General features: G+C 37.4%; 7 protein-coding genes and 2 long non-coding RNA genes across 11 annotated transcripts; 4 read left to right on the top strand and 5 right to left on the bottom strand.

Moving 5' to 3' along the window:
* Window positions 1–4718: 4718 nt before the first annotated feature.
* On the bottom strand, window positions 4719–14432 carry LOC5563904 (probable enoyl-CoA hydratase, mitochondrial). The gene is made up of 2 exons (XM_001648169.2): window positions 14225–14432; window positions 4719–5673 (listed from the first exon to the last, which is right to left on the bottom strand). Exons 1-2 carry the CDS (start codon window positions 14310–14312, stop codon window positions 4883–4885), a joined length of 879 nt encoding a protein of 292 aa, XP_001648219.1. The 5' UTR covers window positions 14313–14432; the 3' UTR covers window positions 4719–4882.
* Window positions 14433–20012: 5580 nt separating this feature from the next.
* Window positions 20013–40452, top strand: LOC5563914 (enoyl-[acyl-carrier-protein] reductase, mitochondrial). The gene is made up of 2 exons (XM_001648170.2): window positions 20013–20339; window positions 39518–40452. The coding sequence occupies exons 1-2, from the start codon at window positions 20132–20134 to the stop codon at window positions 40369–40371; spliced, it is 1062 nt and encodes a 353-aa protein (XP_001648220.1). The 5' UTR covers window positions 20013–20131; the 3' UTR covers window positions 40372–40452.
* On the bottom strand, window positions 40338–51173 carry LOC5563912 (SET and MYND domain-containing protein 4). Of its 2 annotated transcripts, XM_001648172.2 has the most exons (4): window positions 50978–51119; window positions 50856–50909; window positions 43383–44814; window positions 40449–40833 (listed from the first exon to the last, which is right to left on the bottom strand). In XM_001648172.2, exons 3-4 carry the CDS (start codon window positions 44801–44803, stop codon window positions 40470–40472), a joined length of 1785 nt encoding a protein of 594 aa, XP_001648222.2. In that variant the 5' UTR covers window positions 44804–44814; window positions 50856–50909; window positions 50978–51119; the 3' UTR covers window positions 40449–40469. The 2 variants fall into 2 exon arrangements, with proteins under 2 accessions (XP_021709764.1, XP_001648222.2); XM_021854072.1 differs by lacking the exon at window positions 50856–50909 and having other exon boundaries at window positions 40338–40833; window positions 50978–51173.
* Window positions 50510–98823, top strand: LOC5563915 (protein OSCP1). The gene is made up of 2 exons (XM_001648171.2): window positions 50510–50949; window positions 97631–98823. Exons 1-2 carry the CDS (start codon window positions 50841–50843, stop codon window positions 98572–98574), a joined length of 1053 nt encoding a protein of 350 aa, XP_001648221.2. The 5' UTR covers window positions 50510–50840; the 3' UTR covers window positions 98575–98823.
* On the bottom strand, window positions 77221–80408 carry LOC5563902 (U6 snRNA-associated Sm-like protein LSm8). Its single transcript, XM_021854073.1, has 3 exons — window positions 80298–80408; window positions 80155–80225; window positions 77221–77579 (listed from the first exon to the last, which is right to left on the bottom strand). Exon 3 carries the CDS (start codon window positions 77572–77574, stop codon window positions 77287–77289), a length of 288 nt encoding a protein of 95 aa, XP_021709765.1. The 5' UTR covers window positions 77575–77579; window positions 80155–80225; window positions 80298–80408; the 3' UTR covers window positions 77221–77286.
* A 14513-nt stretch (window positions 98824–113336) lies between the features above and the next one.
* Window positions 113337–114074, top strand: LOC110678342. Its single transcript, XR_002501514.1, has 2 exons — window positions 113337–113784; window positions 113853–114074. It is a non-coding gene; the product is annotated as an uncharacterized LOC110678342 (long non-coding RNA).
* A 1031-nt stretch (window positions 114075–115105) lies between these two features.
* On the bottom strand, window positions 115106–115647 carry LOC110678981. Its single transcript, XR_002502108.1, has 2 exons — window positions 115357–115647; window positions 115106–115305 (listed from the first exon to the last, which is right to left on the bottom strand). It is a non-coding gene; the product is annotated as an uncharacterized LOC110678981 (long non-coding RNA).
* Window positions 115648–117518: 1871 nt separating this feature from the next.
* On the top strand, window positions 117519–125922 carry LOC5563911 (myeloid leukemia factor). 2 transcript variants are annotated; one of them, XM_001648174.2, is made up of 5 exons: window positions 117519–117701; window positions 122616–123179; window positions 123707–123955; window positions 124798–124900; window positions 125901–125922. In XM_001648174.2, the coding sequence occupies exons 1-4, from the start codon at window positions 117652–117654 to the stop codon at window positions 124877–124879; spliced, it is 945 nt and encodes a 314-aa protein (XP_001648224.1). In that variant the 5' UTR covers window positions 117519–117651; the 3' UTR covers window positions 124880–124900; window positions 125901–125922. The 2 variants fall into 2 exon arrangements, with proteins under 2 accessions (XP_001648224.1, XP_001648225.1); XM_001648175.2 differs by lacking the exon at window positions 125901–125922 and having other exon boundaries at window positions 117526–117701; window positions 124798–125441.
* Window positions 125923–138942: 13020 nt separating this feature from the next.
* Window positions 138943–141143, bottom strand: LOC5563909. The gene is made up of 4 exons (XM_001648178.2): window positions 140543–141143; window positions 139907–140486; window positions 139288–139525; window positions 138943–139220 (listed from the first exon to the last, which is right to left on the bottom strand). The coding sequence occupies exons 1-4, from the start codon at window positions 141031–141033 to the stop codon at window positions 139075–139077; spliced, it is 1455 nt and encodes a 484-aa protein (XP_001648228.1). The 5' UTR covers window positions 141034–141143; the 3' UTR covers window positions 138943–139074.
* Window positions 141144–141698: the final 555 nt, after the last annotated feature.

Below are 141698 nucleotides of genomic sequence, written 5' to 3'. Positions count from 1 at the left end.
GTCAAGGGGGAGGTCACTCTACGCACTTCATTCGGCACAGTTGTGCCTTCAGAGCGTCAAAGTGTGCCAAGCGTGCCAAGCTTGCTATAATACTACATGCTATGAAAAAAACAATGAACTGAAATTATGGAATAACGGTCTCAGCAAGCATTGACATGTTTAATTTTTTTCTGGTTTGCCTTTCAAATTTTACATTATTTCCCCGTCATTGTTTTCTCAGGGGCGGAAGTTTTCCGGGATACATTTTGGTTACATTAGGGACCGTCCATGAATGACATAGCAGTTTAGGGGGGAGGGGAAAGTCTACGATTTTGTAACGAACCATGTATTAGGTAGAGGAAATACGAACTACGATGGGGGAAGGGATGTCAAAAATCTGCCAAAAAAAAAATGCTACATCAATTATGAACGTTCCCTTATCGCAGGGGAAACAAACTAGAAAGCCAAGACAAGTTTACGTAAGCCTTCAAAGGGGAGGTGTAGAAAAAGGCCCATATGAATTCCAAGACAACATGGAAACTGTTGCACAGAACATCAACGGTTATGTGTGGAATCGTGGCGCAAAGGAGAGGGGTGCGAAGAGTTGGGAGATTGTTACGGTGAAATCATCGCGATGCAGTAAGACGATGATATACGTGGATTACTGTAATCCTCTGAACACACGACGACGATTATATATCCGAAGATCCTCAACATGTTTTACCAATTTCTCCGTCTTTGGAAGTGAACCCGAAGCCAACGCGCAGTTTTTATGAAATTCCTGTTTGACAAATAGCAAACAACTCAGAAAACTCAATGGTTGCTGGAACGAAAATTTCAGTTCACTGTAATTTTTATAGCAACCCACTTTGGTAAGGTGTGCCAGTAAGTGCGCCGAAATGTGCCATACCTGCGCGAGGCACAGTGCGTAGAGGGACCACCCCCTTGGGCGTTGTCCAATGAGCCTATGCATGCTATAAAACGTTTGACTTTTACTGTGCGCGCTGTTTTCAAGTTGCCCGTGAGAGAGAGCGAGACAGCACCAACACACGGCGCACAGTAAAAGTCAAAAGAACAAAAGAATTTATGGCACGTACAGAGGCTCATGTGGTATGTAATGTCAAATAGAGAGAAAAAAAATAAAAATGCCATCTTTAGCATCTAGGTTTTGAATTTTAAGTAGCTGTACGGATTTCGAATCACAGGTGTACGGATTTCGATTCAAGGCAAGTCATTTTTATTCCTATTTTTTAAAGATTTCTTCTCAACTTTTAGATCTTGATGTGATTATTTACATCTAAAAAGATGTTAGGGACGTTCCGATATTGCGAAGTATCGATATTTGATTCGATACGATTATCGAATCGAAGTATCGATATCGATCAAATCATACATTTGTTCCATGACCCCATTTTTGGCACCGACGACAGGTTTCCGGAAATGTTCCCATGTCACACGGACTTCGAACATCTGACTTCGAACATAAGTCTTGCTTTGTCTAAAGCTTTAATATTATTTAAATCTTTTCTTGTTAAAGTGAACTAAATAATGTTCTTGAAAAAGATTAGGTTCTCCTTTTCATAATGATTATTTGTACTGGGGAATAGCCAAGTAAAATAATTATTTCATTTTTGATTTCTTCAGGTAACTTTCAAGACACCTTTGGACAAACGTTCAGTTTTGTCATCATAAATTTGTGCTTCTTCTCTTCGCGATCTCTAAGAGTTTCTGGTAAAACGCGACATTCTCCTTTCTTTGCGATTTGGAAGGAGACCTGGATTCCCCTAATGGAGTTCAAGATCTCCTGCCTAAATCCCTCAAATTCGGAACAACTGACCACGATAGACGGCACTCTGCTTCCTCACATGAATCAAAGAGCCTGGGCTAGAGGCTGCTTCAATTTGGTGTTCGGAAAATTTGTCTAGAGCATCGAAGTGATTGCTCATTTCGATGCAATTGTCAACATTATTCATTATTATTGTTCATCATTATTGTTCATTTGAACTAATGAGAAACTGTTGTTAACAGAGTGTCTACTACCTGGAAAAATCTGGTAAACCTGGAATTATCAGGGATTTTTTTTTCAACCTGGAAAAACCTGGAATTCTCAGGGAATTTCGGCCATAATCAGGGAAATTTTCTTGAATCAGTGATACAAGGTAGAATATATCCTTTTTGTGACAAAAAATCTTTTCAATCATAAAAATTTTCGGCTGCGCCGCTGTCAAGAAGCTACTAGATATTTCAGTCCTAATTTTTTTTTTAACGATTTCTATTTATCCGACATAAAACATGTGTAGATAATTGCATCCTTATCTTAACTTCTTACCTAACTTAAGATTAGAAAGTTGGGAAAGGTTCCCATTTACAGTTGGGTGTCGTTCATGAGCATATGAAACTTGTTTGAAAACAATCTAAATTTGTTCACAAAAATGTTTTTCGATTATTCCACAAGTTCCGAAGAAAATTTCCAGGAATACTTCAGGTATTCTAATGATTATTTCTAGAATATCTTTATAAACTTCTCGAGGGATGCTATCAGCAATTTTTCAAGGGATGCTTAAATGAATTCCTTCAAAAAAATGTCAAGAAAATCGTAGAGCTTTGCAACATTATTACCTCTAATAATTTTCACATAGATCACTCTGAAAAAAAGAAATAACAGTGATTATCCCAGGATTTCTTCCAAATGTTTTTCCACTTTTTCATTCAGCGTTTTTTTCAGTTGTTACTTCTATGAGATTTATCACATATCCTAATGAAGTTCTTCCACAATGGTTTTTTCCATAGTGACGCCGATAACGCCGATTTTTTTCATTGTTTATATGTATTCTATAAAACAATCAGCCACGATTACTTTCAGAAATTGCTCAGAATTGCTTCTTTCAGACATTATTAGATGAAATATTTCATGAATTTTTCCAAGAATTCCTCATAAAAAATACCTGGAATTCCTCATTAAGTTCCTCCAGAACTTTCTCTCAGCATTTCAACAAACTATTATTGCTGTGGTTCAAACATTTGCCTAATAATTTTTCAAATAATATTTCCAATCTCCATGGATTCTTCAAAACTTCATTCAAGCTTCCGCATCAGAAAATCCTAAGAATAATTTCATCAAGAATACAGTAGTATTTTCAAAGATCCTCGTAAGAATTCATCAAGGCATACTTAGAACACAAACAAAAATTTTGTTTAGAAATTCCACGTGGATTTTTCTCAAAATTTCTTCCAAACAAATTTGAATCAAACCCTTGACATTTCCCTACAGAAATTTCTAGAAGACAGACTAGATTTTTTTAAAATTTCTTTGGGAAATAAAAAAAAATAACAAGAATTACTGAATGAATTTTGAATTTTGAAGATGCTCTAAACGGGAATGTTGAAGGAAGTCCTAGGGAAATCAATAGATATATTTCTTGAGAACCTGAGACTTCCTTTGAAAATTTCTCTAACGGTCTTTGGAGGAATTCCTGATGGAATCTCCTAAGTAGTTTCTATGGTTATCTCCAGATTGAGTTTTTGAAAGTATCCAAAACAAAATTCTTGGAAGAGTTTCTTAGAAATTTCTTGAAAAACCAAATAACAAACTCGTGAGATTGTTGGAGTGAGATGTGAAAGAAATCCACAGTAAAACAAGCAGGATAACTTGTCGTAACGTCAAGGGACTCCAAAAAAGTCTTAAAATCATTCTTAGAGGACTGTCCGTTCAAATGAGGAACTAAAATCTCATGACATGGTTCATATTGGGTTTCTTTTCGTATTCATGATTTATGTCTGTTTTGTATTCTTTTTGGTTCATGTCTGTTTTTTTTCAGGCAAGAGGTATTTAAAATTATATTTCTAAGACGACCTAAGACCCAAAATAAGTGTTCAGAAATTTTCGATGTCTCATGGCACAGTATACCGACCATTCGGTACTTTTTTCGTTTACCGAACACATTACCGAATGTTGAGATTTCGGTAAATAAATTCATTCCAAGCGTGAGATATATGTGATGTCCACTGATTTATGTTGAGTGAATATGTATTCTTCATTTACACGACCTTTTATTTTTTGTACAACATTGAAGTAACTTTATCACAATTACACGATAGATGTTTTAGGATATTGGTTATTATCCTGCCCTAGACACAATAATATGGACTATGAAAAGGATTTATATAATTATTTTTGTTTTCATGGAACTTGTTTAAAAGAGGTTGCCGTTTTTTACGATAATAATGTGTCTACTTCGTACAGCCGAGTGAAAGGAAGACGTTGATTGAAAAGTTCCAATATAAAAGAACGCACGGAAATTCCGTGTAGTATCTATGGAAAGCTAGTTCAAAAAGATTATAAATACTTTATGGATGGATTGAAAATGATTAATGATTACTACGGCTTTACTTCCCTTCCTTTCCTTTGTGTCATAAGTGACTATCTTAGGGATGGGATTCGATCCCAGGTCCTCAACGTAAAAGTGAAAAGGGGGCAAGTGAAAGTAGAAATACATTTTTTTAAACTTTTTTAGTATTATTTTTTTTTTTTTTAATTTTACATAAAAATCAATTAAGCATACCGCTTTATTTGGTGGCACTCAAGCTGAAAATGTACACTACCTCATTTATTCCAATTTAACGTCTTTAGAATTTGAAGAATCTCAACTGTACGATTTCCATTACCCGCTTGCCCCACGGTACCTTATTCTAAAATTCAAATAAAGTTCTTTTCTTTTTCAATAAAATAACCCAATTACTCTACTAATTGAAAAATTTTATTTTCAAATTATTACGAAGACATGACACCTCAGAGGTAATGCAAAATGCCTAAATATAATAAATGCATCATCTGCTCGAGCAGGCTTAAATGCTTCTTCATTCGGGACCTGAGTAGTATAAACCACAGCTAATTTATTCACACTTATTCATTGGTGAATTTAGGAGCACGCTTCTCGACGAATGCGGTCATGCCTTCCAGGCGATCCTTAGTGGAGAAGGTAGCGTGGAAGTGGCGTCTCTCAAACTTCAATCCTTCGTTCAGCGTAGTTTCATAAGCAGTGTTCACAGCTTCCTTACACAATTGCACAATCAATGGCGAGAATGTGGAAATCTTTTCTCCTAGCTTGACGGCTTCGCTGACTACCTTATCAGCCGGGAAGACCTTGCTGACCAATCCCGATCGTTCAGCTTCCTCAGCGTTGATCATGTTTCCAGTCAAGCACATTTCCATGGCCTTCGACTTGCCCATAACACGGGTAGTACGCTGGGAACCACCGGCTCCAGGAATAGTTCCGAGCGCGATTTCAGGCTGGCCAAACTTGGCCTTATCTCCAGCATAGATGATATCGCACATCATAGCGAATTCGCAGCCACCGCCCAAAGCGTACCCATTTACAGCAGCAATGACCGGTTTTTGGGCCTTGGCAACGCTAGTCCAGTTATTGAGAAAGTTACCGGTGATACACTTAGCGTACGTGTTGTTCTGCATCTCCTTGATGTCCGCACCAGCTGCAAAGGCCTTCTCGCTGCCGGTGATGACGATGGCTCCTACATTGTCGTCACTGTCAAACTGGTCCAAAGCCTGGCTAACTTCATTCATCAAACCATTGCACAGAGCATTCAGAGCTTTTGGACGATTCAGCGTGATCAGAGCGACATTTTTCTTCTCACCGACAAGCTCGGTTTTAATGTATTCGAACGCCTTCGGGGAAGCTGCAAGCAAAGATGAAAGGTTCAGTTTTCAATTATTATCGATAGTGCTGATACATAATAAATACTAATTAATTCAAATTAATTAATATTACACGTCATGTAAACTGCCCATAAAAGCATAACTGTCCCATATTGATTTTCGAACCAACACCTTTTTTCATTGCAACATTCATGTTTTAGTATATACTTTATCATGCATATACAAATTTACACACTTTGTTTGAAAATATTGTGGAAAATATGAAGTTAGTGTAGTCCCATATTGAAAAATAAAGGCATAACAGTCTCTATATGAACTTAGAACCTCAATAGCAGCTGCTAAACTAGAATTATGTTCAAGTTTATATTTTTTGCTAATCAATAGTAGCAAAATAAATAATCTGTACGGCTGTGTTTAATGGCACGCGGAAATGCACTAGAAAATTATGAACTTTTGTATGAAAAGGCAAACTTCAAACTTTGAGCGTCATTTTCTCAATGCCTACTTTTTCCATATGGGACAGTTATGCCTTTATGGGCAGTAAACTGCCCAATCGTCTTTACACTTAACACTTAATATATTATATTTGTTACATCTTGCATGAATACCTACAACAATGCTTTCAATCATTCGTCCGAAATACAAATGATTATATCTGAATGACACGATATTTATAGAGACAAAGACACGTATGCAAAACTTATGATTATTATAACATCTTGAACTTAAAGTTTAAGGTTTAACTGTTCTGAAGGGAAAATTTTCAACAATTAACGAGATATTTAGAAATTGTAAGTAGTAGCAAAAAAAAATAGATATTTTTAAGGATATGTTCAATAACTTATGATGAGAAAAAAATATGCCATATTCCGAACGATCTAAAATTTGACGCTATGATCAAAACTAGAATAACTGTGTAGTTCTGTATGTAGAACTTGATGCAATTTGGTTTAGAACAAAGAAATACTAGCGATTTTTCGACATTCAAATTTGAGGCTGGGGTAAAATAAATTTGTAAGGAATTACCCAAGATCAATTCAGTTATTGAACATTCCGACTAAAATGGCTCAGTATGAGAGCGAAATATAGTTGTAGAATTCCGAAAAGCACCATGTAGGTTTCATACCTTTGGACCCCGTTTGTTTGAGTCCAGGGATTGAATCCTGAGAAAATTGAGAGAATCGCTCACTATAACTATCATAACATGCTGCACATTATGAGAGACTGTTTATCGTATACTGCTACAACCTTGATCAGATTGGGGGGATAGTACCGTGAAGGCCCCATACTCTGCGCAGTTAAGGATTTTCAATTTTCAAACAGCTGTAATTAATTGAAAACAAAACACAATATTCTGAAATTTTGGAAGCAAATACTTGTTGATCTTATGTATAAGGAAAAAATATAAAAGCTTCAATAAGTAATGATTTTTATAGCAAATTTTTAATTTTTCTCAAGGGTGTTCGTGTTCCTAACTCTGCGCATTCATTTTTGCAATGCTCCTTATTCTGCGCATTTAGGTTCCTAACTCTGCGCACTCGATAAATTCTTTATAACAGTTGAAGTATTTTACTAAAAGCATTACTAGCATTTAAACTCCGCATTAATCTTCATTTTCTTGCTCTATACGGCTTTACGTTCCCAGTGGAGCGTGAAATGTCTCTAACACAAGTTTACTAAGTGAAGTGAATTTTATCTATTATTCAATTGAATGCCATTAAGTGCAACTCTCAAAACAATCGAAATCATCATATGTTTTCCAAAACATCTATTTAACTTAGGTTTCTAAAATCTAAACCAACGATTAAACCTCGATGTTCCATTACTCGATATTGACTCATGAAACTATACAAAAAATCAAAATTATTCTATTGCATGGTTAGGGAGCATCCAAAAATTACGTCCATCGTTCAGGGAAGGAGGAGTCTACGAAAATGTGACAATGCATCCATTAGGTACTGTTAAAATCGCGACAGGGGATTGAGGGGACGGAGTGTAGGAATCCTTAAAATATGTTGGACGTCATTTTTTAATCTTCCCTTACTATGATGATCCCCTTAAACAATTTACCAAAACATTTCGCTTCCATATCTCGATGGTGTCGACAAGTCGATGGTTCCCTTCAATATCGACCTCTGGAGGGTTGATTGTATGTTGAAAATAACGTTTTATAACTGCTGCGCATAGTAAGGGACATAGTTGAAAAATGGTTCCTTACTATGCGCACTTAAGAAGAATAAGAAAATGAAGAGAAAATAAGTTGCACTTCACCAGTGATGATTGCTCGATAAATAAACTAGTGCCTACGTACTAAAAATCTGAAATATATTCTCTTTAATTTGCTTAAAATGACTTAAGTGATGAGGTACTCCCTTAGCATTTTTGCTAACGGGTAGTCAATTTGGACGTTTTTCAATATTTTTAAAGGTATTTTATTTTTTATTAAAGTAATAAACAAAAATCTGCCAAGAAAATTCTTCGCGTACTTTTTTATTACTATTGTAGCAATATATGAAAAATAAATTTTGAACAAAAGTGTAAGTATTTTACCAGATTTTGATGGATTTTGGTGAAAGTGCGCAGAGTTAGGAGCTGCGCAGAGTTAGGGGCCTTCACGGTAGTGTATGATAAAACCCCTCTAAACATGCTCCAAGCCTGGGGGACACTATTGCTATTGGAAGTTCGTGGATTGTTTATCGTGCCAGTAAAGAAAAACACCTATCCCCAACGGTAAACAAGCGAGTAAAATGGGTTTTATCATCGCTCTCTCTTTGGGGCTCTCGCTCACTGCTTCCATTTATCAGACTTGTTACACCTTGCGATATAATGACGATCGTGGACCGCAACAGATGGGATGTTTTTCTTTGCTTGCTTTTCGTGCTTCATACTCAAATGAGAGCGAATTCTGCAAAGCCTGTTTGAGTCAGATGTGGGAGATGCGGATCCGACATGATCGAATAAAAAATGTTTTTACTGCTGTTTCAAGTAGATTCTGGTCAAACCCAGTTCCATTCTAGCAAGAAAAAATAACTAAAATGACATTGGAAATCGTTGAAATATGGATTGATGTATAATCTAATAAGTCGAAAATAGCAGTTTTTTTGCAAACTAAGATAATGCTTAGTATTTTAATTACTTCTTTTAGGAATATGGCGTTTTTTAAAATAAAAAATAATGGACTTGTTATTCAGTAAATTGAGTTCAATCATTCCAAAACTTGTCACAACCCGTGCTCCGCTCAAGATTCGAAATTCTATAGACGAGTGAAAACAACTATCTAATGGCTATGTCAATATGTAGGTTAGAGTGGTTCCAAATATCTATTTTTGAACTACTTTAACCCTCTAATACCCAAATTTTTATTTTCAATCTAAATATAATTTTTCGTTATCTAAAATCGTTCTAAACATGTTTTGGGTAATGATTTATTTTTATTTGCAAATTTATGAATTTTGTTTTTTGATTTTTATAATTTTTATTTTTGAACATCCCTATCCCTTTTTATTTTTTCTTGAAGCCTCTCCTGATTACTGATTATTAGCAATAATAAAAATTAAAATGTCGTAACTTATGAAAATATTTATTTTTTTTCTGAAGCATATTTTATTTTCCGTGTAACTAGTGGAAAAACAGGTTTGAAATTATTTCAATACCATCAGGCTCTTCTTCTGTGATAGTTTGATTGTAGAAAAATAATAAAGGTACGATTTTTTATATTACGCGTTAAATTAACCCCAGGCATTTGTAGGTTACATAATAACACAGTTTTCAAACATTTTTCAAAAATACAAAAAAAATTCAAAAGTCATAAAAAAAAAACTTTCCTTATATGCGTGTTTTGAACCAAGGTTAAATCATTTTAATTTCCGAGCTACGAAAAAATACAATTGCAAAGTGTACCCTGTCTAAAGGCATGGTTGGTAGGCCTTCCTAAAAAATATGTGTGTCCACTAACCTCGAGTTGCCACGAGTACCCTGGTTCCAACCATAGTACTTATTACTTAAGACGCTAAACAATTGTAAGCCTTAAATAAATAAATTGGTAAAAAAAGGCGTGGTTGGGTATTAGAAGATTAATGGAGGTATATTTCTGTCAATAAGGCAATCTATGAGACAGTAGGGTGGGGCTTATTTCCAAAAATCTTCCGTAGTCAGGATTTACAAAGTGGAAAATGATCATCGGTCCCAAAATAACATCCTGTGAAAAAATGAGAATTTTTGGTGAAGGTTTAGAGGTGGCGCAAAGGGCGTATGTGCAGTTTTCCCATTTTAGTGAACTCTGAAAAATTTTGGTATGCTTTTCAGCTTGTTTTGGTGATTTTAGGACCCTTAAGGGCAAAAAATCACCTCAAAATTGCGATATCTCCACTCCTTTAGATGATATTTAACGAAATATATTTTATGCATGCGATTTTTGGCCCTTGAATAGGTTACGATGACTGATTAATATGAACCCGAATAAGCATATAAATAGCTGGGGAGAATTCCTATGCTAGTAGAATGGAACAAAGAGCAAAGAAGAATGAGAGAAAGAACGCAGAAGAATGTAAGGTGGGGTGGGTTAAACAGGTGGGAGGGTGAAACTAGCGATGTCTTGAGCGTAACTGAGGAATCTAGAAAACGATGATTATATTAATTGAATTAATTTTTTTTTTATCTTCATTAACGAGATTTTTAGCTCTTTAGCTATGGGCTAGTTCATCTCGGGACCAACGGGTTTACTTCCCTTCCGAAGGATGTCGCCACTGAAATTTTTAGTGACTATCTCGGGGATGGGATTCGATCCCAGATCCTCAGCGTGAAAGGTGTGTGTTCTAACCACTACACCAGGTCCGACCCCTTGATTTCTATTTAATATTACCCACTTCAGAAATATTTCGAGCAATTTTTCTTCAAGTAGGGGAAGAGCACCAATTTTTTAACCATCTCTAGTTTTCGACCCATGTACACGATTTTATTGGAACTTATTGCAACTTTATAGGACTTTATGGAAAAAAATCAATAACGGCTAAAATGTCCTTAATTCCATGCGAAGTTTCATCATTATTCTCCTGGTAGATATAGATAAATGCACGTCACTTTACTGCTTTAGTTCAATAATCGTTTGGTTGTTTTTTTTTCTGAATGATGATAGCAATTTATTGAAAGGGACCGTTGCAAAATTCACATCCTGGAAATTCAGCCTCACGCAGTATCTATTAAATTCATAACTAATTTATATAATTATTTATATATACATAGGGCATCCTGTGAAAATTCTTCATGTTGCTCTGTCCTAAAAAATATGTTTCAGAACTGTGACGACTTAATTTTGGTTTTATTTGAGAGGTTTTCAACCTGAAGTGCTTTATCTCTTGCACCCTATAGAAGCTCGTGTACTAATTTGAATTTTGACTACCGATTTTTTTCCTTCTGCTGTTGTTTATACACATCGATTTCAAATACAGATGTAGAACGATGTATTGAACTTCATCTGCATTTTCGTTTGTCCGAAATTATGTTGAAGGTGTTGTGGCGAAAGTGAAGTATTGGAACCCCAAACGCAATTAATTGCTGAAATGGCATCATAATCCAGAAATTCCTGTGGAAATTCTAACAAGAAGTGTTATTGCTGGAAAGCAAAAATCGTTTATGGATTTACCTAATAAGGATATAACATGTGGGATCAAAATCCGAACACCTAAGAAATGAATCTAAACCCTTTAACTTCATATAAAACTCCTTCTATTTGTATGAAGTGTACGGATTTTGAGCCTGTATGGATTTGGGCCCCTCTGTAATTTCTTTTAGATTATAAAAGCAATTGCTGGAGTTATATCAAACGGACATTCTAAAATACTAAATGAGTGTTAAACTTGCATATAATCACATCTCATACATCTAACCAAGATATTTTCACGGCTCCATAGTTGATTCTAATATAATATCATCAGTTACACCCTCCCCCCTGTTTAACCCACCCCACCTTACATTCTTCTGTGTTCATTGTTCTTTCTATCATTCTTCTTTGCTCTTTGTTCCATTCTACAAGCATAGGAATCCTCCCCAGCTATTCTTATTCGGGTTCATAGTAATCAGTCATTGTAACCTATTCAAGGGCCAAAAATCGCATGCATAAAATATATTTCGTCAAATATCATCTAAAGGAGTGGAGATATCGCAATTTTGAGGTGATTTTTTGCCCTTAAGGGTCCTAAAATCACCAAAACAAGCTGAAAAGCATACCAAAATTTTTCAGAGTTCACTAAAATGGGAAAACTGCACATACGCCCTTTGCGCCACCTCTAAACCTTCACCAAAAATTCTCATTTTTTCACAGGATGTTATTTTGGGACCGATGATCATTTTCCACTTTGTAAATCCTGACTACGAAAGATTTTTGGAAATAAGCCCCACCCTAATGAGACAGCTGCGATCAGCTGTTTTTTTGTTTACCATGTGTTTTTGACGTTTCGCGATCGGAGTGACTTTCGATTACAAAGGTATAAGTAAAACTCCGATAACACCCGCATGATTTGTTTACTCTTTCATTTTGGTTGCATTCACACTTTTAGCTGTCAGTCCTATCACGTAAAGTCCTCATGGATAGCCTCCGAACATTTATAAAAACAAAAATAATGCACTTCGAAGCATTTTTACAATAAGCCTATCTACGTCCTTACATACAATATAGAATAAGCTTTTGTTTCTATTTTATCTCATGCGATGAAATTTATATCGAAAATTAGGATAGATTAGGGTTTCTCAACCATGGACGTGACGGTCTCCTCAAACAGAATAACAGTACCATGACTCCATATTTCCATGAGTCGATGATTCCTTCAATATCAACTTAAGGTGGTTATTTTCCCTATAGCTACATATAACATTTCCAAGACTTTCAAATTGTTTGTTATGGACTGATCTAACAAAATAAAAAAATAAACTGTTGCCCCTCTCAAACTTTTGCCCCAGCTTACTTTATCTACATTTTTAGACGTTCTAGACTTTTGTGATTACACCCGACTCTGTTTTTGCACGGATTTTTTTTTACACGGCCGTGCAAAAAAATTTCCGTACATTGCCAAAACCTTATTTTTGCACGAAACGTCGAGATGTGGTGTTATTTTTTTGCACGATTTTTGAAATTTTGAACTGATTGTTTTTGCACGGTACGCATCCCCGTGCCAAAACAGAATCGGGTGTACATCGATGCTTAAAAAAAAGACACAGATACCGTCTTCAGCGATTTAGCTGCACAGACGATTCCTGACGAAAAGTTTCCAAAGCTGAAGCGGGAATCGAACCCACACCCCATGACACGATGCGCTTAAATGCCTGAGGACACTAACCGCACGGCCACGAGGCCCACATTAGCCAGTAAATATGGTTCTTTTATGCTATTTAGGCCACATTTCGCGTAGGTGTACCAGTATTCGCCACGCTAACATTTTATGTCAAATCAATCTAAAGATGTTTGTATACTATCAATATGTTACACGAAAGTTTTCAATCTATGGGGTCATGCACAAATTACGTCACGCTCCAAGGGGGGGGGGGTCGAGCCAAGCGTGACAAGCCTTACAAAATTTTCGGAGGACTTATACAAAAAGTGTGACAAAGGAGGGGGGAGGGGGTCGAAAAAGTTGAAATTTAGCGTGACATAATTTGTGTACCATCCCTATGTGTATCTACACTAGGGTAGATGTACCAATAGTGGAGGTACTATGCACGATTGAACTTCATTTAACCGCCTAAATTCAAAACACGCAATTAATATACATGTAAATGTTGTAACAGGAAGTAACGACCATTGACTTCATGAGTAATATGATTTCATCGCTGTAATCCACGGCATGTCAGTGAAAAATAATACCTCCACTATTGGTACACTGTTCCTTTAGTTGCGGTATATTTTTAATTTGTGTTCCTATAGTTGCGTTATCCGTTGTTTTCTTATGGAATCCTCCACTATAGGAACACTTTACCGCAACTATTGGTACAAGCAAGAGGAGTTTTAGCAATTTTAGTGATATTTTATCAGTTTTAAAGCAATTTGAACGCTCTTTTCAACTATTTCGTGTATCAACAAGCCAAAACGTCGATTGTCAGTGTCGGTTCTGTGGCTAATGTATTAAAATCAGTGTAAACGGCACTACCGCAACTATAGGAACACCCACAACTAAGGGAACGCTTACCCTAGTAGGAATAATTCTGAGTAGATTGCATAACAAAACCGATAGCATCTCAATATCAATACGTTCAAACCGCACTGTACGCAACATTTAATCCGGCGAGCAGTGCAACACAACAAAAATAAGATGCACCGGATAGGATACTTCAACAGGCTTTGGTTATGTAACCAATTCAACGAATTAAAAGTAATTAAGTAAACGCCTGCTACGATGTTTGGTATTAAATACGATCTCACAAATGCGTCGGTTTAGTTGTTGCTATTCAATGAAATCTTATCACTATAACCTCAGCATGCGCATAGGCATTAGATTTTCGGTCTTACATCACATTCCCATGTCCGGTTTAATAAATCTTAAGGTAACTAAATAATGATCTAGCGAATATCAAATCACTTACCAGCGCAATAGAATCGTACATTGTTGGCCTGGGCGGCTTTAGCCAGAGTGTATGTCCTGGAAGCGAAGATTTTTCCAATGTTGGCCATTATGCTAATCGTTGTTCAACACTTGAAACTTGTTCAAATAGCACTCTTCACGACAATCGTACGACTAAGCCGACTGAAAATGGAATCTGCCCCAGTGCCAACGCAGACAGCTATCGGCCTGTCAGTTCAAAAATTTGATATTCTTCGTTTACTTGTGCCGGCTTATTTTACTCTGATATGAATATACCTACATATATCACAGTTGCATGTATGGTTAAAGTTCGTTTAACTGTGTATACGTTTATACGCTCTCAAGCTGTTCGTTGTTGCTGACCAGTAATAAATTCCAATACCTGCAAGATTGAGTAAAGCAGTGGCTCCCAAACTTTTCAGAGTCGCGGCCCACTTTGAAGTTTGAGAAACGCCCATGGCCTCTTGAAAAAATATCTATGAAAGTTTCATTAACAAAACTCAAATCTCAAACATCATCAGAGCCACCATTTTACTATGCATTTTGATATGCAAATACATACCCAAGTAACCACGAAGCTATATATGAATACTTTATGTTTGCTCTATAGTATGCTATCAGATTTTGTTTTAAAGTGACATAACCTTTAAGAGCTTTATAAAGCATAATTAAAGTGGGAAAGGGCCCCACAACAACCAAATTAATGCAATACTTGGTAAAGCAGTTTTAATGCACAAGCCCTACTAAAGCATTTATGTTTGTATATTTAGGGTTCATGACGTATATTAGCTTAAAATAATGTATGTTTAGGGCTTGCGTTCAAAATAAACAAAACAATGATTCCATTGGCTACCTTCCAATGGTTTTCTTTACCATCTGAATGATTTTATTTTGTTGGAATCAGGATTCGAACCCACAACTAGGATGATGGTGTGCTGGATGCCTGGCGCGTTGGTGTCCTGTGCTAAAGCTGCTGATGTAATAAGGTAGGATAAAAGTTCCTTATAAACGAAGCCACTGTGTGTGTTAACATTACATTCGCCCAGTTATTACGAATAGAAAGAATTCTCTTCGGCGATTGATTTCCTTTCCTCACCAAATGAAACATCAATAGAAATAATTTGATCACCATTCTTTCTCGTAGAGGAAATAACAAAACGTAACCCACAAAACAAAGCCCTAGCGCATTAAACAGATTTCGGGGGGAGAGAAATTGGTCGACATTTCCTCTCACTCCTTATGAATAAAAGAGTCTCATAGATAAAATACAACAATTTTGAATGAATACATATATCCTTAGATCATGAAATGGGGGTTCGAGATGAAAGAAAGTCATTTCATTATTCTTCCATATCCCACAAAACGCAATGAGCGAGTGCGAACGTGCTCGATCGTCTTACTTATTTATTACAGATTCGAGTGCGTTTAATGAGGTTATGTAATTTTGTATGACAGCATAACTGTATATTCACTCTAAACGCTTAGCATAATGCTATATTAAAATAATGCTACAAAGCATTTACAATGTTAATCAAATGCATCATTGCTTGACAGTTATTGAATAAATGCATGATAACATTATTAATGCAAAAAATGTTGACTTTCGACCAAATTAATGCAATGGTATAATGCTTGTGGTTACTTGGGTGTGTTTTAGTTGAATTGACCAGTGTTGATTTAGCTAAACAGTATCAAAATCGTAACAATTTGAAGCACGTTGTAGTTCATGAAGGAAGAAGTATTAAAATCCCGGTGTACGTTGATGATGCCGCCGTTACCGTCCGGATTCATGACCTTCCTTCAGACATTCCTCATACCACCGTGAAAAAATACATGGAGGACCGATACGGCGTGGTACTTTCCATCGGAAGAGAGCGTTGGATGCATTATTTTCCGGGTATCCCGAATGGCGTACGTTTGCTGAGGATGCATCTATCCAACCCGATACCTTCTTACATCGAGATTGAACAAAACCAGACCCTGGTGACCTACGAAAATCAGGTCAAAAGTTGCAGATTCTGTCAAAAGGAAGCACACCCCAAACGGAAGTGCACAGAACTTTTGCAGGAAACACCATCTTCATCACCAAAAGAAGCACCAACAACTCAAGCATCAATTTACAGTCAAAGCGATTTTCCTGCTCTGACTGGAGCCACAGGACTGAAACGGCTGTCATCCACGAACAACTGGAGTGAAGCCAAAAATTTGGTGCTGAAGAAGGTGCTGATTTGACAGCTCGTCCAAAAATACCGTTTTAGGCACGAGACACACTCGTTTTCGAATGCGACATTCATATTTTACTTATCAATCTGGTGTTAAGTGCATATTACTTTATACAGCTTTCTGTAATTGCTAGATAATTTAGCCACATTTTGTTAGGCACAACGATAAACGATTATCAATAGTATAATGTTTTTCTCATACGACATTTGTCGCTTCCGCGCGGGGTTTGATGAGGGCAAAGCCTAAATTTGTTTACACCAGCACTAGCGCCACACGGATGGTGGTAGGCTTCAAGAACTAGCGCTTTCTTCAGGGGTTGACTGGAGCAGTCCACAATAGAACACAAATGACATCACCAGCGTCCGTTGCTTCCACACCTACTGTAGCTGCTCAGCCTAAATTGCATTGTGCGTGGAACAATCGATTGATGCTGATGACGATCTCAAAAAAACAGACACGGACAACAAAAGCGACGAAAACGATACCGATAGCTCGAGCGAGGAAACAGAAACACACAAACGACGATTGTCAACTCGGCGGCAGAGAAACGATCCAAAAAAAGATTAGCATTCCACAGGGTTGCCAGAATGAGGAGAAAAGTGTTCCATGCGCTGTAAAAAACAAATTGAAAAACAATTCAACAAAATGATTTTGTAATTATGTATAACAAAATTTTACAGAGACGAACCAGCCTCGGGCTAAAAGTCTCTCTAATAAAGAAAAAAAAAATTTTTAATACAAAAAAAGGAATTGAAGAGCATAAATGATACATGTATTGCTTTTAAATTACTACATACTGTACTAACTATTTCAGGAAGCGTTTGTGAGATTGAAGGTTGAACAATACTTCGATAAATAAGTAATGCTTACGCAATTATACGCACATACAACACCATACACAAACTGGTAGATATCAATAATATTGTTGATCTTGTAGGTAGCAAAGAAACACGCGGTTTACAACGGAATAATTATTTATTAATGGTAAAGACACAGCTTGATGGTTGGTTTGGAACTAACCGAGCAGGGAGAAAATTTGCAAATTTATAGCCCTCCCGGTTGTTGATTCGGATGCCATGGTTTCTTGGACTACGACGTTGACGCCGACTCGACTGACGCGCACAATTTAATTCAAAAACTACACTATTTTTGGCGTGGAGGTTGTTCAAGCGAAAAAAAATATAAGGGGCTCGTTAAACCTTCAAACTTTTTTGTGAAAACGTTCAAAATTTGTGTACAAATATTCATTAATTTTAATTAATTCAGTAAACTCGTACAAGTTTTTCATGCTTTATATCAATTGGTTAGGGTTTAAAGCACTTTCATCGACAAAGTCAATGTTTTTCCTGAGGTCCAAAATCATGCTTAAAACTTTCATATAAGTGTCCAGCCCATAGAGGACATGTCTCTAATTTCATAATTTATGAAGACTAAAACGTTATAATTCGTGTAAACTAATAACTGCCCAACAGGTATTATGGTGTTAATAGTGCATCGAAGCCAAACCTCGTTTCAAGCGCACAAATCTAGAAAACCACACAACCATAGCCAAATGATCGAGTGGCCGATAGTTGCGAACGATAGATTTAGATTCCCAAAGAGTTACTTCCATAGTTTGTACTACAACATCATACGTGACTCTAGACAGTTTGGATTTACATTTTTCAGCAAGTTTCAACGGGTGTCCGCTACATTATGAAGTTGGATAAATAGGATCGCTATATCAGCGGATGAAAAGTTTGATGGTTATAAAATATTTCGCCAACTCTAGTATAACAAGTTCTGTATTCTCTATTTAGCCCCACAAAATGCATCGGCCATATATATTTAGTTACTGTTTCATAAAAAATAGGCCAATTTACGTATTCTCGACTATCTAAGCTGATGCCGAGCTTATTTTGTAATATCCTCTAACATAAGCAGATAAATCACGTGTTTGTCTGTTTGCGCTGCTCAATAGGCCAAGAGAAGTGGATAAACTTATCATTCATTTACTTGTCGACTTTCATACAAAATCTACTTTTTCTCTGCTATAAATTCATTCTAGGTGAACCACTACTCCTGGTCTATCCTCTATCGATTCACACCGACAGGTTAAAAACTTAAGTTTTTATTATAATTATTGGATTTTTTTAACAACGCCTCAAACATCTTATGTCAGTGGGATTTTTGACGGTAGCCTCGTTTTCTTCGGCAGCCTTTCCCATAAGAACTGTAGGTAAATCTGTTCAGCAACTCCAAATCTGCCACATTTTAAGGCGTAGCCATTTGAATTGATAACATCCCTGCCGAAATTGTTTGTTCAATTTCGGAAATCTCGTCAGGGGAAAGCTAACAGAACAAAGAATCATCTGAATGTTCGGTGATAGACACATAGGGTTCCGTTGCCATTAACTATAAAAAATCATAGCATAATTACAAAAAGCCTTAACATAGAAGGCATCAACAGAAAGATTTCAACCTTTACTATATGGGAAAATATGAAAAGAGTAATAACATTATTTTTTGAGAATAAAATCGCTTGAGCTACTATTGGTACACGTGTTCCAGTAGTTGTACTAGTGCTCCAGTAGTAGACGTTTGGGAATTTTACAAGGAGTTTTAAACAAAATAGTTAATTTTTACATAGGTTTAGCATTTTTCCCTCGAACTGGCAACTAATATCTATCGATTGAAGCATAAAGATCATGTCTGGGACTTTTCATCATTTTTATACATCCATTTTGAAAACTGCTTCCATCCGTTGGTCCACTACTGGAACATGACGGCAACTACTGGTGCAAGGGAGCAAATTTTTTGCGTTAACTTAATTATTTATATGACTTTTTGATAAAATAAAAAGCTAAAATTTGGCAAATCGACTAAACTAGAGGCGATCTATCCACCAAAAATAGCTCATGCCGTTTTTATCGAAAAATGTACGTTTTATTCCATAGTCCAATCTACTGGTATATTACAACCGGCACCCTACTTTGAATTTGACGTTTTAATTTTGAAATGCGATAATAGTCGAATAGTGCCGAAGCCGTAAATTACACTATGGTCTAATCCACTGATGTACTAAATTTACTCGGTCTGAGAATTGTGACACTTGAGCGGGGCACGCTCCCGTATGGTCTAATCCACCGGTGTACTAAATTTGCTCGGTCTGAGAATTGTGACACTTGAGCGGGGCACGCTCCCGTATGGTCCCCACGTGATCTGGACCCGCTCTAGTGTCAAAATTCTTCGACCGAGCTAGTTTAGTACACCAGTGGATAAGACCATGATCTCCACGTGATCTGGACCCGCTCTAGTGTCAAAATTCTTTGACCGAGTGATTTTAGTACACCGGTGGATTAGACCATAATCCCAAACAATATCTATCTCTATCTCTATCTCTATCTCTATCTCTATCAATATCTATTAAACTGCGTTGTTGTTTCTATTTCCCAAACCCAAGGCCCCTTCTCTAGATTTTGTACCTATGGAAAAATTTAAAAAGTTACAAATGTGTTGTCCAAAGCTGTACACCGTGTGAAAAGTGTCACATAAGATGCATTATGTTGCAGTTGAATGTTGCACAACACTTACTGATAAGCTGCTGTCATGAGAAGATCATCAAAATTTTGAACATAAAACAACATTTCATAACAATCAGTTAGTTTTATTTGTAGGTATAAATTAACATTAAAATCAAACAGAAATGTCCGTTCTATTACGCAATGTTCCGACTATTCGGTTCCAACGACACATGAGTGTAGTTGCATCGGTTCTAAGATACAGTGAATTCGGTGACCCGGCCAAGGTGATTCAGGTTCAGCAGGAGACTGTCGCCGATCCGTCTAATGGGGAAGTTCTGATCAAAACCCTGGGGGCGCCTATCAATCCTGCCGACATCAATACCATTCAAGGTGGGTTGTGTTTCCATGAAATGCGAATAATAGGGAGCCGAATCCTATTTTTGGCACTTCTGATTAACTTCGGCAGGGTTTTTTTTAAAGCAATCGATGTCATATTTAGCGGCTTTACTTTGTTTGGCATAATGTGAACAATTGAGGACGACAGCTCTTTCTCAAAAGAAGGGAAAATTAATATTGATAGGGTGCCGGTACCAGTGGTTGTAATGTACCAGTAGATTGGACTATGGAATAAAACGTATGTTTTTCGATAAAAACGACATGAGCTATTTTTGGTGGATTTAGAATCGATCTCTAACTAAGTCGATTTGACGAATTTCGGGTTTTAATTCAAAAAGGCATATAAATAATTAAGTTTTCGCAAAAAAAATTGCTCCATTTCACCAGTTGCCGTCGTTTTCCAGTAGTGGAAGCAGGTTTTTAAATAGATATATAATTTGAGACCCAGAGATGCTCTTTATGCTTCATTCGAAAGAGTTTAGTTGCTGCTACGAGGGATAAATGTTGAACCTATCTAAAAATCAACTATTTTGTTTAAAATTCCTTGTATCATTCCCGAACTTCTACTACTGGAGCACTAGCGCAACTACTGGAACACATGTACCAATAAAGGCTCAAGCAGTTTTATGCTCAACACATAATTTTATCATTCTTTATGTTTTCCCAATATAATATAGGTTGACATCTTTCGATTGAACAGATCTCAGTTAAGGGTTTTCAATATTAAGTTATGATTTTTCATTGCCTAGGTAATCCACTAATGACACCCTATAATATTGGTTGAGAATGCATAGAAAGCAGTTTTGAAAATAGGAACTTTGAAGACACCTGAAAAAAGAGACGAAACAAGAACCAAAATGAGGCTATAGAGAAATTGGGAAAATAAAAAGAAACCTAACAATAATCCAGAGACAAGCTGGCTTGGCTTATAATAGAACCAGACATGGCACTTCCCTTAAATTTTCTTTGAGATTTTTTTGTGACAGTATACGTATTTTTGCTCATATAATTGTGTGTATTTATCATGATTTTCTCTAGGAGTTTCAATTGAAATTAATTTAGGTATTTGTCGAAAAATTCACATATTACTCCGAAGATTTTTTCAGAATTTCATTAAGTAAATATTCTTCAATGAAATTTCCTAAGGTATTCGCTATTGAAAAAAAAAATCGTTCTAGATACCTCAAAAATTCAACCTGGTTTTTCCAAGCGTGATCACATAAATTCGCTCAAAAATTCCACCACGAATTCCATCAAAGGACTTTCTTAAGGAATTTCGGAATGAATCCCTCAAGAAATTTGTGTAGAAAAGACCGGAGGAACTACTGGAAAAATTGCTGTGAAGTAAAATGATGTACAACATTAAATGAAATTTTGATGATTTCATGGTGATTATTTTTTTTTTAAAGAAATTCCTTAAAAAATGTTCGGATGAAATGCTGAAGAAATTCCTAGAAAGGGCTCTAGAATAACTCTACGATGAATCCAAATAAAAAAATAAAGAAGACCTTCAAGAATTCCTAATATATTTCCTCCCTCGAGGACTTTTTGGAGCCACTGGATGAATCGATTGAAAGTGTGGATAGTCTAGGATTGAAATATAATTTTGAAAATAAATACCGTGTCATGCTCTATTACCGTGAGGTTAAAAAAATTCAAGTTTCAATCGACCAGATAAAAATAACTTATAATTATTTTCAAGTCTTTTATGTTTTATATAGTAGACCGTTTTATATCCTTTGCATAAAAAATATGTTTTGAAGCATTTTGAAAATTTTAACCATAGTTACAGTTGATGTTGTTAAACATACCAGTGTTCCAAATACCGTGCATCTGACCCCGACTGCTGAGTCATATTTTGAAACATCTCTCAATTGAACGAACGAAGCGCATCAAAAATAAAACTTTTGTATCGAAGAACGTATTGAGGTTTGCATGATGGATTCGGGAAATAAAATATATATTTCACTTCGCCATTTTCTAATTATAACTGAAACACGGTATTTGGAACACATAAGCAACCGTGCCCTAATACCGTGTATTGGCACCAGGCGATTACATTCTAACATTATTTTTGCTTGTTTGTGTGTGCAACTTTAGTTCAAGTTTGTCATGGCTTTCTAAAAACTACTTAATGTGCTAACGTTTGTGACAATCATTTAGAAAAATAAATAATATAATATGCTAGAAATCCACATAATTCCCAAATACACGGTATTAGGCAACACACGGAATTAGAGCAGGTCACGGTAAAGTCCTAAGGAAATTACTGGAAGGAAGGCTATAAAAACTAGGTGGGCAATGCTGTTTTCTAAATCATGCTCTACGGTTTTGACGTATATGGCGAGTGCAATCAATGTAAACATCATTGTTTGTACAGCAAATCAGATGTTTTCTTCAAGTCGAGTGAAGAAGTAGAGTATTAATTAAAATGAAAAAAATCTGGCGGCCATCTTGGATTTTGAGGCCATCTTAATTTTAATTAGTACTGTCATCCCTCCATGAGTCGATGTTCCATTACTCGATATCGACTCATGGAACCATACTAAAAACATAAAATCATGGTTACTATGATGGTCCCTTCAAACAGCTTTCCAAAGAATAGCTGTTCCATGACTCGATATTTCCATCAGAGTTTATATACACAGAGTTGCGCGAAGAGACTTCTTTCAATGCCTGCTCTTCTTCGTCTCCGAAAACAGCCCCTATCTGTTTTGCTGGGCTGCTCGATAGGTAGACGGTTTGACAGTTCGATAGATAGATTTGGTTTCACTCTTCGCGCAACTCTTCATTCATACACTCTGATTTCCATGAGTCGATGGTCCCTTCAATATCGACTCATGGAGGTTTGACTGTACTATGAGTTTTCCACCTTGAGCGTTACCAACATGTTGAAATTCGAGGCAACTACTGGCGTCTCTACTGGAACCGAGCCTGCTTTTCAGCTCAATTATAAAAACAGGTTATTAAATAGGATTTTTTATAATGCTTATTTGGTACTAGAATGAAACCATCGTTCACCTAGTTTTTGTAACCTATCTCATTCAGTTTTTCTCTCAGCTTTTTGATGGAAGAGTAGTGACGCTGTAGAATGGTGTTATTTCCCAAGTACAAATCACTATTCGCTGCGATTCGCTAATTCTATCCAAGGTTTCATCGTTTGATTGTGGAACAACTACAAATTGGAATCCAGTTTTCGCCAAAATTAAGTGAAACTGTTCACGTTATTTCCAAGCTGTGGATACAAAAACTGTATTGCCAACAAAAGCACCGTTTGCGAGCAGCTGTATTGTCGGGCATTCATGACTGATGATAGTCGTCTATTACGTAGCCAATCAGTTTCAAACATTCCGAGTTCTGCCGACGATATGAGCGTCTCCGAGTTGGCCAAAATGATGAAGTCACAGTTTGCTTCATACAATCAGAGCACTGTTGAAGAGATACGTCAGATGGAATACTCTCTTCAGACACGAATGACGAAGCTGCGATCGGATATCTCACTGGACCTCGAGAAAATTCGCAATGAGAATCAAAAAGCCGTGGAGGTGAATATATCAGAATATTTGACGGCTGTCGATAGAAGCATGCGAGCAAATGATCTTGTCGTGAGCGGTGTTCCAATCATCACTGGAGAAAGTTTGGCTAATTACTTCGTCACCTGGTGTCGTTCTCTGGGATATGCCGTAGAAGCCGTTCCATTGGTCGAATAAAACGGCTCGCAAAAGGTACACCGATGAATGGAAAAGTTTGTACATCAAGATGACCGCCAACGATCAAGGAAAACCCGTATCATCCGAGATTGATCTTCAGGGGCTGCTTTAATCCTTCCTCAATAGCTATTGTTTATCCTTGCCTCCCATCCTTTTTCCCGTGTTTCCTTCCTAAAAGTCATAACACCGTTGTTGTTGTTGCTGATGCTGTTTAGGTACCGCTTGCTGCTGGGAATGCTGGATATGCTAGATAGTGGATGCCGATGGCTGCTACCGATGATTGACCATCTCTGATCGTGGTTTGTAATTCAACTCAAGTTTTGCGTCGTACATGAACTAATACATAATGATTGAATTTTTGAATATGAATTCTTTAGTTTGTAGTCAGGTTCTTGTACCCCTTACTTATTTCCTCTTAATCGCTAAGATCCAGATTTATCCTAATGGCTAGTAGATCTGATAGAGATGCCACGACGAATTGGTGTTTGCCAGGGATCGTTATGAAAAGTGCACTCGTTAAAAATAAACTCTCATTGTGTTGTATTAACAGTCATAGTACATGCGCTTGCAAGTTTTGTAAATTAGACGAACTGCGTCAAATAGCTCACACGAGCTCTGTTGACATTATTTGCGTAACTGAGACATGGCTCAATGAGAAGATCGGATTCATTACTTATAATCAAAGGCTATAAAATTATAAGCAATGACAGAAAAGGAAGATTAGGAGGTGGTATCGCAATTTTTATAAAAGAAGAAATCCACTTCAAAGTACTCGGAAATTTTTTAGATAAACCTGAATCGTCTTATTCTGAATATGCGGTAGTCGAGATAGTTTTTTTTTTCTTCTGTTCTGAACATAAAGCACTGCGACCAATATTTGATCTATTGTAGTATATCCAGTAGAGTGGTTCAAAAAATCGTTTTTGCTCCACACCGCTCATTCGATTCTAGATCAAATTCTGAGTGTCCTCCCAAAATTTGAATTCATTTGGATGAAAACTGAGACTGCACAAGCCCTTTAAAGTTTATATGGGAATTACTATGGGAAAAGCAAGCAATTCATTCAATCGGTCATAGTGTTTGCCCATGTGCTCTTGAGGATTAGAACTACGTTGATACTGTGAGATACATTCATCAGCTACAACTTTGCCGAAAACCGTTTTTACATCGGAGGCCCCAGTAATTAGTTATTGATTTATGAATGAGTTGTAAAACTTTGGCTATAATTATTGGGCTGCTCTGCAGGCATCACTGGATATATGCCGTAAAACATAGTAGCCATGATTTGTGCGTGCTATCTTTCGCGCCAGGTGCAGCAATGTTGCCTGTTCAGAAGTTATATGAGCACTGTTGTAGAATTTGTGACTAGATATAAATCAATAACTAATTACTGAGGCGCCCGATCTGAAAACGGTCTTCGGCAAAGTTGTAGCTGATAAATGTATCTCACAGTATCAACGTTGCTCTAATCCCCAAGAGCACATGGGCAAACACTATGACCGATTGAATGAATTGCTTGCTTTTCCCATAGTAATTCCCATATAAACTTTAAAGGGCTTGTGCAGTCTCAGTTTTCATCCAAATGAGTTCAAATTTTGGGAGGACACTCAGAATTTGATCTAGAATCGAATGAGCGGTGTGGAGCAAAAACGATTTTTTGAACCACTCTAATATCCAGTGTCGTGTTACCTTATCACTACTGAGAAGTGATAAAGTATTCGGTTTTCTTACAGTTGTAATTCCTAACTTGGTCGCAGGAAAGGATTCTAATTGAAAGGTTTCGCTATTTATAGCTTTTGAAGGATGTGGTGGGTACACTCTCCACAGGCGCGCCACTTTATCAGTCAAGATCTGATCCATTGATAAAGCCAAGAAATTACACCGATATTGTCCATGCATCAAAATCCTAGTCCTTATTTCCTTTTTTTTATATAAACTAGAGAACTAAATAAATAAAAGATTAGAAAACAAATTGTTGTATTCGACTCATTTTTTCCTTGTCTCAAGATCATTCTCGGCAACTGGGAAAACCGAGACTTGTCACTTTCAACAAGGTTTAAAAATGTAACAAGGACTAAGAAATGTTCCTTCGATTACTATAATATCCTGTTCTCTTCGTTTGAAGCAGTCAGGACTAGGGTTCACTGGTAGATCTTTACCCCATAACGCACCACGAAAAGGTGATCTACCCGCATTATGGGTCAGTCGAGATAGTTACTGGTTCTGAAAAATTATGCCTTGCTGTAATGTATTGTGCTCTGCAAGATAAATCCACGTAATGCGATTATCTGAAAATGTCCAAATACCGTCGCAGTGATAATGAAAATCACCAAATGTTTCAGATTTAGCAAATTTGAAACCTTTGCGTCCTTGAAGAACGAAAAAATCCAAGCCTACTTGAAGTTTGACGTTGCGTTTGAATTGCGCGCATATCTTCTGCGCGTTATCGCCGCCGCTTGATGTGGATTTAAAATGAGCGCCGCAATACAACCTACCTGTCTTAATCTGCGCTGTAATATTATTAGATGAAATATTATCTAGTTATGGCACTCAATTCAACGTTACTATTTGCCGGTGATTTGAACACAAATTTGCTGAACCATAATTCAACGAGAACCACAGAACTTCTTCTGTCATCAATGTCCATTCATGACATGTTTAGTATCGGATCCGAACCAACCTTTTTTACAACAACGGCTCATCGCAGCTTGATCTTATACTTATTAATTGTAGATCTCGAGTGCTCGATTTCTATGTCCTCATTTTCAAATCATGACATGATATTCGTTTCGCTCGATTTCGACACAATTCATGCACCTAAGAAAATTGACGATTTCAAGTCCATTTATAAAGGGTGTCCACGATGAAATTGCCACACTATGAAATTGCTCTAACTTTTTAACCGTTGGGTAGAATTTAATGAAAATTTGGGTGGATTTAGTTCATAGTGCATTATTTGCATTCTGCAAGTTTTAAAGTCCTGTAATCAAAGATTGCGGAAATGGAGTCGAATTTACAGCTCGTGCGTGATAAAATCTTGCGCATTCATCACGAGAACAAGGATTTCTCGCATCGTTCCATCGCTAAAACTTTGGGAATCGCGAATTTCACGGTGTCGTGAGTGATTAAGCGGTTCGAGGAACGATTGACCACCGATCGGAAGCCCAGAAGTGAAGGAAAAAGTATTCCGTACGACACCAAAAATCACAACCGCGTAGTTGGGGCCTTCAACCGAAACCCGAACGTCTCCGTTCGGGATGTGGCTAAGAACCTGCACCTAAGCCGAAGTTTTGTCCAGAAGGCCAAAACTAAGGCTGGGCTTCGAACGTTCAAGGTACAAAACGCCCATAATCGCGACGAGAAGCAGAACAAGTCCGCCAAAACCCGTGCCAGGAAGTTGTACCTCAACATGCTGACGAAAGTTGAATGCTGCATCATGGACGACGATACATATGTGAAGGCCGACATTGAACAAATCCCCGGCAACCTGTTTTTCACGGCCAAGGATAAGTTCAGCGTTCTGGAGCATGTCCGCACTCAGAAGATGTCCAAATTTGCGAAGCAATTTCTGGTTTGGTGAGCCATCTGCACGTGCGGGAAGCACTCCGCTTCCTTTCGTGACCCAGGACACGATGAACGGACAGGTGTACATGAAAGAGCGCCTCCAGAAGCGGCGGCTTCCTCTCCTGAAGGCCCACAACGTCCCAACATTTTTCTGGCCGGATTTGGCCTCATGTCAATTTCGTGCCGAAAATGTTCAACACTCCGGAGCTCCGCCCCATCGAGAAGTACTGGGCGATTATGAAGCAGCACCTTCTTAAACGACCTAATGTAGTGAAGACAGTCGAGGAACTGAAGAAAGTATGGTTTTATATGCAAAAAACGGTTGATTCACAGGTTGTGCAGAATCTTATGGCCGGGGTTAAGGCCAAGTTGCGGGCATTTGCGTATGAACTGTAAATAAAATACGAATAAAATGGTAAAATGAAGTTTAATAGTTATTTTTCAATCCCTGAAAATTTGATGGCAATCGGATGAAAACTCGAATTTTGCGAATCAATTTTGTGTGTGGCAATTTCATCGTGGATGCCCTTTATCGATAGTCTCATTGATGATTTTGATTCTCTAGACTGGTCTAATTACTATCGATCAAATGATGCAAATTTTCTTCTTAGTTTTTTCAACTCAAGTATTTTAGCATTACATGAGAGGTACGTTCCTATTCGTTCATTTGTTTCAAAGAACAACAAAAACGAATGGTTCAACAGCAATATCAGGAAAGCAATAGTGCTTACAAAAGATGGAAAAACTCGAAAAGCCCCGATGACCTAAATTTATTCAAAATACTCCGTAATCAGCCATGAAAGTTCGCTACTCTAAAAAGTCACATTATGGAATAAAACTGGATACTAGTTTGCCTTCCAAAGAACTATGGAAAAGATTTAAAACTATTGGTGTAACTAGAACAGCAAAATCACCCACAACCCTGTTCAAATCAGATGAAATCAATGCCAACTTTGCTAATAACTTCACAGATAGTAGTGATGAATCTGAGGTCAACAGTATCTTCAACGAATCTTTCAGGAGAAATCGTTTTTGCTTTGACCAAATCAATGAAATCAATTTCGTCAATGCTTTATATCACACAAAATCTAATGCTATAGGACTAGATGAACTTCCAATTAAATTTCTGAAATCAATCAAACCATTGATAATTAGACCTATTGCGCATTTGTTTAATTGTATTATCGCCACTAGTATATTTCCAGATGAATGGAAAAAAAACCCAAAATCATAGGTACCATACCAATAGGCCAATCTAAATTCCATACAAAATCTTCGTCCGATAAGTATATTGTCAGCGTTATCCAAATTTTTTGAACGAATCATCAAGGAGCAAGTCAAGTCTCTTTTTATCAACCGGGAGAATTTGTTGATTTCACACCAATCACGCTGGCTATCACGCCAAACATAGCACAAAAACTGCAATGCTGAAAGTCTTCGACGACATAGGTATTGTCATAGATAATGGACGACCAGTCGTTTTATTGCTTCTTGACTTTTCGAAAGCCTTTGACACCATCTCACACCAAAATCTTTGTCGCAAGCTAACAGAAAATTTTGTTTTTTCCAGCCACGCAATGAATCTCGTAAAATCGTATTTAGTTGGAAGAACCCAAACTATTTTGAATGACAGGGTTTTCTCTAGTTATCTCCCTATTTCTTCCGGTGTACCCCAAGGCTCAATACTGGGACCTATTATCTTTTCTATATACATTAATGACCTTCCAAATGTTTTAAAATATTTGCAGACGACGTTCAATAGTATTTTGGATGTTGCGATGACTCTTCATCAATAATATCAAGAAAAATCAACGAAGATCTCACAAGCATTGCTGAGTGGTCGATCAGGAATAAATTATTATTGAATGCGAATAAAACTTGTGCTATGTTTCTAAGCAATTCTCGATCAAATAGTATTCACCAATTTTGGAAAAAAACAACAATTGAATTGAAATTGAATTTGTAGAACAGGTAATCTGTTTAGGAATTACGATTCATTCAATATTTGGTCAATTTGGTAAAATTTATGCTAGTCTACGAGTTGTCCGTGCGGTTTCTTCTTTTTATAATGTCGATATAAAGCTTAAACTCTTCAAAAGTTTGATTCTTCCACATTTCATAGCCTGTGATTTTATTCTTTCGAAATCTTCAATGTAAGCTGAATCTAGATAACGAATAGCTCTTAATGCGTGCGTTAGGGTAATATTCGGCCTTGATAAATATTCAAGTGTATCTCATTTCCAGCATTACTTGTTAGGAGGTCCATTCGACAAATTCGCTCCATTAAGATGCTACTTATTTTTGTTCAAACTTGCGACACATAAATCTCCAGGTTATTAAAACGAAAAACTAAAGCCTTTGAAAAATTCCCGTGCAAAAAAAAATATGCTATTCCGCGACACAGCACATCCTCTTATGGCAATTCCTTTTTCGTGAGAGGCATCTCCTATTGCAATTCATTAACCAATGATATAACCCTTGAGAGCTCTTTATTTGCGTTTAAGAGGAAATGTACGGAATACTTTAATAGTTAGCTTGAAGTTATTTTTAAGATTGTATAAATTATTGAAATGTTTGAATTCACATTTTGAATTAGTAATGGTAAATCGACACACCTTCCTACGCATTCCTAACATTATGTAACAATTCAAAAAGACGCTAAGTCTTATATTACGAACTATTAATGAAATAAATAAAATAAAATATTAAATAAAATCTTAGAATTAAAACGAGCAGTGCGCTAATGGTAAAAAACGGGTTTTCTGACAAAACTTAATTTCACTTTGTGTTTCCAGGGAAATATGGGGCATATCACTTAAAAAAAAACCCAAGATTTATCTTAAAATGAGCTTTTTTGCTAACTGTTTAGTTTAGTTAGCTGGCGTACGAGGGGTCTATGTATCTTGTGAATTCTCCCTACTAAAAGAAGTCTTTCCTGAGATAATCATGGAGATGCAGAAGTATACTCGGTCTCTAATAATAATGGAAATCACAAACATACCTTTCTTCACCTAACGATCATAACATGACAACACAACACACATGTCTGTTTTTGTATTTTGTATTTGAATGGTTCGTCACCATAGGTGTCAACATATTTTATATTTAGTCGTCGTCTATGTCAACAGTTGATTGACGGATTTCACGCCAACTCGACACGCGATTGGCAGCACCCCTTCAGAATTCAATGAAACTTTCTGGATGTCAAAAGTATGTGAAACTAAGATACTTTGCATATTTTGTATAAAATTGATCTAGACTAACATTTGGAAAGGATCAAAGTTTTTTTTATAAATCCGTATAACTCAAAAACGGTAAGACCTACAAAAATGTGTTGTATGGGGGACTGTCGTGAAATTTCCTGACGTTTTAGAAAAAAAAGGAAAAAAAAACATTTTCTACACTGAAAAAAAATGATTCAAAACTTTGAAGTCGATTTTAAAAAAAAAGGCCATCATCCTTAAGCAAAAAATTTCGTAATTAAATTTACTAAAAGTCGTCCATACATTGCAAATTGGGCATATTTTAGAGAAAAAAGTTTTTCTAACATCGATTTTTTAAGTCCAAAATGATTTTTTTTTATTTTATTTTTATTTCGCTTTAAATAGTCTAGTATGATCATATTTTCAAGTGATAAATGAGTTTTAATCACAAAATAGATCATATTTGTTTTATTGGGAGTAGTTAAAAGAAATAAAACGGAATTATTCAGAGTTTTTTTAATCAAAAAATTCCACCAATTCCTCTGACATTTTAACATATTGTTCATTAGATATATAACAGAAATTTAATTTGGTGATACAGGTATCAGTTTGACTTAAAAATAACTTTTGATTTGTTTAACAAAATTTATCAATTTTGAAATAATTAGCTGAACTGCTACTGTGTCATGGGTCTGAAATTATAATAAAACTAACATTTTCCAATTTATTATCTTGTTTATGATAAATCTAGAATTGATGTATTATTCCAGTGATATCCTTGAGCAGCGTTATAATTTTCAGAAAAGTCGCTAATTACCAGTATTTAACCTTGTTTTAAGGAGTCTTTTTTGTATCGTAGAAAAGCAGACTGTTATTTGCAAATAAAATCATGAGTTATGAGCTTATCAACTTTTCTTAGGTATATAACAATACAAACATATTCATTATTTGTTATTCATCTGGCGTTTAACGCAGGTACGTTTAGTAAGTTTTTTTTTTCACAAAACTTTTTCTAGAAGAGAATTTAATGGGGTATGGATAAGGTTGTTACGTTTCAATGTTTACTGTTGTGATACCTTTCAAACCATAAAAATCCGTCGGATTGTTAGACGGAGTTGATTTTCTCATAGGCAGAGGCGAAGTCCATTGATTGCCTGCATTTAAAAAGATTCTATAACATTCCCCAGAAAACCATTCCCCCGAAAACCATTCCCCAGAATTCCGTTCCCCAGAATGAACCATTCCCCAGAAAATCGTTCCCCAGAATGTAACATTCCCCAGAATTCCATTCCCCAGAATGCACCATTCCCCAGAAAGCTATATGAATATCCATTTTTTTTAATTATTGCTTTGCGTGAGTCACCTTATGTGGGGGCGCAGATTGCCGTAGCGGTAAACGCGCAGCTATTCAGCAAGACCAAGATGAGGGTCGTGAGTTCGAATCCCACCGGTCGAGGATCTTTTCGGGTTGGAAATTTTCTCGACTTCCCAGGGCATAGAGTATCTTCGTACCTGCCACACGATATACGCATGCAAAAATGGTCATTGGCATAGTAAGCTCTCAGTTAATAACTGTGGAAGTGCTCATAAGAACACTAAGCTGAGAAGCAGGCTCTGTCCCAGTAGGGACGTAACGCCAGAAAAGAGGAAGAAGAGTCACTTATGTGACAGGCTAAGGTCTGATATGACAAAACAAATATGTAGGTAGGAGGGTTAGGGACATAATGAACACACGGGGCGAAATGGACACCCCCTTACTCTCTGGGAATATGCATATTTCAGCAAAACTTTATAAACTCAGGGTGTCTACTACCTGGAAAAACCTGGAAAACCTGGAATTATCAGGGAATTTTATTCAACCTGGAAAAAACCTGGAATTCTCAGGGAATTTTGATCACAATCAGGGAAATTACTTTGAGGCAGTAATTCATGATAGATTATGTTCACGACAATGGATTTTTGCGTCATAATCCAGAGCTACCATTATTTGCCAGAAAACTCTCTTCATTCGAAAAAAAAATTTCGGCTGCGCCGCTCTCATGAGCACTATATAAGCTATTCAATGAAGATCCATGATTGATGTTTTTAATGTCTCTTTATTTATTTAGTGAAGGATTAACATATCAAGGGCTGGTAGGAGGTTTATTTTAGATACCATTTTTATGCAAGTCTCTAAAAAGTCTTTATTTTTGATAAAAGGGGTCTTAAGTCTCTATTTTAACCAAAATAGTCTCTAAAGTCTCTTTTTTCAATTATCTTGCTTGCAGATAATTAAGATACAAAATTTCTTCTCACATTTTTCGAGAACAGTTTCAGGAATTATCCTTGTGGTTGCTCCAGAGATTTCATCAGGAATTCTTATAAAAATTCCTCTACCAATTTCTTCAGTAATTTTTCGTAGGATGCTTACAGGAATTTCTCCAGAAATTGCTTCAGGATTGAGTATTTCAACGTTACTACCTCTAGTAATTTTCTCAGGGCATTCCCTGGGAACAAAGCCTATCCTAGGACTTCTTCCAGATACTTTTTCACTAACTTTTCAACCGAATTTTACAGTCGTTAATCTAAGAGATATCCAAAGTTTCCCACAGAATTTCTTCCAAGAAAACCCGACAAGAATTTCAACGCCATTTCATCTACGGTTATTCCAAAGAATAGCTCCAAAGTTCCTCGAGGGGTTATTCGAATGAATCTATTAAGAACATTACTAATAATTCCTTATATTCGACCTGTGTTTCATTATTAAGTTTTTTTAGATTTTTTTTCTAGAAATTTCTCCAGCGTTTTTTCCAAGGAATTTTGGATTTCATCCAAACGTTTTGAATGGATTCTCAAAAAATCCCCATGGAATATTGAAATGTTCATTTAAGGTTCCACACCAGTTAACACTCCAACATTTTTTTATGAGATCCTAAGATTGTAGTAATAACAATTCCTTCACATTTTTTTTAGGAATTTCGTACTGTTTTTTCAGGAGTTCCTTCACAATATTCTGCGAGATTTGATTTTTTCTTTTATATTTTTCAATTTTCTTAGCAATAATTTAGCAATAATCTTGGAAATTTTCTAATAGTTCTTCAAGAGTGACTCTTTCTAAAAACCTTTTTATCAAAGGTGACCTTAGAAATTACATAAGTAACTGTAACAGAAGGTACCCTAACATTTGCTTTAGGAATACGTCACGAATTTTTCTCAACAATTTCTCAGCATACTGGAAAATTTCATTCAAATTTCCTGGAAGAATGTTAGAGAAATAAGTTGTGAAAACTTCATTGAAAAATCTTTTAGAAATAATGGAGGAATTTCCGAAGAAATCTTAGGAGCAATCTCTGGAGTAATTCCTGAAGGTATCCTCAGAGAAATTTGCTGATAAAATCTTTAAACAAAAATCTAAAGAACAATGTTGTAGAAATTTTTGAGAATTTGGAATCATCTGGAAAAGTTTCTAGTTGAATATTATAACATGTTTTAAACGAGAGTCTTGAAGGATGTTTGTAGAAAAACTGATTGGAGAATCACCGGATAAAATCCTAGAGGACTAAAGGCTTTTTCGAAAAATATCTGAAATAATGGAAATTAATATAGGAATTTCTGATGGAAGCCCTGAAGTATTGTATGTAATATTTTTTTTTATGGAAAAATCTTGATTCTATCTTGAGATACCCAAAACAAAATATTTGGAGGAAATCCTTAGGAAATTCTTGGAGAGTGAAAATCTCAAATAAAGATATCAATCAATCCCCATCGTAATGTCGTCATAATACATGTTTGTCATTTACTAGCATATACCAGATTTGTTGGTATGTCGTCGTAATATCACGAGAAATTTGAAAAAAAAAGTTTAAAATATTCTCAGAGAAATGTGTGGTCTGATCAAACTATTCTATCCTGGTTCCTGTTAGGTCTCGTTTTGCTTTTTGATTACTGTTTCGTCTCTTTTGATTACTTTTTAGTGTCTTTTTTTTCTGGAAAGAGGTTTCTAAATTTCTTATTTTCAAGAAACTCAGTCACCACCAACCCTGCTTCATGCAGAATTTTTAAAATTATTGGAAAATATTCGATTTTAGAACAAGCGATTTTTGAAAAGTATTCTGGAATTTGTACAACTTTTGTTGTGAACGAAAGCGAGGATTTCTCAGCGGTGTTGTACAAAATACAACAGCGCGACGACTGAAGTGTTAAATTGAAAATTTCGTAACAATCATAATTAATTTAGAACTTATCCGAAGGAAATGCGACAATTTAACATTTATTTTAATTACCACAGTGTTATGTGATACGGTCGAACGCGATAATTCGTGTTTCTATTTCCGAAAAAAAAATGGATCGGGATCCAAAAGTTTTACGGATTATTTGTATGAATTTAGATGGGTATATATATATCTACTTAAATATGTAACAGATGACCGTGTAAATGTTTAGATATTTTAAAGAATTTGGCTTTTATGCTGATCAGAACTGTATGATTGCTTGCTAATGCATCGATAAACTTAGTATTTATTGTAAAATATTACCACAAATCCAAATAAAGTTATACTTTTGCGCCCATTAAGTTGTCTTAGTTATCTAAACGACCGATGGAAATGATATGTACCATTCATCTGTACTAAAAATACTTTCAAGAAGAAGCATACTGATGTACTTGAAAGTTTCGTTCAGTTCACGGAGCTCTAACAAACGAAATATAATACATCATCATTGGAAAATAATTTAAGCTTTGGTATTGTTAGCATGTTCATATTGTAATATTGGATATTGGAATCGCTTCAGCATGATTATGTTCAGAAGTGTATAAATAACTATTAAATTGAAAACATTTTAAAATTTGTCATTTGTTTGTATTAGGGCCCTTTTCTTCACCTTTGCTTAAGCCATAAACCACGTTAAACCCATATAATAAAACTAGATTTAAGACCTAAGTGGGGGTCAAGGTGTGTGCATTTTACTCTGTAGCCAGAGTAAGGTGTAATCATTTGGCGAAAGCGGCTAGGAGGCCATCTTTAACTTGCTGGCCGTTTTGTTTACAAACATTACTGCCTTGCCTGAAACTGAAACTAGCTGTGCTGCCATCAGTGCGGACAAAATTGTCAGAAAAGAAAGAAAGTAGTAGAGTACACAAGGAGCAGGGGCGACCAGATTAGAATAATTATTGACAACACTGTTTCTTCAACCAATCATGAGGCAATCTCTCGACTACCTGTCTCAGATGTTTGTAAACAAAACGGCCAGCCCTTCCTCACCTACCCTCACGGTAAAAAATCAGCACGTTCGATTGGATAGATTGATCACTTGACTCAATTCAAAACACCAATCACCATGATTTGAAGGGTTCTAACTTTGGGTTTGCTCTACTGTCTCTAGAACTAGACTCTGAAGTGAAAAGTCATTGATTTTGAACATCATGTCTTTTGTATGAAAGCAATCATTGACAGCTCGTTGTAGAAAATGATTGAGATCAATTCAACCCCTATCAACAGATGCGAGTTGGTGTCGAGGTAAGACACTAGACTTGCACTCCGAAGATTGGTGGTTCAAATCTGGGTCAGGCGGAAATGTTTATTTTAACTTTTTTTTTTATTTCTAATCAAAACATGCAACGTTGAATTCAAGTGCTGTTACCTTGATTTTGTCAAGATTCAACAGTAGTGCGAAACCAAGTGCAGAACTATTGATAGCATGGTGCTTATTTTTTACCGTGCTGTCTGGTTTTCTCCACAAAGTGAGCATAATAGGACACCTTAGAGAATTGAACGCGCCTTGGTGGGGGTGAAAAAATCATAGACATATAAAATTAGAGTATTTCTGGAACCTGGAATTTTTTTTTTGTAAAACCTGGAAAAACCTGGAAATATCAGGGAATTTCATTTCGGTAAACGAGTAGACACCCTGAAACTGTACGAAATCTGTATTGTATATGAACGTTTTGACGGTATAAAAGTTAACGCTTTGCTTCATTTGTCCTCTGAAATTCTACTATATTTTTTTCTCAGATTCAAATTAGTTTATAAGCAAAGCAGAGGAAGCGGTGGATTTATTTTAAAGCAAAGAAACATATTTCCATTCTATGTAAAATAAGCATTTACCTAATGTGTCCAATATGCCCCTAATCCCCCTATTCATGAGTATTTTGCATATTATTATAGTACACCCTTTTTTTAATACATTCCCATAAAATATACAGACTATATGTTTATTTTTGCATATATAGTGATGCACCCTTCTTTCAGTATTATCTCATTAATGATATAGGCAAAATATATCGATGGAGAGCCCATATAGCAAAAGGTCACTTGGCATAAAATAATTTGGTATAAAGCCATTTGCCATCCAGCCATACTTATGCTCCTTCTTTTCAAAAAGGATGTTCTTCATGTCATGCCAAATGGTCATTGGCCAAATGACCATTATACCAAATGGTCCTTGATCATTTAATCAATCATGCCAAATGCCTTCTTGCCATTTGGTATCCTTACGGAAAATTTTGTCTATATCGTCAACAGGATAAGACTGAAAGAAGGGTGTATCACTATTTTGTGCAAAATTAAACATTTTAATGTGCAGAATAGTAAGTTTTTATTCTGCCGAGTTTACGTAATCATTATATCGGAAACGTATAATATGATACTACGAACGTCTTTATTCTAATCGGTGTAGCCCTAAAAAGTAAGAGATGATGCACCTTCTTAAAACATTGATGAAAAGCTGCATACAACATCACTACATTTGATAAAAATTGGACATACATGTGAAATTATACATTTGGAATCTACTATACCGAAAGAAGGGTGTAGCTCTATTTTGTGCAGAGTAGTGATGAGTTGTATATTTTTTTTAAATAAATATTGGATATTGTGTTTCCCCATAGACTGATCTATCAGTTTTTATAAGTGCCAGTAAAAGTGAAACTACTGTGATAGTTCATTTGCAAATGAAATTTGAATTATGCGTAAAGTGTTCATAATTAGCAGCACCAATGCTAATCTTCTCATGTAGGTACTTGTAAACAACTTTGTATGGAGTTTAATTTTCAAGTTTTTTAAATAGATTATTTCAAAACTTTAAAGTAGGTATATAATTTTCTGGGGAATGGTCTATTCTGGGGATTGGTTTTCTGGGGAATGGTTCATTCTGGGGAGTGAAATTCTGGGGAATGGTACATTCTGGGGAATGAGATTCTGGGGAATGGAATTCTGGGGAATGGGTTTCGGGGGAATGGTTTTCTGGGGAATGTTATAGAATCTTTAAAAAAAAACAATCACTGTATAATTCCGTTTTTTAACTATTCTCAATAAAAAATACAATATATTTTCTGATTCAAACTCATTTATCACTTGAAAACACAATCATATTTGACGGTTTAAAACAAAATCTTTGAAAAAATAAATTTCAGTTTGGGACTTAAAAAATTTGGAGTTAGAAAAACTTTTTTCCCTAAAATATGCCCAATTTGCAATGTATGGACGACTTTTAGTAAATTTAATTACGAAACTTTTTGCTTAAGGATGATCAAAACTTGAAATTGCCGTTTTTTTTTAAATCGACTTTAAAGTTTTGAATAATTATTTTTCAGTGTAGAAAATGTGTTTTTATTTTTTCAATATTTTTTTTTTCTAAAACTTCAGGAAATTTCACGACAGTTCTCCATACAACACTTATTTGTAAGTCTTACCGTTTTCGAGCTATACAGGTTAATAAAAAAAAAGTAAAAAAAAACTTTGGGACTTAAAAAATTCGATGTTAGAAAAACTTTTTTCCCTAAAATATGCCCAATTTGCAATGTATGGACGACTTTAAGTAAATTTAATTACGAAACCTTTTGCTTAAGGATGATCAAAATCTGAAATGGCCGTTTTTTTAAATCGACTTTAAAGTTTTGAATATTTTATTTTTCAGTGTAGAAAGTGTGTTTTTATTTTTTCATTTTTTTTCTCTAAAACGTCAGGAAATTTCATGACAGTCCCCCATACAATACTTTTTTGTAGGTCTTATCGTTTTCGAGTTATACGGGTTTATAAAAAAAGTAAAAAAAACTTTGACCCTAGTGTAGATCGATTTTGAAAAAACAAAGTATGTAAAGTATCTTAGTTTCACATAGTCTTCACACCCAGAAAGTTTCATTGAATTCTGAAGGGGTACTGCCAATCCCTTTGTCGAGTTGGCGTGAAATCCGTCACTTTTTCAATTGATGCTACATGAATCGCATTACTTACCAAGGTGATTCAGATTGTGTAGTTTCTGAATCCTTACCACCAACAAAAACTTCTTCCCATGACAATCATGAAGATGCAGAGGTATACTCGGTCTTTTGTAACAATGTATGTCACACTAACATTCCTTCCCTTCATCAATGACCGTTAGAACGTGGCCGGAACCGTTATTGACTTTAAAATGTTTTGAATTCTCGAAATTGTACACCGAAGATGGTAAGCTATCAAGCCCATTTGTTCGTTCCTTGTGCAATTACGATTGTTCTGGTCAATCACAGAGTAGCAACTACGAATTTTACGGTCATCTATGTTCATGCTAGTGCTCATTTCTTTATATAATCATTGCTATTTCCAAACGACATTATGCCAAACGGGGTAGAGTCATATTTATCCACATAATGCACCGTATTGAAGTGCTTCTTATCGCAAAATATGAGACAATTCGTTCATGAAAATCCTATGTGATCCCATCGTTTACATCTTTATAGGAAAGTATCCCGTGAAACCCCAATTTCCCGCGGTGGGAGGAAATGAATGCGTCGGCGAAGTGGTTGCTATCGGTGGTCAGGTTGGTGGATTGAAAGTCGGTGACCGAGTTGTGCCATTTGCCACCGGATTGGGAACATGGCGATCCCATGCCCTGTACAAAGAGAGCAACCTCATGAAGGTTCCAAACTCGATTGGAACAGTTGAGGCTGCCACCATTACGGTCAATCCTTGCACCGCCTATAGAATGCTGAAAGATTTCGTGTCTCTCAAAGCAGGTGACACTGTAATTCAGAATGGAGCGAATTCAGCATGCGGTCAAGCAGTTATCCAGTTGTGCCGTGCCTGGGGTGTCGACTGTGTAGGCATTGTACGTGACAGACCAGAATTTAGCAAACTACGAGACTATCTGAAGGACTTGGGTGCTGCGGAAATCCTTACCGAAGAGGAATTGAGAACTACGAAAATATTCAAAGATGGATTGTTTAAGAAACCAAAGTTAGCCTTGAATTGTGTTGGCGGTAAAAATGCCTTGGAGGTGTCCCGTCACCTGGACAACCAAGGTATCATGGTTACTTACGGAGGCATGTCTCGGGAACCGGTTACCGTACCGACAGCTTCTCTTATCTTCAAGGATTTACAGTTTAGTGGATTTTGGATGACTCGTTGGACGAAAGAGAATGCACAAAACCCCAAGCGAGCGGAGATGTTCTCAGAGTTGTTTGAACTAATCGGAAAAGGCGTGTTGAAAGCTCCAGCGCATGAATTAATTGCATTTACGGATTACAAAACTGCGGTGACTAATGCATTAAGTATCCAGGGTTTTGTGGGGAAAAAATATATTTTTACTTTTTAAGGCACTGACCTAGCTTCCAAGGTTAGCTAATTGTCCTATTTTATAACAATAAAATCGTTTACAGAAACAATCACGTGTTAACCGCACAAAAGATTCATTTATAGAGAACACAGATCCTTATATCTAACCTTTCGAGATTGTTTGGCAAACACTATTTGATAGCATCGCAGCAGTGCCTCCTGCACGGAGCTTACTTCGTAATTCGGGTATTGAGAATCCAACATGTTGAGAAAGCGACAGTATTCTGGAATTTTGCGCAGCGCTATTGTCATATCATGTTCGGCCAGTCGATCCATTTCGGCGTAGTCGATGGGATTTTTCATGCTGGGCGGCAATTTGGCATGCGGCAAGTTTGCATACAGTGGATAATTCAGTTTGCATGCCTCGCATTGGCATCGGAAGCAGTACTGCCCAAGAAGGCCACTTTGACGTTCGTCTAACGTATCCAAGCAGTGATGATATCTGTAAGTAAAAAATCGATACTTAACGCTTGTATGCTTACTAGAGGGAGTTAATCAGATCAAGGTTTTTTCTCGGATCTATTTAATAGAGATGGTCGGATCTCGGGTTCTCAAGTCCGAACCCTAATCTGAAACCTAACACGACGGGCACGGGTTTGAACTTTTAAATTTTTTTTGGGTCCTTGCTTGGTATTGAATTATTATCTCGGGTTCAGATCGGGTTCGAGTTTGAATAAATGAAATAAGTCGGATACAGTCGGGTTTGTAAAATGTGAAATCCGACCATCTCTACCATTAGAGCTCCAAACAACTGTGCAAAATTGAGATTCGTTTCAAGTGCGCAAAGCGATCCTAAGCAAAGTTGTTCAGAATCCTTAAGGCGTTCATAAGGTGAAAATTTTAATGTGAAATTTTGCCGCTACGTGGCAATAGTTTGCATGTTAGTTTAGTTTAGTTTATTATTTCAGACCATTTAACCATTAGTTTGCGTGTAATTTTGTCACATTCCAGCAGATTCTAGCTCATGATTCCGACCACCTAGGAAGTTCGTGTCTTCAGCAAAGTTGTTCAATAGCTCAAAAGCAATTTGAGGCAGCACTGTTTGATTAGCGTGCATGAAAATTTGGTCATATTCCATGATGGTCACCTAGAAATTTCCAGTCTTCAGCAAAAATGTTCAGAAACTTTCAAACAATTTTAGCCAGCACTATTTGAATAATAATTTTGATTTGTGGATATGTTGGAAGCAAACAACTATAATTTAATATTTTATATTACGTTGTATTGTGATATATTACTTGAAGTTTTGAATTTATCGAATTGAACGAGTTTGTGGATACATTCTTACCTCTAAATAGAGGAATTTACGTATTCTCGGCCGTCTGAGACTTTTCTTTTGTAATTTTCTTGGACATTAACAGACAAATTACATGTTTATATGTTTATATTTATGCGCTGCTCAAGCCTCTTTCGATTCACACCGGCAGACATGTTAAAAGTTTTTTGGAAACATTTTTACAACGCTTCGAACATCTCTTGCCAATGTGCATATTATCGGCAGCCTCATTCTCTTCGGCAGCTTTCCCATAAGAACGGTTGGTGAATCTCTCCAAATCAGTCGCATTTTGAGGCGTGCTCATTTGAATCGATGGCATCTCTGGCGAAATAGTTTGTTCAGTCTCAGAAATCTCGTCAGCGGGAAGCTGACAGAACAAGGAACCGTCTGAATGTTTTCATCGGTGTGTTTTGAAAGAAAAGTACTGTATATTTGGCATTTGAAATTTTATTGCCGATAATAGCCGAATGGTGCCGAAGCCGTAAATTACCCTATTCGTAGTTCAAAAATATATCAATTCGAATATTTTGCCATTCGTCTCAAAATGATGTTTTTTAACAACTTCAAAATTGTTGAAAAGGGTTTCTTTAGTTTCTCATAGATTGAACTTCAAGTTATTTCTGACATGCAGCTGAAATTTCAGGCATACGTTAAGCAGAAAGCTGTGATATATGTCTCCAAACTTGACCATTTTGTGTGGAAATTAGCCATGGTGTACTTATTTCTTGCCAGTACTGTAAATTTAAACCCAATCGCAACTTGCCATGATCACGAGCTTTGCCTGCTAGAATTGGTCTACCCCGTTTGGCGTTTGGCATACAGTCGTTTAGCATAATTGCTGTTTGGCATGCCATTTGGCATAACGGTCGTTTGGCATAATCGTGAAAAACATTGAGAGTGTGGATAAACTGCTCACGATCGTACATTCCATAGTCAGTTATTGATAGAACATACTTCTATCTTCATTTTTCAAGGAAACCAATATCCAAAAAAGCTCTTTTGGAATTGCATCATACATGACTACCGGGTCATTATGGTCATTTTGAATATAAATGTATCCAACGCCTAAGTTACAGTACCACTGCAGTATCTTCCTTTTTCAAATTATGCCAACGACCATTATGCCAAACAACTGTTGTGCCAAACGACTGTAAGCCAAATGACATTATGCCAAACGGGGTAGACAAATTTTCATGCACACTAGCGCCACGTAGCTACAAAATTGCTAACCAAGCAGTGCTGCCTCAAATTGCATTCAGGCTTCTGAACAACTTAGCTAAGACACGCTAGGTGGTCAGAATCACGAGATAAAGCCTGTTAGAGAATGACCAAATTTACATTCGCCCCGTAGTAGCAAAATTGCTTATTCAATAGTGCCGTAAGGTGCACAGTTATTTTATGATCAAGTTGTAGGCAATTCCCGCCTAAGGAATCTTGCTGTTATAAGGTTTTGACGTTTTGAAGTTTACATGTACACGTCAAATGTGTCAACACGTGTCAAATGTACAAATTGAAATTGAAACTGATGCGCATGCCATGCGCACACTACCAATGAAACCAATTGTGCCCAAATTTTGCACAGTTATTTGGGACTCCAAACGGAACCGACAAAACTCTTGTTCTAATTGAACTAATTCAAATTTACGTGTTTCCATAAAATGGATTACCCGTCCTTATGCTTAAAGTCCATCGCTAGCTCCTGGCTAAATACTCACCCATAGTTGTCGAAGAGTTGGCCTCCTTTTTTAATTGGTCGATTTACCAATGCGACCACGTGTCCATTTGGCAAAGTCATTCTTACGAGATTCGGAGCACATGAGTGGTTGATCATACTTAGAATTGGAAATGAACCGCAGCCCAGTTTGAGCTGTGAGTACTTCTCAATCTCATTCGGAGTGTAATCCATAAACATTACCGAATGCATGTTTACTGGGGCTGTTTGCGCGTGACGGAATAACAATGTCCGGATCAGGTCATGAGATTCATTATTATCACAAAGTTTACCGAGCTCAGTGTGTTGGAAAAGAAGTTCACTCATGATTATGGCATAAACGGAACGCTGTACAATGTCACTTGTACTGCGTGAATCCTGATTGGTGGCTAGTACGTGGATTGTGCTATAAACTTGTTTCGAATCGATAGTGGTCCAATCCAACTTGAATGGATTCAAGGATTTTTCATCGATTGATTCTACATACAGACGTAGTTCTTCGAGGTTATAATCAAACGTACTGATAGCAGTCGTCGTTGTTCTCAATGCCATCAAAATAACTTTAGTGAAAAGAAGTTGCATATCTTTAATAACGGAACATTCGATGCGATGATAGTTGTCCATTGCCTTTTGCTGGCATTTTGTTGAGCAGAACATCGTAACGGTACAGCATTTGCACGGAATCAGTGTTAAAAACTTATCATCGTGGCAATAATCGCAATTCATGTAACGATGATCGTTGACAAGTAATGAGGAAAATGGTTTTTCCTCAATCACTATATCACCTGCATTCAGATTTCGATTGGTAATTAAATACCTTCCAAATTGGTCGTCTTCTTTTAGTTCGATGCATTCTGATATGTGTGGAATTTTTGGGTTTGGCTTGTAGCTAAGCTTTGGGTTACGCTGGTCGTTTTGTGTACACAACTTATGATCGTTATTTTCAGCCAAATGTTTGAAGCAATCTTTTTCTCTATTATCCAGTTTGTACAGTAAGTTTTCGGGGTACGAGTTTTCACGTGCCAATCGAATATTCTCCAAACAGTCACTGTATTCTTTCAACTCGTAACACACTGCTGATCGATTTGCATAAGCGATTGCCAAAGATTCCGAGCCCTCTTCACTCAACGCTATACTTTCGTTATAGTAGGCAATAGCCTTAACGTACTCCTTGACTTTGGGATGGTATTTTTCATTGCCCAGTTTACGGCAATCAACTGCTTTAGCTTCATTTTTACGATCACCTTTCAAGTCTTTCAATTCGAACGGTTCCCCGGCACTATTGTCAGCAATCCGACGCACATAGGCGATGATTTCAGCGTCCGACTTGCAGGTCTTCAGCCCTTCTACAACCAGGCTTTGCTGTCCACTGATTACGATGTATCTCCACAACGTCGAATAAATGTCGTAAGCATCTAGTACCATTTCGATGATTCCTAGAACAAAAGCAAACTATTAGGTATAAATCGTACGAGCATGTGTTCATTTCTTTTTTACGTCCCCACTTGTCCATGGAAGGAAATTGGCAAGACAAACCTCTCTCCAGCAAATCCATTTGTTTCAATCTGCGCTTTAAATTGCGCTTGAGAAACGTCTCATTTCTACATTGTGGTAAGCTGTGAATCGGAATTTAAGTGTTTGCGGATGCTCCCAAAGGGGAGCCACTTTTGAGGAATCTCATAGCAGATAGCTATTGAGGCAACTCAATAAGGAGTTATCCAATAAGTCTTTCTCTTCTTCTTCGGCGTTACGTCACAACTGGGACAAGCCTGCTTCTCAGCTTAGTGTTCAAGTGAGCACTTTCATAGTAATTAGTGAGAGCTTTATTTGCCAAACATAGACAAAAATTTTGCATTCGTATATGTAGTACGAATACTCTATGCCCTAGGAAGTCGAGAAAATTTTCAACCAGAAAAGATCCTCAAGCATCGGCATAGTTATGCTGAATAGCTATGCGTTTACCACCAATGAGAATACAGTCGACTCTCCACAACTCGATACTCTATAGCTCGATATCATCTATAACTCGATGGATTTTTCGGTCCCTTCAAATTTCCATCTCCATAAGTCGATATTTCTATGATTTGATGTCTCCACTAGTCGCTAACATGTGTGAGGCAAATTTCCTTCCATAACTCGATATGTATCTCAAAATCCTTTTCATAGTGGAATCATGGACTACTTCTGGTTTGGAAGTGAATAAAAACTTTTTCATTCATGCAAGTTAAAAAACATGAAAATAAAAATATTGATTTTCAGTAAAGAAAAGGAATTTCTCATGCAGTTAAAAAAAAAGCTTTCAAATATATTTTTTCGAAATGCTGCCAACAAAATAATATCGGTTTCCTACAAATGTAGGTATAATATAGAAATACAGAAATTCGATCCCTTGATTTAAGGATTTTTTGTGTCGGTATGTTCCATAGCTCGATAATTCTATAAGTCGATGGTCTCTTGAATATCGAGTTATGGAGAGTCGACTGTATATCCCGAGGCGAAGAAAAAATATTTATTGTGTATTTCTTTCACTACTGGACTGTGAAGTGCGGCATCATAAGTGCAAAAATGCGAATAAAAGAGCGAAATTGCATCGAATCATTTCGGTGTCTTCAGCGGGGTAGTTGTTTGGACTTCGAGAAATAACCCCGCTGAAGACGCGCACTTTTATTAGCATACCCGCACTTGTACAAACTTCTGCGACAGTCCAGTGGTGAAAGAAATGCGCAATAGTGTGCGTAACATCATTGCACGGTGCAAAATGTGTCAATACAAAGCTATCGCTTATTTTCCGCACCTTAACATATTTTCTCATTGGATTACCACAGGCCTGCCCAACCTTTTTGAACCATGGGCCGAAGTACAGAATCAATGTTGTGTGCGGGGCCTTTTTGTCGACAACATTCTGCAGTGCGCCACTACTCATTCCCATTCCCTAAATTCAAATCTACCTGTTCTAAGAAAAAAATCATGAATTTCTACAACACGTGTCCATATATAGTAGGGGAACTTACGTATTCTCGGCAGCTTAAGCCGATGCCGTGCTTCTTTTGTAATTTTTTCGGACATCAAATTCTGTGTTTGTCTATTTACATTTATGCGTTGCTCAATCCTCTATCGATTCACACCGACAGACCTTTCAAAATGCTTTTGGAAACGTTTTTACAACGCTGCGAACATCCCTTGTCAGTGTGACTATTGTCGGCAGCATCACTCTCTTCGGCAACTTTCCCATAACAACTGCTGGTGAATTAATGACATCTCCGGCGATATCGTTTGTTTAGTCTCGAAAATCTCGCCAGCAGGAAGCGGGCAGAACAAAGAATCATCTGAATGTTTCCACTGATGTGTTTTGATAGAAAAATACGGTGTATTTGGCGTTTGAAATTTGGTTGCCGATAATAGTCGAATGGTGCCGAAGCCGTAAGTCTCCCTAGATAATGATAAGTTTGACCCCCAAAACCCCCCCTTGGTTGCGCCACTGTCACTAAGGAATGATAAGTTTGTTCTTACATTACAGTACTAACGTGTTTGGAACATTTTTCAAAATTCTTCCATAGTAACTCCCATATCAACCTACTTTGTCTTTGGGCCACCCTCAAATCACCACCTAGAAAGCTGAAAATTTCACAGGACAATATTTTTACGGCAAGGATCTGTTTCTGTTCGGGATGAACCACTGCGACCAGTTTTCTGTGATCTTTTGTGGTATACCGTTTAGTGCATGTCGTTCTACTCCATTACTATTGAGAAACAATGAAGTAGTCGTTTTTTATACAATTATCATTCTTCGCCATTTTGCATAGAGCCTCTTTAGAAAAAGATACCGTTATTTATACCTTTTGAAGAAAACAGTTTGTCACCATTAAACTCTCAAAAGCGCGCCCCTTAATTAGGTTCAGCCACTATGCTGATTGAATGATACTGATTTTGACCATGCATCGGTACTCTAGTGGATCACATTATTGCTTCTTCTTATAAGGTTCAAAGTCGTTTTTTGTAACTGTGAACAGGTTTCATCGCATTAGACATTTAGATTCCTTAACACAAGAAGCTTGTTTAGAATGTAGGAGGTCTGCTACTCCACTTATTCGGAATCGTTTACCTTCTAAATATCAAAAAATAAGCACTTGAACTCGGAAAGAACTTGTCTAATGAATTGAAACCAGCCTCAGATGCTGATTGAGTCTATTTTCCATTTCGACCTCCTCATCATCTAGGACAAATAGGTGACTCTTAGTGACTTGTTACTCTTGTGGTAACGATTCAAAGAATCTATCCTTGATCCATGACACGCGCGCTGTGGAGGCCAACGATACACGCTTGTGCAAAGTAGAAATAAGACTGGCTAGGTGAATCACGACGCATCCAGAACGATGGTAGGGTAGATGTACCAATAGTGGAGGTACTAAGCACGATTGAACTTCATTTAAGGCGAAGTAGGCCGCCATTGAAATTTTTACGCGTCGTTGATGATTGTTGCTAATTCATCTCACGATTTCGAATCAAAGAAAATCCGTTGGTTTTGCACTGACACAGCTGAAAAAGTATCAGCATTCTTTATACATGTTAGCGCGTACAGTGATACTTTTTCAAGTCAATATGAACTATCAAGACTGAGTTGTATCACTTTGAAATGCAAGCTGAAAAGTCATCATTGTTGCCAAAACGAATGACGGGCTACTTAGCCTTAACCGCTTAAATTCAAGAAGCGCAATTAATATACATGTTAAGGCCGCACGGGACGTCATCATAATCACCCCATCCATTTCAAGAAGCAAATCCCAAGAACCACTTCATATATCGATGCGAAAATGTATCACTATGATTCTATATATGTAGTGCACAACCCAATAAATTTTCAGCTTCATCGGTTCACTAAAACTCGAGATTTGCTTCCACAAAGTTTTGATGATAATTGTTAGAGTGAGACGAAAGATAGGGAAAATAACACGGTCTCCCGTGTCCCCTTAATGTTGTAACGAGAAGTAACGACCATTGACCTAATGAGTAAAATGAGTAAAATGAAATTTTCATCGCAGTAATCCACGTCATGTCAGTGAAAAATAATACCTCCACTATTGGTACACTATTCCTTTAGTTGAGGTAAATTCTTAATTCATGTTCCTTTAGTTGCGGTATCCGTTGTTTTCTTATGGGATCCTCCATTATAACACTTTACCGCAACTATTGGTACAAATCAGGAAAGTTTAAGCAGTTTTGGTGGTATTTCATCAATTTGAAGCAATTTGAACGATGTTTTCAGCTATTTCGTGTATCAACAAGCCAATACGTCGATTGGAAGTGTCGGTTCTGTGGCTAATGTACTAAAATCAGGGAAAACGGCACTACCGCAACTATAGGAACACCCACAACTAAGGGAACACTTACCCTAGTCGGGTTGATAGAGATCGGCGAAGTAAGTACACATATTAACACTGACGGTACCACAACTCTCTTATACTCTTCCGACTATACATTATCAGTATTAACGGTATTAACAAGAACAGATACAGCAAGAGTACAATATGGTAGATCTTACCTCGTAACGCACCTCGCATTAATGACTATTTTCTATCTGCCTCTCTTTCATTCTGCTATGAATTTTTACACTAATTGTCATTTCGACTGGGTTGAAGCTTAGCGGTGCTTCAACCCAGAAAAATGGACAAATAGGAATAAAATTTAGTAATTCTGTGACTACCCGTGTTTCTGAGTGTACCCGCGTTACGGGATAATGGCAAGGATAGTAAGGAAGATATGGTAGGGCAGATTGGATTTTCGAACATTTTTGAATTTTGAATTGCCCCGTATACCACAAAATGGTTGACCACTGAATCGTTTACTGCGAAACATCGGACAACCCACTACGGCTATTTGGGAACCCTTCTTCTTCTTGACATTACGACCCCACTGGGACAGAGACTTCTCAGCTTTTCAATAAGCATTTCCACTGTTATTGACAAAGCTTTCTTTGCCTAAGCCTTCCTTCACGGTATAACAGACTTGTAAAACAGTCAACACGCCAACCATTGAAGGGGGATCATCGAGTTAGGGAGATATCGAGGTTAGCGTTGGGCAAATTTGACCAAAACATCGATGTTAATGAATCGATTCAAATTCGATATGTCGAATCGATTTGCCGATTAAATGAACTTTTTTGAACGAATTCGATAAACTGAACATGAAAAAAAAATAGAAAATGCCTACGCTTAGGTAAATGCATTTACATTCGTATTTATTCGTATGGTATTTCGATATCGAGTTAGAGAACCACAGTAAAAGTTGAATTTCATGGCTACCCTTGAATCGCATTTGCACTGGTTTTGTGCTCTAACTAGAGTTACTGTGCACGAGCTGTAGCTTTAGGTGCAGGCGCATCATTGCTTGCAAACGCACATTATGAGACCTTTTTTGGTGCGCCTCAATTTTCTTGAGATGTGTCTCACTGCGGTCACATGCAGTGCTGGGAATGGTAATAGTAGTAGGCTTGAATTTCGCGAAAATCCCGTGGCTTTTCCAGTACAGTAGTTCAAAAATGTGAACCTCATCGAGTAGCCTATGTTGGGTGCATGAATATTGTAAATCGTTAGTGTCATTGAAGGCTCTAAATGCGGGAAATAGAACATTTTTCTACAGTAATTTTGGGTTGCCCTTAGCAACGGGTGTTTTGCAATTTTCAAGGCTCTTTGCCTACAGCAGTGATAGGCGTGATTTTCACTGGCTTCGCTGACTGCGATTGGCTTTGTTTGGCTACTGTAGAATGAATTTCAGTTTTTTTTTCCCAACCCTGGTCACATGTGCTGTTTAAAAGTCAGCGCAATAATTGAAGTGATTACAAAAGATTTCAACGAGGATCGAAATTGTAACTCTTGTATCACGAGTCTTCGAACATATCATATAGACCATATAGACATGCATAATAAGGCGAAAATAGTTGTAGAGGTTCTTCGTTACTAGGCAGTTGTATCACAACTTGGATACCGATGGCGAGCCGTAGCGCCGAGCAGCGCATGAGACGAGTCTCCCCGAGAGCACATCTACCTAGCGCGCGCTTTTACGCAACACACTAGGATTCCGATGAGCTGAGAGACGGTTTGGTTAGGAGGCTCGTCAGTCATTTATGTGCTCCTGAGAAATATGTAATTCTCGTCCTAACTCGATGATCCCTTCAATATCAAGGAGTTGGAGTGTTGACTTTATAAGCAAGATCCATGCACCGGAACCTACGCCACTGTAGGCACCAGCTGGTAGGAATGAAAACATCCAAACTGCGCCTACTCCTCTAATCGTCATGGCCACCGTTGCCACCAACAAACATGTTTCGAGCCGAGTTTGCCGAACCTGATGTAGTATTATTTGGTCGTCATTTATTGAGTACACAACCGCTAGGTCGGATCCTCATATCTGCGCTTAAGCTCTTGATTCTTGTTGTTCCGTAACCGGAAGGTCAAAAATCCGAACCATGACCATCACTAACCTTTTTATAATCCTGAACCTGGGGTGCGAGATGTTATACGTAATTGATCAGCGTCTGAAAGCGCAAGCGATTCCATTGGATAAATCGGCACAAGGTACGTATTTAAAATAATCAGCACTTACCCGTAAGTTTTCCTCTATTTAAATACAAAAAGAGCACAATCGAATGGGGTGGTGAAAATTCTGAGATTGATTGACAAGCGTTGTTAAAAATGGGAAACAATCGATTATTATGCACCACCTCTTGAAACAAAAATAAATCCAAGAAAGGCAGAACTCTCAGGGCAGAACAACTAGAAAAGGCAAAATTTTTTTTGTCAAATTTGTGTTGTTTCGAATCGGGGTGGTGATACATTTTTCTTGTTTTGATACATCTATGCGTATGCCAGTGTTGCCACGTTTTTTCTGACTCTCATCTGTGTTTTCGGCTTAAAAAATCTTTTTTATCTTATAAGATTATAAGATTGTACAACAATACACGAATTGCTAATCAAGACAATACATGAACATTATATCGTATTGTGTTTTCAAAATGTTTGTATGAGAAAATATTTATATTTGTATTGTTACGATACTTAACCACCCATACATTATATTGCAAAAATCTCATATACCATACAGTGAACTGTTCAAAACAATATATTGTACTGTAATTGTATTGTCATTTTACATATACTGTATTGTATATCCAATATATTGAATGGTACTGTTACAATACGTTATATTGTTTTTGTATTGTATTTTTTATCCGGGTAAGTTAACCTCCAAAAATCTTGGTAAAAATCTGTCACCAAAAAAAATATCCAAAAATTTTATTTTTTAATTCAAAAAGAGTTTTTGAAAACGTATTATGACTGTTTTTTGGCATGTCACCAATTTTTATTTTGAACTTATTCTTCTAGAAGTAATATAAAGGTACATCCCGCTTAGAAAAATACATTTCTCGCATAATCTGAGATAACGCCCTAAAAGCCATTGGTAACCATGTGTGTAGCTCGTTGTTTCTGAGCAAACGAATGAATAAGCACCCAAACCAACACCACTGCCGTGTAGAGAATGATCCTTTCTTTACCATAAAGTTGTTAAACAACGTGTAAATCCATTCAAATGCTCAGAAACAATAAGCTACACACATGGTTACCAATGGCTTCTAGGGCGAGATCATAAGTTATGCGAGATTTTGCCAAATGTTGCAAACACTACGATGCCATTAACTGATAAGGTGAATGCATCACAAACTGTTACTTTTCTGTTGAATATCAAACCTGAATCTTGGGATAATTAAAAACTGTTTGTGTCATCTATACCAAATAATGACAGTATAATTTAATTTTCAGATATTGTTGAACTATATGGAGATGAAAAATTGTGGGAAATTGTAGCACCACATGATTACCTCTCCGCAAATTGTTGATATTTATTATCATACACGCTAATACAAAAGTAATCGCACTGGCTGATGAGGTTAACGCAGCGATGAAAAAATCTTTTAATTTTCTTACGCATCTCGAGTCAAGATTCTCGACATAATTTTTTTTTTTTTTTTTTTTTTTGTCGGTAGCGATAGGGGTAGTACTGGCACTCTTAATCTGCCCTAAGCTCCTTCCCAGCATTTGCTTTTATAAGCCTCTATTGCGTTCATCACACAGACGTTCCTAAGCAATGTTGCTCAAATGGTCACTGTGTACGCTAGCAGTAATCAGCCCTTGCCGTAGTTTTGCAGTCTAGTAGTTCAAAATACTATCAAACTATGATAAGGCCTGAAATGCTACACAGCAAAAAAAGTTGTTGAATATTACATCGAAACCGCTGCAACCAAGTCATTCCCTCGGTTGTGTAATATTACACAGTCCGACGTACACACGGGCTATTGGTGTAATAAATGCGACCGATGTAATTGTTCCGATGTAATAGATTCAACGTACACAATACGATGTAATAGATGCGATGTAATATGAAAACTATGTAATCTAAGCGATTCAAGCGAAAAAAGCGATCTTTAATTCTGCTCAATGGTTGATCAAATTGCTTTTTTATCATTTTTTTGCTTTTAGATAATGTTTATGATGTTAAATGGGCGTTTACCCACATATTGAGCTATTTTTGAAGCTATTGATTTTGGAAATGATAAAAGCAATTTAATCAACCATTGAACAGATTTGATGATAAAATGTTAAAATATTTTCACATAAATCTCGATTACTTTTTCAAATCGACGTAAGTAACTTTCATACAGTTTTGAGAAAGTTAATTAAGAAGAATCACAACCTTTCTTCTAAAACTGTTTTAAAATTAATCCCATTGTTAACATTTTTTTACAGTGTACATCGCTCGAATTTTGCATGCAATCAGCTCGCGTTAAAACACTAGGTAGTTTCTATCATTTCCCACAAAAATTGTATGAGAAAATGATAAGCCGTTTCAATCAGTTACTTACGACGTTTTTGTATCGGTGCAAAATCGACTCAAGTAGTGTTTTGTTTTGATTCGTGGTTAAGTCACTTTGTCTCCCATACAACGAAGCGGCGAAAGTAGCGGTTAGGTTGCGAAAGTGGAGAATCTTACTTTCGTCGTTTTGTAAATTCGGAAATTAAACGTTCTAAAAGTGAAAAATCAAGTTGGTTTAGAGCGGAATGTGTAGAATTTCGTCTGCGAAACATATATAATCGATAAAGTAAGTTTATATACTTTTTTGACTTGAGACTATTTGAATACGTCTTCGAGAAATAATAATAATAAGGTTCATTCACAAATTTTATAACGCCAATAATGCACATTTTTGACTCCCATCGTAACGCTTTTTCCATGAATATTCTTCAAATTTTTTAAGCGCTGTATCATTTTGAGGACAACCACCCACCACTTTCAGCGTTGTAAAATTTGTGAATAAACACAATATAGAGTCATTTAAAACATTAATTACATTTTTATTCATAATCATATATTACATTTTTTGTTTGCATTAAGGTAAAGATGAATCGAAGCCAAATCTGAAATTTTAAAGAGCACAAATATGAAGAACCGAGCTTTCATTGGAGCTGGAAACTTGATCGATTTGTCACTCCCTGGTGGTGACCAATCGATCAAGTTTTCAGCTTAGTAGGAAGTTTGGTTTTCCTGATTTGTGAAAATCTGAGGTTTGGCGTCGATTTATCTCCACCTTAGCATTTATCTAACTGATGAACCATAACCATCATTGGGATGCTTCAGGTGTAAATCCGACGAACTGCAATGGAATTTTTCACATATGCTCTGCAAAGCCCGTTCAAGTTTTCGTTGTTGATCTAGAAAAAGGAAAGAAAATGTTATTGAATAAGATTTGAGTTTTCTACATTAACGGAAGTTTCATTCAAATATTATACTAATATCAGTTTTCAAGATCTTAATTCATTCTTTATTTTTGGGGAATTCTTAGATGCAAAGATTTCAAACAAACCCGATTTAGGAAATCTTTCTGCCATAGATTCACCTGAAATTTTCGAAATTCTACAAGCAGTTCCCTCGTCTAGAAATGCAGGTATATGGCAAGTTATTTCTCTTCTAGTCATACCGTTGAAAGCCCAAGCCTCTCGAGGAGGGCTTCGGGAGTTCCACTACAGATGAATTGGCTTGATTTTCGGTTCCATACAATTTGTATGCAATGAACAATTGATGAAAAAACTACATTTCTATTCTATTTATTTTATCAAAACTAGGTCTATTTTATCAAATCTAAGATTTTGTCATGCCCCTTTGCTTCTAAACCCGCTCATCTATAAGTGCTAGGAATAGTCTTTGACAAATTGCATCACCTACTGAAAAATTGGATTTTTTTAAATATTTTTTTTTTGATTTCATTCACCCTCGCATGTTTTTGAAATAAATAGTTTTATTGATAATCCAATATAATTAAAAAAAAATAAAAAAAATATGTCAAACATTCTCATAAATATTCAGCTTTCATCAGCAATTCAATGTTTTGAAATGATGCAAATGTTTGTCCAGAAAAACTCAGTCTTCTCAAATGGTTCATTAAAACTTTGAAATATATAAAAATTATCTATAACGGAAATCTTCAGTCTTAATTAACGGTTTTCAAATTATATTCTACTCTATTCTAAGTGCTTGCACAGCCAATATTGAAAAGCATCCTGGAAATACCTAAATTTATCAGCAATATGATACAAATATTAAAATGGCCAGGCCTACTGTGCAGACTTTGGGGTTGAAGAGAATTGAAAAAATCATGACCATCAGGTTATTCACGAATGTATATTATGATAGGCGAAAAAATTTAAATTTAAGGAAGGAAGAAACGGGGACAACCGTACCAACCGTTTCGATTTAGGGTTATAGGTTAAATCGTTGGGAGTGGCGTTGCTAAGAAAATAAATATACACTCCATTGTTGTAACTCTAGTTCTCCTAGAATGGGAGACAGGCACTTCTTCCACATGTCCTGGCTTTAGAGCCTTGATTTAAGCGCCTTTGCTCGATCCAACCTTAATTAACTGTTTTCAATTATTCAAAAATTATCCAAATATTTTTTTCAGAAGCGTTATTTGGAAATGTATAGATTTACCAACATTTTTTTTAAATATTTAAACAATAATCAGAAACTATATTAACATATGTACCATATATTACCACTATGAATCAACGGAATAATAACCCTCCATCTTCGATTTCACTTTGAATCACTTAAAGAGCTCCTTACTAAATATGTTCTAAAAATCCTCTTGAATTTCTACAAAAAGTACCATATGATAAGTTTTTCTTGTAAATCTTCGGTAAAAAGATTTTTTTATTTCTATAAGAATTCTCTTTAATATTTCTACAATTTTCAATATTTGGCCTTCCTGGAATTCTTTCAAATGTTTTTTTTTTTCTTCAAGTGTTGTCTTCTAGTTTTGAAACCCCTTCTAGAAGTTTTGCCAGGATCTTCTTTTTAATTCTTTCTTTAAGAAATCTCTGAAATTATTCGAGAATTCATTGCTTCATAAACTCCTTCATATATATTTGGCATACTTTTCAATTCAATTCTTGTAGTGATGTCTTCTGAAATCCCGCACGTGTTTTTTTTTATTTCACTAGAGTTTTAACATGAATTTATTGAAAAGTTTTGTTATTGCTCTAGATTCTTTCTGGATTTAAATAACTGTATGTGTTCCTTCTAGGAACTTTTGAGACAAGCTTTCTGGAATTATTCCATAAGATCTTTCAAGATTTCCTCTTAGATTTTTTCAAGGAGTAAGAGTGGAAGGGTGGAAGCGTTCTGAGAATATTTTATATTTTTTCCAGGAGGAACTTCTGGATTTTTTCCGTTTGTATTTCGATTTTTTTTATAAAATTTATCGAAGACTAATTTAAGAACGTTCCTCAAGATTTCGTTCTGATTCTTATAATACCTAATGAAATTGCTTAACTTTTGGACAAATACATAAGAAAGATCATGTTTAAATCCTGCGAGAATTCCTTTTAGAATTCTCTGAGCAGAATCTCAATTAAGAAAATCAAAGAAGTACATTAGATTATTGTATTTTTTAATTCGATCGTAATTGCCTATCCTTATCGAGTTCAGTGGATGCGAATAGCTGATACTTAAGAAGATTATAAGAGGTAGTCGGAATACGCGACATCTACTTTTTTAACTTTATTCTTCGAAATTTCTCTGGTATTTTTTTCATGGACTTTTTTCTGGAGTTTATTTTGAATTACTCCCTTATTTTTACATAAGTTACTCCTGGATCTTCTTGGAATCGAGATTGGATTTTCTCTAAAATTAAATTAAATTAAATTGAAACAAATTTTGTTAAACAGTTCTTTTCGGAAGTCAACCGAAAGTTTGGAGTCGATTAACTCCAGGTACCATTGAAGACTTTTTTGTACAATTCCTTCACTACCGTAATCTGGCATATTGAAATAAGCGCAATTTCAATAGGGTCCTAAAGCCCTGTCCTATATATAGCGTCAAACGCTTAAGTTTAGGCCAAAAACACATGTTTACTTAATTTTCTAATGTTTTCCATTGGTTTGAATCCAAAAAAAACATTTTTTTATGTTTTTTTAGATTTTGTCACACCACTTGGCTTAAACTTAAATTTTGGGTGTATTTTGTTTTCCGTGTCCCGTCCGAAATGTCAGATATAGGAACAACCCCAGTGTTAAAACTAAAACCCCTGTGGTGTTTTTGTCGACTAAGCGATCGTCAAACATGATCAAAAGTGTCAAGGTTCATTTATGGATCCAATTTTTAAATTAAATCTGATGCATGATATAGTCGTTCTTTGAGGGGGAAAACATTGCTAAAATAGTTGCAGTAACATGCTCTTTCGTGTTATTAAATAAAAACAAGACTTTATTAAAAATTTTAGGACTTAATTTTTAGCACTTTTTTGACTAGCAAAACCCATTGGTTAACTAACAACCATATTAATTTCATTATAATTATTCCAAAATGCGGGATTGTTTATTCAACCTTATTTTCTATATGTATAAATCATATGAAAGCTTTTATTCCTTTTTTTTCTTGTTGCTAAAATTAACATCATCTAATTGGGGTAATTTTCCCATATAAATTTTGGATTATAATTAAAATTTTCTCTAAAATTTGTTATGAAAAATGATTTTTTTTCTAGTTCTAGGAACCCTTAGAACATGTTCGTTTCAGCACCATATTTATGTAAGTACAAGATAAAAGCTTCAAGTTGGTGGGTATTTTAAACATAATAAATTTTCGAGCTGTTTAGTAAATGAAAACCGAATTTAGTACTAGGGTCGCGGTGTTCCCTTTGTAGACAGTTCTTTATAGCCGGCTTTTTACGATCGTTTTGCTATGAACCGTTGCAAAATATTTTTTGACATGAAGGTCAGGAGCTATTTGGAATTACTTGGGATCCTGGCAGCACTGGCTGAGGGAAGGTTGTGCATTTTTAACGTGGTACTCAAATATGGGAAAAATGTGGAATTATCAAAGTCGACGAAAAATACATATCCGAACGTAGAAAAGAGCAAAGTCGCGAGTGCAAGTTGAATTTCAGTTGGAAAAATGGATTAAAAGTTAATAATTTAGAATTTCAAAAAGTGGAATTTATGTGAAAAAAAAATGATTGACATGCTGTCGTCGCGGGGAAGCGGTTAGTGTATGAGTGAACGCGGTCTCAATAGTAGTGGTGGTGAAAGATAGGACGGGTGGATGTGGTGTGGTGTGAGAGGTGAACGTGTAGAGAATTTTTGCTTGCGAGGATTACCCACACCAACTGACTAAAGTGATCTTTCGGAAGCGAGAAAGAGAAGCGGGTATGAGCAAGATGACGGTATGATTAGAAAACTGGGCATGTACAGTGGTGTTCAATTGGAGTGTTGCAAATTTAATACAGTGCCCGTTTGATTTTGGCAACTTTACCGTTCGATCTTCATTTGGAGATGCCCAGCAAGCGGGTACAGTTTTCGCATAGCAGAAGTGTTTTTTTTTTGGCTTTCGGTTTGTCGGAATGGAAGTTTTTTTTCGGTTTTCGGGCAGTGCAGTTCGAGAAGCCCAACAAGTGGATTTGATTTTCATATCGCTTTATCGGAGGAGTGGAAGTTTGTTTTTTTTTCTCGGTTTTCGAACAGTTACGCATGAATGATACTTTATAGCTAACGGTGAAATAGTTCGACGACATCGTTGTGACGACCAGCTTCAAAATACTACAAGGATAAAAAAAAAAACCGGTGAGATCTTTTCATGATGAATTGTGTTATTTGATTATATTTCCAATGTTATATGCATTTTGGGTTGGGTGGGACCATCAGGGCACCCGATTGAAGCGAGATGGATAGGAAGAGTGAAACTGTCAACTTCCTATCGCTAACATTTCGTGGAAAAAGGGCGGGCTCTTCTTCCCATCTATTGGGTCTTTCTGACAAGCAAGGGCTTGATTGTACGACTGTTCGTGTGAACTTACTTTTGGAAGGAGATTCTTTTTCCTTGCGGGTTTCGCGTCAGTGTCTCTGCTTACGGGTCCGTCATTCATTGTTGGTCCTTCAGACAGGAGTATGATTGAATACGAATAGTCATACAATCTTGAACAAATTGTTTTGTTAGATTAGGCCATTGCTACCGGTGGATACCTTGCTACAATAGATGGCAGCCTATATCATCATCATCATGAAGGTCAGGAGCTATTTATTTAAGTACTATTGATACACAGAACGATTTGAAAAAAATATCGAATGAATAGTTTTACATAAAATAGCTTCCTTGCACCTATAGTAAATTTATTGTTTCTATAGTAGCACTACTAACAGAAACTTTTTTATATGAACAAGAATTAAAAATAGGGCGTCTATAGGCACATGTGTTCCTATAGTGGCACAGGCGATAATAAGTACAACAATATGAGTTTTCGAAGTTTTTATATTTTTCTCCACAAAACCGAGATAAAAAGCTTTCAGATGATCTAGAAATAATTTAATTTTTCGATTTCATATTTTTTTCTTAGCTATGCGGCTATTGGTACATCGACCCTATATCATTTAGTTTCACTAGAGTTTCTATCCTTCACTTTCCTAGCGAAGAAAGTCGTGACTAAGATCATAAGTGACTATCTCAAGGAAGAGATTCGATCTCAACTCCTCGGGCGTGAGAGGTATATGTTCTAACCACTACATCAGCTCAAAACCTCTTGTATTTGTACACGAAGTATTTGATCGATACGCGTATTTTGACCTCAACTATATCCAGGTTGGCAATTTTCTCAATTTCCTAGTACTATATTAATTGTGCTTGCCTCACGATATACATACACATACATGAATGATCAATTGACAAAGAAAGCGCTCAATAAATAAGTATGGCAGTGCTCTTAGAGTTAAGTGTTTTAAGAAGATAGGTTGGAATGAAGAAAAAAATGAAATCGTACTTTATAAACAACAAATATTCTAAAAAAATCTCACTATGCTTTGAACTTTCTCTAAAAATCAAAAAAGAAATTCAAACAAATTAACATCATTGTATCACAATACAAACAAAGTACACACTATTTTATCTATGTTTTTTTTATAATCAATACCAACTTTATTTTTGAGGAACAAAGCTATACTTTTGTATCTAGTCTTTATATTATCATAAATAAATAAATACATAAATAAATCTGTAAAAATTTCAAAAAATATAAGCTTGTTTAAGTAACTTTTGACAACGTTTAAAGAATTTAGATGATACCAATATTTTTCCAGAAATATTTTTTTTGTCTTCGTGATATAGTAAGAAACATCCAGACTTTTTTTCATTATGTGTTAATCATTCTACATTAATTTAACTTTTTAAGAGTTTCCAAAATAACCAAAATGAGACCAACTAGGAACATATGAAAATACACATAGAAACTAAACAGGAACCAAGAGATAAAAAAATCTCGGATAATCGGATCGAGCACAAATATTTTCAAGGGCTTTTTTTTAATTTCTCATGACATTGCGTTAAGTATTACAGCTTTTTTATCATGATGTTCTCAAGGAATTTATGGAAATTAACTCAGGTATTAGCCCACAGTTTCATTCATGTATTATTTCGCAGTTTTTCACAGGAGTTCATTTAGTATTTATTTTACAGAGGAATTCCTCCAAGTTTTTTTCAAGATACTTTTGAGAATTGAATCTGGATTTTTTCAGAGCGTAATTCTAAAAATCACTCCAGACCTTACATCAACTATTGCTTCAGGATGTCCTCCAAAGATTATTTCAGAAATTCCTGGAGCAAGTCTCAACTCCATTGATTTCTATCAAGATTTTGTTCTAGAATACTTTTCTTCTTCAACCATAATTACTCCAGAGATGACTCTACTGTTTATCAGCTTTCCAAACAAATATTTCTCTAAGAGAACCATCAGGAATAACTACAGAGATTTGTTCAAATAATTCATCTAGGAATCATTAGAAATCACTAAAAATATTCTTAAAAAAAAAAATCAGAAATATTTCTGTAGAAATATTCTTAAATAATGTTTGACGAAACTTCTGTAGAAAATCCTAATACACTCCTGCAAGTCTCAAAGAAATGCTAGATTCTTGAAGAAGTCTTGAAGGATTTTCTAAATAAATAATATTATATTATTATATTATATCATAAGTGACTATCTCGGGAATGCAATTTCTAGCCACTACACTACGCCCGTCCTCTTAAAGATGTTTTGGGTTTCCTGACAAAATAATCCTGAAGAGATTATTTTAAACCTTTACTAGATGAAATGTGATTATTTTATATGAAAACTCTCCAAAACAATTTCTAATCAGTTCTTCCGAAAATGTTGTCTACAAAACTGTATTTTAAAAAAATGTCACAAAAATACTTCAGGGCTTCCATCAGAAATTCCTTCATATATTATTTCAGAAATGTTTCAAGAAATCCCTTAGTCCTCCAGAATTTTATTCAGTGATTCTCATATCGGTTTTTCTAGGACATCCTCCAAGACTCCCGTTTAAAACATGTTGCTATTTTCATCCAGAATCTTCTCCAGATGCCTTCAAGGATTTCTCAGGATTTTATACAAGATTGTCCTTCATAATTTCTTTAAGATTTGAATTAAAAATGTTTCTAAAGATACCTCCTGGAATTACTTCAGAGATTGCTCCTAAGATTTCTTAGGGAATTCTTCCTATAATTCTAAGAGATTTCTTAAGGAAGTTTTAAATTTCTTTTCAAGCTTTCTTCCAGAAGTTTTCCATGCATTTCTCCAAATAAAATGTGAATGAAATTTTTCAGAAAGCTGAGAAATTGTTGAAAAAAAATCTTGACGTATTCTTAAAGCAAATTTTAGGGTAACTTCTGAATATAGGGTATGTTCTTAAGTCACTCTTGGTTAATAAGGATTTCTAGAAGGACTCACTCTTGAAGAACTTTCAGAAGATTTTCAAGATTATTGCTAATAATCAAAAACAATATCAGTTCAATATCTGAATAATATCTTGCAGGATTATGTGAAGGAACTCCTGGAAAAACATAGAACGAAATCCCTAAAAAATTGTGTAGGAATAATTTCTTGAAAAAAAAAAAAACTTTTGTGTTAACTGGTGTGAAACCTTAAATGAATTTTTAAATATTCCATGGCGATTTTTTGAGAAATTATTTGAATTTTTTTTTTGGAAGAGCTCCAGTAAGCCTTGAATGAAATGCTGGAAGGAAAATTATAGAGAAACTGAATAATGGGACACTGGTTGAATTTAAGGAATCATTTGAAATGTTCTTAATAGATTCACTCGAATAATTCTAGAATTTTAGGAGCTATTCTTTGGAATAACCGAAGATCACATGGCGTAGAAATTCTTGTCGGGTTTCTTGAAAAAAATCCTTGATTGAATTTTAACAAAAACTCTGGAATTAAGCATTGAAAGAAATTCTGTGGAATTGGATGATCTCTTAGTGTAACAGCCGGAGAATTCGGTTGAAAAGTAAGTGAAAACTTATCTGGGGGGAATCCTAGGATAGTCTTTGTATTTTTTTTTCAAGTGCATAATCTCTGATAACATTACTTGATCTTTTGAAAAATTGCTGAAAGAATAAATTGGTAGATGAATTTCTTGAAAAACTTCTGGAGAGAAGCCTCTATTAGTTCCTAATAAGATGAAACCGTTAACATTTTCTATTGCCACGATTAATGCGTTATATATTTAGGTTAAGTTAGGTTAAGTAAATTGAAAACGTGTTTTTTTTTCTCTTTTATAAGCAGGTGAAATCAACTCACCTATAAAAAATCTGAACTGCTACGGCAAATGAAATGTAATATGTTATTAACAAAATGTTAATAAAATCTTAAATTTGTTTTACCAAATTAGGATGATAGTGTTGTGTAATAACACAGAACACCTAGATATAATAAATGAATGTAATATTTGGAATGGTACTAATAAAGAAATTAAAAAAAATCCAGATGAAACCTCTGGAGAACCCACAAGGATAATTCTTGAAGCTGTTCTCAAAAATGTAAGAAGACATTTTGCAACATAATTATCTGCAAGCGAAATAAAGAAGAAAGAGACTTTTAGGACCATTTTGGTTAAAATACAGAATTCAGAGACCTTTTATCAAAAATATAGACTTTTTGAAGAACTGCATAAAAATGAGCTCTAAAGAGAAACCTACTACCAACCCTAGGTATGTTAATCCCTCACTGATTAGGAGATATCATATCAATATACATATCAATCATGTTTTAGTAAGTCGATAAAAATTCATACTCGAAAGGATTCTCACTGAACAGGTCAAATAGCAAAATTATTTTGACTTTTTCGACCCCCTCCCCCCTGTCCCGCTTTTTGTATGAGTCTTCTAAAATGTTTGTAAGGCTTGTCACGATATGCCTGACCGCTCCCCCTTGGAGCGTGACATAATTTGTGTACGACCCCTAATGGTTGCTCTATCTGGGTTTTGACGTGAACATATTCTATCTTAGGGCCATTCACAAATTTCATAACGCTAGAGGGGGTGGATGGGGGTCGAAAGGCTGCTACGGCTCATACAAAATTTGAAAAATTTTCATACTAAATGTGTTACGAGGGGTGGGTGGGGTATCGAAAATGGCCATTTTCAGCGTTATGAAATTTGTGAATAAACCCTTAGCCGTGTGGTTAGAGTCCGCGGCTACAAAGCAAAGTCATGCTGAAGGTGTCTGGGTTTGATTCCCTGTCAGTTCATGATCTTTTCGTAATGGAAATTTCCTTGACTTCCCTGGACATAATGTATACCTGCCACACGATATACGAATGCGAAAATGGCAACTTTGGCAAAGAAAGCTCTCAGTTAATAACTGTGAAAGTTCTCATAAGAACACTAAGCTGAGACGCAGGCTCTGTCCCAGTGATGACGTAATGCCAAGAAGAAGAAGATATTCTATTATGAATTACTGCCTCAAAATAATTTCCCTGATTGTGATCGAAATTCCCCGAGAATTCGGGTTTTTTCCAGATTGAAAAAAAAATCCCTGATACTTTCAGGTTTTTCCATACTACACCCTGGGAGACCATCATAGTAACTATTTTAGTATGGTTCCATAAGTCGATATCGAGTCATGGAACATCAAATCATGGAGGTTTCACTGTATAAGGTATTAAGCTAAGGAGTGGTTCAATGGTGACAGGCGGCCTACACCAACACCTGTCTTGGCGGAGGAACTTAGTACCAGTACTGCTCAATGCTCCACAATGGTACAAGGACTCAGATTCACACCTTCTAAGGGGAACCAGACCCTCCCTTTCCTGTCAGTATACGAATAAAGTTCCAACCAGGGTGGGTTACCCGATCTTCCCTGAGATTGCTTGTATCCCCGCCAGTACCGATATAGTGACAATCCCGGCTGTGATGGGAGTAACCGTGTAAAAGGCTAAGGACCACACTGTGGGGTCTATTTTTTCCTTCAGATACACGAAGTACTGATAGTATGCCAGCCTTTAGGATAAAGTAAAAGCGTTTCTTCCACAGCAGTTTTAGACATTCAGGCGCTACCAACTCTGATTAGTTTTCTAAGAAATGGTGCTCTCTGGGAAGTGGAATTCGGGGGAATGTTATATAATTGTAACTTACTTACCCAATACACCGAACTAGCTGGCGTATCGCGAAATCCCATGTAGAATCACGATCACCCGTATGCCTTCGGTGGTTCGGTGCTCCTCTTTTGCCATGCCCTGTCATCCTGAGCGCTAACCAGCTCTTGTTGCAGCGGATGTTGTTCGTTGAAATCATACGACAAGATGTTCTCATGGGCCACCGGAATCTCTCGGCAAGATGGTCTCGAAGTCCCGGAATGGCACACAAATTTCTTTAAAACTGGATTCCTTATTCCCCGGGAAGGTGACGGCATACGTTGGGGCGCGTACGTATGGGGTTAACACCCGATGGAAAGGTTGGCTTCTTCTGCATTTCCTAGGCCGGATCCGGAGGACTAGAAGCAACATCACTTGTGGCCACTGCAGCGGCCGTCTTGTAGACAAATCGCGATCACTAAACTATTCAAAAATCACTTTTATTAATGTTTTCGCGACGGGATACCACCGGAGGTACGAGAGTTAAAATGGCGGACTTCACAACAACTTCGTCGACAGAAACAACATGGACAGTGTTGCGAGACTTATTATCGCACCAGTCATTGATACAAAATAGCAGTTGAATCTGTGTAATATGACAACGTTCGTCGGAATGGTTTGGTTGCAGCGATTTCTGTGTAATATTTCTATATTTTAGATGTGCATATTACACAAGTACCATGTAATAGGATATGGTGATCTTGTTTTCGTGTAATTTTAGGGTGATGTAATATAACATCAAAAAGATGCTAATATGCATCTGATTTTCGCTGTTACATCGGATTTTTATTACATCGGCTGAATTACGTCGATGCAAATTACATTATTTTTTGCTGTGTACTAGAGTGGTTAAAAAGAAGAACGAAATAGTTTTATTAAAAGGTCCTCATTCCCCATTTCATTTCATCACTCACTATCGTCACTTTTATTTTCGACACTATCACGTATATCACTCATCAACTTTCGTAATACACTTCAGATATACTTTCTATTATATCACTTTTCACATCACACCATTTTCATATAAATCTGTTAGCATTACCATCTGTTAGCATTACTAAGTAATTTAAAAATATTCAATTTAAATGTATCATTATTTTTGTTGCTGTAGAGTCATTACTATTCAAACTACGATTTAGCACTATGATCAAGAAAGTTACATTAAAAAAAAATCAATTCGATCCATTCTTCTGCACTCGCTGTCATTATGTATTAATACTTTTATCATGTACGTTTGAAGAACTAGGCAATTAAGTTTATATTCAGAAAAATGATTGCACAATGTGTTATGGCCATTATTAAATTAGTAGAGTTCACATCATTATTATTATATTTTTAACAAAACTATCAGAATCACTTCACCTTAATTTCCAAATTTTCATCACTATAGATTTAATTATAAAATCACTATTAGCACCTTCACAATCACTAAATTTAATAACGACGAGTGTAACGCACAGTTCCACCAAACACCCATTCTTATGTTGCATTATAAAACGATTGATCACACGTTGGCTTCGAAACTTAACCACCATTGCTGATTAGTACAAAGGATGCTACAGCTCGTGTAAACGAATTGAAACATCAAACAACCAGCACTGGTTTATAAGTAACTAATGAGCCCTGGCGGTCCCTCCGTTCGAAGAGGACCTGATAATATGCCGAAACATATTAACAGATCCTCCGCCTGAATGCAGCCGTTTCATGATAAATCATGAACCGTTGGAGGTGTGCCAAAGTATTGGGAAGGTGATATGTTTCACAGACGGGTATTATTATGGTGCACCTTCTACTTTGGCACCGTCAAACCCTGTGATCGTGGCCAGGGGTCAAGATTCTCGACATAAAATTAGAAATTAAAATTGAGCATTTGTTTCACATTAAACGAGCGTTAGAAAATAAATTATAAAGATTCAAATTTTAAATCAATTTTTTTTTGTGATACCTGTCGTGCCGCTTACTTGCCATCGTCAAAAAAAGAGGGATGTAATTTTGGAAAGGAAACTGAATTTACTCGGATGATTTAATGGCAAATCAGACGATACTTTGAACGCGTCCAAACGTCTCAACTTTCGCTAACAGAATGAAATGCGATCGTCGTTTTAACAACCGCGACCCCAGCGTCTTTCCGTCCGAGAGCGAGATCGGGTTTCACTCTCTCACATTAGACCCAGTAACCACACCATCGTTTATGATGAGATATAAGAGTACAATAGTGGAGGCGATATACGTACATCTTGCATTCAGCCTTATGGCGCATGTACGTATATCGCCTCCACATTTGTACTCTTATGCGCTATTGTATACGAGTTTGTGTTTACTGGGGAGTGTTTGAATCCCCTCTCGTTTTTGCCCGAGCCATACCACCATTTATTTTTCATCTCGATTATACCTTCCACGACGGCGACCCCCAGCGTCCGAGAGCATCCTTCCGTGAGATCGGGTTTTACTCTCACGTTAGAGCGGTTGATACTGAAACACGCTCGCTTTCCGCCCGACTCCACGAGACCCGATATTCCCGATCCACCTCTCGCGTTTGCTCTGCCCAGATGAACATTTGTTGTTCGTCCCGACGGTACAACGCCCGCTACCCCCAGCGTCTATCCATCCGAGAGCACCCTGCTCGTGTTTTACTCTCTTTCTCTCTCTCTCACGTTAGAGCGGTTTATACTGAAGCACGCTCGCTTCCAGCTCGACTCTACGAGGCGAGATCCGATCTTGTTTGCTTGCCGAATCACATCTCTCGTTTGCTCCGCTCACGCGAACATGAACTTTTCGCCCCGAATGTACCTCCACAGAAAGATTCGGGCCGAAGGTTGATTCACTCGGGCTGTTGTCTGACATGTCGAGAAGCGCGCCGGGCTTGAATTCATCATAGCTCCAGGCAAACCCGAACAACTACTCTCCCTCTCACTTACATTGAAATGCATCGTTTCTACGATCGTTCTCGGCTGTCGCCTACCACTGGCGGATATTCCGACGAATCGAACTAGAGCCTTATGGGTTTTATTCTCTCATTTTTAACTTCAACAGGTATTTCCGGTCGTGGTATAGTTGATGCATACTAAAGCCACCACACTGAAAATTAGTTGATCTTTTAATTTTTCATTATGTCGTTTTTATCTACTACAATATTCCCCGCCTCTACTCTTTACTTCCCCAAATTGAAAAAAAGCTTTATAGTTTTCAAGTTATCTATATTTTACTTATATTTATTTTTGTTTTGTTTTGATCGTTACAACCGTATGTGAAACTTCACTTGAAACGGGTCTACTGGTAAATACTATAAACATAGTTATCGTTTAGTCGAGCCGGTCGCTTTATGTTAGATCGCTGGCGAAGCTTGATACGATCCTCAGTATTGATATTCCGCGGTGCAGGACTTACAAGCAGATTATCCGACTCACAGTCGGGAACTATAACCATTCCTGCATCCTCCAGGGGTACTTCATCTGCAGCTGTACTATCCGGAATTTCCAAATCCTTCGCAGACGGGGCCAATTTTACATCCTGCACATTTCGCGTGTACTGCACTCCATTTCCACTCACAACAACTACTTTTGCTCCTACGCGTGTTATTACAGTGAACCGTTCGGATGAGAACATTGGATCGCTTTTGGAGTTTCTTTGCTGGCTCAAAAGTACGACATCGCCAACCTTGATACCGGATTCCTTTGCCCCTCGCACCTCATCCGCATAGTGCTTGCTATACAATTTGGCCTCAGCGTCCAGTTCTCGTATGTTTTCGCGATCCAATTCTTTTGACTGAGATTCGTCCCAAAGGCTGGGGAATTGCCCACGATATTTGAATCCAACCAATAGCTCGAATGGAGTGACTTTAAGTCTTGCGTGAGGGATCAGGGTATTATGATTATGCACGAATGTTTCCAAGCTTCTACGCCAATTAGAGCCGTCTATGGTGGAGGCCGATATCGCTTTGATTATAGATTGATTTTGCCGTTCCACGAGCCCGTTAGATTGAGGGCTTAATGGAATCGACTTCCGAACATTAACGCCCTTATTCTCCCAGAAAGAACAAAACGTTGAACTGTTAAAGGGTGGACCGTTGTCGCTCTGCAATATGCGTGGGCAACCCCAAGGCCTAAAGATTTCGATAAGCGCAGCGTTAGTAGAATCCGCGTTTTTGCGCTTCATCTCTACTACAGAGAGATAGCGAGAGTACGTGTCGACTACGGTCAGGAAGTCCCCTGAACCGTATCCTGGGATTGAAAGAAAGTCTGTTTGTACTATTTCCCAGGGTCCCCCAGGAAGATCACGAGAAGAAATGGGCAGCGGCGGATTTTTCCTGGAAAGCATACAACAAGTTTGGCAGTCTTTAACAAACTGCTCAGTTTCAGAAGCCATGCGTGGCCACCAAAAGAACTCGCGCATGATTCTTTTCATGGCGACTTGTCCCACGTGTCCACCATGTGCTGCTTCCATAGCTCGTCTGCGTAGAGACGAAGGCAAAACAATTCTATCGTCTTTACAGACCAGTGAGCCTAGATGATGAAGGCTGTTCTTCTGCGCTTCATATTTCCTCAATGCTCGTGGCCATTTGTCATATTTCAGAGCATTAATTACTTCTTTCAGCTCCTCATCCTCGTCGGCTGCCGCTTCAATGTCTCCCAAGCAAATATCCATGCTATCCGTATCCAGCGCGAAAAGTGCATGGTTTTCGCAGTTATCTTCGAACGGTACCGGTTCATGTGTACTCCGAAACAGTCTCGATAGAACGTCTGCCACATTTTGTTCACCTGTATTAACAAGATAATCGTTAGTTTTAATTGTTAGCTGAACATGAACCCAACTTCACCTGGAACTCGCTCAATAGTAAAATCGAACGGTTGCAATCGCAGAGCCCACGCTTCCGCTCTGGAAACCGCCCGTGACGAAAGTTCTGCCGGACAAATAGTACGCAAACCGCTCGACTCCCCAGACAACAGCCAGAGCTTCCCGGTGTGTCTGTGGGTATCTCTGCTCGGTGGCCGTAAGTGCCTTGGATGCACACGCAATGATCCTCGGTACTCCTTTGTCGTTGAATTGGATTAGCACAGCCCCAAGTCCGACAGCAGACGCGTCGACAAATATTTCTGTCCTATCGGAAGTCTTGAAATATCCCAATGTCTTAATAGTCTTCAAGGCTTCCTGTTTAAAGGCTTGAAATTCTACGTCTTCTGCCTCGGACCAGTAGAAGTTTTCGGCGTTTGCCAACGCTCTCAGTTTCTCAGTCCTTGTTGCTCGATGTGGCACAAACTTATCAACGAACGTTACGAGTCCCAGGAAGCTTTTCACTTCACCGATTGTCTCCGGTATTCTGAACTCCTCGATTGCTCGCATTTTCTCTTCCTCGATCTGCCATCCATCGGGGGTGATCTTGAATCCAATGAATGTCACGGATTGACTCTTGAAAACACATTTTGATTCGTTGATTTTCACGTTGTGTTCCCGAAGGCGAGTCATTACCGCGGCGAGGTTCTCGTCATGCTCTTCAGGGGTCTTTCCGAAAATAAAGATGTCGTCAAGATAATTTTTTACACCTCTACAGCCTCCCAGAATCTTTCGCTGTAACACCTCTTGGAAGATATCAGGTGCGTTGCACAATCCAAACGGCAACCTGACGCATCGAAACATGCCAAATTCTGTGCAGAAATTTGTAAGGTGACGACTTTCTTCCTCGAGTTCGATATGAAAATATGCGTTGGTCATGTCTATGGTGGAGAACCACTGTGCGCCATGAATTTCCGCTAGGATTTTTTCCAAGCTTGGCATAGCAAACGGTGATCTCTGAATGTAACTGTTGGGACCCCTAAGATCAATCACTAGTCTTATATCCTCCTTTCCTTTCGGTATTGCTAGCATCGACGAGCAGAACAAGTTCTCCATATCGTCAGTTACTTCTTCGATAATGCCCGAAGCGAGAAGCTGTTGCAGTCGTTTCTCAACCAATGGCTTCAGAGCTACTGGGATATTCATGAAGACGTTGCGACATGGTGGTCTTGTCCGGTCATAATTTATTTTTACTGGCGGGATATTGAATTTGGGAAACTTTTCCTCCACCGCCACTGATGCAATTTCGTTTGCTTCATACCAGGAATTGGACAAACATCGACCTGAACATACCGGTACTTGCAATCCCAATAGCAGAACACTATACCTGGTTGCCGTTGCTCGTCCTAAAAGCGATTGGCGTTCTCTAACCACGTAGAATTTTTCGAGTAAAGTAGGCCGGTTGTCGGATATGTGCATGAAAGCTTCGAAAGTGGCTAGCACTGGTATCTCACCAGAGGTCGCATACGCTTTTAGAGGACGATCGGTACTATTCTGCACATTGAACAGTTCTCTTCTGTATTTCTCATCTTCGCATAATGTGGCAAAACGCTGATCCGTAATTGTATTTACTTGCGCCCCCGAGTCAATGAGGAACTCGCATTGTAATCCTGCAACCGTAGCTCTTATAATGCTCTCGTCAGTTGCTTCATTTGTCGCTGTAAACGTCGCGACAAGCAACTGGAAAAACAAAAAAAATCATTTGATTACTACTAATACAACATTAATTGTCGTGTCATTACAATGATATACTAGGAAATACTCTTAAGTAATAAATTTAGATTTCAGTTTATTCAAATTATCGAATTCAGCTTATAAATGTGTGAAAACAAATGACAATCAAATAAGAATTTCCAAGGTAAATCAAAGTCTGCAACGCCGACATGTTACTTCGCAACGTCAACACCTACATTCTTTTCATCCGCTCGTTCTTCTGTCTTAGCTGCGTCGTCCAGTTCAATAGAAGCCACCATTTCAGGCTTGATGGTTCGATCATCCCCTCCTGATCGGTGAGGCTGTTCAGTCTTAAATGAGCGACATGCTCTTAGAATGTGGCCTCTACGACCACATTTAAGGCAAGTCTTATCAATGGCGAAACAATCTTCTGCTTTGTGATAAACACTATCACATCTGAAGCATCGGTCCGCCTGTGCTTTCTGGGTGTTCCTTCCTCCGAGATCCGATGAACGGCGCGCGTCAAATCTAGATTGGCCAGCATATGGTTGTCCATATCTACCGCGATAAGGAGGACGGCGATTGAAACCTCGACGGGATGTATCTGCTCTCGGAAAAGTGGCACTAACCGCTGCCACTGTCATCTGCTCAGGCTTACCATGCTGCATACGATAATATTCCTCGTTCATCTTCACAGCCTCGATCTCTCGAACAGCATCCACTAGCTCGGTAAATGATCCCTGACGGTTGAGCATCTTTAGGGCCACGATACGAACGTCCTTGTTCTTCGCGTGTGTAGCGACAGCACTCACAATTTCTTCGAATTCCTTCCCTTCCTTGTAATCGCACAATCGCGCAATCGAGTTAACTCTCATGATGAATGACAAATCGGATTCCTCCGGGCCCTGCACCATTAATGCCAGCTTGCGCCGTTGCAGCATTATATCTGATGCGGACCCAAAATAAATCTTCAATCTGCTCAAAGCGTTCGAATACGGTAGTTCGTCCTCACTGGGGCCATCCGGGCTCGATTTAGTGTTTTTGAAAATATCCAACAGCAATGGTCCAGCCTTTACTTTGAAGACCACGAATTTGGTTGGCTCATCGTCCACGCCGGCCAACTTCAATGAATCCGTAAGAAGGTCGATCCACAATTCATAGTCGCGACGTCCAATTTGCTCACCGATCACGGATGGCTTGCACTCTGGTACATTAATGGCCGAAATGGACATTTGATTGACGGTCGTCACAAATCGAGATCTTTCAGCGTCCGCTTCGGCCCTGTGGTGTTGGGTACTGGAAGGACCGGCATTTTGCTCAAACGCCGCGCTGTCTACACTCTCACTTCTCGGTGACCGTAGGCTCATCTGCAATGCCTTTATGGTTTCGTTGGCCTTTTCCAGCTGCTTACTCAGTTCGGCTCTAGCCGACTTCTCTACCTCCAGTTCCTTCAAAATCGTGTCCATTTTGAGATTCTTCTTCTTCATTTTCCTATAGAACAAATAATAAATAAATTGCACTTAGAATACGATTTCATTTGTTTTCGATTAATTTATATTATTTTTGAAATGTGCTCAATCAATTCAATTTATTATTCTCATTTCTCTCTCTTTTTTTTTAAGTCATCCGCCTTTTTTTTGTGCTCTTGCTATATATTTTACCATTTCGGGAGACCACTCGCTCCCTTTGCAATGGAGTCCTCTCGCTCCCTTTGCAATGGAGTCCTCTCGCTCCAACCTTCTTCTTTTTTCTCTCTAGAGTCCTCTCGCTCAACGTTCACTCATTTTTTTTTTTTTTGTAGGAGTCCTCTCGCTCCATTTTTGTTTTTTTTTGCGTTTGTATTAAAAAAGCACCCTTATTTTAGAAAACATTAAAAAAAACTTCAAATTTACTGTACGAATTCCATCAAGAAGGCCACTGATAAATGTAAGGTACATCGTCCGCCATTTTTCATTGCTCACGAATCACTACCAGCCATAATTAAACTTTCGCTATTTTTCAATTTCAATCCTTCAGCCGTAATCACTACCAATTTACATTAGCATCAAACGATTCCTTTTACTTTTTACTCGAAGAAAAAATAGCACCTATTGTCGAAATTATTAAAAAAAACTTTTCCATACAAATTTTATTAAGCAGACCGCCATTTTTCATTACTCACGAATCACTACCAGCCATAATTTTACTCTCGCCATTTTCCAACTCAATTTCCTCCAAGTCACATCTGCATGAAATGCTTTCTTCACACGTGGTTGTTTCTTTCACAACTGTACAATGTCCGCCATCTTAGTTTGTTCGGAATATTTCTTGTCATGGTTCCCATCACTTTTAGCACAGTTTATTGAACTGGAGTTTCACACCTTTCGATACTTACCGGACGGGAGCGTCCACTGCGCCATTGTCGTGCCGCTTACTTGCCATCGTCAAAAAAAGAGGAATGTAATTTTGGAAAGGAAACTGAATTTACTCGGATGATTTAATGGCAAATCAGACGATACTTTGAACGCGTCCAAACGTCTCAACTTTCGCTAACAGAATGAAATGCGATCGTCGTTTTAACAACCGCGACCCCAGCGTCTTTCCGTCCGAGAGCGAGATCGGGTTTCACTCTCTCACATTAGAGTGTTTGAATCCCCTCTCGTTTTTGCCCGAGCCATACCACCATTTATTTTTCATCTCGATTATACCTTCCACGACGGCGACCCCCAGCGTCCGAGAGCATCCTTCCGTGAGATCGGGTTTTACTCTCACGTTAGAGCGGTTGATACTGAAACACGCTCGCTTTCCGCCCGACTCCACGAGACCCGATATTCCCGATCCACCTCTCGCGTTTGCTCTGCCCAGATGAACATTTGTTGTTCGTCCCGACGGTACAACGCCCGCTACCCCCAGCGTCTATCCATCCGAGAGCACCCTGCTCGTGTTTTACTCTCTTTCTCTCTCTCTCACGTTAGAGCGGTTTATACTGAAGCACGCTTGCTTCCAGCTCGACTCTACGAGGCGAGATCCGATCTTGTTTGCTTGCCGAATCACATCTCTCGTTTGCTCCGCTCACGCGAACATGAACTTTTCGCCCCGAATGTACCTCCACAGAAAGATTCGGGCCGAAGGTTGATTCACTCGGGCTGTTGTCTGACATGTCGAGAAGCGCGCCGGGCTTGAATTCATCATAGCTCCAGGCAAACCCGAACAACTACTCTCCCTCTCACTTACATTGAAATGCATCGTTTCTACGATCGTTCTCGGCTGTCGCCTACCACTGGCGGATATTCCGACGAATCGAACTAGAGCCTTATGGGTTTTATTCTCTCATTTTTAACTTCAACAGGTATTTCCGGTCGTGGTATAGTTGATGCATACTAAAGCCACCACACTGAAAATTAGTTGATCTTTTAATTTTTCATTATGTCGTTTTTATCTACTACAATACCTAGCTAATGTTTTTTTTAAGCGTGTTTACTTTTCGTGGCCAACTAAAATAGGTGACAAAAAATCTGAAAAAATTGACGTCGCTTGGCAGTTTAATAAATTAATGATAAAAACCTGCTCATTCAGTTCCAAAGTACCCGCGGCCTGATCTGTTTGAATAGAAGCGCTGGTAAGTAATGTAAAATAGTCAAGTTCATCGGTAAAACGCAACTAATTTTGTCTTTCCGATAAATAATTATGTAGCCGTGGATGCAACTTCGACGCGAGTGAGAAAACCTCCGCTCGGCCACCGGGAAAACCGTTGCTGCTTCAGTTAAGGCGGCGTCCATTTATTACGTAACGCTAAATTTGGAAATTTTGACCCCCTCCCCCCCCTTCATAACGCTTTTTGTATGAAATTTTTTAAATTTTTGTATGAGTCGTAACGCTTGAGCCTACTCCCCCCCTCCCCCTAGAGCGTTACGTAATTTGTGAATGCCGCCTAACCAGAAACAACCGGAATTGTAAAAGATGACCGAAAACGGACCAGTCGAACCTGCGGCCACTACCAGAGATGTGAAAAACATCGAAACGCGATTGAGGATCGTAAACGAGACTTGCAGCAGCAAGATTGATGCGAGAGAAGCTAAAATACCGTGAAGAGTCGAAACAAGCATTTAGCGAATGTATTTTAATTATTAAGTTCAAGAACATATTAGTGTATAAGAAAGTGTTCAAAGTTTTTAGTTTTTTAGTTTGAAGAAAAAAAAATAAAAAGTAAAAAAACAAGTTATCAAAGTTTAATAGAATACACTGAAGCGAGTTAAGACGTGTAGAACAGTTCAATTGAAACATTTACGGATTGAATTAATAGGTAATCCCGGTAATGGAAATTTTTGTGTTTCTGTTAACAAGTATTATTTTTATTTCTTTTTTAACAATCTGTAAATGTTTCAATTGAAGTAACTGTTTTATACGGTTGAACTTGTTTCATTGTATTTTATTGTATTTATTTTTGTTTCAGGTTTTATTTATTGTCATAGAATAACACAGCAGTATGGTATATGGTTGGGTTACCATAAATGACAATAAACTAATAATTACACATGCATTGTTTATTTTTGTTCTTTTTGTACAGTTAAACTGTTTCTTAACAGTTTCCCTTACAGTAGATGAAGCAAAAAATGGACAGTATATCTACAACTTGACTAACCGTAACTGAAAAATTTTGTTCGAGAAAATCGACGTTTTGAAATGATTACATAACTTAACCGCCTATTCCCCACATTGTAATTTTCCAATTTACAATTTACCAAACTGTCAAAATAGTTTGTGGTAATGTTGATATATTGTTGTTAAACATGTTACATGAAATTGTTTAGGTATGGTCGCAAATTGTTCTGAACAATATCGGGAACAGTACTTGTATGGTTCATGTTTATGCGGGTACACGGTTCTGTAACGCAAGGATTGTAGTCGACAGATGCCTGATCTCTCTGTTTTCTGCTGACGAGGATTGAATAAGCCGGAAGATTCCCGCCTAGAGGCAGCAACAGCCGCGCAAGGAAATTTTGAGCGGCTGTTGCTGCCTCTAGGCGGGAATCTTCCGGCTTATTCAATCCTCGTCGGCAGAAAACAGAGAGATCAGGCATCTCAAAATTTCCTTGCACGACTGTTGCTGCCTCAAGGCGGAAATATTCCGGATCAACATCCAACAGATAGATTTAGGCATTTGCCAGCATGAATAGTAAAAATAGCCTTCTACAGAACCAGTGGTACCGTAACTGTTGGGTGGATAAGAGATTTGTTGTTAGGGGGTGGTTTTGAATTTTGAATATGTGGAGGAAAACATATTTTCCTAAACCAGAATCGGGTTGGAGTTGAAACTGTGATTCAGAACGGGTTGCGCCAGTTCCAATCTGGTTTAAAAACGTTTGTTTGAGTACTTTCAAGTTAGTTTCGTTGGCGCTCCTGTTTGGGGCGCCCTGATCGGGATCACGGTCAGTTTGAGCGCGCACCTGATTTGACGTTTCCAAATCTAAACAAGCATTCCAATGCAGGGGTGGAATCGAAAAACTGTTGCAAAATCACCACGCTTCCCATAGGGTTGAACAAACTGTGCCGCTTCTCGAATTATTTTTTAAAATGTGGTGAGTATCCATGTTATCAAAAATTTGTAAGAAAATCAGGTGTGCATATAAACAAAATCTGAAAGCGTTAACATTCATTAAAAATGATTGCCTTTCGAAGAAAAATACAAAAACCGGGGGTTAGATCTGACGGAAATGGTCTATTGGTTCGTTTACCGAACCGATTACCGACCGTTCAGCTGTTGAGATTTCGGTAAATGAATTACCGACTTCGGTGATTAGAGCTAAGTGTTTTTCGATCTGAATGTCAAATTTAAGCTCAGATTATTGATTTTTCTAATATCTATTGTGTGTATCCATATTCTTTTTTAATTTTTCTCTGAGCCTTCTCTAGTTAGGGAGCCGGTACCAATGGTTGTGAATGCACCAGTAGATTGGACTGTGCAATAAAACACGTATATTTCCGATTAAAAACACACGTTTAGTTTATACAAATGAAGAAAAGTCGTAGAGATCTCGCGTTACTTAATATCTAACCCTAAAAGCCATTGGTAACCGAGTATGTAGCTCGTTGAGCTGAGATGAAAACTAGCGCAACTACTGGAACTATGTTTCTTCTTTGGTAGTTTTAGTTTACAGGTAGTAATATTTTTCCAAGAGGTTATATATTGCTCAAACCTAAGAATAATCAGTTCGTCTGATTTGTCATGCGCGTTTATGGATAGTATGTTGTTTAAATTTACTGAAGGTCACTTTTATTTATTAGTCGTAGCAGAATTTCTGTCAAGCCATTCGGATATTTTTATTCGCAAAATATTTTTCTAGCCAATACTATAAGCAAAATTTCATTTTATTTTAAACAATTCAATATAACTTACAACCTACAATAATTCGATCAGTGAACCACTGGTTCTAGTGGCAATCCGCGTATTGTAGAAAAGTCCAATTTGCTGTCTATGCTCTCGTCCAGTTGGCCGATTACAGCAACATTGTCCCCGCGGATGATGTGTAGGCCCAGCACTACTTGCTCTATGCCGGCATTCATTGAGTATACCCGCTCATGTGATTCGTCCAGAATGATGTTGATGGTTTGGTCGAATCCTTTGAGAGTGCCAACGAAATTTCGACCATCGGCTGTTATGATGGAAACGGTTGTGTTCACATATGACTCCAAGCCGGACATAGTTTCTGAATGAGATAGAATTTGTTGAATCAGAAACCAATATATTGCGTTAGGGTAAGTGTGCCAATAGTGAAGATATTAGTAGTTTCTCATGAAAAAATAAATAATACTCTCAGACAAATGTAAGCACCTTCAGGCAAATTTTCATACTCATATTGCTATTTCTTGTGCGCTTATCCTTTTTCATCTTCTTTTTATTCTTTTCTGGTATTGCCTCTACGCCTACTGGGAAAGAGTTCATTTCTCAGCTCAGTGTTCTATGAGCACTTTCATAGTTAGCTGAGTGCTTTATTTGTCAATTGACCGTTTCTGCACTCGTATTCGGTCGGTGCTCATATTCCGAGCACTCGAGGTGTGTATGGAGATTTCGTTGCAGCAATCCATTGAAATATGTCAATCAACTCCCAGGAAAGTAAATTTGCATTTCAAGTTTCTGGGGGTCCAAATGAACAAATTTGAGGAGTGTAATTTAAGGTTTTTGTAGTTTGATCGTTATGGGCCATACTAATTTGCGCATGTTCGCATGGTCGACGTAACCATCAGCACTAGCATTGCTAAAACAGGCGTTTTTCTGTTCCTAGCTTGAATATTTCAACAATTTCGGTGAAATAATATGTGCATTTGCTAAAATGTAAGTTGATTGGGGGATACTTTTGCATTTTGGTCTTATTGGCGCTTAGGTCGACTATGTGAACATGGGCAGTAATGTTGAAGTATAATTTACCTTACAAGTCGCAGCTTAAATGCAATTAGTTCAATAGATATAAGGGTAATTAAAACACAGTTTTGCCCAAGCTCACTTGATTTCAGATCAAATTTTGAGTGTCCTCCCAAAATTTGAGCTTATTTGGATGAAAATTGAGACTGCATAAGCCCATCAAAGTTTGCATGGGAATTACTTACAATACTGCCCATATTCGCCCATGGAGCTTAGTGACATTTGAACGCACGAAGACTAGCATACGCTCGTCATACACAGTTTGTATTTGTTTTCCTCAAAGAAACTTGCACACGCTCTCCAGACTCATCAAAATGCATATGGAAATATTACCCAATTTGAAAAATTTACACCCGGATTCTGAGTGTTTTTCGAGACAGAGTACATATTGTTTTCCTCTAAGGTTCACAACCACATCTACACTAGGGCACCCATACCATTGGGCGTGATAACCACTATATAACCGTCCCATGTACATAAAAAATCCCATAGAGGGACAGTTATGAGTATATGGGCATATAAGCTAATATAAGTACAGTGGAGCTTAAATTTTAATCTTAGGCAGCGTCCATTTATTACGTAACGCTAAAATTGGAATCTTTTATCCCCCCCGGAGGGGACGTAACGCTTTTTGTATGAAAAAAATTAAATTTTTGTATGAGCCGTAACGCTTGAGCCTACTCTCCCCCTCCCCCTAAAGCGTTACGTAATTTGTGGATGCCGCCTTAGCTAATTATGTTGACCATTTTTGTAGAAAATCGAGCTGTTCATCAATGGTACTTAGCCTCTGACCTTCATAGTAAAAAAATATTTTGCAACTGTTTACTGCAACAGCCATTAGTGAGGATCGTCCACTAGAGGTACATCCAATCTATGTAGTTATCTTTTCGATTGTTCACACGCCGCGCAGAATAGGCACGACTATCTTACGAAGGGTGCGCGTACCCTATTGATCGAATCTAGAAAGGGTCGTCCAGAAATTACGTAAGACAAATTTAGCACCCCATTAAACATTTGACAGTTCACCAGCCGACTAAATTGGTTGAAAAATCGGTCGATTGTTGCACCGACGCTTATGGAAGATTAACATATAAGGATCAACCGAACGTTAAGGGACGAATGACCTTCGGGTTAAAGTCCCTCTCAAACAACAACAACAACATCAACCGAATATCACCCGATTTAATTGGGTGGGTCGACGCAATCCTATTAAATAGGTGGATAAATCGGTATTTTAAGTAAAATCCAAGCAAGTTGACCTACACTCAGGCAAATGGACTATCGATAAACATAAGAACCCCTTATGAAAATTCGCCACAAGGAATCGGGTTGAAATTCATAAATTTGCCTTATGAAACCAAAATTTGAAAACAAAAATAGTCTTCGCGGCAACCTGGAATCGAACCGAGGGCCTTGCGATCGATAGGCTCGTGCGTACACCCCGCGCCTATCGACGCCTTGGTGTGAAGTGATGCTTAAACGATACATGAAGCATTCGTATTTCGATAGTCGTTCCATCTTTCATAAGGCAAAATGTATGAATTTCGATAGTCCAGTTCGTTGCGGGTACTAAACATCAGATTTCCTCGGTCACCCGATTTAACCTAGCGATTAGTCAGTTGATCGCTGTGTTAAACTTCCTTGTGTTAAAAAAGCGTCGGTGAAATAATCGACCGATTTTCAACCAATTAGTCGGCTGTTGAACTGTCAAATGTTTAATGAGGCAGTCTTTCGAATTTTGCTCCCGTTTTTTTGTATGACAATTTGAAGTAAATTTCAAGGCTAAATTACTAAAGCCATATCGTCTTACGTATTTAATGGACGACCCCAAAGCATATTCAAACGATTCACAGATCTATTACCATGTATATCGTAGCGCTGGTTCCGATTTGATAGAGCTTGTAGATGTCCTTGTTCGTGCTGTGTCCGTTTCCTGTGCGACGAAAAAATGGTTTGGTATATGTTAGTATTGTGAGAGCTGTTGAACAATGATAGAAATTATTACTGTTGCAGACAGAAGACCACTATAAATTAGGCGCTTATAAAACTTTTGCCGACTGTAAACAAAACGCTAAACGTTTTCCATTTTCTATTTTGACAATCACTGTCAATCCGACCGATGTCAAAACTGCAATAATACACGCTTGCTTCGGTTCATCCGAATCTGGAGTGAAAATAATCCAAAACCAGTCCAAAACCATACACTCAGAAATAAAAATAGTCACAGAATTACTAAAGTTTACCCGCATAAACATGAACCATACAAGTACTGTTCCCGATATTGTTCAGAACAATTTGCGACCATACCTAAACAATTTCATGTAACATGTTTAACAACAATATATCAACATTACCACAAACTATTTTGACAGTTTGGTAAATTGTAAATTGGAAAATTACAATGCGGGGAATAGGCGGTTAAGTTATGTAACCATTTCTCGGTTACTTTTTCAAATCGACGTAAGTAACTTCCATACGGGTTTGAGAAAATTAATTCAGAAGAATCACAACCTGTCTTCTAAAACTGTTTTAAACTGAATCACCTTTTCAACATTTTTTCGACGTGTACATTTCTTAAATTTTGCATACAATGAGCTCGCGTTAAAAAACTATGGAGTTCCTATTATCTCACACAATAATTTTATGACAAAATTATAAGCCGTTTTATTCAGTTACTTGCGACGTTTTTCTACCAGTGTAAAATCGACTAAAGTAGTGTTTTGTTTTGATTCGGGGTTAAGTCACTTTGTCTCTCCATACAGCGGGCCGGCGAAAGTACTGGTTAGGTTGCGAAAGTTGAAAATCTTACTTTCGTCGTTTTGTAAATCTGGAAATTAAACGTTCCAAAAGTGAAAAATCGAGTTGGTTCAGAGCGTTACGCGTAGAAATTCGTCTGCGAAACACATAGGATCGATAAAGCAAGTTTGTATACTATTTTACTTGAGTCTGTATGAATACGTTTTCGAGATTTCAAAACGTCGATTTTCTCGAACAAAATTTTTCAGTTACGGTTAGTCAAGTTGTAGATATTATGGATCCGGTAGAAATAAGGACAAACATTTTTTTCAAATGTATTTTTTCTCAATCTCCTAGCATCGCGACTAATATTTGAATAGTGCGCTGTGTTCATAAACATCGTAAGAATGCAGCGCCACACTCAAAAACTGATTTCAAAATCGCGCGAGTTAAGGCGCGTCGCGAGTCTCACTGGCGCGATCCGGTTTGGTGGCGGTGCGACAATATACTGTCCATTTTTTGCTTCATCTACTGTAAGGGAAACTGTTAAGAAACAGTTTAACTGTACAATAAGAACAAAAATAAACAATGCATGTGTAATTATTAGTTTATTGTCATTTATGGTAACCCAACCATATACCATACTGCGGTGTTATTCTATAACAATAAATAAAACCTGAAACAAAAATAAATACAATAAAATACAATGAAACAAGTTCAACCGTATAAAACAGTTACTTCAATTGAAACATTTACAGATTGTTAAAAAAGAAAAAAAAAATACTTCTTAACAGAAACACAAAAATTTCCATTACCGGGATTACCTATTAATTCAATCCGTAAATGTTTCAATTGAACTGTTCTACACGTCTTAACTCGCTTCAGTGTATTCTATTAAACTTTTAAAACTTGTTTTTTTTACTTTTTATTTTTTTTTCTTCAAACTAAAAAACTAAAAACTTTGAACACTTTCTTATACACTAATATGTTCTTGAACTTAATAATTAAAATACATTCGCTAAATGCTTGTTTCGACTCTTCACGGTATTTTAGCTTCTCTCGCATCAATCTTGCTGCTGCAAGTCTCGTTTACGATCCTCAATTGCGTTTCGATGTTTTTCACATCTCTGGTAGTGGCCGCAGGTTCGACTGGTCCGTTTTTGGTCATCTTTTACAATTGGGTCCTAAAATTTTTAATGAAATATTGTTTTTATTTAATAACACGAAAAAGCATGTTACTGTAACTACTTTAGCAATTTTTCCCGCTCAAATAATGCCTTTATCATGTTTAAACTTTAAAAATTTGGTCCATAAATGAACCTTGACACTTTTGATCATGTTTGACGTTCGCTTAGTCGACAAAAACACCACAGGGGTTTTAGTTCGACCACTGGGGTTGTTCCTGTTTGACATTTCGTAAGGGACACGGAAAACAAAATACACCCAAAATTTGAGTTTAAGCCAAAAAACGTGACCAAATCTAAAAAAAAAATTTTTGGCTTAAATCAACGGAAAACATTAGAAAATTGAGTAAACATGTGTTTTTGGCCTAAACTTAAGCGTTTGGCACTAAAATTGGGACAGGGCTTTAGGACCCTATTCCGGTTGTTTCTGGTTAACTGAAGCAGCAACGGTTTTCCCGGTGGCCGAGCGGAGGTTTTCTCACTTGCGTCGAAGTTGCATCCACGGCTACATAATTATTTATCGGAAAGACAAAATTAGTTGCGTTTTACCGATGAACTTGACTATTTTACATTACTTACCAGCGCTTCTATTCAAATAGATCAGGCCGCGTGCACTTTGGAACTGAATGAGCAGGTTTTTATCATTAATTTATTAAGAAACTGCCAAGCGACGTCAATTTTTTCCGATTTTTTGTCACCTATTTTGGTTGGCCACGAAAGTAAACACGCTTAAAAAAAACAGTAGCTAGGTATCACAAAAAAAAATTGATTTAAAATTTGAATCTTTATAATTTATTTTCTAACGCTCGTTTAATGTGAAACAAATGCTCAATTTTATTTTCTAATTTTATGTCGAGAATCTTGACTCGAGATGCGTAAGAAAATTAAAAGATTTTTTCATCGCTGCGTTAACCTCATCAGCCAGCGCGATTACTTTTGTATTAGCGTGTATGATATTAAATATCAACAATAGACCATTTCCGTCAGACCTTACCCCCAATTTTTATATTTTTCTTCGAAAGACGATTATTTTTAATGATTATTGACGCTTTCAGATATTTTTTATATGCACTCCTGATTTTCTTACAATTTTTTGAAAATTTGGGGTTTTGAGGTGAATTTCGTCGTGCGGCACAGTTGTTTCAACCCTATGGGTATAAAAAGTGGAGATTTTTCAAAATTTATAACATCCCTGCATCGAATGTTTGTAGACACAACAAAATGTCAAATCCAGCAACAACAAAATTGACTCGCACGTTGGTTTGTTGCGATGCGTGAATATGGTTTAGCGTGCTGCTTTTATGCCCTCAGTCACCGAAATCACAAGAATTCCACGAAAAATGGCCGTCGTTGTAGCTGGACAAATTTGACCTTCTTCAACTTAGAAATCCCATTCCAAATAAACCATTCATCTCATTGCCTGAAGCTGCTGTGGTGCGCCGGATGATCCGCGATAGGTTCCTGCTCTCTTGTGGTTTTGTGGCCGGCGGAAAACTGGTAACGAAGATTCCACTGCAATCATTTTTATTCCCGGATATCCATTGAAGCTGGGGTGGAATCCAAATCAAAATAATATATTAATCGAACAGCTCTTGCTACCTTTAAAGCGGCATTGTTCCGGATTTCAGATTGGGATCAAATATTTAGCTAAAAAGACGATATGCTGCCACACAATCAAATTTTTCGTCGCCAGTTTTCCAATGGCCGCAAAACCGGGAGAGAGCAGGAACCTTTTCGTAAATTATTCAGCTGGGGCACCACAGCAACTTCATGCAAAGGATAAGAAGAGGATCTTTAATCTTTTCGTGAAGAATTTCGTCGCGACGGCTATCTTCGCTCTCTTCCTGATGGTTCCAGTTTCCCCTTGTTTGGGGTCTTGAAAATAAAACGGGGAAATATGTTTGCGCACGCAATCAACATTAAGGTTCCGATGTTGGAACCTGTTAAGATAGATATTTGAATGGCCAGCACCACAGTACCAAGGTCGTTCCCGGGACGGATGTGGGGATTGCAGTCACCACCATTACCAAAAAAATAAACAACTAGTGCATCCAAACCCGAAGATCAACAATGATGAGACCAATGTTCTGAATTTACTTAGGTGGCGCATATCATTGATGCGTGCCACTATTTCTTTCTTTTATTTCCGACTGACGTCACTGTTTGCTCTGCATAAGAATAGCGAAAGAATAAATGAGAGAACTAGTGTCACGCATCAAAGATCTGGGCCACCTGAGTAAATCTTAATCATTGGAGTAAATCCAGAAGCTTGAGTGGAGACCGCAGAGGAACAGCTGATCAAAATTCACCACAACGTGGAGATTAAATCATAGGGGAAAAAGGGGCCTGATAAAAATCTGAGAGAAATAAAATGTAGGGGACCGTGGGGCGAACTGTCGTGCCGCCAGTTTTTCATTGTTTTTCAATAGTTAGGGGCCTCAAAACATATGGGTTCCTTAGGGAAGTTTGTTCAGTTAATTGAAAGAAAGCTCATGAGCAAATAAAATTTTTTGACGGAAATGGTCTATTTGCGGAGAGGTAATCATGTGGTGCTACAATTTCTCACATCTCCATATAGTTCAACAATATCTGAAAATTGAATAGACCATTTCCGTCAGACCTAACCCCCAATTTTTATATTTTTCTTGAAAGGCGATTATTTTTTATGATTATTGACGCTTTCAGATATTTTTTATATGCACTACTGATTTTCTTACAATTTTTTAAAAATTTGGGAATTTGAGGTGAATTTTGTCGTGCGGCACAGTTGTTTCAACCCTGTGGGTATAGAAAGTGGAGATTTGGCCAAAACTTACAACATCCCTGCATTGAATGTTTGTAGACACAACAAAATGTCAAATCCAGCAACAAGAAAATTGACTCGCACGTTGGTTTGTTGCTTATCAACCTCACGCTGAACTTGTTCCGCTCAAAAATGAGTACCGGGTGCACAAAAACGCTCAATATGCGGAATTTGCTTCCATTTTTCTCTTGATTATAAAAGCAAGTTTTTCAGGTTTTTGTCTATTTAAATAGTAAAAGCGGAAGCAAATGGGGAAACATATTTCGCATTTGCGACCATTTTTCAGCTTTTCGATGGAAAAAATCCCCGAATACTCCCCATCTTGTCAACGGTTAACTGTTTGCTGCCACGTTGAAGATGACTGACAGTTCCATCACAAATAATCCATTTTCAGCGATCTGCATGTAGCCAATAGCCAACATACGTATAGGCTGAGTGCGAAGGAGTGCGAAATGCACAGATTTTTCACTTCCTCAGACATTTTTGCATTCGTTGCCTTATTTTCTGTAGATCACAAAAACACATGCGATGCGTGAATCTGGTTAAGCGTGCTGTTTCTAAGCGCTCAGCCACCGAAATCACAAGTAGGGTAAATTATGTATTTTGGACAGACTAAGGATATGTCTGGAAACGGCGATTGATTAACTACATTATATACTAATATTTTATTATCTAATGCTACTTACATGCTTAATGTCCCATTGTACTTTGAGTTTCTGGGAAGCAAAAGCTTACAAACTGTAGTATTAGCTTCCAAAATAGCGTTTTTTGGAGACCTGTCTGTTATACATTTCGGACACCAAATATACATTTTGGACACCCTCATGTGAATATAATTTGGACAGGGGCGTTATCTCAATATCCATGCAATGGTTTCTTAAAAAAACGATCATATCATAAAATTTTAGGAATTTACATGTGACTTATGCATTTTTTCGCTTATCGGATGTGTATATTAGTGATAATCAATAATTTCATGTAATGCAAGCAAATATCATCAGATCCACGAAAAACGCCTGCAAGTATGCATGCATGTAACATTCCAGTGTGTTTCATCAGATGGCTAAATTATATCAACAGAACAAAAACCATAATATATTTTGGACATCACCTGATTTATGCCTTATATACTCATGTTAAGATTTTAGATGAACTTAGCTTAAATTTTAGACATATTTTATCATGTTGCCATTTTCAAACTTTTTATGAATGCCAATTCTGAGCACTATTATTGCATTTAATGTATGTTCATGAAATGTACATCCTCTTGCATTCGTAGGTTTCACAGATGTTCTGTTGATACAATTTACAATTTTTATATTTATGAAGCCAATTTGTAATTGTTATGGGAATGGTCATCATTAATAAGCAGCTTAGTGTATTAATCATGCAATACATGATTTCCCGTACATATATTCCTCACCATCTCATTGGAAATGAGCATACAACGACTAGCCTGTCCAAATTATATGCCTGTCCAAGTTATATACGTTACCCTACTCCACGAAAAATGGCCGTCGTTGCAGCTGGACAAATTTGATTTTCATCTTTGAAATCCCATTCCAAATAACCCATTCACATCATTGCGTGAATCTGCCGTGGTGCGCCGGATGATCCGCGATAGGTTCCTGCTCTCTTGTGGTTTTGTGGCCGGAGGCAAACTGGCACGAAGATTTCACTGCGCGGGAGCATATCATTTTTATTCCTGGATGTCCATGGAAGCCGGGGTGGAATCCAAATCAAATAAAATATTAATCGAACAGCTCTTGCAACCTCGAAAGCGGAAATGTTCCGGATTTCAAATTGGGGTCAAATAGCTTAAAAGACGATATGCTGCCACACAGTGAAATTTATCGTCGCCAATTTTCCAATGACCGCATACCCAGGATAGAGTAGGGACCTTTTCAGGTTGAGCACCACGGCAACTTCCTACGAAGATAAGAAGGGGATCTTTAATCTGTTCGTGAAGAATTCCGTCACGATGGCTGCCTTCGCTCTCTTCTTGATGGTTCCAGTTTCCACTTGTTTGGGGTCTTGAAAATAAAACGGGGAAATATGTTTGCGCATGCAATTAACTTTAAGGTTCCGATGATGGAACCTGTTAAGATAGATAGGTCGTTTCCGGGACGGATATGGGGTTTGCAGTCATCACCATTACCAAAAAAAGGAACAAGTAGTGCATCCAAACCCAAAGATCAACAAAGATGAGACCAATGTTCTAAATTCACTTAGGTGGTGCAAATCACTGAAGCATGTCACTATTTCTTTCTTTTATTTGCCGGCTGACGTCAATATTTGCTCTGCATAAGAATAACGAAAGAGTGAAAAAGAGAACTAATGTCACGCATCAATAATCTGCGCCACCTGAGTAAATTTCAATCATGGGAGTAAATCCAGAAGCTTGAGTGGAGACCACGAAGGAACAGCTGATCAAAATTCACCACAACGTGGAGATAAAATCATAGGGGAAAAAGGGGCCTGATAAATATCGGAGAGAAATAAAATGTAAAGGACCGTGGGGCGAACTGTCGTGCCGCCAGTTTTTCATTGTTTTTCAATAGTTAGGGGCTACAAAATATATGGGTTCCTTTGGGAAGTTTGTCCAGTAAATTGAAAGAAAGCTCATGAGCAAATAATATTTTTTGACGGAAATGGTCTATTATACTGTCATTATTTGGTATAGATGACACAAACAGTTTTTAATTATCCCAAGATTCAGGTTTGATATTGTTCAACAGAAAAGTAACAGTTTGTGATGCATTAACCTTATCTGTTAATGGCATCGTAGTGTTTGCAACATTTGGCAATATGTATTTTTCTATGCGGGTATGCATTAATGACTATTTTCTATCTGCCTCTCTTTCATTCTGCTGTTATTTTCTACACTAACTGTCATTTCGACTGGGTTGAAGCTTAGCGATGCTTCAACCCAGGCGAATTGACAAATAGGAATAAAATTCCCTGCAGGATGAAAGAGGCAGATAGAAAATAGTCATTAATTACTAAAATTTAGTCATTCTGTGACTACCCGTGTTTCTGAGTGTAGTTATAAGGCTCCCCCTAAATCGCTATTTGGCTGGTTGGGCCTAGTATTCGTATACCTGCCGGTAAAACTGACTTAGTATAATTCAAATTTATTAGGGGCAATTATAGCGTGTTAGTAAATGCATTTGGATTATTGTTTTTCGGTAGAATAATATCGAATATTCCTTCAGATTGGATTTTACTACTAAATTACAAACATATAAGCTTTGCGTTTATTAAATATCAAACATATTTAGATTAACACAGATCACATTTTTTGCAATAGGGGTAGGCGGGAAAATATACAGGACAGCCAGGAGGACGGTCGTAGATTTTTGAACATTCGATGATTCGATATCGATGTGCTTGGCTGCATGGCTGGTCGCGAATAAAGGTCTTAAAAATAGGAATTTTTGCTTGAATTAAGAGACCGATCTGATATCAAAAGAAAAACCAGGGGACCTAAATCGAGACCATAATACTTTTATGTTTTTAAGATGTTTTTAAAATTTTGGCCAGACATATTTCTATGGATATTTTTTTTTTCTTGAATTAAGGCAAGTATTACTCATGACATTTCGACAAGTATTATATGGATCAGAACTGATAGCGACTGAACATCTTTAAAATATGAACTTTAGGGACCTTATGCTTAAAAAAAAAGAGACCGAACGAGAACCAAAAAAAAAAACATCCAAGATCTCTGAAAACAAAAACTGTTCAAAAGAGAATCAGCAGATTCAAGTTTTTATCAAGGTTTTTGTTAGAAAATCTATCCAGATGAAACGGCCTAGGGCTGAAAATCTCAATAGTACTGAAAAATCAATCCAGTCAGATATTTTTCTGTGGATACTTTTAATTTTTTTTTTGGAAATACTTGTTAATGTATGCGCTTTTTCAAGAATTTCAATATTTCTTAGGAATTTCTCCAGAATAGTTGTTCAGTTTTTTCAAGATTTAAACTAAGCACTTCTCTAAGGATTTGTTCAGCAATTACTCCAGAGATTCCTACTTTAACATCTTCGCAAAGTCCAGCTAAAATACTAAGAGAAATTTTCCAAAGTTTTTCGACGGAAATTCCTAAGAATTTGCCCAAGTTTTATAAAGATGTCTCCAGGAAATTTTCAAGGATTTTTTAAGACATAATTGAAGAAATCCCTGGAAATGCCCGGAAAGCTTTGCTAAAACAAAACCTACAGTAATCTCTGATAGAAATTTCCTGATGGACTTTTGCATGGATCTCTGAAAATTTTCATCAGGAAGGTTTTTGTGCATGAATTTATAAAATGAAAAAAAAAATATATCAAATGAATTCCTAAAATCCGGTTCTAAAAGCATTCCACAAGAAATATTGAACAAAATCCCTGTAGAAACATTTGTAGAAATAGTTGGAATAATTGCTGTAGTCTATGTTGTTGTGAAACCTCTAATGCTGAAGAGTTTTAACAATATTTCCTGAAAACATCAATGGAATTGAAACTTTGAGGGTTTTTTTTGTAAGAACCATTAACGATTTTCTCCGAAAACCCAAAAACATAAACCCTTGAAGTTTATTTTTTATTTTTGAAGAACTCTGTAGGAATCTTGAGAAGATCTGCTTTAGTGGAAATCATATACTTGCATTCTAGGAAATATTTAAGTAATCACGGTGTAAATTCCTGGCTAGGTTTATCTAATATAGGATCAGGAAAACAGTCACTTAAGAGACCATTTTGGTTTAAAAATAAGACTTTAGAAACCTATCTGCTTCGTGACTAAAAATGGGTGAACTCTCTCTCCATAATCCACTTTTAACGTTGCTCGGAAAATTCTCTTCCCGGCAATTTGGATTCATTTTGGAAAACTCTCTTTCCAAAATCCGCTCGGAAAACTCTCTTTCCGTCCTTGGAGAACTCTCTCTCCATAATCCACTTTTCACATTGCCCGGAAAACTCTCTTCCCGCCAATTTGGATTGATTTCGGAAAACTCTCTTTCCATTGCTCGGAAAACTCTCTTCCCGGCAATTGAGATTCATTTTGGAAAACTCTCTTACCAAAATCCGACTCGAAAACTCTTTCCGTCCTTGGAGAACTCTCTTTCTCCATAATCAACTTTTAACATTGCTCGGAAAACTCTCTTCCCGGCAATTGAGATTCATTTTGGAAAACTCTCTTACCAAAATCCGACTCGAAAACTCTTTCCGTCCTTGGAGAACTCTCTCTGCATAATCAACTTTTAACATTGCTCGGAAAACTCTCTTCCCGGCAATTGAGATTCATTTTGGAAAACTCTCTTTCCAAAATCCACTCGGAAAACTCTTTCCGTCCTTGGAGAGCTCTCTTTCCATAATCCACTTTTCACATTGCTCGGAAAACTCTCTTCCTGGCAATTTGATTTTGGAAAACTCTCTTTCCAAAATCCGACTCGGAAAACTCTTTTCGGCCTTGGAGAACTCTCTCTCCATAATCAACTTTTCACAATGCTCGGAAAACTCTCTTCCCGGCAATTGAGATTCATTTAGGAAAACTCTCTTGTTGGAAACAGCAATCTCAAGCAGCTTTTCCGGCAGAAAACAACAGCAGGGACATTCGCGTGTTCAGATTCAGAAGAATAAAACTCTGATGGTTTCGAACAAAACTATAGTGCAAACTTATTTTATTACTCGCGAGAAAATTATAACAACTTTAATCTAGTTCACTCGACCGCACAACAATAACAAACCTTGGCGCCAAAAACGTGGCAGCAGCGAATGAGAGGGGTCGGACATCAACCTACATGAAAACAGCATCCAGTGAGGGGTCGGACACTATTCCTCCAACATCTCTTACCAAAATCCGCTCGGAAAACTCTCTTTCCGTCCTTGGAGAACACTCTCCATAATCCACTTTTCACATTGCTCGGAAAACTCTCTTCCCGGCAATTTGGATTGATTTTGGAAAACTCTCTTTCCAGAATCTGGCTCGGAAAACTCTCTTTCCGGCCTTGGAGAACTCTCTTTCTCCATAATCAACTTTTACCATTGCTCGGAAAACTCTCTTCCCGGCAATTCAGATTATTTTTGGAAGACTCGCTTTCCAAAATCCGTTCGGAAAACTCTCTTTCCGTCCTTGGAGAACACTCTGTCCATAATCAACTTTTCACATTGCTCGGAAAACTCTCTTTCCGGCAATTTGGATTGATTTTGGAAAACTCTCTTACCAAAATCCGACTCGGAAAACTCTTTCCGTCCTTGGAGAACTCTCTCTCTCTCCATAATCAACTTTTCACATTGCTCGGAAAACTCTCTTCTGGAGAACTCTCTCTCCATAATCAACATTTAATATTGCTCGGAAAACTCTCTTCCCGGCAATAAAAATACATTCGATGTTTATCTCCTGTAGAGATAAACACAACTTACCATTAAGACGAAGTAGGCCGCCATTGAAATTTGTACGCATTGTTGATGATTGTTTCTAATTCATCTCACGATTTCGAATCAAAGAAAATCAGTTGATTTTGCACTGACACAGCTGAAAAAGTATCAGCATATTTTATGCTTGTAAGCGCGTACAATGATACTTTTTCAAGTCAATATAAACTATCAAGACTGAGTTTTATCACTTTGAAATGCAAGTTGAAAAGTCATCATTGTTGCCAAAGCGAATGACGGGCTACTTAGCCTTAAGCGACTGCGCCATGTAGTAACCAAAACCTAATTGATCGGCCAAACTTGAGCCGAGCCAACAAATAAACACACTATATCAAACACCGTCCGTTCGCTACAAAATTTGTCACCAAACTGGATCGAGTTGTTTTCAAAACTGGCTTCTTTCCCGCACAGTTCTCATTTCGCCCGTTTCGCCTAATCTGCTTTTCGTTAATTTTCGCTCGTTGTTTGATATCTTTTGTACACGTTTAGCATAATACAAGTAGAATCGAAAACAATTTACTTTATTTTTTTATATTTCAATCTATAACAACTCTATTCGCCACAAGCATAACTGTATATTCACTCCAAACGCTTAAAACATAATGCTGAATTAAAATAATGTTATAAAGCATTAATAATGTTATTCAAATGGATCATTGCTTGACAGTTATTGATAACATTAAAAAAATTTGACTTACGATCAAATTAATGCAATGATATAATGCTTGTGGTTACTTGGGTAGTCTCCTCCTCAAAACCGGTCAGCATGCATTCCTTTGCTTTCGGGTCCCATTTTCTTCGCTTTTGCTTTGTTATTTTGAACCATCGCTTTTGTCCCAAATATACGCACGTGTGATAAGTCCGGTTTTCGTCCACTCCAAACTTCTTCCGGTGTCAAATCATGACCTCGAGTCGGAGAGCGATTTATCAAATATACCGCCGTAGCTGCCGCTTCTGCCCAAAATGACTTGGACAGCTTCGCTTCAAACAGTCCGGTCCGGTTCGCTCTTTCTGCAAGTCCGTTCTGTTGTGGTGTGTAATCGTTCGTCGTTTGATGCTTGATACCCGTTTTCTTTAAATACTCTTGAAAATACTCATTACCATTGTCTGTTCTTAATATTTTCAGTTTGTCACCAGTTGGTCGCTCTGCTAATGCATGAAACTCTTTGAAGCGACTCAACACCTCTTCACTTGATTTGGTCTTCAAGAAATAGATGAACATCCGCCGAGATTTGTCATCGATAAATGAAATGTAATAACGGCTACCACCAAAAGATGCTTCTTCCATAGGACCAGATATATCCGAGTGTACGATTTCAAGGAGTTTTTGTGCCCTCGAGCCATTCTTGCTGAAAGGAATGCGAGCTTGTTTTCCTATCGGGCAAATACGGCAATCACGATCACTTCTTGTGTTGATTTGAATACCATCGGTCTAGTGGATGGATTGGAAAACTTCTTCACACTGCTGATGTTCAGGTGCCCCAAGCGTTTGTGCCAATAGATCTAGCTTGAATAGATCGTTTTCGATTATACCTGTTGCCTCCAAGCTTCCTTCTGCATTTATCACCTTACAGCCGCTCGAATCAAAGAGAACACTGTAGCCTTTCTTCACTTCATTTGAACTACTGATAGGAAATTCGTCGACAATCCTGGAATATACTGGACATCGTGTACCGGAATTTGCCTTTCTCCTTTGTGGCACGTAGGGTAGAGGTTTGTAGTTCCACAAGCTTCAATCTGCATGGGTCCCTTGTTAGCAGCTACAACCATTCCTCGCGCATTCTTCACATCTTCAAGCAGTTCTAAACTTTTTGTCATGTGCCGCGTGGCACTGGAATCCAGATACCAGTCGTCTTGATTAGTAGAGTTGAAAATTGATAGCACTGTACAAAACGCATCTGCTTTTCGATTTGTCTCTGGACAGAATTTGGTAATGTGCCCGAATTTGCTGCATTTTCTACACTTTGGACCTTTCGCTTGAAAATTATTCTTCGACTTCGTATTGATGTTTCCCTGGTTACCTGAAAACTTTTCGGTGTTCCTACCTTTAGCAACCAGCGCAATTTTTTCTCCTGATACCTTTTGCAACAAAATTGTCTTTATCAAGTCTCCAGTTATCGGTGTACCTGAGTTTTTTAATGCCATTACCATCGGTTGATACCTTTCCGGCAACCCTGCTAACAGTAGGACTTCAACATAACGATCAGGAATGCGAAATCCAATCTCGTTGAGCTGATGGCAGGTCGACATCATCCGGTTTACGTAATTCTCCATGGTTCTACAGTAGACCTATTCATATTTTCCAAAATGTCTGGAAACTCTCCAGTCAACCTATACTTTGATTTTTCATTGCGAAATGAACTTCTAGTCAAAATTTCACTTAATTTAGAGTAAATTTAGTTGTGCTTCAAATCAATTATGTGTTTTTGGGCTATTTTCAAACTTTGAAAAATCATAAATACCGAACGAAACATCAAAATTTATCGAAAATACCTCTACATAGTAGTTTATCTAATTCTACGAACTTTTGCTGAACACGATTTTATGATTGGAGCAAGTTTTAACATCGTTTGGTTGAGGTTTGTATCTCGAGGTACTCGAAAATCTCTTTTTTTCGGGAAGTGTTTTCACTAAGCAGCGTGCCTGCATGAAAAATTCGGATTTTTAATTTCCAGACTTGACGACAATGCATATCTAAAAGTCAATCCCGTTCAAAGTTACCATTTATCTTACGAAAATAAATTGTAAAAAATAGGTTATTATAAAGCACATTTGTAAATCCACTGTGTGTGAGCCAAAAGCACCACCGTGAGCTTCAAAGAATACAAAAAATGAACACGTTAGCACTGCCTTTTCTCAGTCGATGATAATGATTGTTTTCAAATCGTTCTAAATGATCAGTGAAATGCGATCAAAACAATCATCACTCAGATAGAAAAAGCAATGCTAACTTGTTCAATTCGTTCGTTTCCGGTACATGTGTCATGCATGATTTAACTATCATCAGGTTGCGATGCGGTGCTCGATCTTTGAGCATTTATTGTAATTTATTGCCTTAAGCAACATGTAATCTGTTGATGGTCAATGAATTCATAAATCTATTATGTTTGATTCCCGTTGACTAGGGCCTGAAAAAATAATGCCAATGGGTGTTTTATATACCATGTATATTGATAAAACTGAAATTTCTGGATACTGCGGAGTACAAATTTGTAACAAACAATGTTAAAACTCAATTTAATCTTATTAGCGTTTTCGACAAACTTTAACAAAATGAAATTAGCTTTCAAATAGTGGTAATAGCAAGTGGTTTTGATTTTCCATATGCTGGTTATAATTTTTTAAACCTTGAAATAAGTCCAAAAACACATTTTCAACTTGAAGCATACTGAAATCTTTATCAAATAAGCTGAAAATTTGACCAGACATTGTTCTTGGCATGAGAATTCCGAATACTGCTTGACCGGTAGATTTCCAGACATTTTTTAAAATATGAACAGGTCTATTCTACAGCTTTCCAGATCGGTCCTGATTAGTTTGTACAGCAATCCGACTTCTCGTGTAAGGCCAGTTTCTTCAAACGCGTCGCATAGCTTCTTCCAAACTTCACGTGCTGTAGACGTTTCTTCTTCTTGGTGACATCTTCTTAGGCTGCTATGATTGGTTCCGTCTTATCTCCAACATAAACCCTTACATTCTAATGGGTGCGCCTTATATAGGCGCACAGTATGGGCATACAATAATTGAACTATTGATTCTTTTACGACGCACGTTGCTTTTAATAGTTTGGTGCGCTGTTAGATTGGCGCTAACTAGACATACGCTGCACGCTGGATGAGAGTGGAATATTCCACTGCAGCGATGAATGGAACAATAGCGAATTGAGCGGCAACGAGTGATGACGCGTCTGTGAAGAGCGCGAATATAGTATTTATTTTATTTATTCCTTATAATTAAAAATAAACATGATGAATCATAACGCTATAAAAACAACAATATCATATTAATTTTAATTCTTTAGTAAGCTCATCATCCTAGTTATCCGATTCCTGAACGAGCTTCTACTTCTTTTAAGAGATTTTCGTCTCAACTCGTGGGAAATCCTGGATGTGACGAAACCTAGAACTAAGGAAACCTATTCCGCAAATATATTAATGTTCAAACTTACCGATTTGGTCGAGATCCAGAACTAAAAAATACTGGTGATGTGAATATTTGTTTCCTGAACATCCGTATGCTAATTTTGGCATGTAACTGAATCCTAAGAATAGTAATAGGGTCCTATTTTTTATAAAATCTTGTTTTTATTGAATAACACGATAGAGAGTGTTCTTGCTACTACTTTGACAAATTTTCACACTATAATTCCGGTTATATCGTATTTAATTTTTAATTTTGAAATTGTGTCAAAACTTCAACCTTAACACTTTGGATTATGCTTGACACTTCGTCGACAAAAACCCGATCAACCAGTGTAACAATTTTTTTTATTGATTTTTGTCCAGCGAAGGCGATAAGCAAACGATTTAAAACGAATCGATATCGATGGCTATCAACAATCACTGACTGGTTGATCGAGAACGCCTCAAAGTTTAAACTTTTTAACACTGGGGTTGTTCCTATATGACATTTTGGAAGCGACATGGAAATCAAAATAAACCCAAAATTTAGAACCCACCCACCTAATGCTTAATGCGTGGTATGCACCTGAAACGTAAAGCGCTCAAATAAAATTTCTCCTTTTTACCAAAGTAGTATTGACAGCTACCAGTATGAGCGAAATGTCACTTTTACTTGCGGAATAATTGTGCGGCATATTTTTCCGTACGGAAAAGTGTCAGCCAGGCGTTACCGATGTTATGAAATCAGCTCTAATTCTCAGCAGCGTACAGCTTAAGTAATTTCGGAAATCATTCCTTGACTGTTTCTTGTCTTATCCTTTTGCACAGTACTTATGATCAGCTTACCGCAGCCATAAACCAACGGGTGTGACAAAATCTCAAAAATAAAAAAATAAAAGATGTTGGTCGTGAACCAACGTTGTCGGTCGTGAACAAACAAAAAGCATTTAAAAATTGAGTTAACATTTGTTTCTGACAAAAAAGTTAAGTATTAAAAATGACACATGACTTTAGGACACAATTTTTAATAAATAATCTATAAATAATGCAACCTACAAAAAATCCAAATACCGTAATCCGGGGTAACATTGATCATTTTTTTGAATATTTCTCAAATATTTCGTTTGAAAATGCAAATGTTGCAAATTTTATATTTTTAAAACAAGTACTGTCACCCATAGCTCGAGACTATATACTTTATTTTGTTTTTTGAAAGGTTCAAGCATGTTAAAAAAAATGTTTCAAGCGATTTTTTTATTTAGCTCATATGGGGTAACATTGATCACCTATGTAAACAATGTTTGGTAATATTGAAAATGTCGTTACTTACTTAAATCATGGCTTCTGAAGCCGAATATGAAGGCCAAACGCTTACAAGTCATTTACTTTTTAAAATATTTTAAAATTAAAAACACCTCGAACCACGGAGTACGCCTAAAGGTAGGCAATTTCCTAAGGAAATTCTATATTCTTAATAGTAATTCGTTAATGTTGCCTAATTGAGTATACTTATGAAAATTTTGACAACGGAATCGTCTTCGGCGATGCCATTTTTAGTAAGAATCGCATTTTCCTTGCTCATATCGTTTGAAGAACTTATGTGAGACATGAATGTTCGGTAGTGTCATGCTTACCCATTGAAATAATTGTTTCGAAAAATTGACAAATTTTCGCATAAGGTAAACGCAATTTACGCAAAAATCTTCACTTTAATTAGCTTATGAATATAAGAAAGAGAAGCACCATTCATGATTTGGAAATGTTCCATCAATAAATGGCGATACGAACTTTTTATTAGATGGGTCATTCCGATCAATGTTACCCCGCTGATCAATGATACCCCGGATTACGGTACTTAAGTTTTAATCTGAAAAGATTAGATAATCGTTTACTCCATTCTTCTTAATATTTGTTGATTTTTTTTTTGTGATTGTGCTCTTCATGTTGGAAATGAAAGTATTATGTGTTATTATGTATTCCACTATTTAGTCAATTATGTATTTAGATGTAGGTAGATTGTTATTCTCATAGGTATTGTATATCATAAAGATTAAAATAATATTTTCTTCTTTTATCTACAGTCTTACGAGAAATCACCGAAGTATTACTGGATCCTAAATTTCTTCACTACATTTCTACCGCCTACCAACATAACATGCTCACGGTTCAACAAACAAGGATTCTCCTTACTGACATTGCCTGTTGTTCATTGATGCGCCTTGATGTGAATTCTATGGATAAATTGTGGGATTTGATGATCATGATTTTCAAATGGCAAATGTATTTAACAAACAAAAGTGCACAAGCTATGATGGATCTCACATTTCGTCATCTTGATGGAATTGGTAGGCTTATTCCTGAGATGAAGAAACAAATATTGATTGATAACGTCAAGAAATCTTTGATTGAAATGTGGGAACCTCTGTGTGAAGATGATCAAACAATTGTTCATCGTCGTGTTTACAAATGGTTGAAGCCATACACAACCAAAATATCTATACTTATTCGTATGGGTTTACAAAAGTCCGATGGTGAATTTGAATCCGCAGTACACAATAATGTATTCTATAACTATTACATCCACAATATTGGTGAAAATATATACTCCAAAACAGCCAACCTTCAGGTACTGAAAAGCCAAATAGATCAATCTGAAAATGAATCTATGGCAGCTAGTTTAGCTATGAAAAGTCATGAAATAGATACTCTCGTACAACAGTTAAATATTCAACATACTTGCGAAAGATTTAATGAACCTGAATCGAGTACATCGAAAGTAAAAACAGCTGAACCCATCCATAGCGGTTTACATGAAATAGTAATTAATCATAATACAGAATTAGATACTAAAAATGAAAATGTAACCGATAATACTAAATTAAAAGAAATAAGCGAAGAATCTAATTTGACAAAATTTATGAAAAAGATTAAAATAGACGAAAGTGATTTTATTGTCAAACAAGCAGTCGAAGCAAATCCAAACGAACAATTACTAGAAATGTTTGATCAAAACCTTGATGTATAGTGTAATAATTTTATTATTTTAGATTCGTTCATTATCGTGCATCCAAGAGCATTTGACAGTTGTGATTGGCAGCAGATTGACAGTTAATTTCTTGCACCATTTTGCAATTCAAAAGCATTACAATGCAGCATTGCATTGCTTCACCATTAGACAGAAAATACATAATTGGGACATTCAATTTCTCCAAAAGATATCAAATTTAAATTTTATAAGCATAAGTCATTAAAGTTTGATATACTCAAACAATATCATGAAATAAAACCTATACAAATATTTGAAAACGTTTCTCTTAGCCTAGTGGTAACGTCCGCAGCTATAGAGCAAAGTAATGCTGAAGATGTCTGGGTTCGATTCCCGTTCGGACCAGGATCTTTTCGTAATGGAAATTCCCTGACTTCTCTGGGCATAGAGTGTTATCATGCCTGTCTTATGAGGACTATGCACCTGAAAAGAAAAGTAATCGTCTATCTCGATGCGTGGCAAATATGTTTTTAGAAACAATCAAGAAGATCTTTTATTTTGGTCGCTGACGCTGTTCAGGAAATGTCATTCCAAATGGAACCTGATCTAGAAAATTTATTGAACATTTCTTTTGAAGCTTTTAGGGAGAGATCATAAATTAAGCGAGTTTTGAAAGAGTATTACAGATTATAATTAATTGTGGAAATAATGCATACAACTGTTAATCCGCATTCGAAAGTAAAAATGTCAGAAAATGTTCGGGTAAATGTGCATACCTTTGAGATTTTGAGTATAGTCTATACACATGAAAAAATGTTTGGAGTCACAAATTGGAAGCCTTCAAAGAGCAAATCACATCTTTCCCAATAATCCATCTAATACTGCAACACACAATACTCAAACCAGGTTTTCTATTTACAATTAATCTTACAAATTCTCAAAGTACATGTCTATCATCGAACCAAAAAGAAATTGTAAAAAATGACCAAATATTATTTTAGGTATACAAAACAAAAACGAATGGACACAAAAAAAAGTTAAAGTTGTAAGGCTATTTTTTCGTGATACCATTTCTGTCTTAAAAATCTAATAACGTTTGAAAAATAGTTTATTCGTGTATCAATAGTTTTCTATCATAATAAAGCATCAACAATAGTCTTTCTTTACATCACGGAAATTCCTTTTTTTGTACAGTATAGACGTAGACAAACAAGCTTAAAAGTGAGAACGCATTCAGGCGTTTTTGTTAGACCTAAAAACCTGAGTTAAGACACAAATCGTTACGTGGCAATAAACTAATCGATGCTAATAAACAACATATAGGTAATATAAAAATACAATACAACATATAACATATGCGTTTTTTCAACATCCTGATCACAATTTGTAGGCAGCACGAAACAACCGCTTAGGCTGGTCGCAATGCCATGTTACAAGTTTTGTTTTAAAGTACTCGATGTTGTAAAAGTTACAATTATCAAATATTAAACTTTAACCGACTTCCACAGCGCAAAGCTTTAAATAAAAAATCTTTTGTTTGATTTCCGTTCCACACCATTTGACAAATTAGTTTATTCTGCGTAATTTATCCTCTACTATCACAATAAAAAGCATTTGTTTGATATATCGGAAGATCCATCCGGGATTGACGATAGATGAAGAGTTTTCGGAACCTGCAACACTTTTGTTTTGAGATTTGAACATGGTTGGCTTGTTTAGTTAACGCCTTTGAAATTAGTATGGAAATCACTTTGGAATCACCGCTCGGCAAATTTTACTTCGTGATGAACTGTCATCATGTAAATTGAAATGTCATTGAGTCGACGGATTGAAATCTTTTTCAATCATTTATAATATCAACATCTAGATATTAAAATACAATAAAATCGGGTTATACTTCGAAAAATGTGCTCTTTCGATGAAACTACAAAAAAAAACTGTGAACAACTCTACACTAAACAACTCAATTATTTGTGAAAATAAAATTGTATTTGATTAAGAATAGCAAGTATTGCAAGAAATCCCAAAATTTTATTCCTACCTTTTTATACTGCTTCGCGACTAAAAATGGGTTAACCAACGTGCGAAGTTCGATTTTTGACAAACTTCGCCGCTTCGCGAGTCGCTTCGCTATAGTGCGCATCTATGCCCTTCACCGTGTGCATTATGCGCACTATTGAGAATCGAGTTGCGATGCTGCGAAGTTGGTTAAAAATCAAACTTCGCACGTTGGTTAACCCATTTTTCAACGCGAAGCAGTATATTTCCGCGCCAGCATTCGGTTCCAAACTCGGCGACAAGTAAAAATGACGGCAGTCACAGGGGTGATTGGTATTCCTGAAGCTTGACATTATTTATTTATTTATATTTGGTTTTAAATCAATTAGGTAGCCAACAATATTTCGCCAATTCACTCGGTTCATGGCCACTTCTCTCCATCCTCGACTGCGACCCACGCTCTCCAGGTCCTGGTGCACCTGGTCAATCCACCAAGGGCTCATTCATTTATTTCATAACGCTAAAATTGGCTATTTTGGACACCCACCCACCCCCTTATAACGCTTTTTGTATGAATATTATTCAGTTTTTGTATGGGCCGTAACATCGTTTGGACACCCACCCACCCCCTCCAGCGTTATGAAATTTGTGAATGGAACCCTAGTTCGCTGCGCCCCACGTCTTCTTGTTCCGACCGGATTCGTGGCGAACATCATCTTTACAGGGCTGTTGCCCGGCATTCTTGCAACATGCTGGGCGAGCTCGTGGTTTATCCTTTGCCGCCAAACACCGTTCTCCTGCACGCCGCCGAAGATCGTCCTTAGCACTCGGCGTTCAAAAACCCCAAGAGCTTGTAAGTCCTCCTCGAGCATAGTCCACGTCTCATGTCAAATGTTTCAGATTTAGCTAATATGGAACATTCGCGTCCTAGAAGAGTGAAAAAATCCAAGCCTACTTGAATTTTGACGTTGCGTTCGAATTGCGCACACATTCTCTGCGCGTTACCGCCGCCGCTGGATGTGGATTTAAAATAAAGTGACCAGACGTCCCGGATTATCCGGGACAGAACAATTTATAACTTGACAGTACAGTGTCAATACTTTTTATTGCAATTGACTTAGTATATAGTACATGTCTGGGAGGGAGGCACCGATACTACACACGAAAAATGAAAAAAAAACTTTTCTAAACTGCAAGATAACTCCAGCTCCCTACCGACAATCAAGGCAGGCTTGGGGAAAATCGCTAGTTTTCATTTATTGTGCACCTTCGATCTTTCTGGACAAACATGGGAAAAGGGCCATAGTTTTCTGTGCTTTTAATTTTCATTTTTATTTGTAAAGAGTAAAAAGATGCGTGTTTCAATACTTACGCTCTATCAAAATGAAAGATGCTATCGTGACATTGCTTTTGGACTTGCAGGAATTGAATTTCAACCGATTGTTGTCAACTTGGATAAAATGCAAAAATATGTTTTGATAAATTACGCGCTTTTTCATGTTTGTCCACTCTTTAAGATCCGGGCTCACAGTGACAGTTCGCGACAGCAGAAATCTCGGCTCACCTTGACGTACAGAAATTTTGTATCGGTTTCTCCCTCCCAGGTACATGTCTAAGATTCAATATAAATGTAAAATGCACATCAAATATAGGCAGCGCTTCATTGGGGATGAGATCTGACAAGCGTCCCGGATTTTTTCCGGGACACATCTGGTCACATTAATTTAAAATAAGCGCCGCAATATATCGAGATTTTCATATAAACGCATTTCCTGGATTTCTCTTGCAGAGCACAATAAAACCCTGAGAGAGACTCGCGAAGAGCAAAAATATTAACGTCATATGCAGCCCACATTCCGCTGTCACAAAACGTCAAATGCAACCCGTGGTGCCGTTTTTCCATGCATGTGTCGTTTTTGTCGACTAAGTGAACGTCTAACATGGAAATAAAAATGTCATACAAAATCAAAACAGTACTGAGGCCTAGAGGCAATGTGATGGATTTTACCAAGATGGCGCAGATCATTGATGCGTGCCCAAGGGGGTGGTCACTAGAGTGGTTCAAAAATCGTTTTTGCCCCACACAGCTCATTCGATTCTAGATCGAATTCTGAGTGTCCTCCCAAAGTTTGAGCTCATTTGGATGCAAACTGAGACTGCACAAGCCCTTTAAAGTTTATATGGAAATAACTATGGGAAACGTAAGCAATTCATTCAATCGGTCATAGTGTTTGCCCATGTGCTCTTGGGGATAAGAACCACGTTGATACTGTGAGATACATTTATCAGCTACAACTTTGCCGAAGACCGTTTTCAAATCGGACGCCTCAGTAATTAGTTATTGATTTATATCCAGTCACAAATTCTTCAGCAGTGCTCATTTAACTTCTGAACAGGCAACATTGCTGCACCTGGCGCGAAAGATAGCACGCACAAATCATGGCTACTATGTTTTACTGCATATATCCAGTGATGCCTGCAGAGCAGCCCAATAATTATAGCCAAAGTTTTACAACTCATTCAAAAATCAATAACTAATTACTGGGGCGTCCGATTTAAAAACGGTCTTCGGCAAAGTTGTAGCTGCTTTTTATATCTCACAGTATCAACGTAGTTCTAATCCCAAGAGCACATGGGCAAACACTATGGCCGATTGAATAAATTGCTTGCGTTTCCCATAGTAATTTCCATATAAACTTTAAAGGGCTTGTGCAGTCTCAGTTTTCATACAAATGAGCTCTAACTTTGGGAGGACACCCAGAATTTGATCTAGAATCGAATGAGCGGTGTGGAGCAAAAACGATTTTTTGAACCACTCTAGTGGTCACTCTACAAAATGTGCCAGGCGCTGCTTGGGCACATTTAGGCGTACTTCCATAATAGGTCGCTATGAAAATCACAGTGAACTGAAATTTCGTTCTTAACAACCGTTGATATTTTTTGTTGTTTGCTTAACGTCAAGTAACGGAAAAATCATTTTGGTTTCAGCAGGAACATGTTTCCACTATCTATCATGCTAATTGTATTATTTTCCCATTTATCAATTTGTTTTTATTTCAGATCGATGCAATTAGAACATCGTTTGCTGACAGAGATAGCCAGGAATATAACTTGAAAAAGTTGCCTTAGAAAGAGACCAAAAGACACACCAGTACCACTTGGGGTTCATTCACATATTTCATAACGCCAAAATTGGAAATTTTTGACACCCACCCACCCCCTCGTAACGCTTTTTTATATGATTAGTCTACACATTTTGTATGAGCTGTAACATTTTGAGGACACCCACCCACCCCCTTCAGCGTTATGAAATTTGTGAACAAGCCCTTGTCCCCTGTAGTTTTTGGGTGATATGAATAAAAAACTTTGAACTTTACTACATGTAGCATCTACTCAAAAACAAAATCCACAAAGTTTACTACACTTTTGGAATGAATAAAAAACTTTTCGAACATGTAGTACTTATTGTCGCGCGCCCACCAAATCGGAACGCGCGTGTGGGACACGCGACGTGTGACTCGTTCCCGACATAACTGTCATAATGACATGTGTGGCGCTGCATTCTTACGATGTTTATGAACACAGCGTACTATTCAAATATTAGTCACAACGCTTGGAGATTGAGAAAAATTATATTTAAAAAAAAATGTTTGTCCTTATTTCTGTCGGATTTATAATACTATTGTGTCGCCAGCACTAAATTGAAGTTCGGAAGTCCAGACTTCCGACTTCCGAACTTACTTCCGAAGTTTTTTGACATTTGAATTTGGCAGCTACGTTATGATGAGGATGAACTTGTTTTGGCTAGCAGAAAAGGGAAGTAAAGTCTGATACAGTGCGCCGACAACATGCCTACGAATAAAATGGAATCCGTAAGAAAAAACAGCAAAAGCAGGTATTTAAGAAACTCAGTGGCGAAATGAGGGAATGGCTAGTGGACATTTACCGCCGTAAACCAGTCCTATTCCATGAAGTGGCAAGGCAAAAGTTCCACAGGAGATTTTTCACACCCATTAGTGTGTCATCCTGCACGATGTTTTTGTTTTGATTTGCTAGGTGTAGTGTTGCGGGATGATATGATTTGAACAGAAAGTTGTATCGGAAGTAAGCAAAGTTGCCAGTTTGGCAGCGACTTGCCGACAATTTTTGTCTAAATGCACAATACTTTCGAACATGAGCAGTGACTGAAGCTGCACGTTAAGAAATTTCCATTCAGAGTGCAGAGTGATTCTGCACGTAAAGAATAATCTATTCAGAGTGACGCTTAAAATTAATACAATCATGCATATGAAGAAAATGCATGGAATCTAATCGATTACGCGACTATTTGCACAAATCATGAAGGTGCTGTTATTTGACAAGATTTGTAGTGTAATTTTGCGATTAGTCTGGTATTCTCTCTATGTCTATGATTTTATGATGATGGTACATCAAAGAATTTTCTGGGTGGTTTTCGGCCTTCGCCAACGCCGATGATTTTTTAAATACTAGCTTAACATTTATGAAGAGATCTTGAGATTACAGCTATCAAATCAGGAACCACATATTTTTTAGCACCAGTACTGAGATTCTGGTGAAATTGCGGTAGAATTTTGATGCTCCCCGTGTGTTTTCTTAACAGCATGTTGAATTCCGATGTTCTATGTGTTTCTGTGATATTCTCGTTATTTTGGTGGGGTTTCTGATAGTCTAGAACTTAGAATGTAGAGATTTTTATGAGAATTGTAGTGATTCTATTGGTAGTCGTTAGAATTCAATGAGGATCTCCCCTAAAACACCAGGGTTCCCTTTGAAATTATTAAAATTCTTAACGATTCCACAAAAAATCCCGTTGAAATCTATTAAATATTTACCGACATTCAAAACGTTTATATTAAAGCTTTACTTTGAAATTCCAATGGAACTGGAGATCAACGGAATCTTAAGGGTTTTTACAATAATTACAAAGATTGATTTTCGGAATTACAAATATTCACACAATAATTCGCAGGAATCCCACCGCAATCTCATAGATTCTTACAGAAATATCGTCTCAAAGATACCCACAGAATTCCAAGAGATTAATATTCGGAATCCCATTCCCACCCCAATTCTAGAGTTTTTACCAGATTCCTAATATTTCCGCAATATTCCTAGAATGGTATTTAAATTTTCAGAATTATCATAAAAAATCCGACATCCCTATCGGAATCTCAAAGTTCCTACAGGAATTCCGGAATTCAAAAGGAAATCTGAGATGTCAGAATTTACACGTAAAATTCAGAATTACTTTATCAATATCTGAATTCCTACCGACATCCTAAAATTCCTAGAAAATAACATAATTATCGTAATGCCATAATTCACACGGATATTACAAATTGCTACTGCCGGTAATCTTACCAGAATCTCAGAATTGGTGGAGCGAAAATTTTCGTAACCTCAGAATTCCTTTGCAAAACTCAAAATACCTTCCGATATATCAAAACTCATATCGTTTTCCCATGATTTTTACTCAAAAGTAAATTATTCCATTCAATTCCGCAAACTCAAAGCATGTGTAGCAACCTCTGAAGCTAACTACCAGTAGCTTTGTAGTAAATGCTACCTTTATTCATAGCAATGGGCCGTATGAATAAAATGTAGTAAAGTTGAGTTTACTACATTCTCGGTAGTAAACGCTATATGTGGAACACGAGTGGAACATGTTTGTGTCATTTTCCTTTCTACACCTTTCGAACATACTACAAACAACGCATTGCTATGAATAAAGGTAGCATTTACTACAAAGCTACTGGTAGTTAGCTTCAGAGGTTGCTACACATACTTTGAGATTGCGGAATTGAATGGAATAATTTACTTTTGAGTAAAAATCATGGGAAAACGATATGAGTTTTGATATTTCGGAAGGTATTGCTTAGGAATTCTGAGGTTACGAAAACATTCGCCCCGCCAATGCTGATATTCCGGTAAGATTACCGGCAGTAGCAATTTGTAATATCCGTGTGAATTCTGGCATTACGCTAATTATGTTATTTTATAGGAATTTTAGGATGTCGGTAGGAATTCAGATATTTATAATGTAATTTGGAATTTTACTTGTAAACTCTGACATCTCAGATTTCCTTTTGAATTCCGGAATTCCTGTAGGAACTTTGGGATTCCGATAGGGATGTCGGATTTTTTATGATAATTCTGGAAGTTTAAATACCATTCTAGGAATATTGCGGAAATATTAGGAATCTGGTAAAAACTCTAGAATTGGGGTGGGAATGGGATTCCGAATATTAATCTCTTGGAATTCTGTGGGTATCTTTGAGACGGTATTTCTGTAAAAATCTATGAGATTACGGTGGGATTCCTGCGAATTATTGTGTGAATATTTGTAATTCTGAAAATCAATCTTTGTAATTATTGTAAAAACCTTTAAGATTCCGTTGATCTCCAGTTCCGTTGGAATTTCAAAGCAAAGCTTTAATATGAACGATTTGAATGTTGGTTAATATTTTATAGATTTCAATGGGATTTTTTGTGAAATCGACAAGAATTTTGATAATTTCAGAGGGAACCCTGGTGTTTTAGGGGAGATCCTCATTGAATTCTGACTACCAATGGAATCACTACAATTCCCATGAAAATCTCGACATTCTAAGTTCTAGACATTCCAAGGATACTATCAGAAACCCCACCAAAATAACGAGAATATCGCAGAAACACTTAGAACTTCCGGAATTCAACATGCTGTTGAGAAAACACACGGGGAGCATCAAAATTCTACCGCAATTTCACCAGAATCTCAGTACTGGTGCTAGAAAGTATGTGGTTCCAAATTTGATAGCTGTAATCTCAAGATCTCTTCATAGATGTTAAGCTAGTATTTAAAAAATCATCAATCACTGGCGTTGGCGAAGGCCGAAAACCACCCAGAAAATTCTTTGATGTATTTACCATCATCATAAAATCATAGACATAAAGAGAATACCAGACTAATCGCAAAATTACACTACAAATTTTGTCAAATAACAGCACCTTCATGATTTGTGCAAATTGTCGCGTAATCGATTAGATTCCATGCATTTTCTTCATATGCATGATTGTATTAATTTTAGGCGTCACTCTGAATAGATTGTTCTTTACGTGCAGAATCACTCTGCACTCTGAATGAAAATTTCTTAACGTGCAGCTTCAGTCACTGCCAAAAGTGTAGTAAACTTTGTGGATTTTGTTTTTGAGTAGATGCTACATGTAGTAAAGTTCAAAGTTTTTTATTCATATCACCCAATGCGTTGTTTTTAGTATGTTCGAAAGGTGTAGACAGGAAAATGACACAAACATGTTCCACTCGTGTTCCACATATAGCGTTTACTACCGAGAATGTAGTAAACTCAACTTTACTACATTTTATTCATACGGCCCTGTGTCGATATTGATCATTGGTCATCTGGATCCGCAGATATTCCAAAATTCCTTGGGGGACCGACGTGTAGCCATAACACACGTAATTATCTCAGACTACATAATCTTTATCGTATTCAGATATTCACTCCTCGGAACGATACATTAAGGGTTTGTTCACAAATTTCATAACGCTGAAAATTGACATTTTCAACACCCACCCACCCCCTCGTAATGCTTTTTTGTATGAATGGTCTACAAATTTTGTATGAGTCGTAACAATTCGCGGACACCATCCCACCCCCTCCAGCGTTATGTAATTTGTGAATGGGCCCTAATGCGAGTACAGTCAACTTTCGTTCGTTGCACTAAACCCGTGGCCCGATTAGTGAAAGACTTTCACTAATCGGGCTAAGATTTGAGCTGTCAAAACACCGATTACAATAGAAATTCAGGGCTACCAACATTAACAAATTGCGGTTTATGTCAGAAAGTGACACTTGCCTTCGTTTTAGGTGGGCTATAGCCCACTTAACGGGAGCCCAATTAAAACGAATTAAACGTAGTGCAACGAACGAAATTCGACTGTATGTTGTGAAAAAATGAAGCAATTTGGTGCAGCCGTCTTTAAGTAATGAGCATTTATGTTTATGGTACCACTCTGGACAAATAAAGATCTTGAAAACTCTAAAAACATCATATCGTAACTTTCAGATTTCTTCAAATATACTGAAGTGATTTGAATGATTTTTTCAGAGTAGCTCCTTAAACACATTTTATATGGAAAATGTCGGTCCCACAAGGAACATTAGAATATCTTAAAAACTAGATCACTAATGATTATCATCGACACAGATTCTTAAACTAGAAGAGTTTTTTAAGGTCTTGTGAAAAAATGGTGCAAAAATATCGATAAACAAAAAAGTTATCGCCATTAGAATATTTTTTGAGCGGTAAAAAATGAAGCTGCCGGTAGAGGGGTTAATTAAACTAATAGGCTAATAGCGAATCCCAAAGTCGGGAACAGAGGGAAAAATATTGCGATTCCTTTGAAAATTTTTCGTTCTGCGGTAGCCGTCAAGTTTTATCGCAGCTGTCAAAGTTCTACTGCGGGCTTGAAAATCATTGTATCATTGATCGAAACCAACTAATCAAAGTATGCTTGTAGAGTCTGAAGCCTTGAGAACCAGCAGAAAACAACAGTCTTTAGCGTGGTTTCCAAGGTATCATCACAGCCGATCAATGATACTTTGTGAAAATCAGTAACATCACAGCTGCGGTTGCTTTCTGTTCAATCGTAGAACGGAAAGTTATCTCTAAAATTGCAATATTTATGTGTTAGGAAACCTAAGATCAAGCTGAAACACAAAATACTACGGCGAACGCCCAAATATGACCACAATAGACCATTTCCGTGAAATTTTTTTTATTAGTTTATATGCTTTCTGTCAATTTACTGAACAAACTTTCCTAAGGGACCAATATGTTTTGGAGCTTTTAACTATTAGAAAACAATGAAAAACTTGCGGCACGTTAGTTCACCCCTTGGTCCCCTACAATTTGTTTCACCTCGAAAAAATGCAGACCCCTTTTTCCCCTATGGTTTTGCCACCACGTTGTGGTGAATTTATGATCAGCTGGCGTGACCAGATGATTTTTGTTTATGTTTCCATTCATCATAATGGGCTCCGCTAGTTTCGCTACCTCCTTCCTTCACGGTTCCTGAAATCTCCGGAAACCACCTTCACTGCTTTGGCTGATTATTTCCCCCCGTGAACTACACAGTTCTATAACACAAGGATTGTAGTCAAAAGATGCCTGATCTATCTGTTTTGTGCCGACGAGGATTGAATAAGCAGGAAGATTCCCGACTTGGGGCAACAACAACCGCTCAAAATTTCCTTGCGCGGCTGTTGCAGCCTCTAGGCGGGAATCTTCCGGATCAACAGCCAACAGATAGGCATTTATCGGCATGAATAGCAAAAATTGTCTCTAATAGAAGTAGCGGTACCGTAACTGTTGGGTGGATGAGAGATTTGTTTGGGGGTTGATTTTGAATCTGTAGAGCAAAATATATTTTCCTACTGGAAGATTTGAATCGGGTTGGGGTTGAAACTGTGATTCAGTTCCAACCTGGTTCAAAAACGTTTGTTTGAGTAATTTGAGGTTAGTTTCGTTGGCGCTCCTGTTTGGGGCGCCCTGACCGGGATCACGGTCCGTTCGAGCGCGCACCTGATCTGACGTTTCCAAATGTAAACAAGCATCCCAATGCAGGGGTGGAATCTAAAAACTGTTGAAAAATCACCACGCTGCTACCCATAGGGTTGAACCAACTGTGCCGCATCTCGAATTATTTTTCAAATTGTGGTGAGTATCAAGGTTTTCAAAAAATCATAAGAAAATTAGGAGTGCATATAAACAAAATCGGAAAGGGTTAAAATTCATTAAAAAATATTGTCTTTCGAAGAAAAATACAAAAACTGGGTGTTAGATCTGACGGAAATGGTCTATTCTATGGAAATGTCCTCCCTAGCCTTCTTGAAAGTTTGATCGCCATGTGTCCAGCAATTTTCAGTGGTCCAACATTACTTACGTCTCATTGCGTTACTCAGCCAAATGTAATATTTGTTCAATTATTTACCCACAGCTCCCCATACACTCCTTCCTCTTCAAGCACGCCCTCTAATTTATCCCGTATATAACCGTCGACTCTCCATATTTCATTACCGGCCCAAGTCAACAGGGCCGTTTCTCAAACCTTCCCATTGAAGTCACACGTATGTCACACAAGTGATTTGGCCTTCCCGTTCTTATTTCTTCGACTATGTGAAACGTATCTCGAAATACCGTCGTCTAATAGGAAGCCTTCCCTGGTGAAGCGAAACCAGCCGTTACCGTCGAAGTAATCGTGATACCATGCGACCTTACCCAAGGGCCAAGGTATCTTGATCCTACTTAGAATATTACGGTTGTTAAGAAAATTTTCCTTTTGCGGTAGCCGCCGAGTTCTACCGCAGCTGTCAAAGTTCTACCGCAGGCTTCGAAATCATTCTATCATTGAAGCAAACAATTCAATCATAGTATCAGGTCCGTCGCACTCGGACTCAGATTGGGTACCACTTCTAGTACTGCATTTGGTCCCTCGGTAGTGCAAAAGGTACCCAAGTTTGACACATCGCAGTACACTTTTCACGGCATTCTAGATTACCTTATGAGCCATAAAATTTTGGGCATTTGCAAGGGACATGAAGGTCTTTAATTTGTCTTTGATAGTATGCTTGAAAGAGAAAGCGCTATGAAAAACTCCAACAAACAACAATCATCAAGACGGTATCCAAGGTATCATTGAAGCCTACTGATGATTTACCAGTGCAAATCAGTGATGTGACAGCTGCAATAGCTTTCCATTGATCCGTAAAACGGAAAGTTTTCTCTTAAATTGCAATACCTAAAATTTGTGGAACGAGATGCAATCCAGATAATTTATTTATTTAATACCGATGTCAATGTTTGCTGAGAATGTTTTCCTGTTATTTAATTCAGTTCATTGGATTTTTATAGCATTATTCCAAATAGCCTGCTTGGCGAACCTTGGCGCACTGATGGCACAGCATGAAAAAAAAAATGCGCCAACGAAGTGTGTAGAGTGACCAGCCCCTTGTGCGTGCCACTAGTACTCTCTTTCATTCTCCCGCTGTTCTTCTATAGCGCAAATAGTGACGTCACTATTTGCGCTGCATAAGAACAGCGGGAGAATGAAAGAGAGAACTAGTGGCACGCATCAATGATCTGCGCCACCTTAGTATTGTGTATTTCTTTCACCACTGGACTGCGAAGTGCGGCGTCATAAGTGCGAAAGTGTGAATAAAAGTGCGGGATTGCATTGAATCCTGTTGATGTATTCAGAGCACTTATTCTTTGATTTACGAAAAATAAGTCCTCCGAAGACACCTACCCGATTTGATGCAATTGCGCACTTTTATTAGCGTTTCCGCACTTGTAAAAACTTCTGCGATAGTCCAGTGGTGAAAGAAATGCGCAATAAAATCCATCGCATTGGCAAATGGAAAATAGGGTCCTAAAGCCCTGCCTCAATTTAAGTACCACACGCTTAAGCTTAGGGCAGAAACACATGTTTACTCAATTGGGTCCTAAAATGTTTAATGAATTCTTGTTTTTATTTAATAATACGAAAAAGCATGTTATTGCAACTACTTTAGCAAGTTTTACAGCTCAAATAACGGCTATAACATTTTAAACTACAATTTTAAATTCAATGGTTCCAAATATGAACCTTGACACTTGTGATCTTGTTTGACATTCACTTTTTCGACAAAAATGCCACAGGGCATATAGTTTTAACACTGGGGTTGTTCCTATCTGACATTTCGGAAGGGACACGGAAAACAAAATATACCCAACATTTGAGTTTAAACCAAAGGGTGTGACAAAATCTCAAAAATCATAAAAAAAATGTTTTTTGCACCTTAAACCAATGAAAATCATTTAAAAATTGAGTAAACATGTGTTTCTGCCCTAAACTTAAGCGTTTGGTACTAAAATTGAGACAGGGCTTTAGGACCCTATTTTTAAATGATTTTCATTGGTTTAAGGTGCAAAAAACATTTTTTTTATGATTTTTGAGATTTTTTCACACCCTTTGGTTTAAACTCAAATGTTGGGTATATTTTGTTTTCCGTGTCCCTTCCGAAATGTCAGATAGGAACAACCCCAGTGTTAAAACTATATGCCCTGCACGCTCGTTCAGATCTACTCAAAAGTGAGTAGATTTCAACTCACTTCGGAACAAAGTGGAACTGCTCAAAAGTGAGTAACACCATCGTTACTCACTTTAGAGTAACATTGTCAAATGTCAATATGGGAGTAACACTTACTCACTTCGTTTAATCTGAAATTTGCGAAAGTGAGTAGATGTCACTCACTTCAGGAAATAATATTTTTGGAAGAAAACCCGCATAGAAAAATACAATTAGTCATGAATTCCAAACATTAAGTTTGTTTTAACTGGTACGGTGAACGTTTCACAAACAGTTGATTTTATGTCGAACAATATGAATTTTACGGCTAGAAACTATTTAAAGCTATTTGAGCAGCCCATAGCAAACAGTAACAGTATCTGGTAGAGTCCAAATAGTGTTGAACAATATATAATTAAACTCAACAGAAGTTGGAAACAACAATCTGCGGAATGGTTTCGTGCTTATATTTTGATAACTCACTATCACAAGCGTGTTTTACTATATGTTATTTTTTTCTAACAGTTTGGCTAACTGTTGCACGTATTGGTATTTGTATGCAACGAATTACGCAACATTTGTGGTACACGCTTCAAAAAATTGTCACGAAGGCCACGTGAGTATCGTATTGTTAGCAGAATTATTTTAATTTTTCGCAAATTTACGTTTATTACAGAAACGTAAAGCAATAACATCTTGACTGAAAAAAAATATTGCTCTTATTTCCAAGTAAAAATGTGTGAAAATGTGGGACCAGTTTTTTCCGCTAAGTTACACACAGCTGCTTGCATTTTTTTTAAGAGTGGGTCTCTTTGCGTGCCTGTCAAACCGATAGAAGAAAAAAACATACAAAAACGGTTCAGAAAATTTGCAGCAAAACTTCAAGGATTCATCAAAGCGATTTAATAGTGAAATTAGTGTCGATTGTATCTGCTCATAATACGCTATCAATGTTGTCATCAATTAGGACGCGATGCGGCAAAAAGCCAATCAAGAATGCTGCTGCAAAACATGGCAAGCCGTTGTCGTTACTGTCGGAGCAAGGGTCGATTTACTACGACTCTAGGTCAAAGTGGCCATCGGAAGAACAGCTCCAAACATTGCTTCCTTCTATCCTCAGGTAAGGTTGAACACTCATTGGTTATTTGGCCTGTGTAATGATTCTCCTCTCCCTGTTCCATTTTCTAGCAAACCGGACAACAATCCAGTGTTCCCCGACAGCCGCTTCGGATTCGTTTCCTGTGGCAGCCGTATAGCATCCCGGAGAACAATCCAAAATTCAAAAGGTGTCCAAAGACCATCCCTAAAATGAATGTAATTCTGTCGAACAGCTGCTCCCAGTGTGAAACTGATAATCAAATTGGCCACTGGAAAGAGAGTGGTTTAAAATAAATGTTTAATGTAACAATACTCGAAAACTTATTCATACAGACTCAAGTCAAAAAAGTATACAAACTTACTTTATCCATCCTACGTGTTAAGCAGGCGGAATTCTACACGTACCGCTCTGAACCAACTCAACTTTTCACTTTTAGAACGTTTAATTTCCGGATTTACAAAACGACGAAAGTAAGATTTTCAACTTTCGCAACCTAACCACTACTTTCGCCGCCCCGCTGTATGGAGAGACAAAGTGACTTAACCACGAATCAAAACAAAACACTACTTGAGTCAATTTTACACTGGTAGAAAAACGTCGCAAGTAACTGAATAAAACGGCTTATCATTTTGTCATAAAATTCTTGTGTGAAATAATAGGAACTCCATTGTTTTTGAACGCGAGCTCATTGTATGCAAAATTTAAGAAATGTACACGTCGAAAAAATGTTTTAAAGGTGATTCATTTTAAAACAGTTTTAGAAGACAGGTTGTGATTCTTCTGAATTAATTTTCTCAAAACCGTATGAAAGTTACTTACGTCGGTTTGAAAAAGTAATCGAGAATATTAGATTCAAACCTCATAAATAATAAATAAATTTATTTATGCTGTTAATGCGCTTCTGAATTGCATGGATGGAAGTATCTTTTGAATAAATTATCAAAATAAATAAGGCAAATAAATCAAAAGGGACCCAGGGAGGTTTTATTTTTGCATATTCTCCAACCATTACTTAACCGTTCGCCAGACAGTAGGGGTTTGAAAAAGTGGATTATATATCAACAATTTCGGATACTATTCATTGAAAATTTTGTTCGGGAAAATGACGATTTTTTTATAGTTACATAACTTAACCGCCTATTCCCCACATTGTACTTTTCCAAATTACCATTTGCCAGACTGTAAAAACCGTTCGTGGAACTGTAGTCTTATTGTTATTTTGGGTGTTAAAGGTAATAGTTTTAATATTGTCACAAATTGTTACGGATAGAATGGGAAACAGTACTGATATGATTCTTAATTATGCGGGAATGTATTATGTTTTTCATAAAATCAGAAGAAATATACAAAGAGCATAACATTTATTCATGATCTCTTAGATAACTATATGAATTATACATGATAACAAGTAAAAATATAATATCCGTGTTGAATTTTTCGCTGCTCAGGAATGGATCCCCGGATGCTATAAATCATTGATGTGGGATTGATGACAGTCATAGAGGATGTAGTTTGACCGAGCCAGTAGCCTTCCCAGTTAGACTGCAAAGAATTGATAATTAGTCTAATAAAAAGTACGGCGGTAAAACTTACTGTTTATATTTTATTCTTGCGGTTGTTCGATCAAAACCAGGACTTGGTCATTTTCACTCCAACCTCGCTTCACTTGATATCAGGATTATTGACTTCGCAGCACGAATCTGGAATTTGCCGGTTGGACTTCCGAAGCGAAGTTTCAAGCAAACTAACTGTCATAGGCCAGGGGAAGTGGATGAACTTGTCATTAATTTTTCTGTGAATTCTTATACAAAATCTACTTTTTCTCTGACATAAATTCACTCTAGGTGAACCACTTCCCCTGGCCTATTGCTCTGCCGGCTCGGCTTTTATCTCGACTGTTTTTGAAAACAGTCCGACATCACGGCGACGGAAGAAATTTCACCACAACGGAGGATTTGTCAGTTCGAGCGCGCGAAATTTTCACAAGTCTTTGACGTTTACAAAGTGAGTCAAATATGTTTGTGTTTACTCAAAAGTGAGTAAGGTCGTTTTCTTTCATGGTTGAGTAAAAAGTTACTCACTTTGATAAAATAAAGTTACTCACTTTTGACAGCTAACTTGAAACTTCAAAAGTGAGTCGAAGTTACTCTCTTTTGAGTAGATTTGAACGAGCGTGTGTGGCATTTTTGTCGAAAAAGTGAATGTCAAACAAGATCACAAGTGTCAAGGTTCATATATTTGGAACCATTTTTTAAAATTGAAGTTTGAAAATGTTATAGCCGTTATTGCGAATCTTTACATAAATCCGCGGACTGGCCAACAAGTTGCGCGCCGGTGGCCCATGCGCCGAGTTGTGCGCCAGCCAAAAAGTAAATAAAGAAATGTCAAAATATCACGCCGAGGAAGTGAATCACTTTTAGGGCTTCAGTCCTAAACTGAACAGCAAGCATAATAGGGTCCTAAAGCCCTGCCCCAATTTTAGTGCCAAACGCTTAAGTTTAGGTCAAAAACATATGTTTACTCAATTTTCTAATGTTTTCCGATGGTTTAAGTCCAAAAACATTTTTTTAATTTTTTTTTTTTAATTTTGTCACACCCCTTGGTTTGAACTCAAATTTCTGGGTGTATTTTGTTTTCCGTGTCCCTTCCAAAATGTCAGAAAGGAACAACCCCGGTGTTAAAAAGTTGAACCCCTGTGGTATTTTTGTCGACTAAGCGAACGTCAAACATGATCTCAAGTGTCAAGGTTCATTCAGGGATCCAATTTTTGAATTAAAGTTTTAATGTGATATATCCGTTATTTGAGCGGGAAAAATTGCTAAAGTAGTTGCAGTAACATGCTCTTTCGTGTTATTATTTACCAGACCCTGGCGCGTAACACATGAAGTAAAGAGAAAGTGATCGAAATGCTAAAAATTCTCGAGAAGCATAATATTTGAGCTGGAAAACTTGCTAAAGTAGTTGCAATAACATGCTCTTTCGTATTATTAAATGAAAACAAGAATTATTCATTAAACATTTTAGGACCCAATAGTATTGCTGTGTGCGGTAAGATTTTTCACAAGGAAGGCAAAGTCAAAGATTGATTTTCTTTGCTAGGTTGGCAGTGATTTTGATCATGGTTGCTAAGTGTCATTTATTGATTAGTTTGTGTTACCGCGTTTGAAGCTCAGTTGGACGTAATGGATCATTGAAGGTAGTTTTTGCAAGTGCTCACCGCATCAAAACAAAGGCGCCACTGTATATGTCATTCAACATTGTGACAGCATTGCTGTTCTGTAAAACACACAAGGCTACGGTGGCGCAATCTATGCTTTCCATAGCGGCCGTTTTGGTTATGTTAATGATCCATTTGCAATCAATCGCAAACAGCAATAATCGATATGGACCAATAGTGGTTTCTGCGCTCGTGTACATACACGTTACATGTCACCAACACTACTTAAAGATTGCTGGTTGAAAATATAAACATAGATCAGCTGTTCCCAGCAAAATCAAAGGCAGTATTTTACACCAGCAAATTTGCGCACGTGTTCGTGACACCGCTCGGCGAGAGCTCAATAGGTCTGTGCCACAATAAGGGAGAGAAAAAAAACAGCAATAATTAAAAGTTGCAGTGATTCGTTGACTATTTTTATTTTTGAGTGTACGGTTATGCGTTAAAACTCTAACAGCACCAATTTTAGTAGAATCGCGTTGTCGTGTTTATTGCAGTTGATGTTTTTTTTCGTGCCGTAAGGTTGGCCGCGCATTTTATTTTCCAGACGTCTCTTTCTGCCATCATTTTGTGTGAGCAAGTGAAAAAGTGAAGAATTAAAAACCATAAATATTAAAAAGATATTGTTCGAATAAAACTACTGAACTTGGCTTTACAAACTATTCTTCATAATGTCGCTTTTTGGAATGTTGGGAGACCTGGAGGATGATCCGATTTTCGGGTAAGTAGTTTGTAAATTTACGCTTGGAATCAACTCGCATCGTATGTAAAGATATTATTATGTGGCGTAAATGGCTAAGAATATCAGTAAACTACCGACGGGAATACGATAATCTAGTAATTTCTATTTTGACGTAGAAGAGATTAAGTAAAATTTTTACTGTAATTTGACAAATGCAATGATGTTATTTTGTATACCATGGCAGATCCTAATTACAGTACGAAACCGATATCCGCGCACTAAAATCAATATCAACCTTAACGCCTAGATCCAAGATGGGCAAACATTTTTTTTTTCTGTTGGTAAACTTCTACACATTTGACTAGAACATTTTTGTGTAGACCTTTAAATTGTCGCCCTTACAAAACGTATTCCGTTTAAAAAAGTAATTTAATCCGAACAATCATTCAAACCAATCAAAGTATCAACTCATACAAAATACAGTAATTCGATGACAATGTATAAACTCATGGAGTAATGATTTTTTTTTACAACTCGTCCATCGATTTTGTATGGAAAAGAAAATTCTAAATTTAGATTTTTGACCGGAAAAGTTTTGTAATTTTGCAAAGCGCATGTTAAAATTATGAACTCTTGGCTGATGGTCCATCAAGCATCTAAGATACACATTTATGCATTTTACCGTGATTGTTTGATCTGTTCAGAAGATAAACCGTAAAACCGGGTATCTTTGATAATGCGCGTAACTTTGATAGTCCGGAACCCACAACGTACTAACGAAATAACACAATAGGGTCCTAAAGCCCTGTCCCAATTTTAGTGCCAAACGCTTGAGTTTAGGCCAAAAACACATGTTTACTCAATTTTCTAATGTTTTCCGTTGGTTTAAGCCCAGAAAACATTTTTTTTAGATTTTGTCACATCCTTTGGCTTAAACTCAAATTTTGGGTGTATTTTGTTTTTCGTGTCCCTTACGAAATGTCAGATAGGAACAACCCCCGTGGTCGAACTAAAACCCCTGTGGTGTTTTTGTCGACTAAGCGAACGTCAAACATGATCAAAAGTGTCAAGGTTCATTTATGGACCAAATTTTTAAATTAAATTTTAAACATGATATAGCCATTATTTGAGCGGGAAAAATTGCTAAAGTAGTTACAGTAACATGCTTTTTCGTGTTATTAAATAAAAACAAGATTTCATTAAAAATTTTAGGACCCAATTGGCTTGTTTAGAGGTATTCAGTTAATTTTTACATATTCTTATGCTACGTTCAATGAATTCTTGTTTTTATTTAATAATACGAAAGAGCATGTTATTGCAACTACTTTAGCAAGTTTTCCAGCTCAAATAACGGCTATAACATTTTTAAACTTCAATTTTAAAAATGGTTTCGAATATGAACCTTGACACTTGTGATCTTGTTTGACATTCACTTTTTCGACAAAAATGCCACAGGGCATATAGTTTGAACACTGGGGTTGTTCCTATCTGACATTTCGGAAGGGAAACGGAAAACCAAATATACCCAACATTTGAGTTTAAACCAAAAGGTGTGACAAAATCATAAAAAAATGTTTTTTGTACTTAAACCAATGAAAATCAATTAAAAATTGAGTAAACATGTGTTTCTGCCCTAAACTTAAGCGTTTGGTACTAAAATTGAGACAGGGCTTTAGGACCCTATTACCCCTCGGTAAATTTTACTACAGGACGAGCTGTCATGTAAAATTAAATTTTATCAAGTTTCAAGATTGAAGTCTTTATCAATTAAATTTTACTAAAAAAAATGTGCTCTTTCGATCAAACTACGGCAAACTGCAACTTTTCTATTGCTGAACAACCCAATTTCGTTCAACATAAAAACTTCGTTGTTTCAACTGCAATAAATAAAAAATCACATTTCCTAAATTTCAGAACAACCCGGAATATCTCCGGCATGGTTCTGAATTCAGCATTGTCCATTTATGATAAACAACTGGTACCTTTCAAAGGAAACTGAGGGTGGTTTCTAAAAAATCTAATGGAAATTGGCGAAATGACAGCTATTTGAAAATGTCTTGACGGAGGTCGGTAACGTAAAGGTTAACCACTCTCAGTTTCGATGAATAGTTATAAAATGACAGATCATTTGCTTTACTATTTGTTTCGCGACATAAGATCTTTTTCATTTAACATTTTAACAATTTACAATTATACAACTATACAATTCGATCAGTTGTTCCCTATTTTTTTTTCTTTAAGTATTTCAGTTTTTTCTTTATGTGTTAAAAATGCCATAACAATATTAAACTACTTTGTTCGCAGATCCTAAAATAATCAATAGAATTATTTGATCTAGCATTACATTTTGCAACATCATTAGCACTAGCGCATCAAATCCATTCTATTTGCCATACACCAAAACAGAGTGTCTACTACCTGGAAAACCTGGAATTATCAGGGAGTTTTATTCAACCTGGAAAACACCTGGAATTCTCAGGGAATTACGGCTACACTCAGGAAAAAAATTTCGAACCAGTAATATATTGTGGAATATGTCGTTTTTGTAACACAAAATCTCATTAAGCAAAATTTTCGGCTGCGCCGCTACTTCAAATACATAGTCATTGAATTTTTATTTATTTCTGTTTATTCCGAATAAAACAGCAGGACTTAGGATTACCAAAATGGTAAAGTTAAGTACGATTCCAAGTTCCAGTGGGTTATCTTTCATGAGCATATGGAAAAATTAATTTTGTAGCAAAAGATTAAATATTACAAACAGGCACGAAAAATGGTATATTTTCAGATTAGCAGGTCCCTTTTTGAAGGCTCTTAGGCTTAGTTATTATTTTAATGCATGCCTATAAAAAAGTGTATGTTCTCTAACGAAATTTTCATCAATATGGTCTCTAAAATCATTTTTTTTACCTTAACTCTTTCTTTCCTATATGGTAGCTCCAGAGCTCCTTTTTTCAACTAACTTGAGACAAACCGAACCAGATGAACACTAAATTATGATTCTATACTCATTAGATTATTCAAAAAGTCAACTAAAAAACTATTCGAATATTCAAACTATTGATAAACAATTAATTTACTATTGTAAAACAACCAAAAGTGTTTACACTAGTTTTAAAAAATAAACTGTCTGAAACATTTTTTGTTTAATTACTTTCCTTCAAAACGCTTTTTCATAAAGAAATAATCGATCGTCGTGGAAAAGAGAGGATTAATCAGCTTGCAATGAATTCTAATGCAACATTCTAAAGGCTCCAGAAAAACCTTCAGATACTATTACGTAACTATTTCTTTTCTCCAGTGATTACTTTTAGAATACTATCAAGAACTCCACCGGGGATGCCATCAGCAGTTTTTCAAAGGATGCTTAGAGGAATTTCTTCAGAATTTGGTCCAACTTTCTGGACCTAGAGCACTCCTACGCTACTACCACCAGTAACTTTCACAAAGATTACTTGGAAGAAAAAATCTCAGTATTTCCTCTAGATGTTTTCCACTGATACTTTTACAGATATTGTCAAGAATTACTTCTAGGATTCTTCCCACAGAAGTTCTTCCCCAAAGATTTCGAAAAAATCGATATTTTTACAAGAAACAATACAATAATTCCTACGCATTTTTTCAATTGATCCAGGCATTTTTATAAAGATTCTTTCAAAAAATCATCCACAATAACTCTCCGGAATTGCTCAAATCGTCTTTAGGGCATTATTCGATGAAATCTAATATAAAAATTTCCAAGGATTTCTCGATAAATTGCATCTGGGATTCCTCATTAGGTTCCATTTCTCCAGCATTTCATCAAAATATTATTGCTGCGGTTCAAACATTTCACTAATATGTTTTCAAATACAATGTCCAAATCTCCATGGATTCTTCAAAACTTCTTTCAAGCTTTCACACCATTACTACAGCAATTATTACACTTATTGCTCTGTTCATTTATAGATATATTTTTTCGTGGATTCTGTTCGAATTGCTTCAGAAAACCTTGAAGGACACTATTCAGAGTTTCGAATTTAATTTTTTATCTTGGAAATGTACATAGAAAATCCTAAAAATAAATTCATCTAGAATTTTTTTTCATCATAAATTACACTAGGATTGCCATTAGAAACTCCTCGCGTTTTTTTAATTTTCCATAAAAAAAACCTGAAAATGGTTCTTGACTTTTCCCTTAAGGCAACCCAGAATGAATAACTGAAAAAAATCTTTTAAGACTTCCTTGGGATTTTTTTTTTAATTTTGGGGTCCTTACGTCACGAGTTCGCAGTCACGTCGTGATTCATGTTAGGTTTTTTTGTATCTATTATTCATAGATGGCTTATTTTTGGTTCATGTTTGCTTATTTCTCAGGCAAGAGTTCTATAAAGTTTATATTTCTAAGACCAGCCTTGTTTCCCCATGATATCATTTAGGAAAAAAACAAAACGGCCTCCAGCGAAATATTCTGGGTACGTCATTGAATGTCCATAAATCTGAATCTCATTTTTAAAAAAGGTTATTTTTTCTTTAAGATCAAATAGAATATTTTTTTCATATTTGATTTTGATGATTAAAGACACCGTAACATCGTTAGAACACCCATATATCCCGTATAGCGTTATGAAATTTATGAATGGGTCCTTACTCCTCTTATAATCGGCTTTGGATTGACTTGCGCTCTTATTGCCTAAAATGAAGATGAAATTAACTGCGATACCTTATGCAAATATACCTATAGCCATATAAACAGTTGATGTTTGAACGCGGGTAATGTCCAAACAAGTTATTTCTATAAACCTTTCTTCTTATTTTGGTAAACGTTTGGTAAACAATGAAAGCGCAGCTTTTTGCCCCACCAAACACTGCAGAATGAAAATAAAAAGTTCTCAAATTTGTTAACAAAAAAGAAAGAAACAAAATACCTATATAAACAAAGCATTTATTCTGGATGATATATTGCAATTGCAGGCATCAAATGCGAGCTATGCGCCAGATGAACAACATGATGAACTCGTTGATAGCAAATCCGTTTGGAATGTTTGGAGCACTGGACAACATTACTGGACCATCTTTAGCTGGTCCTCGCGGAGGTCTACAACTGATGCCACATATGGGTCCGAATATGCATATGAATCGACTTTTGAATAACAATGACGGAACGATGTACAGCTCCAGCAGCGTGTTCTCGATGACCTCGGGACCCGATGGACCACAGGTGTATCAAGCCACTTCCAGTACTCGTGCTGGACCGGGAGGGATCAAGGAAACACGCAAAACCGTTCAAGACAGTCGAAGCGGAACGAAGAAAATGGCCATTGGCCATCACATCGGCGATCGCGCACACATTATTGAAAGGGAGCAAAACGTTCACACTGGTGAACAAGAAGAACGTCAAGATTATATCAACCTGGATGATGATGATGCCGAAGATTTTGATCGCGAGTTTCAAACCAAAGCTCGTAGCACGATGCATTTGGGAGGTGGACGCCGGCCAGCTCTTCAGATTGAAGAATTGCCTTCCAGTCAGCCCAAGTGAGTATTTCTCATTGTAACATCATAATATCATTTCATTGATTATACAGCCAATACACGGTACCGTAAAATGCAGCTCAGTAATATGAACATAGCATTTTTATAAGCATCTTGAATTCTAAAAAGCTATAGCTGCTCTTTTTAAATGGGCACTCGAAACAAACAGACTAAGAGAAACGATATGGCTGGTTTGCTTTTGAAAAGAAAAGTAATCGCCTATCTCGATGCGTGGGAAATTACATACCAGAAATGCAACATGAAGCGAACCACACCTCGAATCAAAGATCACCAATTTAAAGCTCGATCGATTGATTAGCTATTCTCTGGTGTTGATAAATCGAACAAGTTTTCAGCTCGAACCGTTGTCTGTTTCTCCAGATTTGTGCTCTTGAAGATTATTCATGTTTCTATATATTAAATTTAGACATGTAGTATTTTTTACCCTTAGTGTAACATTCACAGATCTTCGATTTTACTTACATTTTCGTAAAACTTTCTGGTACTGCTCTTTTACCTTCACTCTTCAGCCCGCCGCATATTCGTGCTATCGCAAACACACCGTACAATGTGACCATGCCGGCGGAAAGTAGCAGTGGCCAATATCAACGTAATTCGGCATCCCCGTCGTCGCCATCGTCATCGTCGGCCAATCGCAATCGAATTACCGGTGCTCCGACTGCACAAACTGTAACACCACGTAGAGGAATTCGATCGCCGACATCATCCCCACTAGCGATGCCACAAGCATCTACAGGAGCAGGCCACATTACGACAAGGTATTAGATTCTTATCAAGTTCCATTAATAGTTATACTGTTCCTTTGTCCCATATCAGTTGAAAATAGATTTGAGTTATTTGCAGAACTTAGCTCGATTTTCTTCAAAATTCAAGAAAAGCTGTTCCCATTGTATACATTGTGCGAAAACAACCCTCTTTTGTGTGTGTCCCGTTTTTAAATTATTTGCTTTCTCAATATCTTAAATCGATATGGGACTATTATGCGAAGACGCCGGCAGTATGATAGCTACCTAAGATTCAATACAAAAAATCCAAATATCATTCCTATATGATTCTGCTGAGTTGCATAAAGTATAATTAAGACATACCTATAAGAGCTTCAATATCTAACATTTTGACATGATCGGATACTGGTGCTATGTTGGTTACTGCTTCCAGTTGTTGTTACCTTCTTTTCTTCTTAGCATTACTTCCTCACTGGGCCAGAGCCTGCGTCGCATCTTGGTGGTCTTTTCCTCGTGTATCGTTTTTTTTTAAAGCAGACTCTGTCTCAGTGCGAACGATAAATTTGAATAAAAGTAAGCTCATTTGTCTTACTATTAATTTTCAGTTGGGTTTTAAATGTGATTTAACTATTTGCCTCAACTTTTTTGCAAGCACTTTTACAAGAAACGACAGTTCATTTCTCGAACAAAGCTGTTTGAAAGATTGGGTTAATTACAATAATATTGTTAATTAATATATTACATGAATGAACTACCAAATATAGACACTTGTCACCGAAGCCGCATATTTTCTATGCAAAGTATTGCCATCAACAGAAAATATTCGCACAAGACCCATTGCTCATGATTGAAATTCTTGCTTATTTTCTTTGCAGTGTTCACCCACATCCTTATAGCATGGCTGGAAGAAAGAATCGTGCCATCAAGGGTCCGTCATCTTCTCCTTACCATCAATAATAGGTTGACATTTAAGAAAAGGTAATAATCAAATGACCACGCGTAATTTTTTCTCGTAGATTTGAAAATTTTAACTATACCATCGCGTGCTATGATAAAATAAATTCTACTGTATGATAAACAATCAGCATTGCTAAATTGCAATCACATTCATTGGCGAATAAAGGCAAAACGGGGCTCCGAACTATTTCCTCTTAGTTATTTTCTATATATCGCTACAGGAATTCAGTAAATAGGTAGGTTGTGCATCGACATAACTAAAACTTTTTTAAATCTCTATTAACATTAATTATAACTGTATATACATGATTGTTTGTAAGTGCAGGTAGTAAATAGTAATGAAAAGCTAAAACTTTCAAAATAACATTGATTTTGTTTTCATAAATAAAACGAAAATCGAAAAATAATAATCAAAATTTGTTTCTATAACTTCAGCAATGTCAAATTCAGTTGTTAAGAGTTCACATCCACTGGCAGCACAGTTTTTGGATTGATACCCAAACAGCTAAATTTAAGGTGATTATAAAACGAAGCCAAACTTGGATTTTTTAAGTGCACAAGACTGGAGAATCTAACAACAGTTCGCGTTGAAAAACCAATCAAATTGCTAGCTTCCTGGGTGGGACCAGTGGGATAGATTTTCAACGCGGAGAACTGTTTGGTTCGTAAGTCTTGTGCTCTTAAAAATTTGAGGTATGGCTTTGTTCTATAATCACCTTAAACATTACACCGTAGCTTTATTATAAATTCAAGTTATCATTTTTGATTTATTAATCTATTATTCTAAACAGAATTATTTTGTTTTCAGCTATTCTGAATTTATTTTGTAAAAGTTGACTATCCCTTTCGGATTCATAACAATGATTTCTTTCACTCACACCAAATTGAATATGGATGCTTTCCCGTTTTGCCTTGCGTATAAAAAACGCGGCGTGTTGATCTGCGCTGCATTATGTCCGCGAATGATAGTTATAAATTTTAATCAATACCACTAACTGTCTGTTTCCTTTCCTTTTACTAGTATTGTTTCAGGGAAGTAAATTGAAAAAAAATTATTTAATTCATTTATCTTTAGATTTTAAGATTATGTATGCGTTTAAGATGTTTTATGTTATGAGAGTTAATTCTAGAATAATGTTTTAGTTGATAAATATGTTCTCGTAAAAGATTATTAATATTAGTGAATTAGATTAAAATATAATTTCGGATTAAACACGACGCAGCATTTTTTATTACCCTATGAACAGTTTCACCGTGTGAATAACATGGTTCCAGTTTTTTTTTTATGGAATGGTCCAGTTTATTGTTAGGCAGGACCTGAGAGCAGGATCGTTACTTCACGCTACCCAGACGGTTCTATCAAGTCAGGTTTATACGTCGGGAAAAAATCTAGATTTCTTTATTTGACGGTATTGAGGCAGATAGATTAGGGGCCGACCATTAATTACGTAAGGACTTATGAGTGAGAGGGGTTTGTGATTTCTTGAGTGGCACACAATTTACGACTGTTTATTTCGTTCTTAAACGCTAATAGTTGGCGCCAGCGGCAAAAAGTACAGACAACAACCATTCGAACATTCAGTTTCTCTCACTGGCCGCGACACTAATGTTTTTATTCAACTCACTGATCACGCTACGCTAGATTCTCAAATTTTTCCAACTTCCAACACAAGTGCATGGAAGAATGGTAGTCAAGAACTGTCAAAACGTATGGAAAATAATGAAAAGTGTGAGTTACAAGCAATTAGGAAACTGGATCGTAAAAGTAGTGATTAGAAATCAAACGTAATGTGAATATATAACTTTTTGTGTTTAGTTCATGTTTGAACATCGCCCTATTTTCATACAAAAAGTATTATCTTGGAGGAAGGGGGTTGAAAATGCTTAAAAAGGCCTTACATAATTAAGCCCCTTAGTCGCATTTAGATAAATTTAGGTATATGAAAAAAAACGGGAATTTAACTCAATGTCAAATGGTCTTATCTTCAAAGGAAAGACTATTTCTGGATATACAGTATTGGACAAAACATTTGCAACTTTTTCGATTTTCCATACAAAATGATCAACTTTGGTAAGCTAGATCTCAGTTATTTATGAACCGATTTAAATGAAATTTTCGCAGAACATCAGATATAACTTGAATTTTAACATATATTTTTGTATAATTTTTCCAATCACGAGTTTATAAGTTATAACGGATTAACTAAGGGTTTATTCACAAATTTCATAACGCTAAAAGTTGCCATTTTTGATACCCATCCACCCCCTTGTAACGCATTTTGTAAGAATATTTTTCAAATTTTGTATGAGCTGTAACTTTACGAGGGCACCCACCCACCCCCTTCAGCGTTATGAAATTTGTGAATGGGCCCTAAAGTGTAATTTTCGACGAAAAATTCAAAACAATTTATCTCAAAATCTGATAGCTCCACACAAAAATTGTCTTCAGCAAACTTGTTCATCTCGTTAACCCTCTCTTTCCCATGGTAGCTCCAGAGCTCCACAACTTTGCACGAATATATTTTTTTATATATCAAATTATTTTAAACGGTTTTTTCTCAGAATGGTTTGTTCCTACGTCATTAATAATACATTCGACAAAAAACTGTAGGAAGTTACTCGAAAACCAAATAAAATTAGAAATTGTTCGACAAATACCGATTTTTCCAACGAATGGCGGTTTTTAGTACGCTGAAAAGCGTATATGTTGCCATGAAAGTGTTCCAATTAAATTATCGGCATCATAATATAGATGCGTAGAACCTCCATAGTGATTAAAAACGTAATATTTTTACTTACTTTTTCCGTAAACTTAAATTTGATTGTGGAGCACCACAGCTCCATTGGGCAGATAACAGCAAAAACTGAATGACTGTCATTGCGCATACTCCAATGCATAAGTTTGGTCAGATCACTTATTTCACGTTTGAGCGATGCCGTATTAATTGAAAGTGAAACTTTTTTTGTTGAAGTTCAGTAAACACTGCACCGCTCAAACGTCAAATCGTGTTCCACCCGTCCCACCGACCATTTTGTTTTCAACACGACAAGGTTGAAGCTGTTTACTTTAAAAAATCACACAAAATTCCCCTGAAATGAGTGACAGTGAAGGTGATTTTATTGGTTTCTCGGAAGATGAAACCGAATGCGTTTTTTCTTCATTGGAAAACACAGGAAACAATTAAGTTCATGAATTCTTTCGACTTATTCCAGACACTGTCGACGTTGAATCCGGTTGGTAAAGGCATTGAAGCGATTTAAAATTCAATTTTGACCCTGTACTTTTTCACATTCCAGACAACGATAGTAACTAGAATTAGAACGCTTTTCTGAAAAGCCGATCCTATCCGTTTTTATGGTACATCTGATAGTGAAGATCAGGATGGAACCAGTGGATGGGATCAAGCCGCTTCTGCATCCGTTAAACCCAAAATAAGACGGGTCAAAAATCTACTGGTAGAAAGCTAAAGAAAATGCAGGTAACAACGTGGGCAGTATCTGCGAAAAAACGTCACAACTCCCGATGAACTCCACCAAAAGATAATACACGAGATCCTCCAGCATGTTCATTGTCTCTGTCAGCACCCCCATTAAGGATTTTACTCCTTACCAGTATTTCAAATCACTTTTAATTTTTCTAAGCGAAGATAATATTTAACCTTTGTGCTGTTGGTCATTTAATACTTAGAGCAAACGCCGAGGACCTGGGATCGAATCCCATCCACGAGATAGTCACTTAAGATAACAAAGTTATAGTGACGACTTCTTTGGAAGGGAAGTAAAGCCGTTGGTCCCGAGATAAACTAGCCCAGGGCTAAAAATCTCGTCAATAAAGATAGAAAAAAATAATACTTGCTTCACAAAAAGTACGCTGTATGCCCATTGGAGCTCAGGAGCTCCATTTATTTTTTTGACAATTTTTTGCTTGTTCAATAATTTTGACCTAAATAAAAGATATTTGCTCAACAACTTCGAATGAAAAGACTGTTTTCTATTTTCATTTACTTGAAATCGCCGTGGGAAAGAAAGGGTTAACAGGTACAACTTTGCTGGAGATTCCATGAAAAAAAGGCCTTACGTAATGGACTTATCCACGGTCTTCTTTTATTGTCGATTTTCTTTTTCTTTTCCGCTGTAAATGCGGGACGTGTTTACATAAAATGACATCCGGACCAACATCCAGTGAATGAATGTTCACCGGATGAACATTGAGTGGATGCATGTGCATCGAAATTGTTCATTTTTTGTAAACACGGCCCGCAGTAGGGTAACAGTCGTATTTTGGACCCCCTAAGGACGTGATTTTAGTTTTGTGTCCTTATTAATTAATTGCACAGCGTAACAATGTCAAAGAACATGTCAAAATGTTGAGAAAAACTTCCTCTACGAGATAAAAATACCCAAACGGTCATGTAGGATCCAAAAAACGTCGAAAATAATTGAACTGTGAAGCACTGTTTCTCATTATTTTGGATACACCAATACATTTTGGACCCCCGGCATTTTTTTATCGTTTGGCGACAAAGTCTATGACACTGGATGTATAATATGCTTGCCATCAATCGATCGACAATGGAAAACCGAAGAAATTCAACGCTTTTTGTCCAGAAATTTGAAAAAAGTTTTTGTTTACATTTGAAAAATTTCTGACGGCTTTAATGTCTGTGTGTAACGTGTTGTAACGGTTGCATGGATGCACCGATTAAATTAAATTAATTTCAGATAAAATAAACACATTTTCTTTATACAAACGGTTGATGCAAGTGCGGAATAGTCCTATCTTTCCAAATGGCATGCAAATTGAGTGGGTCTTTCGATTTAAACTGGGAAATTTGCAGGAAAATGGCCAAGGGGGTCCAAAATATATAGGTCCAAAATATATTGGTTACCCTAAAGGTTTTCTTTCCGCTGGAAGCTGCAGCGTGACGTCATCGTAGATTAGTCCATTAAGCCCCTTAGTAGCATTTAGATAAGTTTAGGTATATGAAAAAACGGGAATTCAACTCAATGTCAAATGGTCCTATCTTCAAAGGAAAGACTATTTCTGGATATACATATTTTCTTTCAATTATTAGTGTAACGGTAGATTTTTTGTCAATTTTTGAATTGTGTGCGATTATCCTGTGCACAAAGAACATCCGTTAGAAGACGCAAGTAGTACTCTCTTTTGCAGATAGGATCATAAGATATGTTTATACTAGAGTGTCCATCCCGGGACAAAAAATCCCAGGATTTGACAAATTTCGGGATTTCCCGTTTCCCGGGATATTAGCTCTGACATCCCGGGAATCCCGGGATTCCCAATGTACGTAGGATTTGATGAAAACCACTAAATTTCAATGAAAAACAATAACATTTTTCCATACTATCAAGCCTTATTTGATGAAATATAAAAGCATAATGAAAAGAGCAAAAAACGGGTAACTATTTTCATGAAAAGATGATTTTACCATATATTTCTATTTGTCTAGTTGCAAAGTTTTAATGCTTTTCTCTTTAACATTTTTGCTGTTTTTAAAGCGTAGGCTGAGAAATTTAATTTGAAAGTACACCTTAACTTCAGTCAATAATTTTCTTATAGCATAATATTTTACAATACCTTTAATGATCATTAATCAAAAATTACTATACGTCCATTCATAAATGTTATGGGTAATTTGAAAAAAAAAATCCTAGCAAGTTCGACTAATTAAACTAAGTTTTGATTTTTGTTGAGTTACTTACTTGATACTTGATGGGCTACAATCCGCTACGTTGAATCTACGCCGAATGGATAATTCTTCTCCACTGGCTCGGTCCTGAGCCAATCGCTTCCAGTCGCCCTGAACGTTAAGTGCCCTTAAGTCCTCTTCAACTGCAAAAAGCCAACGTGTGCGCGGCCTACCACGAAGCCGACGGCCTCGTCCGGGTTCTCTACTGAATATTATTTTTGCTTGTCGTTCTTCCGGCATTCGTACCACGTGACCAGCCCAACGCAGCCTGCCGTGTTTTATGAGCTTGATAATATCCACTTCTTTATATACTTGGTACAACTCATGATTCATGCGGCGCCGCCAGATGCCATTTTCTTGTTTACCGCCGAGTATTGTTCGCAGCACTTTACGCTCAAAAACTCCAAACGCTTTCCGGTCGACCTCTTTTAACGTCCAGGATTCATGGCCGTATAGGGCAACCGGAAGGATAAGAGTCTTATATAGCGCGAATTTTGTTTTCGTCTGCAGGCTACGGGACTTAAGCTGGTTACGGAGCCCGTAAAAAGCCCTATTCGCAGCTGCAAGACGCCTTTTCACCTCGCGGGTAACATCATTATCGCAAGTCACTAAAGTACCAAGATACACAAATTCTTCCACTACTTCAAATTTTTCACCACCTAGCACCACTTCACGATTGGAACCACGCTGTCTACCAGCGATCATGTACTTAGTTTTGCTGGTGTTGACGGTAAGTCCAATCCTCGCTGTCTCCCTTTGAAAAGGCACGAATGCCTCTTCTACGGCTCGACGATCAATTCCGATTATATCGATATCGTCCGCAAAACCCAGGAGCATATGCGACCGGGTGACGATGGTACCGCTTCTTTGCACGCCCGCTCTCCTTATAGCTCCTTCGAGAGCAATGTTGAACAAAAGATTCGAAAGCGCATCTCCTTGCTTCAATCCATCTAAGGTTACGAAGGAGGTTGAAGTCTCATCCGCAACCCGCACACTTGATTTCGATCCATCCAACGTTGCACGAATCAGTCTAATCAGTTTCGCCGGAAAACCGTGTTCTACCATTATCTGCCATAACTCATTTCTCTTTACTGAATCGTACGCCGCCTTGAAATCAATGAACAGATGATGTGTCTGCAAGTTGTATTCCCGGAACTTATCAAGGATTTGTCGCAAGGTAAACATTTGATCCGTCGTTGATCGGCCCTCACGAAAACCAGCTTGGTATTCGCCGACGAAGGACTCCTCCAGCGGTCTCAATCTGTTGAACAGAACACGTGACATTATTTTGTACGCCGAATTGAGGAGCGTTATTCCTCGGTAATTGGCGCACTCCAATCTGTGGCCCTTCTTATACAGAGGGCAGATGAGGCCCTCCAGCCAGCTAGCAGGCAATTCTTCTTCCTCCCATATCCTTAACAGAGTACGGTGCAGCATTTCGTACAGCTGCTCACTACCGTGCTTGAAAAGTTCGGCCGGGAGCTCGTCTTTTCCAGCAGCCTTACAGTTCTTCAACTCCTTAATCGCTCTTCTAACCTCATCTAGCGTCGGGGGCTCCACAGCTTGTCCATCGTTGCTGATGATTAATCTGTTCTCAGACGCGCTCGTGTCCTCTCCATTCAACAATTGCTCGAAGTGTTCTTTCCACCTGGCAGCCACCAAGATTTTGTCTGTCAGCAAGTTACCTTCGCGGTCATTGCACATGACGGGAGACGGCGCAGTTTTTCTCCGTACGCCATTGACAGTTTCGTAAAATCTCCGCATATCGTTTTGTTCGATGCTGTTTTGCGCCTCAGTAATGATGTCTTCTTCATACTGCCTTTTCTTTCTGCGGTGAATTCGTTTCTCGGCTGCTCTAGCTTCCTTGTACCGCTCTCTATTCTGCCGGGTACCAGACACTAACATCCGACTTCTGGCAACATTCTTCTCATCCGTCACATTCTGGCACTCCTCATCAAACCAACCGTTTCTGGGTCGTCTCTGAGCAGTACCTATCACCTCTCGCGCTGCTGTGCTCATCGCACCGTGGATAGACTCCCACAGATTGTTGAGGTTTTCGCCTATGTTGTATCCCCTTATCCGCTTATCAAGCTTCCGGCGGTACTCGTCTGCTACACCTTCTGTTGATAAGCGCTGGATATTGAAACGCAACGGTCGCTGTGTTCTTGTGTTCGCCACGGTAGACAACCGTGCACGAATTTTACTAACAACGAGATAGTGATCAGAGTCGATGTTTGGGCCTCTAAAGGTCCTCACATCGATGACATCCGAGAAATGCCGACCGTCCACCAAAACGTGGTCTATTTGGTTGCAGAGCTCGCCATTTGGGTGCATCCAGGTGTGCTTTCGGATGTCTTTGCGTGCAAAGTAGGTGCTGCTGATGGCCATCCCTCTAGCTGCAGCAAAAGTTATTAGCCTTAGGCCGTTGTCATTGGTGGCGGAGTGAAGGCTCTCCGTACCAATTATAGGGCGGAAAAATCCTCTCTTCCGACCTGAGCGTTGGCATCCCCGATAACAACTTTTACGTCATGTTTTGGGCACTCTCCGTAGGTCTTGTCGAGTCAATCATAAAACGCATCCTTCGTGTCGTCGGGTTTATCGTTTGTCGGCGCATAGATGTTGATCAGACTGTAGTTGAAGAATTTGCCCCGTATCCTCAATACGCAGATTCGTTCATTAATCGGTTTCTACCGCATAACACGCTTCATCTGCTTCCCGATCACTATGAATCCGACGCCATGCTCTGCCTTATCGCTGCCACTATGGTAGATGTTGTATTTGAAAGCTGTGTTGGCGACGGGATCCACCGCCCTGAATTCACGTTCTCCAGTTCTAGGCCATCTTACTTCCTGAATAGCAGCCACGCTCACTCCACCTTCTGCAATTCACGAGCCAAAAGGCTCACTCGTCCGGGTTCATTTAACGTCCTGACATTCCAGGTACCGAGTTTCCAATCATAGTCCTTATTTCGTTGCCAGGTCGGTTGCCGAAAATATCGTTCGTTATTTCTCCTTTCTCCATTTTTCGTGGTAGGTAAGAAATTCGATATGCTACCTTACCAGGGTCGCGATACCTACATCACGATGGTGGGGCTGCCACCTTAGGTGTAGCTGACGTGATACAGCATTTCATACTCAGCCGCTGGATGCCAGAACAGACGCTGTTTGAGCCGCACCTCCTTGGTGGACAGACGCTCGAGACGCACCTCCTCACTCTAGCAGATGTCAGAAGGACAACAGCGCCCAGGCTGCACTACCAGCTAAGTACGCAACCCTTAGCTGGCGGTCTTTGTCATCATTTGACCCGTGGAAGCGTGAGGTAGGGACTTGTGAGGACCAGAGCTATGTTGGACGCTCCTTCCTAGTTGTCGGCTCACCATTTCACAGCCCTTTTTTTTTGTTGAGTTACTTCATCAAAATAAGAAAATCATATGAAAAATGTGATGTTATAATTGACATATTATCTTAGACAGTTTCATTATCTTGTCATGTCGTTGAAAAACATACACCCGATTCTGTTTTTGCACGGATTTTTTTTACACGGCCGTGCAAAAAAAGTTTCCATACATTTTTTTCCGCCAAAACCTTATTTTTGTATGAAACGCCGAGAAATGATGTTACACGGTTTTTGAAATTTTGAACTGACAACTTTTTTTGCACGGTACGCATCTCCCGTGCAAAACAGAATCGGGTGTATTGTTGAATTTTTACTTCCATTTCAATCAAAACATTAGTTTTATCAAAAGTTTGAGAAATCCCGGGATCCCGGGATTTCCCGGGACAAGCTTACATTTTCGTCCCGAATCCCGGGACGTACAAAATAGTCGGGAAATGGACACTCTAGTTTATATACTGCTTCGCGACTAAAAATGGGTGAACCACCGTGCGAAGTTTGATTTTTTACCAACTTCGCCGCGTCGCAACTCGATTCTCAATAGTGCGCATAATGCACACTGCGGAGGGCATAGATGCGCACTATAGCGAAGCGACTCGCGACGCGGCGAAGTTGGTCAAAAATCAAACTTCGCACGGTGGTTCACCCATTTTTAGTCGCGAAGCAGTATACTGATATGTTCTAAACATATAATAATATACGGTAACACGGGAAACCGTGTTATTTTTCCTATCATTTGTCTCACTCTAACAATTTTCATCAAAACTTTGCAGAAGCAAATCTCGAGTTTTAGTAAATCGATGAAGCCAGAGGCGTCCCGTGAGGAATTTGTTTACCTACTGATTTGCACAAACCGTTAAATTAAACTACGAAAACGTAATTTTGCAATTGGGTTTTAAAATATATTTCAGTAAAAAAAATGATCCACATTAAAATATAATTTCCAATACTGGATGCAATCTTCAAATGGTTTGTTTGTTACTAATTAAACGTTTTCATTAGAAATCCTTTATAAGAGAGATTTGCGGAAGCTGACATTTCTGTCAAAGTGTGAGCCAATCGAGCAGCGAGAGCTGTCAAAGTGTTAGCCAAACGAACATGCGTTATGTTTGTTTTGAACTTTTCTTGAGCAGTAATGTAATCCGCTTGAAATTATTTCGGTAAAAGTAATTTTGCATGAAGCAAAAAAATGAAATGCTTTACTTTTTTGAATTTTTGTCAATGCGATTTGTAGTTTTTGATTTTTTCGGTTGTTTATTAGTTTTGATATGTAGCTCAAAGATCTAAAACGAAATAAAATACACTTTATAGCAATGAGGAAGTCATGTCCGTGTTACAATATTATTCTCGACGCCGAGCAAAATCAGCACTGCTGGTCTGTTGCCAAATCATTCCATTTTACTTCCGCTTATCTCTCTATAAAGGATCACTAGGTAGGGCTTTTAAGTGCTAGACGAAGGGTACCTCTATGACCGACCGGTCCGTTGATGGATTGTTTTGAATCCATACGGCCAAATGTTGGAGAGCACACACATAACGCCTAGAAATCCTTCATAAGATAAAGGATCACTAGTTTTCATATTTATTTTCTTCGTTTTTTTTTCTCACTTGTTATTAATTTTAGGCATTATACGATGCAAGCCAGAAAGACTTCTAACGATTAGGACATTTTTTTTATTTTGAAGTTTCTTCGAAAATGAGAATTTCCATTTTCTCTAACGATGTGCTAAATGATAATTCTTGTTATTTAGCTTGTGATTTGTATCACAATATGTTAGTTTTCGGACGATATTCAGCCATGGGACATATCCTTGAACACTATTTTTGACATTTACATCAAGGCCTTTATGTTGGAACATCTCGGATTCTAAAGATCCTATTCTATGGATCTAAAAGGCCGACTTATGCCCCTACTCACGTTTTCAAACTGGAGAAATAGTAGGCAAACGTTTCTGATCTTCTTATTTCAAGCGTTCTGCTACTGCAAAAATCCAAAAGTATACTGTTGTTAGATGCTTCTATCATGAGATAAGTGCCTTTGAAGTTTAAGTGCAATCTTGGAATTAGGATTCAAAACTGTTACACCTTTAAGTAAAATGATAGTTGACTGTTGAACGCTGAAACCCACTTTACGGGCCGTCGAGCTACATATTTATTTTGCAAATCATTTCATAGCCACATAAATTTTGTTCCAATCAATATCGCGCGACACCTGAAAGGTCCATGCAATATTCATACGCATAACGCCATATAGTTGTCGTTTTCTCTTCCAACAGCAGACGTCGCGACGCCAGTTGCGCGCGTTTTCTCGATTCTCGCAAACCGCGCCATGGGCAATTTCTCTCTCTTGGGTGCACAAAGTGGAGTGCACCAGATTTTACCTATGCAACGCCACTGTTGGTCTAGAAATGTCAATACATTTTTGACACGCCCTCGTAACGCTTTTTGTATGAATATTCTACAACATTTTGTATGAGCCGTAACACCACTAGGAAATCCGACCACCCCCTTCAGTGTTATGAAATTTGTGAATAAGCCCTTGCTGTTTGAGCGAGCCTATGGGATGGAGAATCAAACGGTGGAGACTGGGTTTGTTCACTGAGAGCGATGCACCAATTAGGCAAAGAAGCAATTCCATAATATGAATGTTGCGAGTATTGGGAATTATAAAGTACATTTTTATTCTATTAGTTTGAAATCTTCGACTGCGTAGTGCACCAAGTGCACCTAGGAAGAGACGCCACTGGATGAAGCTGAAAATTTTATGGGTTGTGACTACATATATAGAATCATATGATAAATTTTTCCCATCGATATATGGAGTAGTGCTTGAGATTTGCTTTTTCAAATGGATAGGGTGATTATAACCTTCGGGCTGTCGCGAAGGTTGTGATATATATGCTATAATTTTGCAACAAAGATATCTATTGACACCAAACAAAAATGTATTCCTCAAGAATCTTCTTAAAAACAATACTCGACAGTTTTTGTTTACAGTATGGCCCTTTATAATACAGTAAATTTAACAAATATACATAGAAGTCGTATAATAATGAACGCACTATATACGGTTCAAGCAGACCATCATTTGAAAACGGCATATCTCAAAATCCACATAACTTCGAAACTTGGGGTCTTCAGTAAAGTTGTTCTGGAGGTGGAGCGCTATCTGATGGTACCTCATTTAGTTTGGAATTTGACCGCTAGGTGGCACTAGTGAGCATGGAACATTTACTTTTGTTTTGTAGATATCTCAGGAGCTCATCCATTTAGAAAGTTGGCGTTTTCGGCAAAGTTGTTCAATAACTCAAGGGCTTTATTGTTCGAGCTAGTTGATTCAAATTTGCCACCAGGCGGCGCTAGTGAGCATAAAATTTTGTTTTGCAACATATCACAAGAGCCTGGCCACTTAGAACGATAGCGTCTTCGGCAAAGTTGTTCAGTACCTCAAGGGATATCGTTATTTGAACCAAGAAATTCGAGATTTTGAAACCAGGCGGTGCTAGTGAGCATGCCTGGTGGCAACATTGGCTATAATAACGATAACATTGACGAAAACGCCATCTTACTAAGTGATCAGACTTCTGCATTTGCAAAACAAATGTTTCATGCTCGCTGGCGTCCCTTGGTGGCAAAATTTTGAATTGAATAGCTCGAACAATGAAAACCTTTGAGCTACTGAACAATTATATCGAAGACTTCATCTTTTTAAATGGTCAGTATACTGAGATATCCGCAAAACAAAAGTTTCATGCAAACTACCGCCACCTGATGGCAAAATCTCATATTTCTTGGTTCAAATAATGATAACCCTTGAGCTACTGAACAATTTTGCCGAAGACGCCATCTTTCTAGGTGGACAGGTTCCTGAGATATTTACAAACCAAAACTTTCATGCACACTAGCGCAGCCTGGTTGCGGAATTCCGTATCGGAATGACCACCTCATGGCAGCTTTTGATCTCCTTAACAACTTTGCCGAATATGGTTTTTCTATATTTTAACTAGATCGTGAGATATTTCATGTTGCACATGAAAATCCAAGGGAGTTGTACAAAGTACAACGCGAGACTACTCGCGTTACAAACATTTGCGCGACAACCGAAAGGATAATGCCGTCCCGTGCGGCCATTAACATCATATTTTTCGTCTCCATCTGCTATTACATTTGTGAGCCTCTTTGTTGTATTTTGTTGAGCTATCAGTACTACGTGTTGTGTGAAAAATTATCGCACCGGCTTACAAAACGCCTGTAGATTGTCGTTGTTAGGTACATCAAACCGTTTATGTGTCTTCTGTGCGATCATTCTTTAGGAATCATAACTAGCGGCAAATGTGGTGTTGGCAGGGCGTGTACCGAGATCTTAGTCGCGATGCCGCACATTGTAGGCATAAATGGTACCGAAAATAAAGCTTGATGTGAAAATAATTATGATGACCTATCCCAATGTATTGTCGCAAAATATTTCAACAATTTGACTGACCATGGTAAGTTCAAAACATTTCAGCAGATCTTTACCGTTCAACACAGGAGTGGTTTTTTTTTACTTTTTCTCGATTTGCTTGCGTTTTGCTCGAGAGTGCTCGGTGATGGTTTCAGCAATCGAATTCGTTTCGCGCGACTCGTTTTTTTATCTCCTGTGTGTTTTAAGCGTGTTAACTTAAAAATTGAATGTGGTTTGTGGATGCTCGGTTCGGGATGGATTATGAACTGCAGTGTTTTGTCGATTTGTCGTACGGTGCGTGGTCGTTGAGTTATCTGTTCGTTCAAAATGAATCGTTATGCAATCTATCAACTGTAATCGATAACTGAGATACCAGTACTTGTTTTAAAAATAGATAATACAAATGTTTCAAACTGAATGCAGAAATATTCAGATTTTCATTAAAAAAACTATCAATGTTACCATAAAACGTGGTACCTGCTTACAGAATCATATGAATCAAAAACCAACAATGCTCCGTTTTGTCCATTTTATTGTAGCATCATGACAAATTTTCTCGTACAGATCATTTTTTAACATGTCTTCGTCTCAGATAATTTAAGTTATAACCCGGTAGGTTTAGTTCACTATTTCAAACATTTCACGTGTCACAGTACCGACTGGTTGGGAGTCTTCTTGCGTTTTGCATTTTGGATTTTGATATTCAGTAACCGGTTGATCCTGGAATCATCAAAACGAGCCATAGCTTGCACTCGGTCATTTGTTTCCTGCATCGCTCGATGGTAGACTTTTTCTGTTGATAAAGGTCAATTATTTAGTTCGATAGTTATTAATACAGCTTCCTATCAACACACACTTACCCTTAATGAAGCTTAATTTTTCGGGTTCCAGTTGTATACTCGGCGTTGAATTGTTGCTAGCATTATTCGATTTCCGTCCGGTCACGCTACTCACGGCAAGCCTTTCGTGTCCCCATAGAGCCAAAGCCAATTTGCTGACGAATCTCAGGTCGTACTTTTCTCCCGGTTCAACCGAATCAATATCGACCATCGTTTGATAGGGAATCAGAGAATCTCTTACTACAACATCTCCATTATCCTGACGAACGAAAAAAATATGAATAACTTTATATGTGTGATCAATTTAAAAGAAACCCTAATGTATACTGTGACAATAGTTAAATGTTTAATCTTATCGTTTTTTTTGTTTGTTTAATCTTTAATCTTATATCATCAAGATCAATCATTTAGCAAATGTTCGATAAACAAAATGTTTGTTTTAGCGCTTTAGTTTTTAGTTCAAAATACTACGTCCACTAGTTGGGACCACCCCCATCCCCCTAAAATGCAACGTATTCTATAGACAACCCCTATTGATAAAGTATTTTAATTTCAGTAAATCGTTTGAAAGTTTTATCAAAAACTTGATGTGAAAACAGTGCCCAGTAAGAATTAAGCTTGGACTATATCTTGACCTTACCAATGTATAAGCACCACTCTTCATCCTATCAGTCGGGGCCGGTTGCACTTGTTGCTGTAGTTGAGACGATACAGCAACCGGCAATGAAGCGACCGATACTGAAGATGTCGAAGGCAGGTATTTGGAGTCACTCGTTGGAAAAGCTTTAGATGACGCCAGAAAGTGGTCCGGTATTGTTGGACTGGCCAGCAAATTCGTGGGATTACTCGCTCTCAGTTTCTCCGAGAGCTCTCGATTGATCTTCACAAGATCTGTATTGCGAACGTGGAACTCCTTGAGCCTTACAACCAGTTGGCTGTTTCGTCTTTTGAGTAATTCATTTTCCCTTCTAAGTCGTTCTATTTCCTCAAAGGGGGAAACTGCCGAGGAAAATGTTTGATCTGAACGTTCGTCGGGTGGTTTGTCATATTCATAGAATTCTTCTTCCATGAAGTCTAGTTCAGGATCGTTTGTACCATGTGTTATCAATTCGCTGCGATCAGTGGTGTGCCAATTTTCATTTAGGTTTCGTTTTATCCGTTTGGTATACGGTTGATCGTTTCCACATCCAATCGATTCTGTCCCACTCAAAGAACTTGCTCTGAAAGTGAAATAAGATTTAAATTTGTCCAAATTTGCAATTCATCTCCTACTTACTGAAATTCGTTTACTATCGAATCCAACAATCGATTTTGCGACAGATTATTCCCATTGGAGTCTGATTGCGCCCGATATTGTTCGTTTAAAAAGTTGTTCAATACTTCCTCATCCCCGGTTTGATTATAATTGTAGCCTTCGTCAATCTTTTCCTCTTTAATGTGCATATGCTGTTGTAATGTCTCCTGCAATGAACCATTGTTTCCTGCATCCGGTCGCATTTTTCTGTTCGATTGGATTTGCTTGATTTGTAAGTAGAAGCGGTTGAAATTTTCCAGCTGCTGGCAGCAGTTCAAACAAACGAATCCGTCGTTTTGGATTTGTTCCTCCGGAAAATACTTTTGAATAAGGGCGCCGATTGCCCGACTAATGCCCTGCTCGCTTTGGATTGCCACAAATCCTTCGTGTTTTGCGGAATACTTCACAGTGAAGCATAAGATACAGTGCATTTGATTTGACGATTGTTTGTGCTGCTGATTGTTTAAATCCATACTTCAATAAAGATTACTTTCACTGGCAAAACTTCACGAAGTCTTCATAATTTTTGTATTTTGAATGCGTTCTTGTTTTGTTGTCAACTTTCAAAAAAAAAACACCGAAGGCGAGAACAAAGAGGATTCCGCAAAACATCATCAAATGACAGTCGTGAAATGAAACGACACTGAACTAATTATTCTAGTGTTTTTTACACGAATTATAACATGAGATGAGAAGTCGTCAAAATAGGGTGGGGTCAAAATAATGCCCTGTCCCAATTTTAGAACCAAACGCTTAAGTTTCGGCTACACATCTTTACTCAATTTATAAATGTTTCTCATTGGTTTAAGTTTTTGTCGACTAACTGAACGTCAAACATGATCAAAAGTGTCAAGGTTCAAATTTGGACCCATTAACAAAATTAAAGTTTAAATGCGATATAGCTGTAAGCTGTAATTTGAGCGGGATAATTTGCCAAAGTACACTGAGTTGAATTACCAAATTGATTATATGTGCCTCGCACATACTCATGCAACTGGACTATTTAAATACATAGGAACTTGTTGAAGTAGTATCTAAGCAAGCCTTGATATTCATAGCTGTAAGAATTCACAGAAAATAAATTAGGGCCTGTTCACAAATTTAATAACGCTGTAGGGGGTGGGTGCCCGGATAAAAA

The sequence above is a fragment of the Aedes aegypti genome, chromosome 3 (genome assembly GCF_002204515.2).
Source record: "Aedes aegypti strain LVP_AGWG chromosome 3, AaegL5.0 Primary Assembly, whole genome shotgun sequence".
Lineage (NCBI taxonomy): Eukaryota > Metazoa > Arthropoda > Insecta > Diptera > Culicidae > Aedes > Aedes aegypti.
Note: the sequence above shows the minus strand (reverse complement) of the source record. Positions and strands in the feature narration are given on the sequence as shown.

What these genes read in the sequence shown, in the direction of transcription:
- LOC5563902 (XM_021854073.1), bottom strand. Translation starts at nt 77,574, where the DNA reads ATGTCCGGCTTGGAGTCATATGTGAACACAACCGTTTCCATCATAACA.
- LOC5563915 (XM_001648171.2), top strand. Translation starts at nt 50,841, where the DNA reads ATGACCATCACTAACCTTTTTATAATCCTGAACCTGGGGTGCGAGATG. An exon ending in ATTGGATAAATCGGCACAAG is followed by an intron (nt 50,950 to 97,630) that starts GTACGTATTTAA and finishes TTTTATCTACAG; the next exon opens with TCTTACGAGAAATCACCGAA.
- LOC5563909 (XM_001648178.2), bottom strand. Translation starts at nt 141,033, where the DNA reads ATGGATTTAAACAATCAGCAGCACAAACAATCGTCAAATCAAATGCAC. An exon ending in AGAGTGGTGCTTATACATTG is followed by an intron (nt 139,526 to 139,906) that starts GTAAGGTCAAGA and finishes TTCGTTCGTCAG; the next exon opens with GATAATGGAGATGTTGTAGT. An exon ending in AAAATTAAGCTTCATTAAGG is followed by an intron (nt 139,221 to 139,287) that starts GTAAGTGTGTGT and finishes CTTTATCAACAG; the next exon opens with AAAAAGTCTACCATCGAGCG.
- LOC5563912 (XM_021854072.1), bottom strand. Translation starts at nt 44,803, where the DNA reads ATGGTACTAGATGCTTACGACATTTATTCGACGTTGTGGAGATACATC. An exon ending in CAACTCTTCGACAACTATGG is followed by an intron (nt 40,834 to 43,382) that starts GTGAGTATTTAG and finishes TTTTACTTACAG; the next exon opens with ATATCATCACTGCTTGGATA.
- LOC5563911 (XM_001648174.2), top strand. Translation starts at nt 117,652, where the DNA reads ATGTCGCTTTTTGGAATGTTGGGAGACCTGGAGGATGATCCGATTTTC. An exon ending in GAGGATGATCCGATTTTCGG is followed by an intron (nt 117,702 to 122,615) that starts GTAAGTAGTTTG and finishes TTGCAATTGCAG; the next exon opens with GCATCAAATGCGAGCTATGC. An exon ending in TTGCCTTCCAGTCAGCCCAA is followed by an intron (nt 123,180 to 123,706) that starts GTGAGTATTTCT and finishes TTCACTCTTCAG; the next exon opens with CCCGCCGCATATTCGTGCTA.
- LOC5563904 (XM_001648169.2), bottom strand. Translation starts at nt 14,312, where the DNA reads ATGGCCAACATTGGAAAAATCTTCGCTTCCAGGACATACACTCTGGCT. An exon ending in TGTACGATTCTATTGCGCTG is followed by an intron (nt 5,674 to 14,224) that starts GTAAGTGATTTG and finishes CTTTGCTTGCAG; the next exon opens with CTTCCCCGAAGGCGTTCGAA.
- LOC5563914 (XM_001648170.2), top strand. Translation starts at nt 20,132, where the DNA reads ATGTCCGTTCTATTACGCAATGTTCCGACTATTCGGTTCCAACGACAC. An exon ending in CGACATCAATACCATTCAAG is followed by an intron (nt 20,340 to 39,517) that starts GTGGGTTGTGTT and finishes ACATCTTTATAG; the next exon opens with GAAAGTATCCCGTGAAACCC.